This window comes from Kryptolebias marmoratus, linkage group LG24 (genome assembly GCF_001649575.2).
Source record: "Kryptolebias marmoratus isolate JLee-2015 linkage group LG24, ASM164957v2, whole genome shotgun sequence".
Taxonomy (NCBI): domain Eukaryota; kingdom Metazoa; phylum Chordata; class Actinopteri; order Cyprinodontiformes; family Rivulidae; genus Kryptolebias; species Kryptolebias marmoratus.
This window is the reverse complement of record NC_051453.1, coordinates 11014748-11157989: the sequence shown is the minus strand read 5'-3', so window position 1 is coordinate 11157989 and position 143242 is coordinate 11014748. Positions and strand designations below refer to the sequence as shown.

At 39.4% G+C, this 143242-nt stretch overlaps 6 protein-coding genes and 1 long non-coding RNA gene across 14 annotated transcripts in view; 4 read left to right on the top strand and 3 right to left on the bottom strand.

Annotated features, from left to right (window-relative positions):
• LOC108230731 (voltage-dependent R-type calcium channel subunit alpha-1E) overlaps window positions 1-9445 on the bottom strand; it is an 84532-nt gene extending 75087 nt beyond the window's left edge. For 2 of the 3 annotated variants that reach the window (XM_025003906.1, XM_025003904.2), the window contains exon 1: window positions 8763-9445. In XM_025003906.1, the coding sequence (XP_024859674.1) occupies window positions 8763-9295 (533 nt within the window). In that variant the 5' untranslated portion in view covers window positions 9296-9445. The remainder of the gene's footprint in view (window positions 1-8762) is intronic. The other variant, XM_025003903.1, reaches the window with a different exon arrangement.
• Window positions 9446-15339: 5894 nt separating this feature from the next.
• On the bottom strand, window positions 15340-16156 carry LOC112450220. The gene is made up of 3 exons (XR_003038763.2): window positions 16015-16156; window positions 15876-15932; window positions 15340-15707 (listed from the first exon to the last, which is right to left on the bottom strand). It is a non-coding gene; the product is annotated as an uncharacterized LOC112450220 (long non-coding RNA).
• Window positions 16157-23102: 6946 nt separating this feature from the next.
• cep350 (centrosomal protein 350) lies at window positions 23103-54267 on the top strand. Of its 4 annotated transcripts, none has more exons than XM_017407197.3 (38): window positions 23103-23450; window positions 25456-25544; window positions 25705-25748; window positions 25883-25991; window positions 26144-26306; window positions 27518-28116; window positions 28260-28373; window positions 28771-28899; window positions 31095-31214; window positions 32602-33332; window positions 33486-33604; window positions 34175-35175; window positions 35409-35556; window positions 35885-35958; window positions 36117-36297; window positions 37316-37467; window positions 37567-37730; window positions 38148-38258; window positions 38363-38503; window positions 38684-38817; window positions 39089-39187; window positions 39280-39500; window positions 39720-39937; window positions 40126-40404; window positions 40535-40684; window positions 40802-40965; window positions 42684-42806; window positions 44186-44442; window positions 44681-44880; window positions 45218-45362; window positions 45869-46029; window positions 46206-46339; window positions 46439-46500; window positions 46619-48501; window positions 48912-49442; window positions 49592-49738; window positions 50246-50368; window positions 50997-54267. In XM_017407197.3, exons 2-38 carry the CDS (start codon window positions 25460-25462, stop codon window positions 51162-51164), a joined length of 9384 nt encoding a protein of 3127 aa, XP_017262686.1. In that variant the 5' UTR covers window positions 23103-23450; window positions 25456-25459; the 3' UTR covers window positions 51165-54267. The 4 variants fall into 4 exon arrangements, with proteins under 4 accessions (XP_017262686.1, XP_017262685.1, XP_017262687.1 ...); XM_017407196.3 differs by having other exon boundaries at window positions 27506-28116; XM_025004023.2 differs by lacking the exon at window positions 23103-23450 and adding an exon at window positions 23910-24043 and having other exon boundaries at window positions 27506-28116.
• A 1939-nt stretch (window positions 54268-56206) lies between these two features.
• qsox1 (quiescin Q6 sulfhydryl oxidase 1) lies at window positions 56207-84244 on the top strand. The gene is made up of 13 exons (XM_017407419.3): window positions 56207-56575; window positions 58651-58751; window positions 60392-60440; window positions 60671-60773; window positions 62264-62354; window positions 62467-62612; window positions 66071-66205; window positions 66281-66410; window positions 73813-73935; window positions 75044-75182; window positions 76765-76941; window positions 82320-82481; window positions 83050-84244. The coding sequence occupies exons 1-13, from the start codon at window positions 56305-56307 to the stop codon at window positions 83853-83855; spliced, it is 2433 nt and encodes an 810-aa protein (XP_017262908.1). The 5' UTR covers window positions 56207-56304; the 3' UTR covers window positions 83856-84244.
• An 8651-nt stretch (window positions 84245-92895) lies between these two features.
• On the top strand, window positions 92896-105195 carry lhx4 (LIM homeobox 4). The gene is made up of 6 exons (XM_017406881.3): window positions 92896-93203; window positions 96026-96197; window positions 98047-98249; window positions 98820-98974; window positions 100662-100833; window positions 102441-105195. The coding sequence occupies exons 1-6, from the start codon at window positions 93125-93127 to the stop codon at window positions 102827-102829; spliced, it is 1170 nt and encodes a 389-aa protein (XP_017262370.1). The 5' UTR covers window positions 92896-93124; the 3' UTR covers window positions 102830-105195.
• Window positions 105196-110455: 5260 nt separating this feature from the next.
• acbd6 (acyl-CoA binding domain containing 6) lies at window positions 110456-135244 on the bottom strand. 2 transcript variants are annotated; one of them, XM_017407406.2, is made up of 8 exons: window positions 134780-135244; window positions 134500-134564; window positions 133978-134074; window positions 131718-131794; window positions 128465-128570; window positions 125851-125940; window positions 113203-113233; window positions 110456-111303 (listed from the first exon to the last, which is right to left on the bottom strand). In XM_017407406.2, exons 1-8 carry the CDS (start codon window positions 135056-135058, stop codon window positions 111149-111151), a joined length of 900 nt encoding a protein of 299 aa, XP_017262895.1. In that variant the 5' UTR covers window positions 135059-135244; the 3' UTR covers window positions 110456-111148. The 2 variants fall into 2 exon arrangements, with proteins under 2 accessions (XP_017262895.1, XP_037830029.1); XM_037974101.1 differs by lacking the exons at window positions 110456-111303; window positions 113203-113233; window positions 125851-125940 and adding an exon at window positions 125956-127967.
• A 112-nt stretch (window positions 135245-135356) lies between these two features.
• Window positions 135357-143242, top strand: part of xpr1a (xenotropic and polytropic retrovirus receptor 1a) — a 61270-nt gene continuing 53384 nt past the window's right edge. For both annotated transcript variants that reach the window (XM_025003902.2, XM_025003901.1), the window contains exons 1-3: window positions 135357-135498; window positions 137285-137871; window positions 142531-142582. In XM_025003902.2, coding sequence (XP_024859670.1) covers window positions 137803-137871; window positions 142531-142582 — 121 coding nt within the window. In that variant the 5' untranslated portion in view covers window positions 135357-135498; window positions 137285-137802. The remainder of the gene's footprint in view (window positions 135499-137284; window positions 137872-142530; window positions 142583-143242) is intronic.

Sequence of the window (143242 nt, the reverse complement as noted above, 5' to 3'; positions counted from 1 at the left end):
TATGAATCTTTTAATGGTTTAAAATAAAAAAAAATAAAATAAGAAAAGTCTAGTTATTTCCATGCAGTGTCCAGAAAGAGGTGTTGTTCAGCTTGTAGGGCACCACAACTGCTTCCACCCACCTCCATCATCATCATCATATGAAATTATTTTTTGTCACAACAAAAAATAGTGGCTGGTAAAATATTTGAGTGGCTGGTAAAAAAAATTTTTTAATTTCCACCCCTGCACAACACACTTCTCATTTTGCAAAAATCTCTGAACTCTTTCTTATCATTGCAGTGCCTTTTTTGGGGTCACCCATCACCATCATCTCCTGACAGATCACATGTCTTTGGAAATCATGATCCCTCTCTGTCTCTGTGATGCTGATCAGCAGCGTCAGCTTTCAAGAGTCTGACATCCAAACACACGGAGACGGACAGCAAAGAGAAGAGGAAGCTAAGCAGGGACAGGAGGGGGGTGTCACAAAACCAACCTGAATGAATGAAACTAAATTAATGTTGTGGAGTGTGTGAGTGAGCAAACACTTTTAAACATATTTGCTTATTCTGCCTCAACAACACCACCCTCTTTATTTTGTATTTGGTTTGACAGACACATGGTTTTGTGGAGAGGAAAAGGGCTTTTCAGCATGTCATCATTAATAATTCAATTGTGACAAACAGCTCTGACATTTACACTGCGCTGGGGTGTCTGACACTGACAGGGAGACAATAATGAAGGAAAAGAAGAAGGAAACAGGGAGCAACGTTGACTTTCTCTCTTTCTCTCTCTCTCTCAGCTCTGTGCCGAAGCAATTAGAAAGGTTTAGACCTTAAAAGTGTTGAATCTTTGCTTCTAAAACACTGACGAAGGAAGCCGAGATGACCTTTACATCATCCGCTGTCCTCCAGTCCAGATTTAAGCCACTCATAAGAGCTCCAAAAACAAGAGTGGGTCAGGTCCATTCAGCTAAAGTGAAACTGGGATGAATGAGCAAACAGGTTTCCATGACATTTCGATTTTATCCTATCCAGCGTGGTTTCTCTTTACAATCTCACCCAGGTCATCGTCTTTTAGGAGACAAATGGAACTCTGCAGACAGAGTTAATTTTTAAATGCTTGTCTGTCCCATCATGAGTATTTGTTGAACTGTGTTTCAGGAGGCTGAGAGTAAACTGATGAGTGACAGTCTCTGAGGGCAGAAAAATGCACTTTCTCAGAGTTAATGTATTTTGGGGGCAGACGGAGGCTGAGAGATACAAACAAATGGAAGACTGATCTAGTTTTGTTGAGTTTGTATTCTATTTCACTGCTCACTTTATTGTTATTTACTGTGTTATATATGTCATTGTTTATGGCCTGCCACCAAAAAAGGCAAAAGCAGAAAGATAATGTTTTTGCTTGTTTCTGTGTGTGTGTTTGTCTGCACCGTTAACAAAATCCCACTGAATGGATTTTAATGAAACTTTCAGAAAGTAATCACTGGATGTACATCTGCAAATGATTAACTTTTGGAGTCAACTTGATTCCAGATGGCCGCCACAGCAACGCAATCTTAGCATACACAACAATGGCTATTACTCAGGTAATTTAAAGGGTTTGTTTGAGTCTGAATTAACATTTTTAATCATTCTTTTAGTTTTATACTGTTCAATTTTTCAGTAGGGCCTCTCCCAGCTGGGTTGTGGTAATGAACGCTCACTCAAACCTACAGAACAGTTAAAGATGCTAACTATAAGCGACTAAAGAAAAACTTTCACAAAGAAGGGCCCCATTTAACACTCATACCAGGAACCCTCTGCTAAACATACCATACAAAGAGCAAACTAAATTTGTTCCTCTATTCTGCCTGATAAAAGTACTGATTTTGTCAAACAGGTTTTGTAACTTTAGAGAGGGCATAAACTTCAGTTTTGCATTGTTTCTCCATCATCCTAACTACCCATAGTTCAACTTTTACTTTGTATTTTTTCAGTGAAGAAGAAAGGATTATGTTGTCGGGAACAGAGAATGTTGCTGTAAAATGTTAAACAAAACTCAACTACAGTGAACACACTGCCTTTGTTTTCTAAAAGAAAAAAAGCAAAATTATTTACATTTACACAAAAAAGTTAGACCTATTGATTACATATTTTATGTCACAAAACCTTATCAATCCCATGAATTGCAATAGAGAATTAATTATGATTCAATTTCAAATTAATAACATTCTGATGTCCACTGTAAGGGAAACATGATATTTTGAAAAATTGTTTGCCATATTCTCATTACCTTCTAAACAATTGGGGAAATTTAAAAAAATAGTTAAATGACAGCATTTTTCCTGGTAGTTAGGAGGGTATGACAGTGAGGCAAGTTATGAAAGTAAGTACACTGCAACTCATTACATACGTTTTGTTTTATTGTATTTATTTTGTACTCTTTTGTATACCTGTGTTAGAACAAGAATAACACTTCAATTAGCATATCTAAAAAAAAATCTGACTATACTATGGCCTCATGCTCAAGTGCTTCACTAGGACTGCAACTGAAGTAAAAAAAAAAGTAGTAAAAAGTAAAGGACACACACACACACTTTTTTCTTTGTTCTGTCTGCTGGTGGATAAATAATGAGGCCTGTACTCAGTGTGTAAAGAGTCAGACTTTGAAACTGCAATGAGGACAGTTGGACACTTTATGGACGGCCAGAGGCACACTGGGTTTGCTCCAATCAGACCGTGATCACAAGAAACGAGATCACAAACAGTTTATCCAATACAAACACCCCTGTCACCAACGCAAACGAGGCACGGAGCCAAATAATCACAGATAACACAACCCACACACATTCTCAAACATGGTGGCTCGAGCATTGATGCTCTGCTGATTGTCTTCTTGTTTTATCTCAAACCTCAGAAAACTGCAAGATTTCCAGAACACAACTCCTGTGAAGTATTACAGGAATTGTTGATGTGACATCCCCCAGTAAGTCTTCAGCGTGCAGATTTTTAAATGTGTTATTGGTGAGGCTGGCAGCGGAGGATCCATGACAAGATACAGCATGCTGGGTCACTGACAGACACAAACATTTCCATCATGAATGCTAACGCTAGTTATCGGTTTGGAGATAAAAGTTGATGCATGGTCGATTTGACTAAAATACAAAGTGAATCATTTTTTAAACTGATGTAAAACATAAAAATCAGCTGTATTTTCAGCTGTGATGTATTTTGGAATGTGTCCATTCTTTTAATGAAAGTCCTGCCGGTTCCACCTCATGCCAGATTTCTATGAGCTGCCAAACAAATGAGAACAATACATTTAATGTCCATCTTTATACATTAAACAATGCTTTTAGGAAAACATTCTACAAATAACTCAAACAGGCCCTTTTTTTAACCCTTTATGTGCGCAAAAGAGGAAAAATAAAAGCACCAATTACTCTCTTTCACTGCCTCCCATTACAGTAACAGCACTTTGCCTAATTAATTAAAACTGAATCAGTTGTCTGCTGCTTTTGGATTTTGTCACAGGACGTAGCAGGTTCTCATTTCTACTGCATCAGTTTCCTTCAAAGATATGCTGAGGGGTTTTTGTAAGAGCTCTAAGATAGGAGAGCTGTTTAAAAAAAAAGATACCTGCTGTCACAGTTCCACTGCTCCTGCCACGCCTCTTGCTACCATGTCACAGCCTCCATGTCCAAGTCTCAGTATTTTTCCACAGTCTCGTTGCTCATGCCACGTCCCCGGGTTCCAAGCCACAGCAATCACAGCAATCATCTCTACCTGTTCATGCCACTACAGAAGCTCACCTTCCACGCTCATACAATGCCAGATTATTGAACGGTTAACCCCAAGTAAATGTCCAGCGCTTTATCACAATCCATGCCTGCCTTCATGATCACAAACCCTTGCCTGACTCTCGACTCTCGCTCCTTGCCTGCTCCTTGCCTGACACCGTCACGGACTCTGACCCTTGGAAACCAATCTTGATTCCCACACTGGACTACGCCTACTGGTTTGTACCTCTTTGGATTTGGCTATCCACTTCTGACCTCCCGGTCAGAGTCCCTGGACTCTCCTTCTAGCCTAAGCCCTTCATTGGAAGTCTCTGCCCCTCTTTACTCACAGCCCTCGGCGGTCTTACCTGCCCCGAGCTTTGCCCTGCTCCATGAAGAGAGTGAAGTTCAGAGAACTAGTGTTCCTGTTAGCGTAGCGGCTTTAATAAACATTTTAAAACTTTGCCTTTGTCTGCCTGAACTGAATCCGGTTTCACCAAGCCCTGTCAACCTGGCACACAAATGCAGGTGCGACATCTGTGAACTCAGAAGATCTGAAATCTTTTCAAATAAAAAAAAAGATTAACTCAAACTACAACCTTGTGCCAACTTGAAGCATACACACATTTGCCATCTGCATTAATAGTTTACCCATAACAAATCAAGCACTGTCACCTGGGAACTGGTCGTGCACTTCGGCTGGATAGCCTCACTTCTCTCCCAGAAATCAGCCCTGTCTCAATTTCCAAGTTCGGTTTAATGACTCATGGATGTAACATATGCTGCCAGTAGTTTAACGGCTCTAACTGCCTTGAATCTCTGCCTCGCAGCATTTAAATGAACCACGACTCCCACACTACCAGCAGCTTTTCTCTTACTATTCATTTCTTCCTTTCAGTGGGAACGTTTAGGAAATTAGACTTCTGTTTGCAACACCTGACATAAGACTGATGCAGAAAATTTGTCCAGGACGTCAGTGGAAAGTCACAGTGAACAGATATATAAATTCTTGATGCACTATGTACCTTCTATTATTATTATCAACTGTTAGTATAAAGATTTCTGACTTCTTTATTTGTTTAAAAGTCTAAGCTTTGGGTTTGTGACACAGAGATAATAGATGAAGAGATTCTTGTAGCAAGTTATTTCTTATATCAAGGCATCATGTAGTAAGATTTCTCTGTTCAGCGATGACAGAAATGCTTTGATCAGCAAAGATGCAAATGTCCTGTCATGCAACAACAGCAAAAGTGCCATAAATACAGTAAAAGCAGGAAAGTATGAAGAAGAAAGTTGTATAAACAAGCAAATCTTGATGCTTCTTGTGTCACATTTAACCCAAATACTCAAATAAACAATTCCTTAAATAATGAAAGTGCACCTTATCAAAAATCATAATTTCATCTTATTTATTACATTCAAATTTTCTAGGCTGCATTTATTTAAAGCTATTTTTAGCATTAATTTACTATAAATACTAAAAACTGAATTAAAAAAAAAGAAAATTGCTGAGTTGAGACTCTAAACACAACAGAAAGCTAAAAAAAGATTAAACTGTCATTATTTTCATACTATTTGGCATATTTTGCCAGCGTGTCCTTCATGACTTCACAGGCACAACAAAAAAAAAAAAGTAAAATGTTTTTGCTCCTCGTGCCTGTTTGCGACCATCATCTATTCCTCCTGTAGACAGAACGTCAGATTGATTCAGTCTGATTACAATCATTAGAGTCACGCTGATACCATCTCTAAACACAGCTGTTTGAAAACGCATTTCCGGAAGGATGTTGTTATTTAGATCCTCACGTGCTAAATGTTACAAATGTACACAGACATGCATCTATAAATACCAACAGAAAACACAATTCACCAACAGAAATACAAACACTAGACGCTAATATAGCTCATTAAGATGAATAGCTCCTATGTTTCGAATCAACAAATTACGGTATACGACCTGCTGAATGGGTCTGACCCTGGATCCCACATCAATCAGGCTACAGTGCTGCAAACTAGACGTGAATATAAATCTCACAGTACCGAACGTGTATAGATCACAAGATCACGAAAGGGAATACAATTCAACCTCCCGGGGAACGAGAATATCCATAACAAGCCTCTACTCTGTGTTTATCTTCCATACAACACTGACAATTTGTCCCAAGTGTGTGATAGAGAGACGGTCACGTGGAGGCTGAATTAGAAAGAGACTCCCCCGGGTGCCAGAAGGTATTCAATACAGTTAATGACACTTTTTTTTTTTTATAGAAGTCTGACATGATGATGATAATGTTCTAAAATATAGAGAATCACAGGTAATTTTCTTCTGAGATTCATAAATATTTTAGGTGGATTTAATGGCTAACTGGACAATTATTTTTAAGATATTATATATAAAAAAATAATTAATCAAAGTCAACATTTGACCTGATTATAACGCTTTGTCATGTCAGAGGGTTGATAAGAACAATTTTAGGACTGTTTGAGTTTGTATTTTAAACTTCTCTGTGTTTTAAATCATGATTATTTTGCACAATGTTTGTGTGATTTTGATTATTAATGTGCTTTGGTTTATTTCTGCCAGGGACTGCATATGAAAACTAGACTGCATGGCTAAATCAGACATGATGGACAAATGACTCAAGTTAAATAATAAGCATTGAGCTTTAAAAATAAATAAACAAATTAAAAAAAACTCACAATTCTGAAATTATAACCAACTGCATTTGAAATTTATGCATCTGCCAAGCTGGCTTAAAAAAGTAATCCAAGCTACATGCAATTCCAAGTTTTCTTTTGCATTAGACAGTTTTCTAGTTTACCCTGAAATCAGGATAATTTCCTTTGAAAAACTAAAACAGGTGCAACAGTTGGCTCAAGGTCAACCTCTCATTTTTAATTCTCTTGTCAGGTAGCTGAGGTTTGCTGCTAAGTGGCCGTGAGAGGTGGATGTGTACGGTTGTAATGCATTTTGACTCACTGTGGTCATTGTCCCCTCAGCAGCTGAAGTCTCCATCTGTCATGACGTACTGTAGTAATTATATTAGGCAGGGCAGAGATTAGTTATTCTAGTCCATGGCCAAGCGTCTCTTCAGGCCTGATGATCCACAAATTACCCACTTACACACAACTGTAACAGGAAACTTGAATATCAAATGCAAATTGAAGCAGGAAAAGTTCCCATTCATTCTCTTCTTCCTCATCTCCTCCCCTGCATTTATTGTACGTCATCTCCTCCCCGTCTCCCATCTAACATCCCACTCTTTCTTTGTAATCAGTCTCCACCAACCTCCAGCACTTTAGGCCGAGCTCAGGGAAAAGATGCGGCATCCTGTACCTGTGGTGAAAAAAGAGGGGCACAGAGGGGGTCCAACACTGCTAGAGTTGAGGCTCAGGCTTCAGCAGGAAAAGACAGTGGGAGCATCGCTGCTATAATCATCTAGAAATTCCAGCACGCTGCAGGACAGGAAGCCAGTTAGGACACACACACACACTCACACTCTTATATTCAGCGCCTGGACTAACCAGGTGAATGGCAACACAGCATATAGTTCAATTACCTTTACAAGCTTCAAACCACAGTGTTTCAATGAACAGTCATCAGTTTTTGTTGCAATGAAGACACAAGTAGGTACTTAGAAAATCAATATCAATATTTTACTAATATATTGACCAAGAATAACTTAAAGGAACTCATTGCAAAGAATGAAATCTAAATGAATAAGGTAACCCTGAACTATAACAAATAGTGCAGTTAGAAAGCGTTTACTCTAGTTTTCCAGACATAGTGAATGCAATTCTGAAATGCAGGTCCACACTGAATATAAACAAGGCACTCAGCTGAGTTGGACGTTCGAATAACATGACTGAACAACATTAGACTGTCGTAGCTTGTGTAGGTAAACAAATGTGACCGATAAATTTAACATTTCACCTATTTTCAGTCACTTCAGATATTTCCCCAGGTAAACAAACACAAGTGGTAGCTGCACTTTTGACAAAAAGTTAAAAGATTGACGCAAGCTTTTGGTATGTGTAATGAAATATCACAGCTAAAAGGCAGTTGTAGGTCTCTAAATGCTCTAAATATACTGAATGAGAGAAGCTTTCATGGGAGAGACAAGCTATTCATTTAGCTATTCCCTCCATCTAAAATGACTTCCATATGTAATTAAAAGTTTAAAATAAATATTTTTTAAAATCAATGTTGCATATCAGCATTAGAGATTATAACAAGAACCTGATCTAAGTCCATTTCACAAACCCTTTCCATGACCAACATTGCGTTGCAAGAAAAACTGTGTTACAGTAACCATCTGATGCAATGACTTAAGCTGTTTTACATCATGAAAATTTCTTTGTAAAAGGGTCCTGAGTAGCAGTTAGTTGGATTCACTATGATTCTCCAAACTGAGATCACTCTGACTGCTGTGTACTGCGAGCAGGACACCAATTAGTCCTAAGAACTCCAAACAAACCAGTTTCAACAAGCCTGAATTACCTTTTTGAAGCTAGGGGGTGGGATTTCACACGCAAAGTAGAGTGTTTAAAACAAAAATAACAAATAACATCAGTTTTACAGCAAAAACTGCAAATTATCCTCCTGATGTTAAAATAAACTCTGGTTTTATGTGACATTTCTTGTTACAGAATGATCAGCAGATACTTAGTGGCTCAGAGGCAGATTTTTCCAAAACAAATCTCACCATGTTTTAAATTCAAGCTGTCAACAGGCTGAATATAGGCTTTTGTTTCAGTAAAGCTATGCAAAATTGGAACAACACAACATAAAAATTAGTGGTGCTCGAGCATCCCAGAATTGTCTTTAAATACAGGAGTGCATGGTGCTTTGTTCATTTTCTGTTTCACATAAAATGTCAAAGATCTAATCTATTCAAGTCATAACAGTTGTAAACAAATCTGAGTTCTATATTTCAGAGTAGCTTCTTTCTTTGAGAAAACTTGTCATGTATAGACAAAATTTAAAAAGTCACGGTTCTGTACTAATCATCATACTTACTCCCACTCTTTGCGTCTCGCCTGGGGTGTGCTGTGTATCTTATGGGCCTGGTGTGCTTTGACAATGTCTCTTTGCTCAATCAGGCCGCCCCGTCGTCTCTTGATTACATTAGGGCTAACTGCCAAATCTCCATCCACCCCCAGCATCCCAGCTCCGGCGTCAAAACTCGGGCCCACATCAAGAGAGAGGCCGAGCCGGTTTGGATGTAGAGGAGGAACCTGGCCAGGTGTCACGTGAGGGAGGTAGAGGGTGTCGTAGCTGGTGGACAAACTCTGGGGCTCCAGGAGAGAGTGGGCCTCAGAGTACAGGCCTGAACCCCCAGTGAGGCCGGTGCGATGCTTCTGCCAGCTCTCACAGTCAGTTGGTGATGAGTGCGGGATGTGGCGCCTCGGGGTGCTGCTACCACACATCGCTGCCATGCCCAAACCAGTGGCCAGACACTCAGGCTCTCCTGTGGCTGAAGGTAGCCCCAAGGCATTGTGGTCATCTGTCAGAGACTGAGAGCTGACCGAACACGAGCCCAGTTCCAGCATGGTGGTGAGGCTGCCCGAGATCTCAGCATAGTGCTGCAGGAAAAAATGAGAGCCGAGATGAGAAACAATAACAGGCACAAAAACGATGCACTGTCTAGACCAGGGGTGGGCAATCCTGGCCCTGGAGGGCCACCATCCTGCAGGTTTCACTTGTTTCTGTGCTCCAACACACCTGATTTGAATCAATGGTTGATTAACAGGCTTCTGCAGAACAGGAAGAGGTGATTTAACCACTGAATCAGGTGTGTTGGAGCAGGGAAACAAGGAAAACATACAGGATAGTGGTCCTGGTCTAGACTAACATCACAGAATCAAAACCAGACAGTTTGCCTGGATCAGATGTACAATTAAATTCTCAAGATTGTCTCCCAGATTTGAGATGTTTTTCTTCTTTGGCAAAAAAGTCACACAAGAATACTGAAATCATACATAATACAAAATGAGAGCAGTTTAGTAGCTACTTACAGCGTATGCAATTTGAGTTTTTCTCTTGGCGATAGCAATAGAGCAACATTTAATGTCACCAATTTAATGAGACATCTAAAATCCAAACACTAGGGTAAGTACAATAAGTTCAATCCGCTAATTCCTAAAGCTAAAAAACACACTTTAAAGGAAACTTTAAAGAGAAGAGATAAGTTTCCATGAGACAGTAATAAGGTAAAAAGGATTACAGAACGGAGGACTGAATTTATTATCCTGGATGACAAACCATAGTGATAAACAAATCGGTTTTTGTCGCCTTTTGGACTTTTTGGAGCCACGGCACATCCTACGACATCATCAGTCCTCTGAGCATCTGAATCAATTAGATAAGCTGAAACACAGGCCCTCAAAACAAATAATCACATAACGCTGACTGCCAGCGCTGTGCTTAATGGTGCATTAAAGAGGAAGGAAGAAAACGAGGGACAGTCATATTTACAAACCTAACTTCTCCTTTGTGTGAAAGGAACAATGAGGGCTTTGCTGATTTTGGTTATCTGCTAAAGTAAAAAAGACACATCATATATTTAATTTCCAAATGTGCTGCAACAGACTGTTCACTACTGCTGCTCCTGTTGAAGACCATTTTATTTAGCCGAATGATAAATTTCAGCTTTTACGGCCCCTTTGAAAGGAAAAGGCTTTAAATAGCTGTTGAGGTAACAACATCGAGCTACAAACAGAAGATGCTGAATTGCACGAAGCTCTAAGGACAGTTGGAGTTGAACGGATAGTTAAGCTACTCTTGTGCATCGACTTAGTTTGAGAGTTATTTGTTTTGCCATCAGTAAATGAATTTGGTACAAATGAAGCGCAAGTGAACAGGATTGATGATAAAACTGATAATGATTATGGCTTTACAATGAACCTACATCTTTTCAGCTTTCAAAGGTCCTCTTTTGCACCAAAGTGAATTAACAGGCAGCTTTATTTGCTAATATCCCACAATTCATATCAGCAAGGAACTTAAATGTGCTTTACGAGTTATTGGACAACTTCATTGTTGATGACTGTTCTTTTTAGTAATGAAAACATCTGTTTCAGAACCCAGAGTGAAACTTTAAATAATACAACTTGATTGCTGTAATTTGTACTGTATATAGGTCCAATATAGACCATTACTGACTTCAGTGAAGAATAAAACAATCTCAGTATTGTTCTTACATCTTTTTATGTTGTTCTCAAATGGCTGAAAATAAATGCAAGTTTCTAAAACAGGGGAAAAAAAATTGCTTAGTTGTTTATTAGCTTTAAACTCTGCCAAACATCCCAAATAAGACAAAAAGTAAAGCAAAAAAAAACAAAAAACAGCATTTTGGTCTAATTCGGGTTACTGATAACAGTTTTGACCTAAATTGTTGTTTGATTTTGTGAGTTTTTTGTTTCTGCTTTTGATCATTTGTTCTGTGGAGCTCTTTGTTTCCATAATGCAAGACTGACATTCAGTCAAAATGTCCATTTAGGTGCAAATAAACTTATGTCTGAATAATGCACACTTCATAAATCATCTTTACATAAAAAAGATGGTTGGTGTTTTTTGTTGTCGTTGTTGTTGTTTTAAGTTACCAGTGATTTAAAAAACTAAACGGTACTGTTTTTTTATTAATATACCTCTGCCATGGAGGTTATGTTTTCAGTAGTGTTCATCCATCTGTCCATCTGTCCGCAAGATTTTTTAAGAAGTAATGAACACATTTTGATCAGCTATTCAGGTATTGTAGGGCTGTCACAAAACAAACAAGGATCTTAACATTTTTTATTGATCTTGTGGCCTTTGGTGGAGGTTCGCACTTTCCGAGTTCTTCTAGTTTAAACATCCTTAAGCAGTTTGACCACCGATGGATGACTGAAGCACTTCCATGAGAATAAAAGTAACAGGAGGTACAGGTGATAGAAATTTATTGTTCAGTTACCAAACCTTCAGCTGCACAGTTTGCATACTCAGCATGAAAATAATTCTAAATAAAAAGACCAAACTCAAAGCTCTTTACTGTCTGGTGTGACTGGTCAGTGATAACAGGATGGTAAATCAGTTCTCACAGCTACTTTTTACAGCTTCTCTTTATGAGACAAACAAGCTGTGTGTCTGTGTTTTCCAACTGACTGAGCCCTGAACGTTTGACATCTAAACTACCGATTCTCTCAGGGGCTGGATGTTGTAATGACAAAGCTGCTGCTCTAAAATCCATAGCAATGGGACAAAAGGTAAATTGGCTTTAAGTGAATAAGCACGACCTTTCTGTTTTAGCTTCAGAAAACTAAAAGTAATTTCCAGAGTGAGACTTTGCCAGCGTGAGGTCAAAGGAAACACACAGATACAAATTTACAGTGAGACTGTCCAGAAAATGATCTGTTGGGTGGATGACAGGAGAAGCTCTATCTGGGAGAAAAATACGGGGAGAACTCTCATTGATCTGGTGCTTCTTGAATCCATTTGCAAATTATATTTTCAAACTGACTGAAAGGGAATGCCAACACCATTGGATGATATATGATGTCTGAGTTTAGACAAATGGATCTGAGCATGTTAGTCTTAGAAAAAAACCTGTTACATTACCACGTGAGATCGTGTGTAATCCCTCAGCTCTTGGAGTTTGTGTTGAGGATCACTCTTAGCTGCTACCACACCAAATTTTAGCTCAGTGTCTGTGAAGTTTACTTTATTAAAGCTATTGTTTTCTTTCCTAAGGTCATTTAGTTGTGGCAGCCATCTTGAATTAGGTTGACTCCAAAAGTTAATCCGTTCTAGATGTCCATCCACTGATTACTTTCTGAAAGTTTCTTTAAAATCCGTCCCACAGATCATAAGATATTTTGTCAGCAGACAGAGTTGACTCTAGCTGTTAATGCCAAAGTTTTAAACTTGTGCAATCTGTAGTATTCAGAATGTGTTGGAGATGACTCTAACTACTACCAGACCAATTTTTAGCTCAATATCTACATTTTTGTCATTGCTAAGATCAAAAGAGATTGTAATGCATCAGATGGATATTGGGATGACAAAAAGCTGACAGTAAACACTGACTGTAAATTGCCAGAACTTTTCATTAAACTGTGAGTGGACTTGTTCATTCAACATCTTGTCATTTGATGTTAAGGCTGTTTGAACACAGCTTACTGTGTTACTGATCTAGGCTTATGATATTCATTCATCCATTATCTGCTGCTTGTTTCGGAGTCGGGGGAAGCAGCTCAAGAATGGAAGCCCAGACATCTCTCTCCATAGCCACCTCTTCCAGCTCTTCCAGGAAGATCCCAAGGCATTCCCAGGCCAGCCAAGAGACAGTCTCTCCAACATGTACAGAACACCTCCCTAGGGAGGCATCAAGGGCTTTTGATATAAATTCTATATTAAAATATTTTCCTGTTTTCATGAAGGTGCTTTAGTGAAGAGACTGACACTACTTCCAGTTCCAATTAACAAGTTTGTTAAACAGAATGGCTGATGGCAATTAAGTCTAACTTCTAGCATTTTTAAAGCACACTGATGAGCATTTTATGTCTAATTTGAGCTTGAGGGGCTTCAGATGTGCTGGTAGGAAGAATCATGTGACCTTTAAAACGGAGTTCACTACTCTGCTTTTTGATCATTTGCATCTTTGTGTAAATTTAAGCCAGGTATAGCTGCTGGGGAGCTTTTCATGGGCTCAATTAGCAAAATGTCAAACTTACCTATCAAAATTGTCATGAAACTGAAAGCAAAAGGAGAATGTTGGATAGAAAAATAAGTTATTTACCAAGAAAAGTCGTACTTTATGTCAAATCAATATACAGGTCCTAAATTTATCCTACTGACGTCTGACTTTCTACTCTTATGTGACCATGATCAAGACCATTATTACTGATATCACCAGCCCCAAACAGGCCACAGCCTCAAAGCTTTAAATAACACCCACACTGCAGCGCACAGACTCAGACATCAAGGCTCGGCTGGTTGCCTCCTCACTCTCCTGCGGTTGCTCCTCACAATTATCAGAATCATACAGTCAAGAAAGTCGACCGTGGTTTGTTCTAATTCTCCTCATTAGCTTTTAAGAGGCTGGCTGTTGATTAGCCGCAGTCGCTTTCTGAGCTTTCACAGCCATTATCTGCAATTACTCATAAACATCTAATGCACAGCCTTGTGGTGACTCCTTTTAAGTCACTTAGACAAAAAAAGAGACAAAGTCTGTGAGTCTTAACTAAAGCTCAGTCACAGGATTGCAGGGGCCAAATTGTTTTTCATGCTCTTCACTGGACAGCCAGGTGTTCGCAAAGCCAATAATGTGAAGTGAAGGCAAGGCCGAGGCAGGCAAAGTATATCGGCTCACACCTGCTGTCCCTAAGAGCCCACACGACTGCCTCATTACACATCGTACTTCACCCATCTCCCCCCTCAAACTGCATGTCAACCTGCTGAGTGGCCAAACATGTGTCAGGAGGTGTTATGTCGCCTAAGACGAATGGATAATGTGTTTGAAAAAGGGTCATGTGTGAAATCTCTGCCGGCTGCAACTAACCATCTGCGTTTTAGTGAAATAACAAGAGACCCAGTCAGTGTTAGGGAACAGTGAGCTTTAAGGGTCTAACAGGGTTGTCAAGGAAGTACATTTTATGCTACAAAGATCTGCACACGTCACGCTCCTGCAGTCATAAAAAAGTGGCCTGGTAAGGACTAAAAGGCTCAAGGTTGAGGTTTTTTCCACATAATTTTCTACATTTTGTACTAATATTTAAATTATCTAAATGTCTTTTTTTTCCTTTCTCAGACTGAACATGCAATTTGTTCAACAAAAACTGACTCTGTGAGCGAAAGAGAAATTAGATTTTTTCTCTGGCTCAGACTCTTAACTTTAAGGCAGTTACTCTCTGTAAAATACCAGCGCTCTATATTACTGCGCTGTGTTATATAGAGTGAACCAGGCAGTGCCAACATCTACATATTAAATTTACAGCTTTCGATAACACTCTGCATTTTAATGAACGGGGAGAAGTAGCAAAGTATGCAAATAAGTAAAATGATAAGGTCCAAACTTAGGCTCATTTCACCCACAGCCACATCATTCCACTGCCATTATCTCTGTATTATTAATTCCTCTTCGCAAAACAAGAACATGCAATAAATGAAAGACATACTGTAGTTTTCTGCATTCTCAACACACTGTGTATCTTTGCAAGGACTCTGCAGCATGAAAGCAAGCACTTCCTTCTGTTCTTTTCCTGATTTGTCACACTCATTTTAACTAATATATAACATCTGTAATTAAAGACCTTCATTGAAAAAAGAAACATTCTTTTCCAGAGTTTTAGACTAAGCTTATCTAATGTTGAAAAATAGAGCTGTTTTGGTCAAACCTTGAAAATAATGTTATGCACAGTCTCATGCCAACTTGTGAGATGTCACACTGGTGTGGTGATTTGGCTTTTGCTGGGTTTTGTTTTGATTTGATTTTAGTTCTCTGGGTTGTATTTTGGGTTTTGTTTCTTATTTTTAGTTTTATGGTGTAACCCGAGTTACATTTTAAGATTATTAAAAAACCAAATCAACGTCACTCTAAGTGAAAAACTAGGTTCCAGGTTCGTCTACTGGAGGTAGTGGCAAATTGCAAGACACATACAACTGGAGAGTGCAAAATCAATGAAGTGTATTTATATTTACAATATATACAAATTGTTTCACAGCTTTAAAGTCCAGTTCCTTAAACCGAGGAAGTCTCTGTCGGTGACGAGAAGGAAAAAACAAAAATAGTCCTTTAGTTCCAGCTGTGAAGTGGTTGGTTGAATTTCCCTTCCGGTTTGGAGATGTTTCATCAGATTATGGGTGACTTTCTGAATCCGCTATGGTTAGCTCGCCAGTCCGGTCAGTGAACAAAAACCAGACAATTCTTAATGTGTCCCAGATCCTTCAGCTACTCCGAGCGGGGGTGGGATCTGGAACACACCTGGCCTGCGCAAACAGGCCCGACAATCAATGTACATGTACATGCATTTTTTAATAATCGAATCTGAGCCTACATAATTACATGCAATTTCAATCCAAATGTGTTTTTATGTAGGTGTGTAATCACAGGCTGGGAGGCTAGCGCTAGCATTCTAGCTCCCGAGCAACACTTACCAGTTCCTCTTTTGACAAACAGAGATCGTTTCAGCGTTCAGATGAGCGACCATATGTCTGTAATTTAACAGAGGTATACGATTGATGTATAATCGACATTCAAAAGCAAAACCGCTTTGGGAACAACACCCAAGCCTACCTGCACGTCAAAGTCCCACAGCGTCTGCTACCCAAGGTGCGATTTAGCAGCAATATACGCAGTGGCTGTCAATTTAGGACTGACGTGCAGCTGTCACATGACGTTAAACCCTCGCGAGAACAACCCTGCTCTCGCCCGGTTAGTGTCGAAAACATAAAACAANAAACTGTGGTGATTTGGCTTTTGCTGGGTTTTGTTTTGATTTTATTTTAGTTCTCTGGGTTGTATTTTGGGTTTTGTTTCTTATTTTTAGTTTTATGGTTTTTGTTTTTCTTCTTGGTTCATTTGGGTTCTGTCTTCCTCATGTTTGTGCTTTTGTATTCACTCCTCCCCAGTCACCCTTTTGCTGTTTCCTGGTCACGCCCATCTCCACCTGCCCATGATTGCTCCCATACACCTGAATCCACTTACCACAATTATCCTCTGCACTTTAAAACCCGGTCATTTCTCTCCATACCTTGCTGGTCCATTGTTTAAGGTTTGTCTAAGGTTTGTCTGTGTTAGTTGTCTATTGTTTGATGTAGTCTGTTTAGTTACCCTCGTGCTGTGTTCCTGGTTTCTGTCGGTTCCATGTTTGTATTTAAATTTAGGTTTTGTTTGTTTGCTGCCACGTCAGCATTTTGTTTTTATTTATTCTCTAGTTTAATAAATTAGTTTTTTTTTCCCCCTTACTATGAGTCTGCATTCTGGGTTCGCCTTAGTCTCCACGGTTCCTGACAACTGGTGATGTGAATGACTCTCAGCTACTACTACACCTAATTTTAGCTAAAAATCTATAAAATTGACTTAGTTAAAGTTATTTTTTTGTTGGCTAATGTGGATTGGCCTTTTTTGGCTATCTTAAATTGGGTTGGATCCATAATTAATTAGTTGTAGAGGAATATACAATGATTATTTTCTGAAAATTTCATTTAACTTTGTGCAGTGGTTGGTAACAGACTGACACACAAACAAAAACATGTTTGTCCGCCTTCGCCTGTTTGGCAGCAGGAGATAATTCAGATGTTATTTTCATGAAATTTTAAAACGTCTTTATGTTTGTTTGCTGTCATTCAGTGAGTTTAGCATAAATGCTGCACACTGCAGCATCACTTTTATTTAGATGTCTGTATTTGACACTCATTGTTCCTTGTGTGCACCGTGAACTCTCCATTTATTTAATACATCCAGTTACTGTCATCATATTTTCATTTCATGGTTCTTTGCTGTTTTCCACCACTGTAATATTATTGTGCAGCAGCAGCAGCAACCTCATGTTCCTTCAGGGTTCATTAAAATTTCATGCTGTCATTATGTAAGTATTGTGCCATAACAGCGAACGACCATGAGTTTGAATAGATCAAAGCATTTGACAGTGAATGTACGGTAACAGGTTTTGTGAGTTTATTTCACTTATAATTTTACAGAATATTCCTTTGTTTCTCTTAGAGGAACAGCAAGTTTTAGATCTCAGCTAGACCAAATTAGGACGAATGAGAAATAAGATGTAACATTTATTGTAATTATATTTTTGATGCATTTGATGGAAAAACTAAAATTGCATATTGCTTTTTTAAAAATTCTTTGCTTTTTTCTCCAATTTGTTCAGCTTTAAATTCAGCATATTTACCATGACACAAGTAACAACACTGCATCAGTAATGATCAATATTTCTAATACAAGCTTGAGAGAGTCATGGTTTAATCATTAAAAGCTGAAGACCCTCATGGGGGACTAGCTAGAGGGTGATGCATTTCCCTATGTGGTAATTTAAAATATGATTATCTTTGAAAAATATGAATTATGAAAGATAGGATATTAGCCCAAGTGAAAATATATCCAACAAGCTGAGTGAAACAAATGAAAATCAGTTATTTTCATTGTTTTTTAAATGTGAGTCAAAAAAATTCCTAAAGAAATTTATTGGTGTACTCATTACCATTTGTGTCAGTTTTTAATAAAGTTTAAATGACATTTAGACGCTTCAGGAGTTTATTGACAATATACCATTAAATTGCCAGGTTGTGATTTTGAGTAAACCTAGTATTCCTGCTACACTTACGCTGCAAGTTAATGCACCATTCAGCTGTGAGATGGTTGCCAATACAATTTCACATTAATCATATTTTACAACTCGTAGCAAGCACTTCGCTTAAAGGAGTGGCTCGTTTTGTTTTCCTGCTCATTAATTTTCTGCAGATGAGTAGGAAAAAATGCCTTCCATCTCAAGTTTTATTTTCTACAATTGCTATTCCAAGTCATATAAATGTATTGGTTGCTCTGTTCATGTGCACATATAGAAACCAAAGAGACAATAACTGTGTTATATATTAGAAAGTCTGTTTCTGTAAGGGCTGCTTGTTGACTACTCACTGTATGTTGGAGGAGAGCTTAAAGAAATTTAAGTGCAAAGTGCAATATAAACAGCACAAAAAGTAAGGATATTTGTGTTTGGTTGAATATTTCTTTGCTGTAACAATGTTTCTTGGCAATAAATTGTATTCCATTGGAAAGCCACTTTAGTTCCCTTTAATGGTAGCACATTTGTTCGGAAAATGCATTTGTGGGTTGAGCAGCAGAGATGAATTTGTGGGTTGCGCTGTGAAAAACTTGCCAAATCTTGCCAATGCCAAAAAGGGTTTTTTCCTGTGACTCTTGTTTCAGGTTTAAGGTACCCCAGGTGCTGACAGTCCAGATGCTTGATTGTCAGCACATGTGAGCAACTAGTGGCAATGCATATGTCCACAGTCTGAAACCGAAGTCTATCCTCCAATATGACAATGCTTGACCCCACAGTGTGGTGTTTATCAGAAGCTACCTCCAAAATCTGGGAAAAGAGATGAAGGAATGATCTGATCTCAACCCTAAATTGCCAACATGCCTTGTTTCTTCAGACTTCAATCATCCAGTTCAATAAAGAACACCAAACAAGAGTCAAGAGCAGAATGACATGTTTAGCAGCGAAGATTTTGCAAGTTTATCATGAGCGCAAATACATTTTTCATAGGCTCAGACATCAGTTTATCCTTTAGTTTTCATTCAGAAAACTGCAAACATCTACCAAAGCTGAATAAAAAAAAATGAATGGATCTGTTAGTTGATTGACTTAATACAGCGTTTTGTACAGAAAAAAATGGCTACTAAAAGGCTCCTTTGTTTTATTTGACTGACAAGTCGACCTACTGCAAGGCTGAAGCACAGAAAAAAGCAGCACCAGTAAAAATATACCACCAAAAAACTTATCAATGTTCAGCTAAACAAGCTGGTTTCTACTCATCAGGAATGAGACCAGGAGTCAGTAACAAAATGTGTCCAAAGTCCAGATCTTTTCTAATCGGACAGTGCAAGTGAGAGACTTTATCAGCCATTTTTCTCACAAATATGATGGGTTTGTAATTTTTATTAACTTTTTTGTTCCCATAAATAAATGACATTTGCCATTCTGATTTACTTTTCGAACATTTTAGGCCAGTGGTTCCCAAAGTTGGGGTCAGGACCCCAGTGTGGGTCTAAGAACATCAAGTTTAGGGTCATGAGATAATTTCAAGAAAAAAATGATTGCTACTATTTTTATTTTCCTTGCCACAATTGTCACGAGAGATAAAGCGTGTTGTAATTCTGTATTTAAATAAAAATAGTGCTAATGGTGGTTGGTGATCATTATGTCTTTATTTTAATTGACCTAATTCCAACGTTTGCAAACTTTAACCAAAGATAAAAGGGGGATGAGTTCCTGCCCCCCACAAGTGTAAATTGTAATTAGTACAAATTGTTAAAAGTATGATCAATGTTAGTTATCATAATGAAATAAATTGAATAGATTTTGAGTTAGACAAAATTAAAACCTGAAGGAAAAGCAGTAAATTCTTAAATTTAAGTTACTTTTACTTGAAGTCAGACATATTGAACACAAGCACAGAAAAAATGTTTTAACAGTTAACATCAGCAGCTACCATCTGCTCCAAGTGCAAAACAACCTCACAGAAAACGTCATATTTGCAGTAAACTAAGATCAGATGTAAAATGAGCCCGAACAACACTGGATTTGAACACAGGACTCTAGTTTCTCACAGCTTCTTACATCCTACAGAGCTAAACAACCAGAAGAACCAGGAGGGCCCAGGAGTGGATTTTCCTGCTGTGTGTCCGAGTCGGCTCTGATTACCTTCTGTGATCGACCAAACTGATTACTGAATTATGTTTAACTTATTAATATTAATACTTTGCATGCTAAATGGAATGAGCTCTCAAGCCAGATGTGTCCCAAAGGCAGACAGGCGCTGCTTTAGACCAAAGACTGCCTGAAAACAGAACCTGATGCCACAGTTTCATAACTTATTTGCATTTAAAGCAGTTCTTTTTGCAAATGAACAAACTGTCTCAGACCTGTGTGAAAAGGCTGATTTATCACACCTTTGAAACTCTATAAGACCTCACACTAAGGTGGTCTAATTAACTGAAATTTTTTCAATCCTCCAGATTGTGGACAGCCTTAACTTTTCAAACAGACTTGCTAATGATGTCAGCATAAAACACACAGAACAACAACAATAATACCATAACAAACACATGTTTCAATCATTGTTCTGTTAAAAGACAAATCAAGCAGAGCCTTAGTCTGACTGCAACAGATGGTCAGACAGACATAAAGCTTGTTGCTGCAGTCGAGAAACAGTTCAAGAGGTTTAGTTAAGTTCAGTTTCTGCAGAACAGAAGCACTAATTTATACACCACGAAAACCAATTTACACCCCTGCCATGGAGACTGGTGTTATTTACCCCGGCCAATCAGGGAACTCAACAAGAAACAATTAATAAAACGGGAAATAAAAAGACTGGGGGGTGAGAAGTGGCAAGTGTTCGTATGATTTAATAATTAACAAGACAGTCCAGAGAAAGGGGAATCAATCCCAGGCAAAGTTAATTTTCTCTCATTGCTTTGCTTTTTAAAAAAATGACTTTATTAATTCTAGCAAAAGCTTTTGAGCAGACACTGATGAAGGACAACAATTTTAAAGCTCCTCGAGAAGAAAAGAAGAGGAGTGAAGTGATGAAGTCAGTGTTTGCCTCCAGCAGCAGTCGAAACCAAACACTGATCATTCCAGCTGCCTCTTCCTTTAATGTCAGACTTGAGAAAATTGATAGACGGGTTTTGATTAAAAGAAAAAGACAAGAAGCCATAAATTAAACGCTGATTAATTAATAAAAGCAATCTAAACCGTCATCAATAACTTGTTAGACCTTCTTCTTTTCTTTTTTTTCCTGCAGTAAATGAAGTCTTGATTTTCTCTTCTTCTTCTTCTTTTAATTACCTCTCTCATTAGATTAGTCATGTCAGCCTTTCCTGGGCTCTAAGGCTTGAATTGAGTAATTTCTTTCCCCAAACTGGAAAATTGAGTCCGCTTAATAACTAGCAGAGCCAGATTAATCCCCTGGTTACACAGTGACACCTGTTCTATCACTCTGGATATGAAGATTTGGTTAAAACAGATTTTTTTTTTCTTTTTTGCAAAAGAGAATATATCAGTTCCTTAAAAGACTAAAAGCCCTACTAATCTGGCTGCAGGGACAAGATATAGAAATAGCTTTTGTTATAGTCACAAAACTGCAACCAAGACATGTTTAGCAATAAAACGCATGCATTTCTTACCTAAAAACAAAGAACTCCCTTCCATTTCGATCTTCTTCCCACAGAAAATGAAAATGAGCCGGTAGATGCGACCACGTCCGCCGTACTATCCCCCCACCCCCTATCAGTCCTCGGAGAGGGATGGGAGGAGTGTGTGAGGGGTTATACCAGGTTATCTACAGGAGGAATCACACCAAACGCACAACGAGCTGGCAGCTGGGACATGGTTTCATTTGCAAAAGACACCAACTTTGGTTTCAGATTAAAAGCCAGATAAATTTGGGGGGAGGTGGGGGAGCATGCGCGCAGTTTCACTTTAAAACTCACCTACTTGTTGCCTTCTGCTCGGTTTAACAAGCAGCCATGAGCTGGAAACAGGAGTCCAGCCTTCAGAAGAGGCTGCTGCACTGCGGTTCAGATATTTATGACTCACCTGTGAACACTGAGCGCACATACTGCCATCAAACTATGTCACCCACTTCACAGGGTGGACATACTGTGTGTTCCCACTGAAACAAATTACAGCTAAATGCTTAAGTCTGCAACACTAAATAAAAAAATTATTTAAAAAATGACTTGATATGGAGTGAGTGGGCTATGGTGGTGATTTAAGTATATAATAATTTAAGTATAGCAGCGCTGCGTGAGTGGGCACATAATTGTAGTATTTTATGTGATACTCATTCAGACCACAAGGGGGCAGCAAACACAAATTCATCCTTAATGAGCTCACTGTAGGTCCACATAAATCTGGGGACATAATTCTTGCATTTCTATAGGATACTGAAAAGGATCTTTAACTTAAACTAACAAGTAGGCAAGTAACCATAAAATAGGTTTCTGCTAAAACCCATGAGTTGCAAATCTCCTTTTATTGCAACAACCGTTGCAGTGCTCTGTTTACAGTAAAATGTCAGCTTCACATTTAAACTGTGACTAAAAATAACAATAGAGTCAAATGAAATTTGATTTTTTTTTTTAGTTTATTTGCAGTATTTATGTATCATCATCTACTTATATGATTTCCCCCCCTGAAAACTTTATTTGGAAAATAGTTAATACAAATACAGTACTGCAAGTCAACATACAGCATTAAAGCAGCCACAAAGGACACACGAACACAAGTTAGTTAAATTGGTGGAGAATCAAATAAAGTGCAAATATGCTTTACTTATATTAAAAACAAAACAAGACAAAAAAGAAAAGTTAGGATTTTCTCTAAGAATTTATGTGAAATTTGGCTTGGATCATTATCAAATTAATTATAAATCCCTCCAGATTTGTTTGTTTAGGCATTTTCTTTAAAAATTCACATTTATGTGTGTGAAATTTAACCTGGATTATTACCAAATTAATTATGAATTTCTGTAGATTCAGTTTTCAATCCTGACGGAAAGGTAGGACCTACATGGGGCGTTTCGGCGCGTCACGTGACCAAGTATCGCGATATTTCAGTTTCAGTTACCTACCCGTCTTGGATACTCTCCGTTCACAAACATCAACATAGTAACCCGGGAAGAAAGGGGACTTCGGAGAGGCGGGTGGGAGCAATTCCTAGAGGAGTTCCTACAGCTAACCTGGATTTCTTGGTTCCTGAACAAAAAGCGGAAACAATGGATTCATTTCGCTGGAAAAAGTTGGTAGTTTAGTTGCTGTATCCCTCCTGGCTACCATTGGTTAGCTAAGCTTAGCCGGCTAACGCTAACGTTAGCAAACAGACCACTCAACAAAAGTGAAGCAGAGGTCCAGAGAAGTTGTGAGTTTCTCCTCATCCTGAGGACATCAGCGTAGATGTGGACACTTGATCATACCGGATCGTTTCGCTAGAGGTACGGGTTTTTATGTCTTGTCAAATAGTTGCTAAGCTAAGTTCGTTATTTTTTCTGCCATCTAGCGTTTGCAACAACTACCGAGTTGGCAGCGGCTCCGACTATTTCCTGGAATTACGTGCCATCATAAATCAGAAGTCAGCTGCTCTCACAACTTTTATTTGCACTCACACTTTTAAACACACAGCGGCTGTATTGGAAGCCAACGAATGGTTGCCATAGGTTTAACCAGGTGAAATAATAATTTACGAAACTGCTTTTGCTAGCTGGTTCGTCTTTTTGAATGAGCCGAGTAATGCCCGGAATCCAGAGTATTACGACTATTTATTACCATTGCGTTAGAGTGATTCCCGGTAAGAAACCTACCATTTCCTCCTCTTCTTTTTGGAACCAGTTAATCTACTAGTTGTAGGGACATTTGTGTTTTTTTTTTCTATCCAGATGTGGCAGCACAGAACTACTGTCAAGTGACTTCAGCTTGTTAACCAAAAGGCTGCATTTCTGTCAGACTGGACAGTATATGTGTTGTGACATGAAACGCTCCTTCGAGTCTTAAATGTCTCTCAGCGGAGTGATTGAGTAAAACAGCAAAGGTAAATAAAATCAGCTTTAAATAAAACTTTATATGATGCCTATGCTTACTGAACAGTAGTGTTTATTTGCACTTGTACACTTTTATATTGTCAGACAGTTCGAAGCCTCTTAGAGTTGTGTTCATTTAGCTTAAACATGGGAAGAATAACTAGGTGCAAGAAGAAGAAAGTTTGTTATTTAGTTTTAATTGAACTAATTTAGCATTTCTTGTTCTTCTGATCAGCTTGAACCTATGTCAAATTAACCAATAGATGTCCAAAGTCACACCTTTTTAAAAGTGATAAACTGTCTGACCTAATGTACAGCAGAGCACACGTTAAAAAGGTTTTAGTTACCTAATCAGTACTGAAGATAGTATTTTTCCCCCTTATGTGCCTTGGTACCTTATTTTGCCTCTCAGATGATATTTTTTAAAAGTCCAGTCTTCTTTCGTTTCTACACTTGACAACAATCGTTTGCTTTATTTATATAAAAAAATGTTTTTGAAAGAAACTCCTGTGTTGTATTAATTGGATCAAACCTGGCATTTGAAAACACTTGAGCAATGAACGATAAATAATCGTATAAGCTTTAGAGAACTGATTGTATCTTTGTCTTTAAATGTCACAAATGTGACTTCATTTGTAACAGAGAAGTGTTAAATAATGCTAGCGTATGCACTTTTCAGACAGCATTTTAACTGAAGGAAGTCCATTGTTAGCTGAAGTAAGTCCAAGGCACTCAGATTACTTAAGTTTGCTTATGAGTTAAAAAATTTTAAATATATTTTTAAGACTGAATCATTTTAGTTGTTTTTATCTGTTTCTCTTAGATTGTTTGGATGTACTATCTTTGAGATTCTTGAAAATAACAAAAATAAGACACTGTGCAAAAATATTATTACCAATAATACTAATAATTTTAAAAGGTGAGAGGTTTTGTTATGAGAACAATAAAGTTAGATAGCTTTTCTGATGACTAGTACTAATGTTGGCCCAGTCATGTGATGCCAGAGTAAAAGCTGCTTTTAGTAAACTCAACTTTGCTGATGTGTGAAATGTGGTCCCCTCAGAGGAGTGTAGCAACATTATCGAATGGCGCAATTTTACTTTGTTGGTATGTTGGTTTTATTTGTTTAGTCAAGAGTTAACAATGCTGTATGCTGTACCTCACAGTAACTCAGTAATTTATTTTGAATCGAGAAAGTTCCTCGAATGAGAATCAAAATATCTTTTTGAGTACATCAGGCACTGATTAAAGTTGAAGCTCAACATCTATTTCTGAAGATTGTTTTTCCTTAAACCTAAAAATCCTTGTTGCATTTTTGTTTTGTCTTCTAGATGTCATTAATTATTTTCAATTTACATCCCATTTAATATCCTTCTTCCAGTTAACATACGTTTTTATTTAATTTTTCTAACTTGGGCTGCAGGTGAATGGGAGAGATGAGGAGCAGCAGGAGGACTGAAGCATCTCCTAAAAGCACGGCTCAGTTGTTTCCTGATCACAATTTTGGCACAGGTGTGTAGATTGCATTTCAGTTTTTGGTGTTCAATAACCTTCAAATTGCTTAATTTTTAAGAGGAAAAAAATTACTCTAAATATAATATGAATTCAATGTTTTCAGAGCCAAAGTATCTTTGCTGAATTAAAATCAGATTTTTGATTTTTTATTTCAAAGAACTGACAACTGCATGGAAAGGTTTTGCTCAGTCAAAAGCTGCTGTAAGTAAACCGAAAAATGATTTTGCAGAATTATTTTGTTTTCTCAACTATTTTTTTTCTGAAACTGTTTGCATTTTATAGAGGTAGAGAAATACAGTCTTTAATATTTGCCTTTTATTTCATACATTTTACAGCTGCGACACATAGAAAACCGTTTAGAGGCCACCCCAGGAACTGGGGTTTTCCTAGACTTTGTCTCTGAGCCCCCCAAGAAGAAATCTTTAAGAACAGTCCGCAACAAAGGTGACTTATTTCAAAATATAAACCTAAACTCCATAAATTACATCATTAAATATTCAGTTATCATAAATGTCTGATTATTGTTCTGTTCAGTAAACCATCAGGGTAAGTTTGACTGCTTTATTAGGATTATAATAATATATTTTCCATTACAGATGGGCAAATTGACGTTGTTGAAGGATCTTCAAAATCCACGGGTGGAAATCAACAGAGTCCAGCAAAAAGCAGCTCCCGCAGCCCTTTGAGAAATACCACTCAGGACAGCAATGTACGGAAGAACAGCAGCGTGGAGTTCAGGGAACCGCTGGCCTCGTACAGGTACACCTACTGCACAGAAATATATTCCCAAACCTTTATTAGTCCTACCTCTGTGTGGGCTTTGCTGTATGTGGGTAAGAAGTTGTTCAGTGGGGGATTTTTGCTGGCTCAGCTTTGCTTCACTTGAACCTCATGATGTTTGCATTTCTGAACAGTTCTGTCATGCCTCCATGGTTGTATCCACACCATCAAACTTTCTGTTGTAGCACTGCTGCTCAGGCTTTTACTGCAGCATTCAAAATGAAGTTAATATATGTGTGTTGCACAGCGGGTTAGCATGAGCTAATCTGTTACCACTATTAAAATTTGATAGCCAAATTTTCAAGCATAAAAACCTGTTAGGTGTCAAATATGTTCAGTCAGTTGTGATAATAATGTCAAATTGTAGCCAAAAACCTCATGTTGCACATGGGTTTAGAAGAAAGTTGTCTTTAATAAGACTATTTTTAAGTTTTGTGGCTGAAAGGAAAGTGGACTACAAAAGCAGCTATGCAAGAAGTTTTGCTGGTTGCTTGGCTACAGTGGAAGATAAGAAATTCAGACTGTACAAGCAGGTTTACATACTGTGAGGAGTCTGAATGTCTTACACAGTGTCAGTGGTTTGTTGTGCTGCAGACAAAGAGAAACTGAAACTCATAACTGCATATCACTGTGAGTATCAAACAAATATATGACAAAGAAATAAGCTACCATGACAACAAAGAAGAGGTTATATCATTATAGTAGCTAAAACATGTTTGTTTTTTGGCTTGTGTCAGACTGAAAGTGTGTAAACAAAGATTTACTGGAAATACATTCTGAATTGTAGTAAAAGGCCTCTTAGGTGAATGCAGGTTGAAAATGGAATAGGACAAATATGCTAATTAATTTGCCTAAACTATGAATTAGTTTACCTCTAATATAGCTAGATTGCACAGTGTCATTGTTAGGATCTGATCATTTTTGATTAGTTATTCTAAAACCTGAATAAGATGTGAGAAATGTTTGTTTGTGGTTAAATATTTAGATATAAATGCTCTTTATTCCACTAAATTCAAATAGCTTTTTGATGTTGTTCTTTAGAGCCAAATGTAATGTTTTCTTCTTCAATTAGGTTATTGGGAAAATTGTTATATTAGATTAAAAGTGTTTGTTTGTAAATTTACTGAGCAGTAAATTAAGAGTAAATCTTTTTCCTCATCCTGATCCCATGTAATCAGGTTTATGTCCAGAGAGGCCACCCCTCCTTCACATCCCTTCTCTCAGCTGGAGGCCTACAATCTGCAATCTGTGCCAGGGTCTTCCTACACATCCTCTCCGCCTCACTCAGATCCTCTGCCCAGCCAGCTGGTTTACCAGAGAGACACCAGAGACAGACAGACAGACAGGGACCTGGACAGCACACATTCCTCTGCCCTGGAGAGCGCTGAGGTTCGCTACCTCAATGACCAGTCAGCCCTGGACGTCCTAAAAACAGAGGGAAACGTTCACAAAACCCCACTTGGCATGGATGGGTCAAGCCCATGCGCAGCTCCCACTCCAGGCTCATCACGCCAAGGGGAGAGCACTCCTTCCACTAGTCCTGGCTCGGCTTCCCAGCGACTGGAAAACCTAAAGCGGCATCAGACTGATGATAAACTGGAGAAGCTCAAAGCGCGGATTAGAAGGCAGAGGAAACATCTAGAGGAGGCTGCTGGTCGAGAAAAATTGCAGAGTCAACTTGAAAAGCCCATAGCTTCATTTGTGGAGAGTGACGTTGCTGGTGTGAACACGATGCCCACAGCTAAGATACGTAAAGTGACAACTGGACCTCCTGCACCTATATACAAAGGTATTTGGAATAAAGTCTATTTCTCTACTTTTAGACTTTTTTCACTGTAGATACAGTTATGTGTTGTGTCAGAGGTTTTTAAGGATTTGAGCAGTATTGTTGGAAACAGGATGCTGCATTGACATGTTTCTGTGTATTCACAGGTTTTAACAGCACTGAGACAAAGATCCAGACCCCCGATGGAAAAGTTTGGAATGAGGAGGACTTCCGTAACTTCAGCAGAGAAATCTACAGAGACATGTCACGTCATTTTCCTGGTAAATATGCATCAAGATGCTTATTTTCTCTCTAATTTGTATTTGCTGGACTCTCTATCAAGGTCAAGACGTTACAGATTTGGTTTTGAGTTCTTCCTTGTCACAAGTTTTTTTTGTGTGGAACAGAACAGTGGTTGGACCAGTTTGGGTGTTTCTGTGTTTCAGGGCTTTGATCAAAACATACAAAATATGCCAAATATGCAGTTTTAAGTCACTAATGATTACCCACGATTCTTCTTTTTTTCAAGGAACACAGGCCACATGGATTTTTTTAGTAAATAACTTACTTTAAGAAAATTTCAAAATTAATCAGATAAAACCATAACAATCACAAACATATTACGTATCTGCTCTGTTATTCTGTTGGTTACTCTCTGCATCTGTTCTCTGTGTTTAGAGAGCAGCAGATCGAAGCATCAGCAGCAAAGAGAACGAAGAGCAGAAAGGTCCGGTGAGAAGAGGCCATCCAAACCTGTCAGGAAAGTCCACCGAGTCCCTCCTGTTTCTGACCTGAATTCAAAACCAGGTATAACCATCTTATATAAAGATCTCAAGTGCTTCAAACACAAGATTTAATTTAAGGATTCACAAGAGTTTATTCTCAGATGCATAGTTTTAAATGCAAGCAGGGACATTTTTGTTGTGCTCAGTTCTTAGACAACACACAATAAAACTGAAAGAAAAACTTTAAATGGTAAAGAGTAATAATAAAAAACATTAACAAATTAAGAATATTAAAAAGAAAAATAGACATATTCAGTTATACACTTGTATACAGTTGCAGTGCAGATTTTTACTCAAGTATGAGTAAAAATCCTTACATAATGTGTGTGATAAGTTAGGGCAGGGTTAGAGAGACTGTTTCCTTTGGAGTTAACTACCCTGACTCATCAGGGTAGAAGGCATTCTTTAGTCTTGATGTTTTGCGCTTCTCACCCCTACACTTCCCGATTCAGAGCATGGCCGTGCTGCAAATGAACGGGGTTACAGATTATACAGCCAGCTCAATCTCATACTCATCTGAGATGGACTTTCTGCAATGATTGTAGTTCTACGATTGTCAAAAGCAGATTAGAATACTTTGGCCATGCTTTGTTTCATATACTGTACAGGCTTTTAAACACAACAGCACATAAACCAGAGATAGCACTCACTACTGACTCAACGTTAAGCCTCTAATCCCTGAAGAAATGTCCAGTATGTGAGACATGCAGTTTGTAACCAACAAGTGACATACAGACACCCACCCAGGAGAGTCGCAGCCGCATACTGCTGGAACCCGGCCATAGCAGGGTTCAGGACAGCTAAGAACACGAACGCTTTGTCACACAAATTTATTACCAAAAGAAATACGTATACACAAAAATAACAAAAGGAAACATTTTATTGTACATGTGCAGTGTTTTAATGTTTTTTCCATTTATTATAAATGGCATCAACGCTTTCAAAAATTAGAGCAGTTACCTTTTGTCTCATTAAAATGGTAGTAATGCAGGAAAAATCTGGTTCAGCTTGATGACTCAGTTGATCTGTAAAATAAAACTGCTGCAGTTTCTGATTTAGTGGCTGACAGTTTTGCAGCCGTCACCATTTCCTGCAATTACACAGGAATGCACATCAGTTTTACATGGAGGATATAAACCTGTAGTCAAACTAATGTCATGTTTCCTGATCACAGCTTTTTAGCATAGTTTGCAATTGGGCATAAATGTACTGTAGCTCTTCTTAAGGATAAACCACAGACCTAATTGTCTGTGTTAAGTGTCCACAATTAATGACTCTCCTGTTCTGCAGTCATACTTCTTTGTAACTGTGTTCCAAACCTAACAATGAATACTTTAGAATGCTTGAGAGAAAATTGTTGGCATGCTACTGGGATTCTTTTTGACTTCTGTGTAATTCCGTTTAATTTATTTATATAGCACCTTTTTACAGTTAAAGTCATGTAAGGAAAATGGAGAAAATGTAAGCAGGTCTGATTAAAATTCAGTTTTAGTCAGCCTAAACCAATTCAGTTCATTTAATCAAAAATAAATTTGGTCGTAATTATTATATTTTGCAAGTTTGTAGAGGAATGTTATCTTGCAAAGTAGGCTAGTGGACTTCATCGAAACTTGTGGGTTGTCTCTCAAGTCTGACTGGTTTCTGTTTCATGTTGGCATGGTACTATAAATAGTCCTCTGAAATCTTTGGTCGGGTTCACTTGGCTCATCCACTCAGCATAAACAGCTGCTTAGTTTGTTGATGTACTGCTTCTGCCTCATTTACCAGGAACTCTTCTAAAGCACTTATTATGAAACATGCTCTAAATATTTTTATGTAAAAAAGACATTGCTGTTGCTCTGAGTCATTGTACTGGATGCAAAAAAGTAAAATTTAGCTGGGTTAAACTATAACGAGATATTTGTTTTATTGTGAAAAGGGCATTCCTCTTGGAAAACTGTGTCAGTCTGCAAAACACTAACATAGCAGATTCTTTGTTGGAGATTTTTATATTTATTTATTTTTTTAGCTGCCCTCCCACACAGCAGTTTCAGAGAAATGGAAATCACACGACTGTGCCCTGCTTTTTAAAATTATTATTATTATTATTGTTATATAAATTTTGAATTAAGTGCATTTCAAATTTCCATATAACTATTCTCTCAGGTGTGTCTTTATTTTCACTAATTAGTTAATTTATGCTCTAGTGGTAATGGACTTTTCTTTTTCTCTCTCCAGCAATTAGCCCTGCATCGTGGCGTGAGGGTCAGAAGTTGGTAAAGATGGTACTGGGTCCAGGTCCCGGGCTTCCCAGAGAGGAGCACAGTTCTCATCCAGCTAGTAGACAGACCCGAGCAGGTGGGGCTCATGAACTCTTACCCCCTCTGCACATACCAGGACATGATGTTCTGTCATGAGGCACTTTTTGAAGTGGTAGAAATAAGTTATAGAGAAGATGGGTGTTAGGAACTTGAGTAGAATTAGAAAACGAGATTCAGGATTTTTCAGCTTACAGATACAATTTGTGTCAAGTGCAAAAAAAAAAAAAGTTTTATTAGAGATTTTTTAAATTCATTTATTTTGTCTTTGTTCTAAGATGTTGTTTTTCATGCTGCTGTCAACTGCACAATGCACATATTGGGAAATGTGTTGGATACTGTGATATATTTTAATGAACTCTAAGGACTAAAATCCAAACATTTTTTAAAACTTATTGATGTTGGTGGTAAGACATGAATACTTGGTAATAATCAGTTTTAAAGTACAGTATGGTCAGAGTCATGCATTGAACTGGGCCAAGTTATTAAAATATCACATCACATATACAAACACCGAGCCTTGCACCTGTCTTAACTTTTTCCATGAGATATTGGCTGCGTACTCAGTTACTTTGTGTTTTCTTTAAGGTTGCATACAAACACACACAGTTATTTTCAAAACCAGGGTTTTACCTCCTTTATTCTCATAAACAGTCAGGTCCATCCAGCAATATATCTGTTAATATGAAAATGCACAGACAAAACTGAAACTGAAACATCACATTATGAACCACATTGGTTCATAATGTGACGTCAAAATCACAGAAGGTGGCCCACAATCTGACGTCCGATAACAAAGTCAGCCAAATAACTATCAATAAATAATCTATAGCTGCTGCAGCTATACCACAGTGATATTCACTCACCATAAAAAAAACTGCCTCTGTGTTTCTTGACTGTATCTGCACATGGGGAACTACTGACCTGAACAAATCGAGATTGACTGCCATTTCAGGCTGAATGCACAATAATGCACAAATTGATCTCCAAAGACTGCCCCAAGTGCATGTAGCATCTACTGTGGGTAATGTCAGGGAAGTTCAGTGGGGCTTACGGCAGGCATACTTAAAAAAAATATATCTGGATTAGATGGTACATGGGAATCTTCAGTTTGGCCTAGATTAAAGTTGGTGTAGCAAACCCTCCACTGAGCCTCTTTATGTCTTATCTGTGTTTGTGCTTTGGCTTTATTTTTACTAGTCTAGTCTTTTGTGGAAACAACTGCAGAGTTTTTTTTTTTTCAATGGTTTGAATATATCTATTACAGATTTTATTTTGTTTTTTAAAATAGTGATATAATTGTTTGCTTGTGTTTAGGTAAAAATAACTGGGTGCAAATTCTTTGCAATTTCTCTAATATTGAGAGGAAAAAAAATCCAATGACTGTTTGACGACTAACATTTTGTTTTTCTGAAAACATTTACCAGATTCCTATCATCGCTCAGATATGCATTCAGAACCAAACAGAAGCTCTCGCCCGAACAGCACAGAGAGGCCTCGCAGTGGATCTAAAGAGCGACCTACTAGCCACTCAACCTCATACAAGCCCGTGTCTTCAGCTCAGGACAAGACTCCGCTGAGAGTCAGCACAGACCTGTTGTCAGCAGACATCCAGGGGATACTTGATGACCTTCAGCTGGATTGCGAAGCAGCTGAGAAGGAAGAGAGGGCCCGTAAAAGATCTCGAGGTGACAGTGTTAGTAGAAGAGGAAGAGGGGGCTCAGGTTCACGAACAAGGACACCAGTCTCTACTTGGGGAACTACTGCAGCTGCAAATACCTCCTCAAGAGGTTGCCGAAGTGCCAGCCCAAATGCACGCCAATCTGATACCACCAACGCTGGTAACAAAGGACACAAGAGTCGACACTATGATGCAGATACAGTTCGACAGTACATAGCACGACAACAAGAGGAAAGAAAGAGGCGACAGGCGGAAGAGAAGAGGGCAATGAAGGACGAAGCAGAAAGAAGAAATCAGAGACTGCAGGAGCTCTACAGGAAGCAAAGAGAAGTTGCTAAAACTGGACCCCCTTCAGCAGAGGCACTTGTGGCCCCTGTCCAAAGGCGTCTACAGGAGACCTACACCAAACTGCTACAGGAGGACGTTCAGCTCAGTGAGGAGGCGACACATAGACGTCCTGCACCTTCCAGTCAAATGGTAATATGTCCATTCATGAAACATGATCGTCATATCTAAATACAACAGCTACAATAAGTACATGCAGTTAGACTTTTTTACCGATTTGAAGAGAACATTCTGAATTTGTTTTTTTTATGTTAACACTTGTTTATTTTTAATTTATTTTTACAGAGACCATTGTACCAGCCTTCAGGAGAATCAGACAAAGAAAACAAACGACTAGAGGTCCCACAGAGTCCCTCGAGTAGCGATAAGTCTTTAAATGATTTGCCTCCACCTCCTTTATCCAGGTACTCACATCCTTAAAAATGTGTATTTCCCTTAAGCACTCACCAGAATAATGAGCTCTTTTCACTTAAATCAAACTCTGCAAGTCTACATATTCTTCTTATCTTCTCATTATGATCATTGTTAATAAGCCCAAAAGCATCTGACATAAACAGAAAATGTGCTTGTTTTTAGATGTTTGGTTTTCATAGAGATGCAGTGAAAGTGCCTGTGTTAAAAACAGCTTTTAACATACAGAAACAAACAAAATGGACAACAAATTTTCAGCCAGCTCTCCTAAATTAGATGTGTTAAAGAACACAAATAACTGACTGGAAATATTCAAAAATGTATGATCTTTAGATGTTTGACTTTTTCTGAAAACATAATTTGATTTTAAATTATTATCCACAAAGACTTCAAATTCTCTTTAAAATTGTAGATCTTAAAAGTGATTTTTTTTTTTTACCTCAGTTGCAAATATTTTGAATGCATTTAAATATGTTTTCTATAACTGCAATTGAACAAAAGCCCTTTACATATTTCTTTTCTCATTTTAAAACCAAATCATTTTTATTTTTGCCATCTCTCAGGAATGATCTGGACATAGGAGTCAACTCTTTGCTTCAGCCAGATTATCGGCATCCCTCCGTTCAACCCACTACTGGTCCCAGCTGCAGTACACGACCACCTTCTAATGAACATCTCCTATCTCAGCTTCTAAGGCTGGAGGCCGCCGTGGCTGCTAGTAACATCAAGTACAGTGAACGTCCAGCCACAGCTCCTTACAGCAGGCCACAGACCAAAATGTCCCGAATTGAAGCCTTAAAAGCCACAGCTACATCCCTCTCCAATCGTATCGAGAGGGAGGCACAGAAGTTTGCTGGACAGGAGATCAACTACGGTGCAGCAACTTCAGTGGATGTTGATACTATTTTAGCTCCTAGAACCTCTGATCTTGATCAGTGCTGGACAGAATCAGTTACTCGTGCCACAAAACATAATGGCACGACTCCTAGGATGCATACGGTTCTAACAACTACAGGTCACAGTTCATATAGTGGCACAGCACTCCCAGGAGCAGGCAATCTGCATGACCTGAGGGAAAAGAAAGAAAAGAGTCGCGCTGCTTTCACCAATCCGCAAACAATTTCTGTTGATCTAAATGGGCCAGCCTATAATGGTTACACTCAAGAAAGAAGCAGGATAGTCAGTGATTTGGAAAAGGAAGAAAAAACAGCGCTGAGGGCAAAAGCTCACAAGGAAGACAGTCAGGCTGATCTCCATGATTCGAGTGCCGGCTCCATCAGTGAGGGTCCGCTTCTAAGTGAAGGAAGTTTTTCTGAGGATGAGGCGAGTCCTCGTCACTGCTTTGATAATCATGTGCCTCCATCAGATCGCCTGGAGGCAAAGGACTATTGTGCAAGTCAAAGAAAAAATAAACAGAGACTGCTGGAGTTCCAGAGGGAGGCAGCAATGTGCTCACCGTTTTCACCGCGTGACAGCAGCAAAACACCCTGGGAAGAGCTGAACAAAGGAAGCCCACTAAGTGTAATCAACATTTATACTAAAAATGTCCGCGGCCATGTTAAAGGTAATTTCACTTATACCAGTTTGTTGTTTTAGATGTCATTGACTGAAAACTTAATTTACTTTAGACCTATATATAAAACCAAAATAAATCATTTTGTAAGAAAGTTGTAAATTACTTTTTATGCTAAAAAATTCTAACTCCAATAGTTACAGAAAATGAGTCTAATATGAAACTACTGTACACTGTCAGGTAAAGCTCACTTATTTTTCTCCTTTCTTTATGCTATACTCTAGTGAGTGAAAGAAATTCAGAGGAAAATTCTCCCCTTGCCAATTCTTCACACTCTGGAAATAGCCCAGGCAGTGCAGCAGTTTATGAAGATGACTTTATTTCATCCCATAGTAGCAAGACGAGTGACCAGAGAGGCTCCAACTCACCCAGGTAAAAAGATACCAACTCTCTAATATCACAACTGACCACTAAGTGGCGCTCATGTCACACTGGAAAAAAAAGGCAAAGAAAACTGTAAACTATTTTTTCCCAGCTTTTAACGTGACAACCAATCTTATTGATACTCTTGAATAATAAAATGTAATTTATGTAAAATTATTTGTATTTGACAAATGTCTTCATGGAAAATCTGTTTTAAAAAGTAGCTTTTACCACTTACTCTTTCTTCTACCTGTTTTCTCATCTCAAATAGTCATTTTTTAGCTGTTATGATAAAAGTACAGGGGTCAATAATTTCACTATCTTTTCATTCTTTTAGTCGCTCACAGCATCTTTCTTCTGGTTCAACGCCTGGGTCCTCACCTCTTTCCAGGCACTCGGCTAGAAAAAAAGGTGAGATTTATTACCTTTGCATGAAGTCCTGGTTTGACTGAATTGAGAATCAGTGTTTTGTGGGAATAGGTTTAAACATTAATATCATTAAAACTCTAACATCGTATTTTAGAGTTTATAGTTCTGTTTTCTAAAACAATTTTCCCGCTTGTCTGTAGGAACGGCATCAGACCAGAGTGACACAACTCTTGTTGAAGAACAGAGAAGCTCTCCTCCTTCAGAGATACTCTCTTCAAACGGCAAAAAGAGAAGATTGGACAAAAGCTCTAGCCCCACCCAGGCCAAAAATGGCTGCTCTGATGACACTTCAGGGGAAACATCAGGACTTTCTCCTCAAAGGTAATGACCCTGCACAGGCGACATTAAAAAATCAGCTTGATAGAACTAGTTTGAGTTTTGTAAATGTTAAATATTTAACCTACGTGGTATATCTGAGTATTTTTCTTCTTGAACAGTGTTTGAATAGTAAATATTCCCACAAAAAAATAACCCTTTTGTCTGATTTTTCTCTGTACTTCTCCCTGGTAGTTTAAAATATTTATTACAACAATTAAATTTATCTAGACCAGTTGTGTCCAATCCTGGTCCTGTAGGGTCACTATATTTCATGTTTTAGATCTTTCTCTGCTTTAACTGAGTGATTAACAGGCTTCCGCAGAACTTGAACACTTGCTGAGAAGCAGGAAAACAACTAAAACATGCAGGATAGTGGCCCTCCAGGACCAGGACTGGACAAAACTGCTGTAGACTCATCTATGCACTAAACTACCCAAAGATGGCTGCCAGTTGAACAGTCTTGTGTCTTGGTGTTCTGTCATTGGCTTGAGTGTTTAAACATCCGTGCAGCTTGTGCCAAGCAACACAGTCAGGCAGCAGTTAAACCTAAGAGCAGAAGACACTGGATGTTTTGTTTCAACGGCCTACTGGGTACATTTTTTTTTTTTTCTCAGAGGGGGGTCACTTGGCCTTACCACAGCTTCGGCCTTATGCCAAAGGAAAATAGGGGTTTTTTGTTCCTTTAAATCTATGTTTGGAGTAGTGTAATCTGAGCCTCCCAATGATACTCTAAAGCCCAGGTGGCAAATTCTTTGGATTCTGTGGTATCTGTGTCCCCTGCACAGTAAAGGTTTACATTCAGACAGGATTCTCTCATTCTCTCTGTTGTCAATAGAAGTTGTTTGTCTTTGCTAGTTGTATTTATATCATTCTTTGTATATGACCAGTAATAGGGGCTAACCTTCATAAACCTGGTAATAACGGGTACAGTTACTTTAGAGGAATCCTTCCACCAGTTTTAAAGTATAAAGCATTATAACAGACAAATCATTACTCTTTTCCTTTTCTTTTTTTTTTACAGATCTAAATTGGCTTCTCCATCTGGCTCTTCAGACCCCACTTCTCCAGGAGCAGATTCTCTCAGTGAGCCTCTGAGAAGTGGCCCCTTTGGTGTAAATAATCCAAACATCAGCACCCAAATTTACAATGGTGGAGCAGAGTCTAGGTCCACAGGTAAATTAATACAACTTAGATGGTTTTGTCCTTTTAGCCCCACCACATATGATCAACACCACCGAAGTCTAACTTTATATTGTCTTGTCTTTCTCCTAGGTGAGCTTCAGTATTCACCTGCTGTCTTGCAGCAGCGAATGACAGCAGAGCTTCACTACCTGGAGTCCATCGAAGAGTCAATCAAGCAGATGGGGGACATAGAGAGACTGATGGGGGTGTCCGTGGCACAACAGGAGAGTGCATCATTGGCTCAGATGCTCAAGGTAAAAAAACGAACATTTGTGTCTCCAGGTAATAAGGATGTAATGACTTAAAGCTTTCTGCCATTACTCAGTCAAAAATGTTTAGATATTAGAAATTGAACTGGTGTTGAACAATAAAAAAAGGTTAACACTTCTTCCACAGTGCTCTTTACAACTGAGGGATGTTTTAATATTTTGCACATAACTTGGTATTTAATAATGTTTTTATGTAAAAATTTCAACACAGTGTGCTAACATTTGCTTATGTTACTGAAGTGAGTTTTTTGTTTTTTGTTTTGTTTTGTTTAGTAAAGATGACATTTAAATTGAGACTTTTTGTCAATAATGAACCATGCCAATGCTAATTGATATACACTGTTGTATGCAGAGTCATTACAAATACTCAGATTATTATTTTTTTTTTTATTTCCCCCTCAGGCCAAGCAGCAGCACCATGAGCGTGAACTTTATGAGCTGAAGATCAAGGCTGAAAGAGAAGCTCTCGAAACAAAGCTACAACTGGAAGAAAATAGGCAGAGAGTTGCCAGGGTACACACATTTCTCATTATTAGTGTTGGGGTTTGGTTTTCTTTTTTGGAACTACAATTTTGTTTTTATTATTCGTGTAATGATTTGTGTGATTTTTGCTCCAGGCTCATATAGATCTGCAGGAAAGCTTGGCAGCATCACAAAGACAGTCTTTGGAAGTCCTCCAGGAATCAACTTCTAAGATGATGAGTCAACAGGCTGAGGCAGTAAGACACACAGCTGATGCTTCCCGACACATTAAAGAGGTTAATAATAACTTCCTTCCTCTCTGCCTGGGAAATGACTTGTGTCTTAATTTTTAATCAAAAGCTGATTGTTGAGTTACAGTAAAGGCAACAGTCAGTGGCAAGACAAAAGAACTTGAAGAAACAATGAAAGAGTCACCAAATAAAACATTTGACCTTTTGTATCATGTTGTCTTTCAGATGACAGAACTTGCACGGTCCCAGATAGCAGGAACTCTGATAATCCCACCTGTAAACACTGATTCTGCACTAATGGATCAGCAGAAAGAACCCAGGAACTCAAAATCACAGGAGGACAAAGCTGACTCTGACAGGTACAGTTTGAACATAATTATTTTCCCAGTTTTTGCACTACACTCTCTTACCTTTTAAAATTTGATCCTAATATTTGTTGCCTCATTTGTTTTGCAACTTAAAGGTTTGACCTTGTGAATGTATTAAGTATTTATAATTTGATTCAGAATAGTTTACAAATATTTTTATAATACAGCACTACTTATAAAGGAGCATTTCAACCCTCATTCAACTTCATAAACAACATTTAGAACTAAATTTTTTTTGTTTTGTTTTTTACAACTTTTAAAGTGAGGTTTCAAGTCGAAAGACCAGGTCTGAAGAACCCTTATCTTCATTACACAGCCTCAGTCAGTCTGACTCACTGTCTTTCAGAAGGCCGAACCTCAGGTATTAGCCTTTTCTCTTTTACCATTTTCTGTTAGGTTTAGGGAGCAGAAAGCAAAAACAGAGACTGATTTTGTCTTTTTCTCCTTCTTCAGTGAATCTGCCTCTAGTAGCAGCCACCACAGCCCATCGCGCGTTTTGTCTGGTCACAGAGAACAGACAAAAAAAGAGGCATCTGCAGGGAAACAGAGTAATGGGAGAGCCAAGGAGAGGCTGGAAAGGGAAGCAGCTAGCAGCTCAATTGAGGAGGACATTCCATCAGCAGCAAATGGCTCGCTCTGCAGTGAAAGCATCCCCTCTGTAGTGGATGAGAAAGGTACTGCGTGGCAAGCAAGCTTTGAGTTTAGCAGCTCATAATATAAATTTCTTCCTGTGTATATTTAATAGACAGAGGTTACTGTATCTCTTCAAAATTTAAAACAAAATGAAAATGCCTCTTACAAATGCAAAATTTTGTTTAAATAAAGTACCACACTGAGAAGCATCCTGTAACACTTGAAGGTTGTCTGAACTAATCTGGTTTCTGTTCTGTCAGACGCTACATCGGTGGCCACAGAGTACTCTTTTAAGTTTGAAGAATCCATGACAGAGGACGAGATAGAGGAGCGCTCTTTCCGCTCTCTGCTTCCGTCCGAGGCCCATCGCCGTGGAACCATGGAGAAGAAGTCCCGTCACAACGAGGAAGCAGAAGATGACGGAGCCATTCATAATGCAGCATTGGGATCAGGGACAGAGTCACACACCAGCTTTAAGGTGAGGGGTCATTTCATATCAAATATGTTTCTGTTTTGAACTCCTAATTTGTTTATTTTGTATCATTTTCCCTGTCTTGTTTTCTTTGCTCTCCCCTACTTTGCTTTCTTTTAAACTTTTGTAATTTTAAGACATGCTTTAAAGTTGTCCTGCATTTTTCTTGTTTTTTCATTGTTCCTTTCTTGCAGTCCTACAATGCCCATATAGCCTTTTCTGGTGGACAGGACAGCTTTTCTCAGTTCACTATGGAAATGGTGCGTCAGTACATGAAGGACGAGGAGGTGAGACTACAGCACCAGAGCTCTCTGCTGCATCTTCGCCAGAAAGCTCTCAAGGAGAAGACCAGAGCGGAGCTAGCCTGGCTGGAGCACCAGAAAAAGAAGCTAAGAGACAAGGGTGAGGATGATAAAATGCCACCCATCCGGAAGAAGCAGAGAGGACTTCTGATTAAACTACAGCAGGAACAGGTACTTGGTGGAGGGTGGATGATAAGAGTTGCATTATGTAATTGTTAAGTTTTGGTCATACTGTAATCTTACCTGTTTGTAATCAACCAGCGTTTTCTCTCACTTTGCTCTTTCTTTTTTTCCTTCTCAGGCTGAGATCAAGCGTCTCCAGGAAGCCAACAAAGCAGCAAGAAAAGAAAGGCAGTTGTTGCTGAAACAGCAGGAGGAGATTGAACGGATGAGAAACTCAACACTCAGACTGAAGGAACGTCTGAAGTGTGCTGGGGGCCAAACTCCGCCTGTAAATACTGCAGCTACCTTCAACAAATGGCCTGCATGATTTGTTCTTTCAAAGCAGTAGAGGGGAAACAAATACTTCAATAATTGTTATTCTCTGTGTTTGTGTGCTGTTCTTTAGGAGACTCCCGTATCAGAACTCCCAGAGTCTGAACCAGCCTCCCCACACAGCTCGAGGCTTGAAGATGAAATGCGAAGCCCCTCTCCCTCGCTTTCCATCTCTGGAAGTGAGACCAGCAGCATCATGCAGAAGCTCAAGAAAATGCGGTCTCACATGGATGAAAAGTAAAGATTTTATTTCACTTATAAATTATTTGGTCCTGTGTTGCTTTTTGTCAGGTTTCTAAGTGAATTATAAGTCTTACTGTTATCATTTATTTATTCATACCTTTTTATGTCATTTGATCACTGTGTCAGTACTTTACATTTCCTATGTGCTTGTTCTCCTTGCACACCATTACTGCAGTTTTCTTTTTCCATAACACAGCTGCAATTAATCTCTGCATTAAAGTTAATTTGATGTAGTTCAGATATGTCTTTTTCTTCAAATAATTAGTAAAGTCAATTTTTTTAATGTATTAATTTCTATAAGCGGCACACTGAGCAGATTTAACAGTAATGAGTGTTTTCCATTTATTTCTTGCAAGTTATTAGTGTTGATCTAAAATGATCATACTTTTTTCTTCCCCCTGCCTTTATTATTGGCAATCATGCCCACAGTCCAGATGCTGATTTAAATATTTCAAAGAATAAACCAGCCATAGTTGTCTTTTGTTTGAATCTAAACTTAAAAACGTTTTTGTATCACTGGAATCTTTTGAGTTTTTATAAAAGTCTCCTCTTTTTTTGCATCAGAGCTGTAGTTGTCTTCAGATATATTAGCTCAATTGACTATCATAAATCTAAAGCCTTCATTATCTCAGTATGGGTGTAAGATGAAACACTTCGTGAGTGTCAGTTTTGTTCTTCTTGTGTAATATTTGTTGAGCGTTTGATGAGTTGCCACGTGCCTCAGTCAGCAGCTGCACTTATAACTGTGGAGATGGTAGATAATGTGAGCTTGAACATTTAATGTGCTCCTAAATGCCTTTCACTTTACAAATGTTACATATGAAATGAATCAAATCCAGCTTATTTTCCCCTGAATCCAAAATGCACCCAAATGTTTGTTTTTATTGAAGATGAGTTTGGCTGCATCTCCTACTGAATTTCATAGTTCTCCATGTTAATTAAATTACCACCTCTCTGCTAATCTTAGCAGCATCCAAGTTGCCTTTTTAGTTGTTTTGTTAAAAGGTTCATTGTCACATAATAGGTTGTACAAAGTTGTCAGATTTAGGTCCATATTGTTCCAAGATGGAAAGATTAGGATTTAACAAAATGGCAATTTTTGCTTTAGTGGCCAAAGACTCATTTATTTTGCTCCTTCAATTTTTATATAGCTAAAATGACAGATTTTGTGCATTTAAAGTAACCCAGTAACATAGCAGTAAACACCTAATCTCTAAAGCATTACTGGTAATTTATATGCAGTAAGTTAACACAATATGTACTGGTTTGGTAGCAACAAACAGACACACACTTTCCTGTGCTACACATAATTAAGAAAAATTTATTTAGATCAAACCTGAGGTTGTAGCACTTTTTAATAGTTTGATTTGTAATCAGTACTAGCCGATTTAGCTGTGATCAGACACTGACAAAGCTAGCTTGATGTAGATGGGTTAAATGTTCACTAATGGACTTTAATAGTGGATCAATTCTTTTAAAAGTAACAATTTGGAAACAGCAGCCTGTTTAGACTTTTCTAAACCAGACTGAAGCCTTGGGAGGGGAATTAAGACACATTTTCTCACATCACTTTATTTTTTCTTTCTCTGCTCGTCTTTTCCTTCTGTGTCTTGTGTTCTTTACATTGTGTGTGTGTGTGGGTGTATTTTTGGTCCAAACCCATGATTATGTGGCTCTGTTGACTCTTTCTGTTGCGTGCTTGTGTGTTGTAGACACTGTTCCCCTGTCCACTACTTCTTCTCTGTGTTCACGGCCCACCACTGGGCCTCCCTCAGTGTCTGTCTTCCCAACCTCCACCCTAAATTCCAGCTCTTTATCTACAACCAGTTGCTCAGGTACTGTACAGTGCTCTCTATTTCTCCACCTAAGCCCTGCTTTCCCCTGCCCCTCGGAACATGCTTGTGTTTATCCACTGGCACTGGGACATTGTGGGGGTGGACCGGCGGTTGATGCCTGATTGAATGTGTCTGTCTCTCTTGTGGGATATCTGAAGTTGTAATGGTGGGGAAAATGGTTAGTTGAAAGCCGAAAAGGTGCTTAAGGAATGCTGCAAACCTTCAACTTTTAAATAATCATATCCATGCCAATTTCAAATATTTAGGTTGTTAGTTCCCAAGTAACTTGCTATTTACATTGTGGTCGTGGGCTTCTCTGCTCCAGATCACTATTGACATAAAACAATTCAAAGTTTAAAAAAACCAAGCACACACTTTTGGATGGAAGTAAATGATTCTGCAGAGAACAGACCAAAGATAGAGTATTTTATCTCTTTAATGAGGACAGTAAATCTTAACTAGCTCCTTTATTATGTAACTGTTTCATAGTTTGTGATAATAAGTACAGATGGTCATTGGCTGTAATAGAGTTTGGGAAGACGCTGAAGGAACCACATGGCCTCATTCTTTAGTATTGAAGTTGTCATCGGTATACATTAGACCAAGAGCAAGGCCTCTAAATTAGATCAAGGCTAAATAATTCTGCGCTGTAATGGCACCTGCAGCTGTGGGGCATACCATTTTAAAATATGCTTTACTTTACCGTTCTTTATTTTTTAAAAGACATCTACAGGATTATGCAGGTGGAACAGACCAAGTGTAAAATATATTGAAGAAAGGGACACAGCTTTTTGCCTTTGCAAGATATTCTCACTAATTCGGAAAAGCAGTAATTCAAAAGGTTAATATCTATGGGAACACACCTATTGTTTATTTTGTTTGTTGCTGCTGAAATAATTTGTGTGTGAGTGCATTTATGTCTGTGCCTAACACTCAACCCTGGGCTTGAGTTTGAAGCATGACTCTGGCATCTTCTCTCTCCTTTTTTCTTCTCCTCTTTTGAGTATTATGTCATCACTTTTTATTTTAGGTGAATTTTTTTCATGTCTTTATTTGAATGTTTGTTTTTAGGCATGTATTGAAAGTGTGTGTGTTGTTCTGTGTGTGTTGGACAAAGGTTTGAGTTGAGTTTGCAGTAACAACAGGATAACATGGTGATTTGGGTTTTTCTGCTCCTGCAAGGTCCTCTATAACGTTTGCTTGATCTCTTTGTCCTGCTTCTTTTTCCTCATCCCTGTTTTTTTTACTTCTGCTACATCTTTTTTTGTTTTGTTTTCACCTTCATTTACTCTTCATCATCTCCCTTCCTAATCTATCCATTTACTTCCTCTTCATCCTCCTGTTCTTTTGCCTTTTGTTTTTACCATCCACCTCTGCAGGTTCCTTACTAAGCGCGAGCAGCAGCTGATGCAAAGGCGCCACCATGCCGAAGAGCTGCTTCAGTGGAAACAACGGCTGGACCAGGAGGAGGCTGAGGTCCGTAGGATGGAGAAAGAAGCCTTGGCTGTGTGGGAACAGAAGAGAGCTCAAGACAAGCATCACGAAATGTCTGAAAGTCAAAGAAAGGAGAGCTCTGAAATTGGTTCACACACAAGTCCCCACCAAAGCTTTGAGGCCAAATCTGACAGTGAGAAAGGTAAGGCCCTGATGTTTTATTTTACAAACTTTTCCCAAGCAGAACCCATCTTGTTGTACGTGATGAGCCTGAATTAGTTTGCCTTGTATATGACACTTACAGCATACTCATGATGATGACAGAATATTTTTCTTGTTTAGCTCTATTTAAAAGTCCATTTAGAACACCACACTTGGTTTAGAAACAAGATCAGTATAAGTATTAAAAACATAAAAATGTCCATTTGTTTCTTTTTCAGATCATGTGAGTGAGGCCAGTTGTTCCTCGGTAACACCTGAGTCTACTATACACACAGAGGGACCAGGTTCTCAGCACATGGGAAGTCCACCCTCAGACAAACCTGATTCAGTTTCTAAAACACATTTGGCTTCGGTCCAAAGCGGCACTGCAAACTACACTCAGGACTTCTCTTCAGAGTCACAGCCACCCAGCAAAAAAGTACGGAGAAATTTGTTTTTTTCTCTCTCCCATTTTTGTGTTTTATGTTGTTGAACTTATGAGTTTGAAAGTCACGGTTGTTAAATTTAAATTTGTTTTTAGTTGCTTGATATCTGACCCTAAGGAGAAATTAATTTTGCAGGCAAAAATGTTCATATGCCATGTTTTCAGTTTGTTGTAAAACAACCATAGGTGTTTTTAAATCATTTTTTAAAACTGTGCATATAAATAAATAACGACTACATCCCTCTGATCACTCTATCTGACTATGATGCAATTTCCTGTAGTAATAAATCTCTCTGTTTCCATCCATCCTCCCTGTGTCTGTTCTTTCAAGTCTTCTCTCCTCAAAGCCAGCCACAGCCCTGCTGCTTCTCCTGTGAAAGGCAGCAGTAAAACCAAGATGCAACTCCATTCTGCCTCCAGGACACAGAGTGAAGTTATCACTCAGCCTCTTGACTCCCCCACAGCCACCCAGTCTGGTGAGTTACTTCTGAGAAACATGCACACTTTTTTGCAGAGTAAAACTGTTACATATGGTTTTTGATTAGATGGGAGAGGTAAAGAAAAGAGTGGACATAATGCAGCTGTATTGTTGGCACAGTGTGTGAGGCATAATGTGTTGCTGCCAGAGGTACATTATGCAAGCATTTCACGGATACATAACCTGCTTAGCTGTGTGATAGAAGAGAAAAACTGCGTTATATGTAGCTACCATACTACTGACGTTTTGTTGGCCTAGTGTTGTAGCTGTATGTTTTATTCATTTTCATCCCACAGTATAAGCTGCTTAGCTTGTTAATACTCTTTGTTCATTGTGTTTATGAACCTGAACTTTACACTCGCCTGGTAAAGAAAATATACAGTAATACCTTCAAAAATGTTCTTGCGTTGTAGTCGGCTAAACGTTGGATTATCTGTTTCTACACATGGATCAGGCGCTGGTTTCACACTCTAGCTGCAATGTATCTTCTAACTTTGCCAACAGAAAACATCTCAGACCAGAGTGACATCGAGAGTCGTATCAAAGCACTGAAGGAGGAGCTCAGAAAACGAAAGTTCATGGCCTACCAGCTGAAGAAAGAGCAGAAGAAGCGTAACAAGGAGCGGCTGAAAGCGCAGGAGGCGAGCCTCTTGAAACAGCTCGAGGTAAATGTTCAACACGTCAATGAGGGGTGTTAGGATATCCAAATTACATTTCAACATACAAAAAAGTTTTATTTAAGTTACGTCTCTGCATTTGACCCTGTATTGTTTATCCAGAATCATTATTATATGTTCATATTTTAACTTTTAGCCTACTGTTGTTTTGTTTTGTTTTTTAGAACTATAACAACTTCATTGAGAAAACAAAGGCAGAACTGAATACAGGGTTTGACTCGGCACCTGACACCAAATCACAGATCAGTGATTCCAACTCCGTTTTGGATCAGTCATCTGTTAAACCTCCTCCACACAGGTACAAAAAACAACTTCAAACACAATACTTAGTGTAGTCCCAGGTAATATCTGAATCTATTTACAGAAGAAATTATTTAAAACAAACTCTTCTTTTTAGGTCTGAAACCAGCAAAGGTTCTGACTCTGAAAGGACACTAATTGATGCATCATTCGATCGCAGTGAGTGGATTTATTTATCATAACCTTTATGTACAGTACATCGCATACATTATTTATTTAAAAAGCACTGTCACACAAATGCCATAATAATAATAATGCAACTCTTCTGTTACAATAGATGCCTTCCCTCAGACTAACTACAGCAGATCTACTTCTGAAGCTTTGCCTGAAGACTTGTCTGAGAAGGAGCCTTCTTCTCCAAGGGTGTCTGTTCATAGCAGACCAGAAAATGAAGCACTTGAACAGAAGTTACGTCATACAGAGTCTCCTTTAAGACCTTCAACTAAGGCAGAGTCTGAGAAGAAAGATGGGACCGACCATAGATCTGATATTGAGGAAGAGTTGGAGGTGGAAGAAAGCTCCAAGTCTGAGGACGAACATTCTCACCATCTTCTCAAACTTGAAAAGGAATACAGTCTTGACTCCCAGGAGGGTTTAGCTACAACTAAACACGTTTCCTCTGTCCTGGATGAAGACCAGGATTCTTCATCTGTTAGGCCTGAAAAGGAGACACAAATGAAACACAGCGTAATATCTGAAGTAGAAGAAGGTGTAATAGCAAATATTATCACCTCAGGTGAGCCTCATTCAGCTGCTGTGGACCTGGAAACTTCACCACACGGGAGGTTCACATCTGCCAACGACCACACTCTCTCCCCTGACTCAGTAGCCCTCTCTTCAAATAAGAAGCCAAGCGTGAAAAACAGTGAAACTTCTCCTGTGGCAGACGGTTATTATGATGACTTTGAGTCAACACATTCTTCACCCAGAGAAGAGAATAAATTCAATGCCGAGTCTCAAATCTCCCATTCACATACTGAAATCAAGCATTCAAGTAAGGACTCCTCAAGCAGAGAGACCACATTTGAAAACCAAGAGGAGGTGGTAGAGGAGGAAATAGAGGAGGAGATGAGTAGACGTTCTTCTGTGAGTGAAGAAAGCCTCCAGTCTGAAAGACTGCTCGATCTCAACCAGCAGAGTGAAGATGTAAAACATGACGATAATAAGGGCACTTTCTCTTCTCTGCAAACCCCTCCTCCTCCTCCTTCTGTTAAAGATGAGATGCCAAGTTTTGGCATTGGAGACCGGGTTCTTGTTGGAGGCGTTCAGCCTGGCACGCTCAGGTTCAAAGGTCTGACCAGTTTTGCCAACGGTTTCTGGGCAGGAGTGGAGTTAGACAAGTCCGAGGGGAGCAACAACGGCACATATGATGGGGTGGTATACTTTAAGTGTGAGGAGTGCCATGGTATCTTCGCTCCTCCAGACAAAATCACACATCTCCCAGACAAGTATGAACTCAATGCTGATACCACAGAAGATGAGGACTCATTCTTTGATGATTTGTTAGATAAAGATGGGAATAAACAGAAAAATGTTCAAGGTAATTCCCCAAAACAAGAGGACCTTGAAAGCAAAAATGAAGAAACATTTCTAAAGCAGAATGGGTCTGGGCATATGAAGGTTATGGATGAGAAGAATCAGACTCCACTTAAAGAGAAATCCCACTTAATTTCACAGCATCACAAAGAATCCACGCTTCTGATTTCTAATGGCAACACAGAGGACATAATTTTAGATTTAGAAGATGCATCGCACACGTTGTTCATCTTAGACGTGGATAAAAGTGGACTGGTGAAGCAGACCAACAATGAGACGACAGCTGTCATTGAGAGAAATGATGTGAATTCCCAGAAACACTCGACTCCTGCTGATCTTGCCACAGACATTAAGGATGACAAGAGTAAACCAAAGGATTTGCTGGACACGCTTGCAGACTCGCTTATCAAAAACTTTGTAAAAGACACCGTTGAGCAGTTTGCAGAAATAAAAAAGACTAAAGAGGAGAAGATTAAAACTGCCAACCAGTTGAATGGAGGCCTGTTTGGTGAAAATAACGAGGAGGAAAGGTGGATCAATTCAATAGCACAAAAAGATGGTCTGCCCTTCTTTCTTCCTTCTGAAAAAGAGGAGCTGTCTTCTCCAGAACTGTGCAACAGACCAGTGAGTGTTATTTATTTCTTGAATAACCAGCTGCTGATAGCATTTTTCTCCATTTGTGTGGTAGTTATTATTAAACATCCACCAACAAACTGTAATGACCCAGATTGTGCGATGAGCTGTAATGTTAACTCCTGACAAACAACTTGTTTATTTAACCTGGAGTTTGTTGGGATGTGTACATTCAAAGTCCAACCTAACATTGATAGACTATTGAATTAGTTGGTCATTGCCTAAAGCCGTTACATCTTAAACAGGAGTAAGAAAGACTTAAATGTAATACTATGATATGTAACTGTATGTAAATAAAATAAAATGGAAGTGTGTTGCCATGACGCAAGCAATTTTAATAAGTACAGATGTAAAATTGAAAGAAATTGTGAAATTAATGTTTTCCCTATTTGTTTAAACAGGAGAGTCCTGTGTTGGGAGCCAGTGGTCAAGAAGAGCTCGCTAAGCGTCTCGCGGAGCTCGAACTGAGCCGTGAGCTGGTAGACGAGTTCGGTGATGATCAGGACTGGTTTGATGAGGACTTTGGCCTCAGCTCGCGTAGAAAACAGCAGAGAATCAAACAGAAAGAAGAGGAGGCAAAGCTGGGAGGTGAACTTGGGAGGTCTGCCTCATCATCAGGACCACTTATGGGGGGAATCATTTCATCTATAGGTGGGGAACCCCAGGTGAAAACTCCGCCTAGGCCTGAGCTGCCCCTCCCTTTGCCTCCAAAACTCCCTGAGCTGCCTGCCATGGTCGTGCCCCACTCGGCCAAAGAGGTAGAGAAAATGGTCTACGCTGCCACACTAGAGATCTGGGAAACCTGCGACCTGGGGAGGGAGGGAGCTCTGGTCCTTGAGCAACTGCCAAACCCTACACCTTCACTAGAATATCTGGGTAAAGAGTCCAGCAGCCAAGACCAGGAGGCCATCTCCATCCGCAGTTACAGAAAGGTAAAAATAAAGCGTGAAATGTAACAAAAACAGCTAAACCAGGTGAAATCATGAAAAACATGTATCTGAAATTACTTTTTCTGTTTGTTTGAAAATGACTGAGTTCAAGCCTTTTTTTTTTTTTTTTTACTGTCCTTTTCTTTTTGTAGGCTGTGTTTGACTTAACCTGGGAGATCCTTCAGGAGATCTTTACTGAAGACCCAAATACTGATCAACCTCAGTGGGTCAAACCGCGTCAAGTCAAATCCTCCTCCATCCACAAAGTCAAGACATCTGGAGATGTCACCAAAATTCAGGTAAAGTTCTGCAGCACAGCAGAGAAAAGGCTTTTTTAGACCTTCTCACACCTTACTTCCTACTTCTTCTTGCATTTTTTTTTTTATTTTTGCAACCAGAAATTATACATTTATTCAGAGTTGGCTATATAAATCACAAATGACTAATTTTACTGTAATAATTTTAAGAAAAACTTCAGACTTTGACATTTCACCATATTTTACTTCTAAGTTTAATTTAATAACCTCATGAACCTCATGGAGATTTAATATAAACTGATTTAATATAAACTTTACAAGTGTATTTGGGCTTATTTCTATATATTATAAAACATACTTTAAATTCTTTACTGAAAACCTTTAGTTTCCCTTTATTTCTAATCAGAGATTATTGTCTCCCCCCTTTGTCAGCTGAAGATTTGATAGAGTGCTGATACTCATGATCGTTACACTCATGTAAATGTATCCTTAGTCTTTTACAGATAAAATGACACAAAACTCTTGTTTTTTTTTTAACTTTGTCGACAGGAATTTGTCACAGCAGAAGTGCTGAAGCTGTATGGTCTGACAGAAGATCAGAGCCTGAAGACCGACTGGCAGAAGATGCTCAAATTCGGCAGAAAGAAGCGGGACAGAGTTGATCACATCCTGGTGGGTGTCGAAATAAATGTTTTGGGTTTCTTGTGTTTTACTTAAATGAGCAGTTCTTTGTCAGATGTCACATTGTTGTTTTCAGGAAACAACATGTAATGTAGGTGGTTTTAACTATTTTATGTGTCATTTCTAGATGGTTTTAGAATTGTTGCTGTGATTTCATTTAACCATTTGAAAGCTGTTCATTCCACCTCACCCTGATAGTTTGACAGAAGTGCCAGTGTTACTTAGATTAATGCATTGCTAGGTTCCCATTAAGAGTTAGTTTTTTCATTTATACTTTCACACATAAGAGAAAAAAATATCTTCTAAAACAAAAAAATAAAACAAACCCTGCTAAATGCATGTTTTATATTTGTGTTTAATAGCTTTTTAACTTTTTGTTTTTCCAATTTGATTTGCAAACTGATGTAAGCATAACTATCAAAGGGAAAGTTTTAGCTAAAAAATCACTTCACACTTCAACAACATCATGCAGGGCAGAATGGAAAGGACATGAGGATCATTACTCTACAGGGAAACTAAAAATTAGATTTTGACTGCAAAAATATTGGATTTGTCTTTTCTTGTAGTGATTTACTGCTGTCCTTCTCTTCCTGTAGTAAAGCCTGTTTTTGTCTGTCAGGTTCAGGAACTCCACGAGGAGGAGGCCCAGTGGGTAAACTATGATGAAGACGAGCTGTTCGTCAAGTTGCAGCTGGCGGACAGCATCTTCGATGCTTTACTGAAGGACACTGCGAACGCCTTCACCCTCATTTCTGAAAAGAGAGCCAAAAGAGGCCTGCTCTCCTGACAGTGTGCATTTTAAAGTACAACTTCTTTGTCAACCCCGGTCTTTCCTCATCGCTGTGAAACCCAAACAACCATATATGCACCTCTACCCTCCACCAGCTCATTTTCCAGCAGCAACCCTCCGAGGCCTTCACTTCATGTTTTCTCTCACCTGAACAGCCCGTAACGCTGTCTGTAGCATTCATTTGCTGAATTTGCTTCAGTGACCCGAAGTTTGAATTTGTTTTGACACACAGAACACCTCTTAAGCGATCCAGCCTTCCTAAACCTTAACACCATCTAGTCCCAGTGCTCGGCTCTTGGACTGGTCGTTGGGTAACCACCAGCTTGAGACGGAGTAGATGTGTCGACGTAATAGACTGTGCCATCGTTTGTAAGCATGAGACGGTCCACGAATGCTGCTAAACTGATTGTTCCACTGTGGACTTTGAATGTAGCGTCCTTGTGGAACATCAGCGGTTTATTAAACTTTGTGGTAAATCTTTTTCAAAACAAACAGGTTGGAAAATTGAAACAAAAAAAATGTGGCGACTAAAGAGCGCAATGTTTTAATTATTTGATGTTAACAACTTTGGTTTTCATGTCCATATTCAAGGAAGAAAGTGAGAATTGTGGCTTTTTTATAGTCAGTCCTCCCCTTTTTGGGGACCTGAAAGTTTACTAGTTTAGATTTCTGTCTGGACTTTGGCAAACACACCACATGCCCAGTTGCACTGAGGTCAGTCAACTTACTGTTACTAAAGCCCTGATTTGTTTTCAGCAAGATGCTAATTGACATTAGTTTCTTGCTGAACTGTCTTTTTATTTCGGGGTTATACTGGAAATAGCCTAAGCAAGTAAAACAATCAATATGGACATGGAAACTCATTTGTTAATGATCAGATATAGTGAGACTGCTCTGGAGTGAGTTCAAATTAGTGGAACATTTTTTGCATCTTTAATTATTTATTGTGTGGAAATGTTTGATTAGAGGACAAAGGAACATTGAGAATTGTAAATGATATTGTCAACATATAAAAATATATCTTTTAAACATTGTAGATGGAGAAAAATCTAAGCACAAATGGAAATGTGAATGTGATTAAAGCAATACGTTATGAATGAAATCGGAGAACGAACAGGGAGAAATTGCTGTAGTTTTTAGACTTTTAATGTTAATAATTAACTAAAAGTGTTTGACTTTTTCTGGCCACAGCTGTCCAGTTGGGTAAAGCAATCACTCTGTCCCACTTGTGTACTGTATGTAAATACTGTGTACTCACTGCATACCAGTGTTAGGGTGAAAAACGTCTCGGCCATTAATGCCTCTCCAAAGATTTGTGCTTCATAAGGATGTTCATTTTTGTGAAACTGAAACTGTAGCCAGCATTGAGAGGGTTTTAACAGGTTTTATTTTCACCTGCAACACTCGTCTCTGTTTTTTGTCGTTTTATCCACATTGTTAAACGTGTTTCCATTCTTGCCACGTTCTCAGTAACCTTTTGTTTTGGTGTTGACAATGTAGCTCACACAGTTCCGAGAATAGTACGCAACTGGGACACAGGAAGCTGGCAGTCGGCTTCACTTGATATGTTGTAATGAAATGTAACAGTACTGAAATGCTGGATTTGAGCCTCTCTCGACCTACAGTTCATTTACCTTCTCCGACCACAGAAAACCTGTTTTTGTTTTGCTTCTTTATCACTGTGGCTCTGGTTCGTAGCAGAACCTTTGTCCTGAAACACCATAATTTTGGAGCACAGCTACATGATCCACCAGCTGCTGTGAAACATTGTGATTCAGAAAGTTGAAACGAGCCTTACACCGCACCCTGTTAGCATACTCAGACTGGACAGGCAGTCTGCATCCATGCTCCATTCAAGTGCCTCTTAGTTGTTTTATTGATCTCTCAGCATCCTTTGGACCTATTTTCTTTGGATGTTTCAACTTTTCACCTGCTGTAAATAACCCTCAAACGGCTGCTCTTCCCTTCTTTGCCACCCCTGAAGTTTCTGCCTTATCCCTTAATAACAAGTGAAACTTATTCACTCATTTTTTGTCTAAAACAAGACTAAATGTCACCTGCTGTTTGTTAAGTCACTCGTTTGCACATGTCGACACAGATGAGTCATTGTCATCAACATGCTGCGAGGAACTAGTTTGTGGACAGAGCACATAAACACACACACACTCACACACAAGTGGCTCCAGCCTGCAGGTTGCACAGAGCGAGTCACTGACCGGATGTGGCTGAACAAGGAGAATTATATCCAAGGGCTTATTTAGTTCCTACTGTCAGTGCTGCTTTGATTCAACATAACTTTGTACAAACTACTACACGAGCTCACTAATCCTCGATGTGGTGTCGAGCTGAAGTGACCTTAAACTGACTCTGTTGTTTCTGCTGATAATCTGTTTTTACGGTGTAGTTGAAACGCCTTTGAAAAAGACTATTCAGTTTGAATATCTCTATGCTGTATGACTCGATGTCTGGTCTAGAGGCACGGGTAACGTTAGCGGTGACATGACGAGACCGATTTTCAGCAAAGCTTTATTGAAAATCCAAGAAATTGTCCCTTGTTGAGTTGATTGTAAACAGGATGAAGTTAATTTCCCTTCCTGAAACTATGCAGTACCTGCTCACCTCTTGTTTTTAACGTGCGGACCAAACAGCTTTGGGCCTCGTTTGTAGTTTGTAAATAAAATTATACACCTCGTAGCTCCGAGCCGTTCGGCGTCAGGCAGGACTGCTCCGGCCCACTGGTCTGAGGTCAGAGAAACGGAGCAGCTACGCCTCAATTAAAACATTTGGTTTGATCAGAGGAAAGGAATTTAAAAATGTAGGCACAAAATATTTATCACAGACTCAATTTCCCCTCCTACCGTTTTGAAATGTCTGAGTATTTAATAATAATGTTCTGAGTGTGTTAAGCACACTTAAAGACTTGTTTGATTCTTTAATGGGTGTAAATATACCGTCTATCCCATCTGACCCTCTCTTACTGTAACCCAAACGATCCATGTAAAATAAACACTGTTTACCTTGCAAATATGTACATAGTATATATTTGTTAACTAAATAAAATTTGAAAGTGTAAATAAAGTTTTTGCTGTTTGTACAGGAAGTTGTGCTCTCATGTCGTGGTTTTATTGGAGGGTGTGATGTGTGCAGAAGTTATTGCCACAACTTGTCTTCGTGTCCAACCGAGGAGTTTCGTAACGAATCGCAGATGTTCCGGTGCGACTCTGCTGCTTTCTGTAAAATCTGTCATCACGTCTCGCAGCTCGTAGTGAGAGTGTTATATTCTCCCCGAGTCGTTTGAAAGGCACAGCAGCGCTAAAACACTCAGTTTTATTAGAATTTGTAGGCTCATGCAACACAGGCCATTTTTTAACTACACAAGTTAAATAGGTAGGATTTTTTAAAATAAATCCAGTTTTTTGAGCAACATATTTAAACCTTAAGCTGATATTTATATATTTAATCAAAAAGAATATGACGTTACAATATGTTTGGTTTGTACTAAAGCAGGCAACTTTGAGACTTTTGCAGGGTAAGCTGCAGAATTTCAGACTCAGAACCTTTTTATTTATTTTTTCCAAAGGATTGTGAATGAAATTATAATTATAAAAGCCTCCTTCCAATGGGAACTGATGAGCATAGCAGCAGAGACTTGTATAACCGGGTAGTCTTTCTATTTTTGTTTGTGTTTTTCCACCTAAAATCACTGAATCGTGGACTCATCCAACAACAGAGTATGAGTTTTGTCCATCTGAGACAAACTTGCGTCTAAAACGTTGGTTGTTTTCCCACACGGAGGTGGTGTCACATATCTTCTGTGTCTTATTAGTTTCAAATTGCAGGTGTCTGACACATGTGAGGACCATATAATGTGACACAGGTTTTCCAGGATTCTCCACCCACTGTTTCCTCCTTGCAGAGCAGCTCGAGGCTCAAACGTTGCTTGGATCTAACGATAGTTTCTAATTGGGGCCATTTTGTGTAGAGATTTCCTCAGATTCCCTTTAGTCTATGCGGTGCAGACGCTCCAAGACTTTTCATCGCCCGCTGCTGAGGGGAAGAAGCGATAATGTTTTTGCCCATGTTTGTCTGTAGCTTTAGCAAAAATGTTTCATGAACCATTTGATGGATTTAGGTACATCTACAGCTGATTAAGAGACAGTCCCATTTGAGATGGCTGCCACAGCAAAGCAACTGTGTCAAACACAAAAAATGGCTACAAGTCAGTCATTTTTATAGATATCGAGCCAAGATTCATTGTGGTGGTAGCTGAAAGTCATCCCCAACACAAACACTGAGTGCTAACGGATAGCTGGAGATCTGTTTTTAAAACTTTGCCTTTAACTTTTGGATTGTGTCTGTTGGCAAAGTGGAGAGTAAACTGCGCCCACCCGGCTAGCCGCTTTGTAGCCTGGGCTACAAATGGTGCGTACCCACCAGGGTTGCCAGATGAAATATTGTACTGTCGCTTTAAAATTCCTGTATTTCAACCCAAACTATAGCATGTAAATAAAAGCCTTTTTGTGTTTTTATGCAAGGACATGCCAAAACTATCAAATATTAGAGCTTTTTAAAAAACTTAATTGTATAGACCCTAAAACTATAGTTTAATAGGATTATTATTGTACATCTGACAATGTCAGTTCCAATTTTTCCATGGATCCAGAGTGCTTTGTTTACATTGGGTGCGGACCCACATCTCAGATATGCTTTACTGGAGTAAACTCTTTCAGCTTGCTCCATTAGAACCTTTTTTATGTTTGATTTCATACTTTGTAATGAGTAAAAGTACTTAATAGCCAATTAATGAAAACTTGAAACACTCCCTAGCTGAAGTAAACAGATAAATCTGGAGTCAAGATAAAGTTTCCCAGACTTAATAACCATTTAGGAGTCAAAGCTGGGCTGTGTTTCTGCTCAGGACTCATTTCAAGCAGGTGATGGAGGAGAGCTGCTCGGCAGTGGGAGGATCTACAAAACCTGCTGACCGTAGAATAAAAAAAAAAAAGAGGAGGAGGGAATAAAAAGTTATGAGAAGTTTTTTTTTTGTGTGTGTGTTTGTTTGTTCGTGTTGACAGGGAGGTAGAAAACGTGTCGCCGGGGCTTGCAGGGCGGCTACAGCGGCTCCTCGGGCAGGAAGATGGCGCGGCTCGGCGCCACGTCTCGGTTTGCGTCTCGCAGCAGGACGGAAAGTTCGGCTCTTTTCTCGTGTCTGTGGCTCGTCCTGGCCTCCGCCGCCTCCGCCGGGCTGTACACCGCCTCCGACCAGGTCGTGTTGCTGTCTCGGAGGAACGTCGGCTCGGCTCTGGTGAACTCGTCGGCGGCGATGGTGGTGGAGTTTTACGCGTCGTGGTGCGGACACTGCGTCGCCTTTTCTCCCGTTTACAAGAAGCTGGCCAGAGATATTAAAGGTTGGTGTGGCCGGGTCCACTTCACACACATGCACCATTTATCCAACTTTAAATAATAGTCTCACTCGTGTTCCCAGCTCAGTTTATAATGGTCATAAATAGACAAGATATTCAGATTCTTTAAAACTAAATTTCAACTTGCAACTTTATTTCACTTTATTTCACCTATTAAGCCTGTATTTGTTTATTTTTGCATGTTTGAAAATAGTTTCAGATTGCCTAATTTCGTCTGTGTAGATCAGTGGTCTCCAATGTTGGGGGCAGGGACCCAAATAGAGGTCATGAAACACCACTTTGTGGTCTTGAGGTGACTCCCAGAAATGTGTATATATTTCTAAATAATTGCTAATAGCTTATATTCACTGGCCACTTTATTAGGTCCACCTGTTCCACTGCTTGTTGTCACAGATTAGCCAATCACATGGCAGCACCAAGGTTCATTCAGACATCTGAATATGAGGACAAGTTGCTGATTTCAAACCAGGATTTAAGTTTTTTTTTGTTGAATGCAGCTTGGTTGCAGGTGCCAGATGGGTTTGAGTATTTCAGACATTGCTGCTCTGTGGGGACTTTCACACACAGCCATCTCGAGGGTTTGACTCGTCCGATCTCTTATTGTCCAGTTATGGTGATCCTGTGGGAACCGTAGCCTCAGTTTGCTGTTCCTGACTGACAGGAGGGACGCTGCTGTAGCACATCTGCTTGTTGTGTGTTCACAGATGGTATTCTGCAGACCTTGGTTGGAGCTTGGAAAAGCATAAATGGAGTTTAAAATAGTTTAATTGTAGATGAGGCTGTTTTTGTCATTATGACCTTGTTTAATTAGCTTATTAGCAATGTTTGCATACTTCAACCAAAGACAGTTTGGGTCTCAAGTCTTTTCAACTTTAGACCTACAATAAACCCTGGCAAAGTCTGTAAACTCTAGTTTAGATTTGACTAAGAGCTTAGATTGCATGAAGACTTTTTTTTGTCTTCAAAGCAAAAAAATGAGAAATGAGCATCTTGATTCTTAGCTGTTAATTCTTTTCCAGTTCCATGTTTTTAAGCTCTCCAGTCTCTCTCAAACTGCACTTTGTTTGAAGTCCTGTAGTTTGGATTCAACCGAGCTGAGGGAGCTCCTCAGTTGAGAAGCAAAATGTCTTCAAGAATCTAAAAAAGACGTCCAGTTGCCTTCGGTTCAGCCTATTAGGATCACCGTGTCCTGGATGACTGAGAATCTACACCAACATTTTGATCCGACAGCTTCAACCCCATCTATTTTAAGTTTCACGCAGCATTGTTTTTGAAAAGGCATGACTTCACAAAAGTTTCCATTTTCTATAAAAAAAAACTCTATCCTTCCTGCCAGCTTTAAACTGGCCTGAGTTATTTATCTGCCCCCGCAGCCTGGAGCTACTGTTTTTGTCTGCTAATTAGAGCATGTAATCTAATAAAACCGCTTTAACTTCTGCTCATTATTGTGGCTCTCCATCATGTCTTCTTGGCTTGTTTCTGTAGCTTGTTTTATTAAATAAATACCACAGAGCAGTGAGAGTAAATATACTTAGCATGAACGTCAGAGGTGAAGACTGACAGAGTTTAGGAGGAGGTTGTGTCATTCTTTATTTCAGTTTTTATTGGCAAATGATTTTCCCAGATGACCTGGAGGGAAAATCATTTTGCAATCTTTAACAAGACGTTGCATGCAGATTGCAGATTGCAGTTGCACTAAATAAGACTTGAAACCATCATAATATGTAAATTATCTACAGAGTTCCTTTTTACCTAAATATAAAAGGAGTTATTTTGTGCCAGAAATAGTTTGCGTTGAAGCAGGAAGCAGGTAATGACCACATGAAAGATTTATGGGATTTTTTTTTCTCTTTTTTTTTAAATGCTGATGGAAAAAATAAGACTTGAGTGGAGAAGTCAACATTGTAAAATAAGAATGACTTGGCTTTATTTCATGTCCGGTCAGTTGCCAGGTTTGTTTCTCAGCATGACTCGTGTTTTCTGCGTAAAGGCACACATTCTGAGCAGACAGTACAGTAAATATTTACTCTTGTTAACTCTGCTTGATGTCTCCTCTTCAGAGTGGAAGCCAGCGGTGAACATAGCTGCTATAGACTGTGGTAATGAAGAAAACAGTAAGGTCTGCATGGAGTACGAAATCAGAGGATATCCCACTATAAAGGTACTCTGAGGTCTTTAATAAAACACACAGTGTGGCCGTGTCCTGACAGCTTATATCTGATAATGAGAGCTATATCAATATGAACTAGTTTATGCAAAAAGTGAGTGGCTTTCAGGCCTTTTGGAATGTCAGCTGTTTAAAAAAAACACTCATTTGAATTTTTTTTTAAATTTTGTTTTATGGTTTTCAACTGATTACTCTGAATGAATCCCTTTAGGTCTGAATAAATTATAAATTTCCTTGGACGCGTCCAACAAAACTGCAGAAAACCAGATTAGAAATAACCACTAAGAGATTCAGATCTCATAGAAGTGAATACCAACTGGACCATTCATCGAAATACTAAGAAAATAAGTTGAATGTGATGAAAGAAATGCAAAACAACTGCTGATAGATGCTAAATAAAAAAAATATATCAGTCAGGACACAAATGGACCACAGAGGGTTTGGGAACTCTTTTAAAATTAAAGCCAAAAGTTACAAAACCATTTTAAAAATGACTACAAATACATGTGAAACACTTACAAGGAAGCATAAACTGACTATAACGGTACTTTTCAAGAAAGGGGGAAAAAAATCATAAATCCACGACAGATAAATGTATTACAACTTTTCAAAAGGAGGCAGAAGAGACTAAAAATAAGAACACGTACTAATGATCTGAAATGTGAAGTGAATTAAGACAAAAACAGACTAAAGACAAACAGTGAAAAGACAGATGAACACAAAGCTGTGAGCTTTGGCTTCACTTTAGTCTGTTTGACTAATTCTTACTGTTGAGTTAATCACATTTTTGTTTACGGTTCTTTGTGAAACACAGCCCCAATAAACATATTGATCCAAAAGGACAAAACAAACAGGAGCCTAGAGTCTGTTCTCTGTTTACTGGATATAGAGGGTTTCATGAACAATTTTAATGAACAATTTTACTGTTAACATCAGGTTCAGTCGTCCTAAATGTAAAAACTTGGTCTATTTATTTATTTTTTTCTCAATAAACTAAAGTATTCTGATTTATTATGTTCGCTGGGTAACCCACACGTACTAAAGGCCCATTATCTTCCTTAGTCCACTCTAATTATGCAGCGACACTAATTAAGTTAAGTGCACAAGTGGCACGTCACTTTTATATCAGTAATATAAGAACACAGAGCAGTTCTGTGTTTAGTTTGCAGCACAGTCCGGTTTATGTTTGATTTCTGCCGCATGAAATAATGTGAATTTTACAGATCAGGTCAGATCCTCTGCAGCGTGTTTACAGTAGAGTTAATATTTGCACGATCAGCAGCCACAGTGCAGAAATGTTCCCCCTTTCAAACATCTGCATTTGGATTTGGAGCACACTGAATTAGCCTTCAGCAGCACGTGTTAAATCCTCTGTTCTCTGTGAAAATCAATGAAACAAAGGGCTCCTTCTGTCTGAGCTCACAAACGCAGCTTTAACATCTGCGACTCATTTTGAGCAGGAGCGATTTGGAGGTCAAGGCGGGTAGAATGAAATGCCCCCCCACCCTTCCTCAAACTTTGCACAACTTCAGTTTGCTTGTCTCTCATGGTCATGTGAGGGTCGCCTAATCTGCTCTCGTTTCTCTCTTCCTTCTCCTCTTACATAAATCCTCCTTTTGTTCCTGTCTCCACAGTTCTTCCCTGCTTACTCTGAGGCTGATTCAACAGGAGTTTCTTTAAGAGGTATTTCTACACACCGGCACAAATCATAAAGCCGCAAGCGTGTTTACCAACAGGCTTCATTTATCTATGATAGTGCAGATTCTGAAGAGGCCGTTCATAACGTGCTATTGTTTGCACAATTTATGTCCCACATTTCAAACAAAGTAGTTTATGTTCGGTCTCACTGAGACATTATTCAGCTGGAGTACAGCACACAAAAAAACATGCTCCTATTTTCTTTTTTTTTTTAGCTTCTTCTCGTGATGTTTTGGGCCTTCGCCGCAGGGTCATTGACCATCTCGAAGGCCATAAAGAGCCCTGGCCCCCCGCCTGCCCCCCACTGGAGCCCATCAGGTAAAAACACACAGTCTCCGTCTGTTTCTCTCCAAACACTTTAAAGCTGCTCATGAAAACTCTATTTCTAAACCTGTACATCACTGTCAGTTTTACGTTACACATTTATTTCTGCAGAAATGTAATAAATAGATTCTGCTGGAAGTACCTCAGGCTGCACCAGAAGTGCAAGAGCTAGCTGCTGCTGTTGCTATTTGTGCTTATGATCATGAAATTCTTTGTCAATAACCACGTGATGCAAAACTGACGATGTTTAAAAGGTGTTTACCTGAACTGCTTTAAAATCTTAGAGATTAGATTAGTTTTTAAGATGGCAGCCATCTATTTTGGTTTTGTTTCCACTCGGACTAGCCATTAGCTCATCAACCCAGTCAGAATTAGACTCTTTTTCTAAACTGATTGCTATCTGCAACAAGTAAGATATTGTTTATAATCTTCCCACAAAGCCCCACTTCACAAGATCTGAACTATGGCTTTAAAGAACTTTTTTATTAGTCTCTAAACCTTTGATTTCATGTACACGGTGGCAATAAATGTTTTCCTTTATTTCTGTTAGCTTACAAGAAGAGTTAGAAAAGCTCAACTGTTTGTTGAAAGTTCTTTAATGGAGCCAAATTGAACATGTTGCTGCCCAGAAGACTTTTTTTTCATTGGCTTATTTTTACTGTAAGACCACCCCGCTCTGCCCGGATACAGACGACATGCAGATTATTATGATGGTTCAGCAGGAAAGTGAAACAGGAAGTTGAGTTTATTTTTGTTCTGACACTTAAAGAAAAAGGCTTCTGTCCCAATGGGTTCTTTTTTTCTTTTCTTGAAATGAACTCAATTTTTCCTGGCAGAGCTGAAATGTTTATGATGTTGGAGGTTTTTATTTTTCTAAAAAAGCATTTTTAGGTTTCAGACTACAACACATGTTCATGCTGCGTTCCAGTCTATCTCGAAAGTTGGGACTCTGATCTCAGGATGGTGTCAGACCCAACTTTACCGTGTTCCACTTATAAGCTGGAGAACCAGTAGGATTTGCTAAGTGTGCTCAGTGACCAGGGAAACTATGTTAACTAACATGTTCTGTCATAGTATGAAACAGATACAAACTGACAGAAGTGGAAAAAATATGTTTTACTTTTGTCATTTTTCATGCATGAGTCAGCCATATTGGATTTTGAGGTTTTTTTTTTTTATTTTTTTGGATAAACCTGGATAATTTCAGGTTTAAAGTTAATGTTTAGGAGCTCTTCTCTGCAGCTCTGGTGAAGTGATACATGAGATCTAAGGCAACAGAAAAATGTTCATCTTAACGCAATGAAGCTTCTTTTAATTTAATGTTTGAGTGAATCATTTTAGGATAAAGCATATGATTGAATGAATTTAACTTTATTCTGATGTAAACGAGATCAACAGCAAATTGTTTGTCATTGGGAGTTTTCATCACAGATCATCAGATTTGACAGCGCAGCCTCACCTGTCTTGCCGTCTCTTCTCTCCAGCCAAGCGGAGATCGATGTCTTCTTTGAGACCAACAGTGTTCAACACCTGGCGTTGATCTTTGAGGATGTTAAATCCTACATCGGCCGAGAGGTAACACCTCACGTTCTCACCATTTCTGTGAATAATTGTAGCTTACTGACACGTTAAAAGTCGGTAAACTCTTTCACTTTATTTTTTCTCCTGCGTGCGCTGTGGACCTCAGGTAACCCTGGACCTGTTACAGTTTGAGAACATTGCTGTGAGGAGGGTCCTGAATACTGACCAGAGTCTGGTGACCAAACTGGGAGTGACTGAGTTTCCTTCCTGCTACCTCTATTACCCAAGTGGCAACTTCACTAGACTCATGGTGTGAGTGTTTCCACAGTCTGCATCTTACACATCAGTGTGTTTCAGAGTGGAATCTCTTCATACCTCAGTGTCTCTCATCATGACCATCATTCGAAACGTCTCTTTAAACACTTTGGAAAGTGGGTTCGGTTTACATGCAACAAAATGTTAAAATTAACAAAAGAAACTATAAACATATATAAAAAACCCCCACAAAAAACGGTCTTTTAATGTCACATTAATAGTCAGGTTCATGCACCCTTGCAGCTGTCCTTTAAGTTTTCCTGCACCAGTTTATAGATTTTACTCTTTAAATTTAGGCAGAAAAGGTACAAAAATAAATTAAACAAACTTTTCATTCGGAGAAATAAGTTCTTTTAGACGTGAGCAACTTTCCAGTGTCTGTGTTGTCAAGTTAAACTCGAGAGGCTTTTTTTTTTTTTTTTTTTTTTTTTTTTTTTTAACATTTGGCAACAAATCTTACTCACTCAAAGCGACTTTCAACACAGCACAAGCCTGAGTGTCGAAATTACATTTATAGAAAAAAAAAAGCACAATTGCAGAAGTTTAATTTAGAATAAGTCCAGGTGTTCAGTGGAATCTAACAGATTACATCGATAAATAAATAATAGTGCTGTCTAACATAAGATTAGCTGCAGTATCTGGTTCTTTTTGTCAATTCATGAGAGTTTTGGGCACACTGCAGCTTCACGCCTCGCATACATTAGAAGCATCTGAGCTGATGCCCTCTAGTACAATTAAGTTGCCCAAATAGTAGGCTGAACCTGACTGTTGGTTTACCTTTATAATGTTATATGAATTCAAGTCAATTACTGGTCGTGCTTCACATCTATAGGTTAATAAACATGAGATCAAGTATTTCCCTCAGTTTGTTTTTGGCTGGTATTTTGTTGTGGAGTTTTCTGAGGTCTTACATCGGACCTTTTAGGAGCCATTGTTGCATTTAGACAAAAGCTGCATATGGAAATCCAGAACTTGTGTTTGAACCCTTATCTTTTGTCATGGTAGGAGGCGTACAGGAGATCAGTCAGCTCTGATGCAAATGTCGTTTTATGAGTTTTATCACATCAACTGCTTGTGCAGCTGTTAAAAAAAACAAAAGTGACTGAGGACGCTTACAGAATAAGTCTTACATTTTGTACGCAGAGTAGAAATAATTTCTTAAATTTAAACTTTTTTTCAGTAATCATGTGGTCTGAGTCACAAAGTGTATTCGGCCTCACTTCCCATTGTTCCACGTGCAACAGCTTTGCCTTGTGCTGAAAAGCTTTTTGTCGTGTGCTCATTATCTGAACCGTATTCATGAGAATACTTTTAAACATCTGGCCTCTTAATGGGATCAGAGCATCAAAATCGCTCCCATTATTCACCATCATAAAGCGGCGCTGATCGTTCCTCACCCTGCAAATTCATCTGCTGTTTATGCCTCTTTGTTTGGCTCCTTCAATAACTTGGCATGCAAAGAGGACTCCTTTTAGTTGACAAATGCAAAAAGGAAATGATTTATTGCTGATTTATTTATTCACCCTCCATCTCTCCCCTTCCCCACCTCCCTCATCTCTATCACTGTACAGAAGGGAGATTTTTTTTTTTTTTTTAATTTCTTGCATGAAAACAATGCCATTGCTTTCCTGGCTTCACCTGCCAAACAAGCCCCCAGCCGCACGCAGCGACAGATGGCTTCCCATCATCGCTGAATGTCTGATTGATCCTGGGAGAGCAGAGTGCGCCTGTGCGTATGTGTGTGTTTACTGTGCACAAGTGTGTGTGTGTGTGAAGCGGAGAGGATGCGGGGGTGTCTCCCATTCGTCATGCATGTAATGTGTGCTGGTCCCAGGTGAATGCGCTCGCTCCCGGCCCACCCTGACGCCGTGCTGTCCGCTGGCCCTGGGGATCAGTGGATGAATGGCTTTCCCTCCACATCTGTACACTCCCACCAGACACGCAGGTGTAATTGAGTCCCTGGCTGGTGTGAGCGAGCCAGAGTATCCATCCTCCTTATTACCATCCTGCTCGAGCTTTACGACGCTCTCTCGCTGTCCGTGACGAGGGCAGAAAGCAAATGAAGAGGACATGGAGGGAGGGGGGGGACATTAATGGCTTGTTCCAGTAGCAGAGTTTTCTCATGATCTGCTTCTCTCAGAGCCACAAAACTCAAACACCATCTGCTCAGTGTTTAAAATGCATTCCCAAAAAGTGAGCAAACTGACCGAGGGAAAAAAAATCTCTCTTTATAGAGCTGAATTTCTGAAACTAAATTGTTAAGACTATTTTGTTTGAGAATATATATATATATATATATATATATATATATGCTGCAAACCCATCTGGCAACAAGTGGCAACATCTGGAAAGCATTAAAGAAAAATTAATTTTAAATTCAGGGTCATTTGTAAAAGTTTGTGCGCATTACTCTTTGCAGCTCTTAATTTAAAAATTTTATTGACAACAAAAGTAATATTTCAAAACAATAATATGGTATAAAATGAAACAAAATACTACAAACTAAAATAAAATAAAAAGTGTTCACCTAAGGTTAAAGGTTTTGCACATCTCAATAGAACTAGAGCTTTAAGTTCAGCTTCAAGGTGCAAAACAAGAAAATATAATTACAAGTTAATCCTAAAGCAAAGACCTGACTGATTAAAATAGCTTAAGAAAATTAAAATAACCAAAATAATAATGGGTATAATCTATCATTTTTTTTATGTAATTTCCAAATTATTTTACGCACTAATATTTCACTTTTATTAGATTCAGATTTTTGTAAATTGTGTTGAAGCTGAACTGTGTGAAGAAGCTCTACACAACCCAGAGGTTCCCAAGTTGATCCTGTAATTATTATAATAATGTAAACAATGATACTTACCTGAGTAATTCTCAGTACATGGTGTCTTCATTCAGTGATTTCACTCTGTACTCTCACTGCACTACGTTAAAGACTGAAACTTATATTTTACTCCTCACGTTTCTAGTTGTTTCCGATCACACTTGTTTTTTTGTACCCCTCCTAGTACTATTGGTTAAGTAGAAGTATGCGGCTTGCAAAAACCAGCAGCACCTCCAATGTAATGTAGTCAGTGAGATAAATTAACTGAGTTAATTTTATCAACATACTGAGGACGTAGCAGAAGGAATGATGATGAAATGTAACACAACATGAGATAAAAGACTAAATTCTTAAGAAATGGAGACATTCTAAAAGACGAGCTAAGAAACAATGTGTGCATCTTATTTATAGCAGATCATTAGTGTTTTTTTATTTTATAATTTTGCTTTTTTTTTTTAAAGTATTTAAATATTTCTTTAATCACTGACTGCTCAAAGGGGTATTTTTATTAGGGTTGGTTATTTCATACTATTCTATTACAACTATATTCTAATAAAGGATGTTCCATTACTGATTATATATTTGGGTGACCCAGGGGCCCAGTCTCACTTTTCTTTCTACCCCACAGCAACTATGAGGCTCGCACTTTCTACTTTTACGCCCTCCAGAGGCTGCCGGCTGTGGTGCGCTCAGGGAAGCCCCCAGTGGTCCTCACAGAGATCCACACCAACAGGACAGAGGAGCCCTGGAGACCATTTAACAGGTGTGAACAAGACGCACATAGCTGACGCTCATTATCTGCAGGTATCATTTCCTGTGTGACTGTGTTTGCCTGCAGGTCCCGGGTGTATATGGCAGACCTGGAGTCAGCTCTGCATTATTCCCTGCGTGTGGAGCTGGCTGCTCGTGAGGTTATCGAAGGAGACGCCCTGAATGCTCTCAACAAATACGTCTCTGTGCTGGCAAAGGTAGTCCACATGCAAGCATGGCATACAAACGGATCATATTCGGATGTAAAGTATAAAGAAGTGCTATTTTATTTCCAAAAACTGAACAAATTTAACGTTTTTATCAATAAATCAGCCAAACAAACATACTTTAGACCATGTGCAGCACAAAAAGCAAACTTATCAGAAGCAATGTCCTAGAAGATCAGAAAAGTTTGAAAATCAACATCCAAGAATGACAATATTCATCAGAAATGTGCAGTGACAGCAGGTCACCACTAGATGGAGAGTGAGACAGCAGAATGTTTGTTGTTTCAGCATCTAGTTTCCAGTTCCATCCTTGGTACATGTCCTCTTATTCATTTAAACACCCAGGAACCAGTTCTGCACATTTAACTAATCGGTCAAACACACAGTTTTTATTGCTTCTACATAAACAAATCCACGCACACTGGTAGATGTCATTCACTGGATAAAGAAGCACAGAGACTGTCGGGTCTTGTTGACCCTCTTGGAGCTGGATCCCAGTGGGACTGGAGCGAAGCTGCCGCCCACAGACTGATCACTTAAGAACCCCTCTGAGCTTCACCAGCTCTGCGCCGCCTCGTGTTCATATTTGCCATGAGTGTTTATAGATGTGGGTCTTTTTTTCTGCTTTCTGTAAGAAATTTTAATAAATCTGTGCAGTCCTAACTTTTAAGCTTCAATATTTTACATTTTTTTATACTGTTCTAACAGCAGTACACCTACCATTGGTTGCTTTCTTCCTTCTTGTGTAGTCACTGAACACACACTCGTTTTATCATTCTCGTATGTGTGTGTGTGTGTGTGTGTGTGTGTGCGCCAGGTGAACATGTTGCAATGATGAAGCCTGCCCTGCTAGCCGTGTCCCTATTGGCTCCGCACCAAGCTGTTTCACTGCTTCAGTCTGCCACCAATCTCTCTGATTATATCACACTCTCTAGGGAGGCGTCGCAGTAAGCCATTCTGTTTGTGTGAGTGTGTGTGTGTGTGTGTGTGAGTGTGAGAGTGTGTGTGGGCAGAGCAGTGTGGCCTCCCATTAGCTCCAGTTTGTTTAGTCAATAGCCGAGAGTCCCAGTGGTATTTTTAGCCTGTCCCCCCACAAAAATGGACGAGCCGCAGCTCATCAGGGCTTTGTGTCGCTGAGAGGACTTTCCTTATGTCTGACCACAACTTCTGACTGAGAGGCTGCGTGTCTTCAGCTCGTTAGGAGGCGTTTATCATCACGTGTCAAAAAAATGAATGAATCTGAAAATGTGGCACAGCCTTAGGTTTAGCAGACATGGAGGTTCTTTAAGAGTTACTACAAACATAATTATTCTTGATGCATAAAAAAAGCTTTCAGAATCTGTTTGTTTCTGACTTATCTTGAAGTAAATTAACTAAAATTTCTGTCATTAATCTGCTCACAACCTATACAAATATTAACATTTTTCATGTTTTTCTCAAACTAAAACTATCAGACTCTTTGTTGTAGTGCTCTGATCAGTAGACGGCTGATTAAGAAGATTAGAAAAAGCAAAAATCCTGTTTTTATTTTGTGATTATGGATTATTGTGTATATATACCAATAAGAGTAAAAACAAATGCTACATGATTGTTAGGGGTTGGAAAGCTTACAGTAAGCATTGTCCAATAAACTTAGATTACCTAACAAATTACCTCATGTTTAATCTGTCTTTTTCAGCACAGACCTACATAAAATTTGACACCTGGTCTTAAAGTTTGAGTCGTTTGATTAAATTAGAGCACAAGTGACTCATGATGATTTGACCTCAGTGAGATCCTTTCACTCGTTACTAATCATGACTCATTTCATTTTTTTTTTCTCCTGGAAAAATGTGTGTGTTAGGCTCGTTCTTTTGATAATATAAAACCTACTGTAATCTGGTAAACATTTGCTTGAGAAAAAGTCTCTTAAAGAAAAATTTAATTTTTAGTTATGCGATTCCTGTAGGATGTCTTAAAAGAGCTTTTACTTTTTTTTTTATTAACGGTCTAAAATGAAAAGATGGTCATTTCACCTTTTTTAGGGTAACATTTAAAGAATAAAAATTATATGTAAATATATGTGTGTGTGTGTGTGTGTGTGTGTGTGCACCAGTCAGAGGGTTGTTGCTTAGATCTCTGGCTTTCCAAAGACTTTTTGTCTAAAAGTCCTCAAGCAAGACATTAAATCCCTCAATGACCCCGATGAGTTCATCGGTGTGTGTGTCTGTTTGTGTGTGTTGATGGGAGATTGTGATTTGTACTAAATGCTTAACAATAAAAAATCATTCCACCTTTTTTATATAATCTGATTATCTTCAAAGACAAAAAACACTTTGCTATAAGAGGCTATTTTAATTGAACGTGTTCTCCAAACGTACATGCTTTTTAAATTTTACTGTTTCTAAGAATGATAATTTCTCCTGTTATAGTATTTTGTGTGTCCATGTGAGCAGAGCAATTGTTTTTTATTATTTATTTTTGGTACAGGTCATAATATTACTAGATTTACTGCCTTGTCAGGATGAAGCAGGATTTATGAATCCTCTACATGCATATGAGGATTAAAAAAAGTGGATCTTGGGAGGCATCGGGAGCATTACAGCGAGGTTTTTACGGATTACACCTCTATCCTGCTTTTCTTGAAAGAAGCCTCTCGGCTCAGGGGGAGACAAAAAGGGGCAGGGAATAAAACAAAGAATGAAAGGGGGGGTAAGGTTTGATTTGTTCTTACACCAGGGCTCCGGACGTCACCTTTACCTCAGTTACTAAAACAAAATTCTTGCATCATCTGTTGGTGCAAAAAAAAAAGAGTTTTTGTTGATGTTTAGTTGGAGTTTCTCCATTTATGTTTTGCTGGTTTTTGCTCCAGCTCATATCTGCTGAGTCCCCCTCCTACATGTGGAGTGTAGTTGGATTATTGCCCCCCCCCCAGATTGTCCTGGCCTGCCCCGCTGCAGCCAACAGATGCCTCCCTCTCAGGACCCTCACCACAAGGAGCTTGTGGTTTCTCAAGTGCTGCTGATACTAATCGGATGAGGGATGACATATTGCCAGGGTGAATGGGATTGTCATGGTCCAACTGGGATGGAGGGGGCAGCAGGGGGGGTGTACGGTTAAAGGAGGCGAAGTGCGCGTGTGTGTGCATGTGTGTTTTGTTGGTTTTTCTTGCGATGGAACAGAAATGGATGGTGATATCTTCTGCAGGCCAGAGAGATGTAGAGATGATGAAAGTAGCAGCAGGAGAAAATCGATAATCAGAAAGGGATTCCAAATAAGGAATTTAACCACTAATTAATCATTTTAATGGTCCTGTCAGCTGAATATTTGTTTTATTTTGTTAAATATAGCTTTACTTAATGTTGAGCTGTAACTATTAAAGTGATGTAGAGACCAAAAACACTATGAATAGCGTTTTTGAATGACGTAAACTTTCTGCATTAATGTTTTGCTGAGACATTTGCAGTTTTGATGACAATTTCTCTTATTTTGAAGGTGATGGCTTTAGACTCTGATGTCACCTTCATTTGGTACAAAATTTATCATGGAAATGTGTTTAACCCACCATTCCTGAAAATAAAATGAATAAAGCCAGACAGACTCGGACAGAAATGTTTTCCAAAAACAAACTGTTTATTATTGATGCAACCAAAGTTAAAGTCGGTGACCTCTGCAGTGTTTTTGCAGAACATGAGCGAACACTTCAGGGACCACTAGATTCATGGATCTCATGAATAGTGTTGCTCAGTGATGCAGACTTAAGTCCATTAGTGGGGAAACACCTGCGTTTTCTTCTGGTTAAATTTATATGGCTGTTTAATGAGCTTTTCTGACTGCTCAGCATTCAGACCTCAGATCCACACCTAAACCTATTACATCAGTCTGCAGCAACCATCACAAGTCTCTGTGGGGACTTTACATCCCTGTTTCACTTGATTCTGCCTGATTTTTCTATTATTTCTATTGAATTTTGTTAACCAACAAGGCTGGACTTTTCAAAGGGTTTATTGGAGCAGCAGCCCAGGGCCCTAAAATAGTCTAATTGTTTTTAATAAATTAATGTTTCCCAAAAACATCATTTTATTTATTTTCTACTCAGCTCTAAGGCCTCATCACTGGACAGAGTTTAAACTTGTTAGAGCCTATATCCATTACCAGCTGCTTAATGTTTTCTGGTGGGTTTCTGTTTTATTCGCTTTATAAGTTTTTAACGTCAATACAGTACAGCTAGTTTTGCTGAATGACTAGTCTGTGTAATTCAAAGCACTAATGATTTGTAGAAAAGCGATGCAGTGTTGTTTTATGTAATTGTTTTTGTATCTTCATCTTGAGGTCCATTCAGCAAAATGTTATTTATGAATTTAAATTCTGTCAGAAAACCTGTTATCGTTAACAGTCCGGGAATGAGTGGGTCTGCGTTTTTTTTAATTTTATTATTTTTTGTCTCCCAATTATTAATTTACTTAATTTTTTACCTAAACTCTGTATTGCAACTTACTTTGGACTCTGGAGACATTAAGATAAAGTGTTTGTTGTTGTAGTGTTGCCTCAGTGCTCCCCGATATTCTGTTTCTTGACCTTTTTCTCTCTCTTTGTCATGACACTTTAAAATGATTTGGTCCATGAAAAAGTACTTTATTTTTGAGTTTAAAGAGGACAAAACAGTTCAGATCCACTTGTGGTTTCTACAGCAGTGATTAATGAAAAAAGTTAACTGCGACAGAGCAGAATTTTTCATGATTTTAGATGGTAGGTCTCTAGTTTTTCTGTGCTTCAGACTTAAAATATTACATCAAAGCTAAGAGCAGCTCTGCTCTGTGTGATTAGAAACCTTAAAACTAATGAGCACGTAATCAGTATTGTAATTTTTATGCTTTAAAAATTGTAATGAGGCCCATAAATGGCTGTAGCCCAGGGGCCCACACCCTCCCTATTCCTGCTCTGGGAGCATGAAGCCATTGTGTATATATCATTTTAAAAAATAAGAAATGTATTTCTAATTGTGGTGTTTAAAGCTGCTGTTTATTGTCATGGTTGTGAATTATCTTTGGTGATCAGATTAGTTGTTAGATATTTGTGAAATAAATCCTGAGCTTTAGCAGAAAACTAAAGGTTCAGCTGATTGTTTTTCAGACAGAGAAAAGGACAAAAGACACTTTTCTGCAGACTGAGTGGATAAAAGGTAAACGATTCTCGAGGGACTGAAGGTTGCTCTGCTGCAGTGGGATTTGCAGAGGACAGAACAGGATGCTGTTATCTTTGGAGAAGAAGGTTCAGGCAAATCACTGACGGGTTCTGGTAAATTTGTCCAGGTTTAGCTCACAGATCACAGTATATGGATAGACGACCTATTGGTTGGACGATGTGTGTCAATGTCAGCAAATGCAGGACTTTTTGACTGGAAGAAATAATGTGAGGTCAAAAATTTAAAGACTTGCATTTTATGAAGGTTCACATATAAAATTAACAGTCTGTCCTGTTTTCCTGGCTAAAACGTACTGTCCAAAAGTCTAAAGTCATCTCCTGTTTCTTTATATTTTGCTTCCAGGGAGACTAGTTTTCTCGTAATCTTTTAAAATGCTCTTGAGCAATATTACTCCAGACTTTCTGAAGGCCTTTCTAAACGTTTTGCTCTGGGTTACCTGACAATTTTCAGAGAAATGTTTCTTAATTAAGCCACTGAACTCTGACCTACAAATTATTTAGCCACAAAACGCTCCTAAACTCAAGGAATGAAGTACTGTTGTGTTGAAATATAACAAATAACTTTTAAAAAGCTATTTAAATGGGATCTTTAGGCTCTTTGTTACCAGCTGCCTCTCACAAAGATGCAATGTTCCTGTTTTGTTAGAATATTACCACAAATAACTTTAGCTTAAGTAATATTTTAGCTGTCATAAGGTTATTCTTGAACATCTATTAGCTGAAAACTAGACAAACAGTTGATCAACAAAAGCATCTCAAGTCCTGCATCAGATATTTGCTGGATTTCTTTTCTAAGACATGACTTACAGATGTTGTAGATGAGGGGTTTTAGCACTGACATGTCATCTTTTATCCTACTTGTTCACTTTCCTAATTTTTAGGCACACACTGCACATATAATGGTCCGGTTTAAGGACTGAAAATAAGTGAAGGTTTTGTCTTTGGTCTTTAACAGCTTTTTCATAAACGTTCAGAAATCTTTGAAGCACTATTGATCAAGACCACTTTAAAGGAATAGAAGAAAATCTGACTTCTTGGAAGCACAGACTTAATAAAATAAGATTTTGCAGACTACTGATATTATTAACAATACATATAAATAGAATAGGTGAGTAATGTTTGTTGAAGGATTTTGTTGCTTTATCCTAAAAAGAAACCCTACAAAGTTACCATGTAAGTGTTCTGTTTTGGAAAACAAGCTTAATCCTCGTTCTTTGGGGATTTCAGAGAAACAGAACACTCATGGAGGCTTATTGTGGTTCTGAAAAGGACACTTAGCTGAATGTATTAAAGCAGTCCACTTTTCTTCACTGTCTGCCTGCTGAAGACATCAGCTGTGTCTGCTATCACAGCTTGTGTGTAAAGGCACCTTCATCTCCGTCTTCAGTCTGTCATCACTGGTCTCAGACGATCATCAGCTAGATTTCCTCCTCCTGTTTGTGTTCCCGTCTTGCTAGTTACAGCATCGCCTTTCCTCCAGCTGTGGTTGTTGCCGTGGCGACGGCAGCTTGACATGGAGTAAATATACAACAGAAAGGAGCCGGAGCAGGGAGCGCCTAAGTGGTTGATGGTGGCTTAGGAGGTGGATCTTAATGAAGGAAGAGGCTTAGGCTTGGCTTTTCTTACAATTACTGAAGTTTTTTTGTTTTTTTTCAAGGTATGGAGAACGGAAAACACTCAGACCACAATCTTTTGTGCAGCATGTAAGCTTAGCAAAACACTGTAGAGCATGTGTAACATGAAATCTGCAATTAAAGATGCTATTAGGTTGGACACGAACAGTTGAGTTCTGTCAAAGACATGAGGTTTTAATTTTATTTACTTATTAATGAAAAATTACAGCTAATAGAGCTATGAGAGTTTGGGAACTGTACTTGTCTGGAAAAATATGAAGAAAGTTACACACTGTTAAAAAGAAAAAAACTTAAAATGACAAGTTTGTTTCTCTGCAAAACTATTTTCGTATCGACCCAATTATCTGGAGGAAATGAAGCAAAGGGCTGATGCAGTCCAAAACGTTGTCATTAAGGTGCAAACTTTAATGGTCTATTTAAATATTTTAAAGCACAAACATGCGCATCCAGACTCTCAGTATGTGGCATTTGTTGTCTCTGAAAGCAGTTCTGATATTTTACGATTAAAACTAGACCATTGTTTTACACTATTATCCAGTTAACACCAGTTTTTATTGTTCTGTTTATGTCTGCAGTACTTCCCAGGTCGTCCCACGGTGGTGAACTTGTTAAAATCTCTAAACTCCTGGCTGCAGAATCAGACTGCTGGTCAGATTTCCTACGAGGCTTTCAAAAAAGTCCTGGACAACACAGCGCAGGTAATCCAAATCTCTTGATATGCAGGTTTCTAATAAAGAAAACGTATGCCTCTACAGATACTTTACCTCGTCTCGGAGAATCTGCATGCTGTTGTTTCTGGATTGAAGCCTGCGTGCCTCCAGTGTGCAGCTTCTCGCAAATTAAAAGAGTCACTTACTTACATCATTAGCTTTTAGCAGACAAATCAATGGATCAATGAATCAATAGGAAGGTATGAATAGACTCCACCTCAGAGGAAATGTGCTCTCCACGCACACACAAGTGCCTGCACGAGCAAAATCTTTACTATTGACAAGTGAGTAACCCTGTCAGTCACTGCGGTGATGGCGATGCAGCGCAGCGAGTGAAACGACTTTATGTCAGAGAAAATATGTTGTTGGATTCAACTGTGGCTCATGGTTAGAGAACTGGATAGCCTCTGTTCATTAGTGGTGGGTCGAGCAATTAACCTGAGACTGACTTCTCATTGATCGGGGACAAACTACGTGGAGCAGCTTTCATTAAGACGAACAGGTTGGGAGCTGCTGGAAAGACGCTTTAATTTTTCCAGGTTTTTTTTTTTAAAAATAATTGTCCAACTCTTCCTCTGACTGTAGTCTCTTTTGTTTGCTTTTATTGAAACACATTGAGTGTCTTATTGCATCAAAGTTTGAAGCCAAGTTTTCTCAAATAGGATTAAAAATGATGGGTTTCTCTTTAACATTTCCCTTTAGCTGTGTTCAGGGCTAAAATTGAGTGTTTCAAAAAGAGACGAGGTAAAGCAGGAATTAACAGTAATAGAGAAAAAAATGTTTTTGAACATTTAAGCAGCTGAACTTATTCTTGAAGGTGCATTAGAAAAGCTGTTGTTGTTCAGAATATCAAAATTTCTAAAGAGCTAGTGCTCTTCGTGTGATGTTCTTATTAGGAGCCAAATTTCATCCACATGCTTTATTTTCTTGATCAGTGGTTCCTAAACTAAACCTCTTTTTACTTTTGAGGATATCCCTGAACTACCCAGTTTACCCATGATGCTAAACTGGAAATGGCTGCTTTATTTGATTTAAACAACGTGCCCACATTTTGAACGCTTCTAATTTTTTTCTGTTGTCACTCATTTTCTCCCAGGCTCCAAACGCAGCGTTGCCTGAAGGAGTTAGGTGGGTGGGCTGTCAGGGTTCGCAGCCCCACTTCAGACGTTATCCGTGCGGGATGTGGACTCTCTTCCATGTTCTCACTGTCCAGGCCAACGTCACCGGAGGCTCAGGTACACACAGTCTGTATTGTTGTGAATGAAAGGGGCCACTTAAAGTTCACAAGCACAGCAGTGGTCTGGAGGAGGAGGATTCGTGAGGCCTTGAGGACAAATTAGCCTAAAAATGTTTAACACACACACAAAGATGCATTCAAATATGTCAGTCAGGTTGTGATTGTTTTATTTTTCTTTTCTGTATTTTGCCAGAACTGAAATTGAGCCTAATTGTGACTGTGTGAAAAGGGATTAGGTTAGATTAGTGGAATGTGAGTGGTTAATAAAACAGGCAGATGACCAGAGGCTTCGCTCCTGACAGGGACCTTAATCTGCGCGCGCACCCACACACACACACACACGTAGGTGCACACAAAGTTTAATCCCAAGGTTTACGGACCATCACATGACCTGCAGATGGAGTGGCCAAAAGGGGTGTCCATCTGGACCCCCAAAGACCACCAGCTTAATGCACACACACACTTAAATACTTGATGTTCAATAAAGACTATTAAATAAAGTAGACCTTTTTCAGATCAGCATACTGGATACAGTCCTAAAGGTGTGAATACAAAGTAATAAATCATGTTGCTGTTCTGATAAACAGTTTGTGCAGTCTCTCTCTCTCTCACGCACACGCACACACACACACACTCATACACACACTCATACTGCTGTTCACACTCCCACCTGCCGTACAGTTTATCTAACGGATCTGCTAATCTGAGAACAAAAGCAAACGCCCGAGGGGGAAATATGTTTGTGGACTGTTCATGTCCTGAGACAACAGCCTGGCCACCATTCACACAGAGTGTTAACTGCATTTAATCTTCAGATTGAGTTATCTCATATTCTCATAGATTATTCATCTCAATATGGCATAAACCCAGCGCCCTGTGACTTCAGGCCCACGTAATCATGGGAAAACAGGAGCTCAGGTTCACACTGCAGGTGACTGAGATTTACACTTTAATATAACTAGATGTGAAGGCTGAGTGTTAAATTACTGCTGGAATTTGCTTTAAAAACGACCTAAAACTGAGTTGCTAAAACAAGCAGAACAGAGGGTAAAAAGCTTAAACGAAAAGAGCAGATGCTACAAATGACAAAACGTCTAAAATTAGGCAAAATGGAAACTAAAGCAGTATCAGAAGACAAAATTAGAACAAGTATGCTGAAGCAGGTTTGAAAGAGACTGTTTTGAAGGAATTAAAGTGATCTCAGTGTACTTTCGCTGAATTTTATTTAAAATAGTTTAAATATTTTGAAAAGTATAAAAGTTATAGCAGCCAACAGTCATGGCACACAGAGCTGAGCGTTTTTATGTATGAATGGTTAAAACTGCACAGAATATCTAGTAGTTTAATTGCAAAATAAATATAGAAGAAACTAAACAGGAAAACAATAATGTGGAAGCAGACTCAGGTTTCACAAAATAGCTGTAACTATCTTAAACATTTAGTTAAAAATGAGCAGCATCAATAGAATAAGAGCCAACAAACAAAGTTCTTGGGAAGAAATGTGAAATATATTTGATCCTTCATTACAAAATGTGTTTCTCGCTTTCAACTGACTGACAGCCCTCACGGTTCTCCTCCAGATCCCCTGGAGGTCCTGAACGCGATGAGAAACTACATCCATCACTTCTTTGGCTGCAGATATTGTGCCGAGCACTTTGAGAACATGGCGAAGGACAGTCTGGAGCTGGTGTACACCCTGGAGTCGGCAATCATGTGGCTGTGGTCCAGACACAACCGAGTCAACAACAGAATAGCAGGTAGGAGTCAGGAAAAGTCATCTGTTGCTGTTTCTTAGATCGGTCCTCATGAGGCAAACTACATGATCTTCTGTCTAGAGCCCAGTGTACATTTACAATATATTGGGTCTTATGTTGCAGCAGTTCTTATGAACTCCTGGATCCGTTGACATCAGTGGTTCAGGACCTTTCCAGGCTAATCATTAGCAAACAAAAATGGCTACAGCTTTTACCAGTTTTATAGAAGAGGCGATAGTAACGCATCGAACGGATCCTGACATTTTACCTTTTTTTTTTTAAAAACTTTTCTCAGAAACCATATAATTGCTGTTGTGTCTCATCTATTTCGTGATACATTCAAACTAGATAATTAGAGTCAAATCCTTCAGATTTGTATCACTCTGTGGAAGTGAATATGGTGTGAAATAACATTTTCTGTAATGTAAAACAAATATCAGAAGATGTCCTGTTAAATCCAGACCATATAAAATGTGTTTGATTGATTAGATTTATTTCTAGGAATAAATATGGTCTTAATAGGCATTAAGATGTTACAAAATGATTAAGCTAAAATAATAAATCTGCTGGAGCCAGTCATTAAAGTTTCAGGCTGTTCTGATAAACATATTTTTTTAAAATAATTTTACCCTTGGTGATGGGGAAATTGTAAAGGGCATTTTTCATCTTTTGATAATTCAACCCAGTTGACAAAACTATTAATTATCAAATTATTATTAATTAATAAGAAATAAGGCCTAATGTCACACCTTAGTTCACTACTTTATCAGCACCACCCTTCCTTTTGGTTTGTTTGTTTTATTTTTCTACACATCTCTTCTGTGTTCTCCCATCAACATCACGTTTTTCCCTCCTCAGTTTGTCCAGGTTTTTCTTTTTTCACTCAGTCTTTCAGTCTTGATGCGACTAAGCAAAGAGTGAGGAGAACGGTGGCTCCTCTGATCAGACACCAGCTGTCTCCTCGTCTTAGTCCTCCGACTGTCCTTTTCCTCGTCACTTTTCTCTTCACCTGCCCTCTGCCTTCATCCATCCTTCCAACCTGACCCTCACTATGGTTTGAAAAGTTTCCCCAGACTTTTTCTTATTCATCTGTCCAACTTTAGTTATGTGCAGGAATGTGTCAGTGTAATCACCTTGGATTTTGTTTGATCGTACACAGACAGAAAAAATCTCTGAATCCTTAGTTTGCATTCAAATATGACTTAGTACCTCTTTGTGTAAAAGTGTTCATATTCTTTAAGCATGCCAGACTTTGTCACATTATGTGATAAAGAGGGCCTGAGTGTCCCTCCTCTTCTCACTGTGTTCATATGATTTTATTAAGCACAGCACTGTCATTAACAGCTCACTTTGTTAAATCGCTGTCTTTTGTTTGGGTTTTGTTGACCACCCCCCTCTCTGATCTCAGAGACAGCTTGTGTCCTGAACAGCAGGGCCCAGAAGGGTCTCTGCGTGTGTCGCCTCCCCAGACACTTAAACACCATCCAGCCTCCCCCTCTTCATCCATCCGTCTTCCCTCTTCTCCATCTTTTCTGTCTTTCCTCTTCACCATCCCGTGGGACTCATACCCGACGCCTGACAAGCAATAGTGCAGAATAGCTCCCCCAGGAGCCAGCCCTCCTTGGCTACATGCAAACAATTCCCAAGGTATTGTGTGACAGCAGGTGGCAAACACCCTGACACAAGCCACACACGCTTATTTAACCCCCCCAGAGCGACATATCCACATCCTCTCTGCCTTTTTATCATGGATGAACTGTGGCGTGTGGCAGGGGGGGTACTCCAGGTTGGGTGAATCAGAGGGTTTGGCTGTATTTGTTGCAGTGAGTGGCGGCGTCTTCCCTGAGGAAAGCACACTCCACCCCTCCACCCATTCATCCCCTCCTCTCCCCTTTGCCTAAAGTGGAGCTCTTTAGCAGGCCTCCCCGCCCCTCCCTTTCAGAGGCAGCCATGCATGAAACATCAGCTATTTGTAAAGCAGTCGGACAATTAATTTAGCTGGCAACAAAGAGGCCCCAGGGCCCTCGGCCTACTCGCTCCGGCTGAATTAAGACTGGTGGCAGCTCGGTCCTGTTGCTGCTTGTCAACAGCTGAGACAGAGTCACATTTCTGCAGACAAACTAGCTCTGCTGCAGCAGGCCCCGCTGCCATCACAGACAACAGATTCTTACAGCGTTTTACTCGGGCTGTTTTCCATTCAGATTGTATCAGCTTCACATTTACACTCCAAAATGAAATGTTTTCCCACCACCAGAACAAATATAGAGTGGGAAGAGCCCAAAACACACAGCGTGCTGTAGAAACATTATTTTCACATTATTACTACATGAAAGACTGAGAATATGCCACAATTTCCTGCTGTGGGAGGATTAACATTCTTTTCTGACTCAGATATTTGCATACTTCCTACAATTAAACCAGCTATGAAAACTCTGCAGTAATTCCACAGCAAATATTGCAGGCATTAGTGTTCATCCTCCATCTCCTCAAGAACATGTTAGAAAGTTAAGAGCTGTAGTGAATGCTAAAAGCAAAAAAACAAAAAAAATGCATTGTTCTTATTGTCCACATCTCCAAAGTTGTTGTCACAATGATTAGAAAATGCTTGAAGTCTACAAATCTTATTTTTTTCATTATCTAAACCAAACCATGTATATGAAATTTAATGCCATGTCCTGACTGTAATCATTCCTGAGTGACAGATTACAGAAATCAGTAATAGGAACAAATATATAAAATAAAATGCTGTGGGAAAACGATGTGTTGTGAGTTTCAAACTTTCCCTTGCTGCTTATGTCATAATATAAATGAATTAAGATAAATATTATAACAAGCATTTAGATAACTATGCTGCAACATGTGTCAAAATGTCATTTCATTGCTCAGTGTAAAGAAAGGAAGCTGTGTAAGGAAAATGTAATATTTACTAATTTTTTTAGCTTTGGCCAGTAAATCTAAGAACTCAAAGAGCAAATCCTGTAAAAAGGCAGATTTTGGACTTTGTCATTTCACAGAAAGTATTCTGTATATTTGTTGATATCTGCAGCTCGAATTTATAGGGAATTATATAGAATTTTTCTTTCATACATAATGCAATAAAACAAGTCTTTTCCTTATTTCTATTAAAAATACTAACAATTTGGCAACTCCAAGCATTGCCAGCGTATGTTCATTTTGTCATTAAAAACTTCATGTCAGCAGATGTGTTCAGCTGCTTGTTTCTCCTTTTTTAATGCTTGAGACACTGTAACTTTTTGGGGGTTGAAACCATCTTGTTTATGCCAACTATGTTTACCCATTACCTTTTTTTTTAGTATCTTAAGCTCCTGTTTAATGTAAGAATTAGTTTGATGTATTCTTGACCTGATCACCACATATGGACTTTCCTGAAAAAACAGTTTCTTGTTTTAAAATCATGAACTAGCTGCTCAAAGGAGAGCTAAAACCAAAAAAAATCAAACAAAATGTTCCCTACCTTCATTTTAATCGGTGCAAGAAATATTGAGCGGTATTTTCCAACACTGATACTGTCATTAGAGGGAAGAAAAAAAACTTAATTGATTTTTGGCTCAGGATGTGAGTTGCACTCCTCCACAGTTATGATGGTACATTACATTGTACACTTGTAATTGATCCTCACTTAGTGCTGAGGAAGCTAGTTTGACAAAACATATTTATGATGAAAATGTTTGTTTGGAGGCGATGGCATCTCAGCGACAGGTCTTTGTGGCAATCTCAATATGGCTGCTGTCTTTAAAGTCACCCTGGCCCCAAACATGTTGTCCTTTATTAGAATAAGGGAGGGGATGTGAGGTGTCTGGTGAGTGTGTGTGTGTGCATACCTGCTAAAAAGCCCACCCAACACACACTCACCAGCACCCGTCCATCCAAGACACAATAAAATTGATGTATCCTTTATGTAAAGTACTGTATGCAGAGTACATACACACATGCATATGACTGAGATTAATCTTGAGCGGTGGGGAGTAGGAGGGGGAGATGGGGGGTTGAGGGGGTGGAGGATGTAAATTGACAGTGCTGTAAAGTGACAGACCTGCTGCTGTTTCGCTTTTTCCCTTTTCACACACATACACACAATGGCCTGTTGGTGACAACAAGCAATTTATTACTAGATCCGTGTGTGTGTTCTGTGTTTACATTCGTGTGTGTGCACGTGTTGTTCAGCGAGTCTGTTTGCATGGGTGCAAACGTTGTGAGTGATGAGGGGTTGCTGGTGGGGAGCGGCTACATAAAAGACAACATGTTAGAGGAGAAAGTTTCTAATTCATTAGAAGGGCAGCTCCCTTCTGAGTTTCTCTTGCTCTCGTCTTCAATTTGGAGATTAGGGTTTGCTTTAAACGCCTGCAGAGAGACGGGACAGGTGGTTCAGATCAGAGGTCTGCTGCCTGGAAGAAAACAAAAAAAACCAACCTGGGATTCTGTGTGGAGAAGCTGTCTACTTTGGACACATCTATTATCTCACCGTCCCTCCCACTGGGACACCCCAGAAGCCCATCGATCATTGTTAGACCCTGTCATATGAACACACACTCACACACAGAGTATCAATCTATAGATTACATGCACACAAAAGCAGACAGATGATTTACATATACACACTTAGACACATATATACACATATGCATATAGGCACTTAGTTTTTACGAGCGCTGTGATAAGATCAAATGGGTTCACCGCAGATTGCGTCCAGTCTTCAAAGCACTTCCATCCTCCAGTCAACAAGTAAAACAACGACGAACGAAGCAGCTGACTCGAAACATCAACTGTGTTTTTGACCTTTTAATTTAATCTGTTGCTCTCATTGTGGTATTTTGAATCTAAACAGACCTGAGAAAAGTCATAATGAGGGGAAAAATTCTGCTTTTAAAGATTTCAGCGTTCGGGGCCTGCTCTAACTGGAACTTATTTTTTAGCAGAACATCTTTTTTAGGACCAGAACTTTTTTTACACTTCAAAATTTTGTTACATGTCAACGGCATTTAAATATTGTACATAATATATCTCAGTCATTCTTAGACATATTGTATACCTTAATTTTAACTTAAAATCTTCAGAAATAAGTGCAAATTAAAGTTTTTTGGAATATTTTGTTTAGGGAGTTTATTGAGGTGTGAAAATGGGTACAAATGGGAGAATAAATAGACTTCTCCTGACAAGCAGGTGAATACTGTAGGAAAAATACAGGCATGAATGAAAATGCTGAACCAATGTTGTCAGGAACTATGATTCAGAGAACAGTATTTTGATTTTTTTAGTTCCCCATGAGCCCTTTATAATCACAATTAAATCTTTTCCCCTTTGTCACTGTATGCTGCATTTTCTGCAACATAGAACCCATTGTGTGTGTTTTCGTCCTCCAGGTGCGTTGAGTGAGGACCCCCTCTTCCCAAAGATCCAGTGGCCGCCACCAGAAATGTGTCCGTTCTGTCACACAGTCAGCAAGAGCGGGGAGCACAAGTGGAACAATGAGCAGGTTCTGTCCTTCTTGGTGTCCTACTTCGATTCCAGCAGCATCCTCACAGGTATACTTTGTCCTCCCGATTTTTGTTTCTTTTACATATAACTTTACATATAATTTCACTTAATTAATTTGTTCAGACTTATTTGGATCTGCAGTTTGTTTTTCATGTAGTGATTTTTGGGTTTAAACCTTTTTACGAAAGGACAGGAAAATTTGGGAGCTTTATCACAGAAACCAAAAATAACACTATTGGACTCAGACACTGGTTGATCACACAGGACCGTTTGGACAAATAAATAACCAAAATCCACAAAACCAACTAAATAGTAGTTGACAAATTATGTTAACATACACGTGAGCCAAACACTAGACTCATCCAAACAGTATTTATTGATCAGAACAGCAACCTCTTAAATGCATGCCAGCTTTTCTTGTCTAAAACATTGCTTAGATTATTTTTAACTTGATTGTTGTGATATAATAATTTAAGGTGTTGCTCATGAAGAAATGGTCAATATATTGAGTATATTTGATATTTCATCCACCTCGAGTTGAGGGGCATCTTCATTTGACAGTAATGTGGTGTAATAACTGTGAAAGTAATGTCTTTCTTTCTTCTTTCACATCAGACTACCTTGAAGATGAAAACCAGATTCTAGAAAAGCAAAAAGAAAAACACGTAAAACACAGAGAGAGGAAAGCCAGGGAAGCCGTGAACCCTGTACCCCCTTCTCCGTCACCATCACCTGCTCAAGAGGAGGAAGAGGAAGAGGAAAGTCCACAGGATGAGGCAATGACATATGAAGAGGAGGAAGCACAAGCAGCCAGTGAGATGGAGGGTAAATCATCTGAACCGACGCCCTGGGCTCAAACTGACATAGAACTGGGCCGCGGCCGGCGGCAGGCTCCCAGGTCTTCAAGATTCGCAGGAATGAGATTTGGAAAGCAACGGGACGATCACGGGCTTCAGAGCATCTTGGGAATGAGGTTTCGAGAAAAGAGGGACGACATTGTGGATCTCGACTCGTTTGTCAACCAGCACTTCAAGGACAAAGCTCTGCAGATGGCCGCTTCCAGTCGGGTTAAACAGCGTACCCTGCAGACGAAGGTTGAGCAGGAGCCCAGGCCGGCGTTTGGTCTCAGCATGGAGCTGGACGCAGCCCTCGGCATGATGGGCCTGCAGCGGATGGACGCAGACCTGGAGGTAAAAGAAAAACGACGGCAAAAACGAGAACTGGCAGGCCAGTACTTTGGAAGGGAAACGGAGTTGACCCACAAGGGGCACTGGATGTCTGCCTTAAGCATCGGCTTCTCAAATCTGGACGTCAGTCTGTGTGTCATTCTTTATTCCCTGTCCGCCATGTGCCTTCTACTTATGTACCTCTTCTTCAAACACCGCCTGAAGCGACGGCGTGTTAAAATAGCATTGCCCTGATATAAAATGTATGAGAATTCACCTGAGCACCAACTTCATTTCACTGGTTTTATATAATTAGGGTTATTGTAAAGGGATTTCAAAATTAGACAGCCCAAGTGGAGATCACAGTGTTGTCATAATTATATCTGTGTGAAACAGAAAAGTAAGAGAAGGGAAAAGTATTTGACGTTTTTTTTTAATTGAGGAAGTTGTGACCCCACACTTCCTCCAACCTTCAGAGTGGCTTTTTTGAGGCAGCAGTTCAACTGTGGAAAATCTGTGCACATAGAGTAGATGTATATTTGTTCATTGCTGTTTGGGTTTCATGGATCAATTAAGAATACTTACCTGTGGTTTGAAATCTTGTTTCACTACTGATGAAAAATAAACCTCACTTTGATCTGGAAGTATGTCTAAGTTTGTGGTTTTTAGAACGCCTCTTTAAGTTTTTAAAGAAAGCATCTCAATTTTCATCAGAATTTTTATGCATTTGTGCCATTTAAACTGAAGACATGATTCAAAACAGGCGTATGTTATTTATATACGTCACATTTCACTGACCTTTTATATGTCTGAATATTATTTTACACTGCTGGTTACTCTGGTTGTTGTTAAAGTGACGATTTGGCAATAAGTAGAAGTTTATTTTGATTCTGAAGAGCTTTAAATCATCTCAAAAACAAATATTTGCTACTGTCTGAATTAATTTTTTTTTTTCATAAGTGTTTGACTTTTTAAGATCCAAATTACTCAAGTGAAGTTTAGTCACAATATTTTTTTTATTATTATTCTTATAAAACTGGTGAGCTGAATGAAATCATTTCAGCCTCACCTCATCTGTCATCTTGGATCTTAAAATGTTTTTGCTCATCAGCTTATATTCAGGAACAACAGGCTTCTGTTTGTTTTTGTTTTGACCAAGACTTAGGAGGACATGAGGCAAGGAAGAGCAGGGTGTTACATGCAGATATGGGGTGGGGTTGGGGTGGGGGGTGCGGTTAAACCATCCCAAGGTTGAAGGAAAAAGCCTGTTGCCATCTGCTGTGGAGCACAAGCTAAATCCTAACAATTTCATTGGGATTATAGCAAGTGAGTAATCCAGCTTTCCTTTAGGACTAGAGAGGAGAGATTATCCTTGAGGATTAGCTCCCTGCACATAATAAACTTTATTAAAACGCAATCGGCTTTCATGGGGGGCTTCTTCCGTCCTCGTACGTACTTGGAGGTGGGCTGTGCCGAGTGTGGAGAGGATAAATGAAAGGATGGACGCGTGGAAGACAAGGGTTTGATGTTGAGATTACTACAAGCCCATCTGAAGGACGAGTGATGCTTGATCTTGAGCTTTGTGCTCTTTGAAACGTGAATTCCCTCGACTCTTGGCCTTTACCTCCATCTTCCATCCTCTCTCACACAGAAACACACGCTGAGCTGATCTTTAGTTCCAGTTCATCCCTTTATGGAAACCACAATTACAGATTTGCAGGCATTTTGTTTCATCAAAAATAGTAAATTCTACACACACGTATCAAGGCTGGGCAGCTTCTTAATCAAACTCTCAGATGCTTTGCTCAGTGACACGTTATGATTGTGAGGATGGATCTGGAAAAGAAATTTTGTCACAAGGAAGCTTTATCATTGAACAAATTTTAATATAAAGGTTAGACATTTTTTATTCAGGAAGCTGTAAAACTAAAAAGTTTTGATCCCTCGGTTTTTTCAACCCCCAAATCAATACGTCTCATTTTAATTTAACACTTTCTTGCCACACATCTGATCTCCTAATCTGTTTAAATGGTTACCTGTGTGTGTTAAAGGATCGGAGGAGGCGGCGCCTCTTGCTTCTCGCTCCACTGAAGCCTTTTATCGGGAGCCTTGAGCCTCAGTGAGCTGCAGCTTGTGATGGTTCAGAGTTAATGAGGAAGTCGGCAGCATTGTAATGCGTGCCTGCAGCTTGGCCAAGGCTGAGGTGAACGGCTCATGTTGACGACAGAGGCTTCAAATTCACATCAACACGCACAAACACACACATATATAAAGCTGTTTCTGTTCTTTGAATTTCTGGGTTTAGGAGCAAAAACCATGAATCAAGCTGATAAGAAATATAACCTGAGAGTGATCCTACTCTGAGCACCAACAAATCATGCAAGATCTGGAAATGGTGCTGCAGATAAACTACAGATATTGAGCTAATATTTGGTGTGGTAGTAGCTGAGAGTCATCCCCAACTTATACTCTGAGTGCTATTAGATCACGTGAGAACTATATCTAAAACCTCAGCGGGCAAGGAGTCAGGTGTGGTCTGGCTTGGTAGCTTGTTGGGCTTTCTGAAGGGTTTTCACATTTTTTCTTTAGACTTTGGCTTCTTTATCACTATTTCTCTTCAACCAGAATAGATATAAGTTATGTCTGATAGTCATAAATCTCACAGATCTGGAGCTGAGTCTGGAGTTGCAGAGCCTAAATGATTTCCATGGCTTTCTCGATTGATAAAATGTGGTTAACAAACGGTAATTCTTGAGCTTTAAAGGTGCTTGTGTACAAATCTTTTCACATTTGCAAGAAACCAAACAAGCTGCTTCATGAGCATTCTGGATCAAGACACATCATTATAAAGCTCCTTGTTTATTCTTATATCAAGCTGAGAAATATGACATTACTTCTCAGTTTTACAGATAAGAACTCAGCTCAAACCTAATCTACGGTCACGGTTAAGGAGTACATCTTTTAGTTCTAATGTTTTCTTAATTATGAGACCATAAAACATTATCTGGTCGCCACCTTGTCTTAAAATTAGTATCAGATGAATAACATCTTTCACTGCACGTGTTCTCTGGTGTGGTGGTGCATTGTTGAAAAGTTTTGAGCTCTGAGACTCAGTTGTGTGATAAAACCTGAGACTGAGGAGTAAAACACCTCACCTCGCTGCCCTCCGGATGTCTTCCATAAATTAGACAATGCAGAGTTTTATAGTCACTCCTCTCCTGCGCACTCGGTGTTTATTACCCCTCTAGTATTGATATTAAAATGCAGGAGGGGCTTGATGCATTTTTCTGTCATCTCTCTTTCTGACTTTAATAATACTATAAAACTTCCTGCTGTGGACAGAGGGAGAAGAAGGAGAAGGGGGGAGATTGGTGAATAAATTATGAAGAAGAGCTTAATATATGGTATTGGTATATATCACATCCAAACTAAGCCAGATCCCCTTTTGGGTTTTAAATTCACACCCTTTTTAAAGGCAGGAGTCAAGCAGGGTCAGCTCCATCTCATTTTACTGCTCCATCTCCCCCTCACCCTCTCATCTGCTGATCCCTCAAATGTCTCGTCTCCCTGAGGTTTACATGCTGCTTGTAACAAGGTGGGCAGCAGATGACTGGCACGTTATGGCCCGTCAGACCAGATCATCCAGATTGAACCATCACATGTTGTGGTTTCAACTGAACCGTCTGAATCTTTTGTCTCCTTTTGAGTCTGTCTGCATTTGTTCGATGCATTAATTATCATTAATTTGACTTCCAGCAAAGAAAAATCCTTCCTAGGAATTACTGTATTGTGTAGTTTTTGCATTTATATTTGATATTTTCTTTATCTAAATAACAATGCAAGTTGGTAGATCTCAGAAACTTCTTCTAGTTCTAGTCTTGATATCCTGGATGATTCATTACCACGTGTTAAAAACAAACATAGTTTTTCTTTACTGCATGTAAACTCATTCTAGCACACCCTAAAAATGTAACTAATAAATAAGCAGAGCAGCTTTAAAAGTGTTTTAAATGTTAGATATTAAGCCATTTTTAAATCATTTTAGTAAACTACTGTAAATTCAGTATGAATATAAAAGATTTTTTCTGTTTTTTTGTGCTACTTTTGGAAACTCAAATTGAAAAGGGTCAATATTGCTGCCTTTTGTGTTTTTTATAATTAGTTTCAAGGTCATTTAGCTTCTTTCAGAGGTAATAATTTGAGTAATTAACATTAATCCTTTTTACTTTACCTTACAAACTGAGAATTTTACCTGTAGTCTGAAATCCTGTTGTCTCAGATCATCTTTTTTGTAATGAAGGTGAAGCTCTAAGCACAAACCTGACCTCTATTTCTGTTCAGGCTCTTGTTTTTTTTTTTAAAAAAAAACAACCTTGCTTAGTTTTTACATCTCTGCAGAAAAAACATTTGTCACCTTTAACGTTTCAGATGCTTTTGGGAAACAGGGGCGCCCGCTGCTCAGGTTTTACCGACACCCCCGTCCCCTTCCAGCGTAGCAAACAGCTTACAGGAAGTGTTTTGGGTAATGAAGCTGGAGAGGAACCAACGCTTGTCACTCACACTGCTGTAATTCACTCGGCTCGCTCAGCTGCTGTCATTGAGCTTCCTGGGAAGATTCCCCTCTGCCTTTCATGGGATTTGGATGTGAGAGAAGTCGTGGCTGAAGAAGGTTTCCGAACTCTTTCATTTGTGCTAAAAATCGAAATCTAAAAAAGAGGTTTACTACTGTTTTCAAATGTTCATTTTTCTATCTGCACATTGTCACCTTTGTGTCAAAGGTTACATTTATTTTGGTGAATTTAACTCCAGAGCAGTGTTCTACTTCTGCACATAAACCTGTACTTCAGGGATGTCTTGTATCCATTCTGCAGCAATCCAGCAGGGCAACACTTTGGGAAAGAGTCTCCAATATTCACCTGACGGATGTGAATTTAACCTTAAACTTCTCATGAGTTTTCTGTCTGAAAACCTTTATTTTGTTACAAACATCTGACAAAATTTCCAGTTTATTTACAGCTGAGTAGAGTTTCTTTCAATAATAATAATAATAATAATAATATCAACTATATACTGAATGAATACTGAGTGCTAAATGACTCCTAACATTTGTTGAAGGATAAATTAACTGAGTTGTTAGTCAGAACAAGCTAAAATCAGCAAACCAGTAGCTAAAAGGTAAAATTAGCTTTAAAATGGTAGCTAAAAGGTAAAAGGCAAAATTGTAACTACAATCTAAAATGAGCAAAACTGTAGGTACAAGCTAAAAAAGTCAATTTAACAAAGTCATATTTAAAAGCTAAAATTATCTAAACAGCAGCTAAAAGCTAGATGGAGCGTAATCTAAAAACTAAACTCAGCAAAACTGTAGCTAAAAGCTTAAATTAGGAAGACAATAGCTAAAAGTTAAAACGAGTATAAGAAGACAAAAAAGAGCACTTTTACAACAATGTTTTAGAAGAGACTGAAGAGATTTCAATGTGTTTCTGTCCTCCTGACTACCAGTAGTTCAGGTTTGTCCTCTGTGGAGGACATTTGTGAACCTTAATGTCTGCCACCTACTGCATACCACTGAATTAACTCTTTCTGCTTCTACAGAGGACATTTAGGGCTTTTCAGTGATACTAAATGTGAAGGGGTGGGGCTAATTACCTTACAAAGATTGGGGATTTTTTTTATTGTAGACAATAGTTCTTTTCCTAGTAGTCAGAAGGCTATAGGAAACATTTTGTTAGTTTTTTTTTTTGTTGTTGTTGTAAATAAAGTTAAACAATTCAAAAGATGTCAAAGGTACAAATACTAAAAGTCAGGGCACATTACTCCTGATCTATGAATGGTTAAAACAGTGAAAAATGTGAGAAGGAAAACTATAAACAGGAAAACAACAACAACAGCAATAATAATAATAATAATAATAATAATAATAATAATAATAATAATAATAATAATAATAATAATAATAATAATGTGAGTTTATTGTCCAGGTAAAGCCCAGTCCGGTTCGGTTGAGCACATTTCCGCCTCTTCTCCTCCCAACACAACAAGCTCAGGTTCAATCAGGCAATTGGAAAATATCATTTCTGACGGGAATAGATTTCGTTTGTTCCACCGATCTCTCTCCTACTAATTACCCAAATGGACAGGAGCTGTCAGGAGACAATAACTATTCCCTAATAGAATTTGCCCCCCAAGTGCAATTTAATTTTCTCCTCGGTGCTCTCTCCTCAGGTTTTTCCCCCCCTGGCTCTCCTCCCTCTCTCTCTGTAGCCTTTTACCTCGGCTGCATCTCGGGACAAACGCTTTGGGACACCACGCGGCTGCCTTCACTGTTTTACCTGAAATGTTTCAGGCAGCTGAAGCCAGAGATAAGCGTGGAGCTGCTGCTGCTGCTGCTGCTGCTGCTCGGCGGAGAGGTTCCGGACCATCCTGCTGAAACCAGCCTGGGAGAGGAAGAGGAGGAGGAGGAGGAAGAGGAGGAGGGGGAGGGAGAGGAGAGGGGGAGACACACACTTCGAACTGCCTTAAAATAGGTAGGTCTGCGCGATGGAGTTCAGTCGCAAAGTTTTGACACGTGCAGGGGATTAAATGAGCGCTCTTTAATTCTGAGGTGAAATTTACTCTTGTGTTCAGATGATATTTAATTTAATTTGGTTTATAAGGGTCTGACAGGCCTCTGTAAAGGTGTTGCAATGCAGAAAAAGGTGCTAATCTCACAACAAGTTCTTTCATTTTCTGTCACTACAAACAAAGCAGGCCTGCTGCGCGCTTTTCTGTTCCACACACGCGTAAAAAAGCTGCGTCTCTGGACTTCTGGTGTCCCGCAGGAAGACGGATCTGTGGGTCTCTGTTGTCAATGAGCTCGTCCTCTGAAATATTAGATCTAATTAGAGGTGGTTGGGTCAGCGCTGGTGGCAAAGGAGTCGCCCTCTGTTTGAGTTATTGCTCCACAGCTGCTTCCAGGACAGAATATCCTCCGTGTTTTCTTATAAACAAAAGAAATCAACCAAATAGTGTCATTTATATGAAATTACATTATTCACCCTTTATGTTCCTTTTTAAAAAAAACATTTAAATATATTTAAAAAAGAATTCGGATCCTTTATATAAAAAACAATACGCAATTGTGCAAAAATCACTCATTTAGTCAGTGTCCCTGTGAGTGGATATATTTCTAATAACTGAAAAATATGAAAATATTAAATCCAGATGTCTTTCTTTAAAACGTCATTTAAAAGATGGGAAAACAAAACATTCCGCATCCGATCCTCTTGTGTCCCACTAAACCAGATGTCCGACCTCACGTCTTTTCTCTTTTCTCTTTTTTTTTCTTTCTTTTTCATCCGTCAATTATTCTAATTGCGTTGCCCTTTGCTGACAAGTTAAGAGCATTTTTTTATCTGTATTGTTTCGGAGCAGCTGAAGGGCCTCGATTACAACAATCACAATAATTGAGTTTGAAAAGATGCTGAATGATTTTTGAGGAGCGAAAATAAAGCAAAGTCCGTGTAATTGGTGTTTGTCTGTTAGCAAAATATCTCATGAACAACTGGAAGAATTTTAATGAAAATCGCACAAAGCAAGGATTTGATGTACATCTACAAGTAATTAACTTTTGGAGTCAACCCGGTTCAAAATGGCTGCCACAGCCAGCTGATCTTAAAAAACACATAACTGGTAACTCAGTTTATTTTACAGATGTTGTGCTAAAATTTGTTGTGGTAATAGCTGAGACCGATCCCCCAACACATGTTTTGAGCACTACAGGTCGCGCGAGAGCTTTGTGCAAAATTTTGCCACCAACTACTTGGAGTCAGCTCTGTCTGTTAGCAAAATATCTCATGAACCACTGAACAGATTTTAATGAAGCAAATAAGAAATTATAATTGGCTGTACATCTACAACTGATTAATATTTGGAGCCAACCTAATTTAAGATGAACCTAAAAGTTAAAAAAGGGGCTATTATGTCAATTTTACAGACACATACTCCAAATGCTGCTTATTGCAACTGTTAGAATCAACCCTGTTGTCTGTTAGCAAAATATCTCTTGAACCACTGCACTGGTTTTAATGAATGTGTCAGAAAGTAATGATTGTTATTTACTTTTGGAGTCAAACCAGCGTAAAATGGCCGCCACAGCTAATGGACATCAACCGACACAAAATGGCTAATACATCAGTCAGTTTAACATTGAGCTAAGATCCGATGTGGTAGTAGCTGAGAGTCATTCACAGCTCCCAAAACGCTTCAGTCTGTTGTTGTCATTGGGTTTAAAAGTCTGGCACGAAAGGCGGCGGGTGACATGCAAACCTTTAAGGTCGGTCTAAAGTTATTAATATGATAAATTTACATTTAAAACAATAAACATGCATGGAAAAAGGACTGGGGGGAAAAAGATGCGTTAAAAACAAGTAAAGATAATGCAGCAACACAAGGAAAATAATCATTATATGCACAATATAATTTATTTCTTGACTGCAAAACATTATATGCAATTATTAGTTTGAATTCTTTGATGTGTGTGTGAGCTGCAGGCGGAACAGATTGTTTGGAGGCAAATAAATGCGCCGCTGCGCGCGCTCCGCTTTGCTTTCAGCGCTTGAAGTAAATTGGAAGCGAAGATTGAGTTCATCGTGGCTTGAACCGGCAGCCCTCCGGAGGGAATATCCTCTCCGGGAGCGCAGCGTGCCGACGGCGGGCTCTGAAATGAAGTGTGTCAGGAGGATCTGCGGGCCCGGACTCCTAATCCCAGCTGTCAGTACCGGGGACAGGACTCGGCTCCTACAGGTGATCCGAGCTCCTGTGAATCCCGCTCTGACATGTGTCCTGTAATCATCCTCTTCCTCAGCCTCATGTGATGTGGCTTCACTGCTGCGCTCAGGCTGCCTCTCTACCTTAATGTTGTGTTATTTAAGCTGATGCGTGGGAACTTCCCGGTTGTGTGTCACAGCTTTTCATTTCGGAGCTAAATGAAACCCTTTTACCGCCACGAGCCCTCCGTGTGGAAGAGGATGGGTGGGGGCCCTGCTTGGGCCCCCCGGGGTGCCACCGCAGTGAGCTATTTCTGCTCTCCACAGGAGCAAAGTTCCACCTCTCCGGGGACATTTTTATGTTAGACACCTCTTCCTCCTCCTCCTCCTCCTCTCCTCCTTTCGCCTTCTCCTGAGGATGCTTTCCTCCTCCGTGCGCTCCCATTGGCTCCCGGTGAGCCTGCGCCGCGGTGACGTCAGACCCCGCCGCCCCTGCAGCGCTGAATGGACCGTGCAGCCTGCCTCTAGCCATATACTCCAAAAAACAGCTCAGCACGGCGCGGTGCGGCGCGGCACGACACGGACATCACCCTGGGAATAGGGAAGGAGCCGGGGAAGAGGCTGACCCGGACAGAGTGGAGGCAGGCCTACAGCACCGGCACCGCTCCATCCTCTTCATTATTATTATTTTGATTTCAATTTTGGCACACGAGGCAGGACGAGGGGGAGGAGTGCGCGCACCGTGTTGCGGGTGTATGTGCGTGCGTTTGGATCACGATGATGCAAAGTGCGGCGGTCCTACCGACAGAGAGTCCTGTAAAGAGTTTACCGGAGATTCTCGGAGTGCCACTGCAACGTAAGGCTTTTTATTTGTTTTTTTAAATAAACACAAATAAAGAAATATCTCCTCTCCCTGCTTCTGTGGCGAGTGCGCAGCGGGGTTTATCTGCAGGGAAGTGGGGGCTCAGATACAGTAAGAGACTGGAGCCTGACAGGCCACTGCTATCTTTCATCCCAAAAGCTGCAAATTTTAGATTTAGACGATTAATAAATGAAAATGTTAGACTTATCGTTTTTAGCCAGCAATGATCAACTAGAGTGGCGCAAAAACGCCACTTTGATCCACCCTAATTAGTAAAAAAAAATGATAGTAATAATTGATTTTGCAGTGCAACAGTGGGCATCTGATGCTCTGCCACCGGCCTGAAACTTTGCAGCATCCTCTGCCAGTGTTCCTGAGCTCACACCGAACCTCCCAGCTGTTAATTTGCGAGCGGTCAGGAGATCAGGACGCGCTTGTCATCATCCGCCATCAGACAAAACACACACTGACTGTGACTGACACTCGTTACTGGCTCAAATTAAACGCCTCACACGTTTCAGCTGCCAGGCCCAGGACAATCAGGAGCTCATTTTACCGCATCAGAGAAAATATTTCTTCTAATGGGTAATAATGGTAGTTTTTGATTTTCAGCATCTGGAATACTTTACTCTAAATTTGTGCCAGACGCCTCCTTTTTTAAAAATAATCTGCAAGATTCGTGCAACATTTCTGCTTTGACCTAATTATTTAAATGGGAAAATTGTGCAGATGGGGAGGCTGATTGGACCCCCCCCCCCCAAAAAAAAAAAAAAAAAATTAATCCACAACAAAATGGGATAAAGCTGAGATAATTACTGCTGCAAACAATAACAACAAATATTAATAATATTCAAAAACAGGGTTTTAAATTTAGGATCTGTTTCTATTTTATGGCTTTAGAAAATTATATTAAAGAAATGAAAACGTATTTTTTGGTTTATTTGTGTTTTTATTGTGCTACCCACCTAAAAACAACAAAAGCGATTTGGAGTTTCTTCATCATATTTAACTGTATGTGTGGTCGGCTTATGCTCTTTAATTTTATAGACAGATTAAAAGATTGGAGAAAAGATCCTGCCACTCAGCCCCCTGCAGAGCCAGGATCCATCCTGGATTTAAACCTGGATTATTTTAGGAATAAAAAACAGCAGAAAGTATTTTATATCTATATAGATGATGGTGCACAGAGGGGAACTCTTTGCTGACTCAGTTCAGTCCAAACCTTAAACAGCAGGATGTTAGTCTGGGTTAAACACTGTTAACTTCACATTTAATTAACACAAATCATTTGATCACTGGGAGCACGAGAGGCTGTCAGACACGTGCGAACAGGAAGTGCCAAGAATGGTGCTGCTTTGCTTTCAGCACCTTTTCTCTCAGCTTCATCCAGGTGATCCCCCTATTTTAAAGGCGACAAAAAACACAAATTAAACCGTTTTTTTCTTGCTCCTGATCATCTTTCGCTTGCTTTTTTTTTTAACCTTAATTAAGTTTATTTTCTTTTTTTATATTTTTTTGTTCTTTTATTTTTTGGATGAAGTAAACCCAGTCCAACACGTGTCTTTGAGGGAATAACTGCAGCATTTATTGTTGTTGGAGCTTCAACCCGAAGCTTCAAATTCTAGTCCTGAAAAACAAGAACATCATAATTCAACTAATTAATACTGCTCGTATTTTTTGAAAACATTTCTTATTTTAAATTTTAACTTAAAATGATTGCAACATGCACACATCTTCGCGGGTTGTTTAAATAAGATCAAAGATTACTATATAAGAATAAATAAAATTTAAATGCATTTTGCCTTGACTGCAGAGGATGTGAGCTCTGACTTCTGTGCAGTGATGGGATTAAAAGGGGGCTATATTAGGAATATTTCTCAAAAGAAATAATCTATTACTATTAATAATTTTATTACTTGGTTTTATTCATAACTCATAACACAAATTTAGAAGATAAGTCTTGCATTAATTTGCTGATAGATTGTTTAATTTATTAGAGATATAAACAGTAAAAATAAAAACATGTTATGAAATACAAATAAAGCTAAAATTGTAGATAAAATATCTTATTTAAAATAACAATAGCAGATAGTTGCATCTTTTTTTATATAAAAGTCAGTGAATATGAAGGGGTTCTGTGTTTGAATGGATACAAGTGTTTTTTACTGCTGCACTTATTTTATTTTATTTTTTAAATCTCGCACTAAAATAAGCTCCAGCCTTGCCTTGACCTTGATTTTTGTCCACAAGCCGCCTCACCTCCCGATCGCTGCTTGTCACCATGCTTTCCATAAAATCATTAAGGGATTAATTAAGCTCGAGATGGAACAGGCAAACGAAATTAAGACTGAGGAGAAAAAAAAAATCAATATGTCGTCAGAAAAAAAAAGCTTTTTTTTTGCTCTGCAGGCGGGCAGCTCTGAGATCAGCACCTTGGACAGAGACATACACCTTCACAAAGACACCTTTTTTAAAGTCTGTTTTATATATATGTATGTATATATATATATTTTTAAAAAAACTGGTTTTCCTGCCAAAAAATAGAGAAAATATATAAAATCAGCTTTCTAAAATACCATAAAACCGAGTGTGTTTTATAAATCATACAGCTTCATTATTTACTGTTAAATCTCCTACCGAGCAGAATAACATAAATCATGAAAATTTGTTTGATTTAAAGCTTTTACAGCTGATTTCATCAACAGACCCGCGCTCAGAAAACCTGTGATTGAATTAATTTTGCGCACTGAAATCTGTTGATTTAGTTCAATTGGTTTAATAATATTTCTGAATGTGTTGTTTCCCCACCCCGGCAGAGATCCCTCAGTGTGCGGGCTGCAGTCAGCACATCCTGGATAAGTTCATCCTGAAGGTGTTGGACAGACACTGGCACTCCAAGTGCCTGAAGTGCGCGGACTGTCACACTCCTCTGGCCGACAAATGCTTCTCCCGTGCGGGCAGCGTCTACTGCAAGGAGGACTTCTTCAAGTCAGTATCAGCTCCTGACTCTTTGCTTCTATTATCGGGTTCATGTTTGTTCTCTCCATCTTAATTAGTTCTCTATTTTCTGACTGTCGCGCAGGTTTTGTTTTTGTTTTTCTACATGTTGCAAAAACAGTTGCAACCTGATAAACTAACATTTCTATCCGAAAGAAATGTTTAAATTAAATCTAACTGTTTTTAAATACAAAATCTTTCCAAATTTTCCCCTTTCTTGCACGTGTTTGTGCGTGTCTTACCAATATACCCCATGACCCACCGGACTGATTTTAATGAAACTTGCGGCAGATTATAACTGGATCTATATCTGCAGCTGATTAACGTTAGGAGCCAATCCGATTCAAGATGGCTGCCACAGCCAACTGACCTTAGAAAACACCAAAATGACTACAATCCAGGCGATTTTACAGATGTCGTGCTAAAACTTGGTGTGGTAGTAGCTGAGAATCATTCACAACAAATACTCTGAGTGCTGCGCGTTGTGTGGCATCTTTACTTAAAACTTTGGCATTAACTGTTAGAGTCAACACTGTCTGTTAGCAAAATATCTCATGAATCGCTGAATAGATTTTAGTGAAACTCTCAGACAGTAATCATTGGACGTACATTTAAAACTCATTAACATTCGGAGTCAACCTGATTCAAGATGGCCGCCACAGTTAATTGACCTTAGCCAACGCAAAAAATGATTATAAATGTCTTGTAAAAACCAGGTTAAAACTAGGTGTGGTAGTACCTTAGAGTCATCCTAAACACACAATCTGATTGCTAACACATCTTGCAAGATGTCACAATATTCCATGAGACTGTGCATAATGCCATTCCAAGGATATATTTATTTAAAATGGCTATAATTCCTCTTAGCACAAGATGATTTTAGTTTAAACCTTTGGAATAAAATGTGGCAAGTGGCATGTATTCCTTCATGGAGTGCTAGACCTGAAACCAAACACATCTGGTAAACAGCTGCCTGGATTGAATTTTGATTCTGTTTGATAAACACCTGTCTATTTATAGATCTCATAATTTGGTCAAGATGAGCCCCATTAACCAATTTAGTCCCAGCAACACTTAAAGTATTCAAATTTTTTCCAATTTCCATATCTCACTTTAACAGAGCTTTGAATGCAAAATCCCTTTATTTCCTCAATCTTCCTGCCATTTTACTTTTTTTTTTTCTTTTAATGATTGGATTTCAGAAGCATTACAGAAGAAAATCGAGTTTGACTTTCATCCAAAACGGGATCAGCAGATCTGGGCTTTTTACTAAATCATGTTTGAAAGGTTTTAATGCTCAAAGCTTGAATGAGACCTGAGGAGCTCTGGAGTCTAAGTGTGTTAGTTGACCCAGGGGGGCGGCGAGGGGGGACATGTTCAAACTCTTCAAATGTTGGATGGGAAAAAAAAACAGAGTGAGAGATTTTTTACTGGTGTTTGGAGATGTGCTGGTTTATATTTTAGGTCATGTGATTTAAAGCTTCTCCTGAGTCAGTGTTTTATCGGTTCTCCTCAGGGTGTGTTTACTGAATGCAGCCTTCCTCCTCCTCTTCTTCCTTAGTGCTCCATACTTCATCTACAAACACATAAGCATGCAAACATGCACACCTCATACATTGCATCAATACTGTCCATCAATCAAACTGCTGGGAAATCTATTGTTAACAGAAATGCCCTTCATCGTGGATTTTTTCCCCCTCCTCGACAGCTGGAGTGTCAAATAATTCAGACTCTCTGCCGTCATTCTCCTCTGCATTTGAAGAAACAACCTGTAAAATTTGAATCTCCCTGTCACTCTCAGTCTGCTCACTAATGGTATCCCCACCATGTTTTCCTTCAGGCGTTTTGGAACAAAGTGTGCATCATGCCAACAGGGCATTCCTCCGACGCAGGTGGTGCGAAAGGCGCAGGACTTTGTGTATCACCTGCACTGCTTCGCCTGCATCATGTGCAGCAGGCAGCTGGCAACCGGGGATGAGTTTTACCTCATGGAGGACGGGAGGCTGGTGTGCAAGGTGGATTATGAGACCGCCAAACAAAACGGTAGGTACTTACTGTATATTTATAGAAACAAAATCGTTTGAGATGATGAAAAAAAATAGAAGTACAGCTGCACTCGCAGTCTCATGTAAGATATTCTGGCCGTGTGTTTCAGTGCTGAAAGGGCCCTGACTTAAATTTGCTGCATCAGAATTGCAGAGGAGCATGATAGATCAAGCTGTATGCACTCCTCAGCGCAGTGAAATAACTTGTGACTGTGGATCGTTGGTGTTTGTCATCTGGGTGTGTGTCTGTGCTGTTTCTGTCCCTCCCTCTCCTCTGAGATTTCCATGCATCTCTGATTGATTATGTAAAGTGAACCAGTGCTCTTATATGGTGAGGCTCCAATAACTCCTCTCCTCTGGCACCGAGTAGATTTATGTCCTCTGCTGTGGGAGCGGGACAGATGCACAAGGACAATAATACACTGCCATGCATGACCATTCACTTCATTTAACACACACACATACACACACACTCCTCACGCGAAGGTTGTGAGGGGCACAGCCTGTTGAGGCAACAAGTCAAATGGAAAGGGGATGCCACTCAGGCTTGTAATGGTGTGTTTTTCAGACGACTCAGAGGCGGGGACCAAGCGACCGAGGACCACCATCACCGCAAAGCAGCTGGAGACCCTCAAAAGTGCCTACAAGAACTCGCCGAAGCCGGCACGCCATGTCAGAGAGCAGCTGTCCTCAGAGACAGGGCTGGACATGAGAGTTGTGCAGGTAGATGATTTTTAGTTTTGAGAGGTTACTGCTACCTCAGACTGAAACGAAACACAGCGACTGACCCACTCACTGCAGAATTGTTATAAATTAACAAATAAAACACTCTGCTGGAGCTCATATTTTTCCCTCATCTTTACTGGATAACACTTTCTGGATATAGGCTAGGTTAACTATAAAAACCTGGAGAGATTTGTATGTTGATTTTAGTTTTGCTTCTTTTCAGCAGTTATTAAGTAAAATTTCTCTCCTTAAAAAACACATTTTTTCAGACACCTTCAAGCTTGACACTATGTCTGTAGCTCATCTCCAGAATCCCCGCCTCCCCCTGATTTTAAAGTGTTCCTGCAACCTCTCCCCTCAGTGGGAGAAGCGATGCCTTCTATATATTTAAATATTTTTACAGTTTCAAACTCTTCCACTGTGTTAAAAACTGCATGGGAGACATGCTTGGGATTCTTGATTTCACACAATGTCTGGGGGAACGTTTTCTAGAGGGCACACAGCTCCTCGGTCTGTGATCGCCACAGTTTCATGTAATATCGGATCCTACATCAAGCTCACTACACCAAAGCCAGGCTCGCAAAAATATTTGACACAGTGTCTCCTCTGTGGGGTTAGTGCCAACAGGCCAAAGCAAATTACTCACATGTTTTGGAGCTGTCCCTCCATGAAGAGGTTCTTTTGGTCTTAAATTTTTCTAATGTTTATTAGTGTAACTAGAGAGGGTATCACTCTCAATGCCTTAAAGGCCTTATTCAGGGTGTGGCCTACTCCACTTGCTCTCTCTGCTGCTAAAAAGGACTTAATACCATTTACAACTCTGCTGGCCAGGAGGCTAATACTGCTAATTTGGAAACCAGCAGCTCCACCTACATATACAAAAAGGAATAGAGAGGTCCTTTATTTACTTAAATTGAAAACAAATCTGTCTGACTTTGTGCCTATAGGGTTGTATCAATTGAAATAATCTAGAATCCCTTTCTATCTTACATTAAAGGCACAGGATTTTTTGTTTTTTTTCACTTCTTGTTTATTAGCCTGTTAGGGGTATCAGTCAAGGTGGAAGGTGTTTATTTGTTGTTTTTTAAAATGTGAAAAAAATAATTAAAATAATGTTTGAAAAAGACAAACTAATTAATAAAAATGTATTGTGTATACATGTGATTTTTATCAAAATTTGACAAAAGAGGGAGGCCCTAATATGTGATCAGGAGTCTTATCAGTATGTTTGATGAACTGTAGTTATTTCATATTGGTCTTACTGTCAGGAAAAAAGAATATGCCAGAAATAACCATGCTTCTGATTTTAAACCATCCAAATAAAAAAAAGAGATTGTCCAAATTAAAATTACAAATGTAAACACACTTCACTCATATCAGTATTATGTAATTACTTATTGACCCTATTTTTATCATTTTCACTGGAATATTTACCAGTGAGCTGTATATGGAACCTTTTTATAATAATCTACTTTAATCTGATCTGTTTTGTCATTTTACATTTAAAACATGCTACTTTTCCCCAAACTAAATAGCTTTAAAACATCTGATATTTGAAGCAATTACTACATTTTAAAGACAAAAAAGTTATGTGTGACAATCTTCTTTGCTATAGCAAGTCTGAAGTGTAAACACAAATGTTACAAATAACTTTCAGTTTCATAAAGATTGTGATTTCTGTCAGGTTTGGTTCCAGAACCGGCGAGCGAAGGAGAAGCGTCTGAAGAAAGATGCAGGTCGTCACCGCTGGACCCAGTTTTATAAAAGTGTCAAACGCAGCCGAGGAGGAACCAAAGTGGAGAAGGAGAGCTCAGCCGACGACGCAGGCCTCAGCGACAGTGAACTGAGCTTCAGAGGTAATTATTTTTAAAAATCCATTCATCTAAGACAGCCGTCCCTGAAAGGGAATTATCAGACAAGGTGTTGTGTTAATAGGATTAAGGGAACCTTCAAGCTGTTAAATGACATGAGAGTTGCAGATATTGAATGCATGTTTTGTTGTTGTTTGTTTTGCTGCTTTCTTTGTTATTTCTCTCGTGCAAATCAAAAATGGCTTTCTGATTCCACATTTTCTCTGGGACTGCTGGCGCCTCCGGCCTCTGCTTATGTGCGTGATGAAGCTTATCGGAAATGAGCAAGGTGCCTTGGTGGGATGCAAATGGCAATTTTAGATATCCTTTTGTTATTAAATATTCGCAGTTCCCGTTTTGGACGGTCGTAAAAGTCTCTGAGCCACTTTGCAAAAGAAAGCTATTTTTATGAGAAATGAAAACATGGTAACAGAAACTCTATAAAGCATGTGAGGCTTTTAGTCAATTAGAGAGAAAGCGCTCTGGGGCTTTGTTGTTATACTGGAGGCACCCAGGGAATCGATTGGAGATGAAAACAAATATTTTGTGCCGCAGTAATTGCACACATCGAGATGCAGGTGTAGATTTGAGGTGGAGCCGTCGGCTGGAGACCCTGCAACTTTGAAAACATGTGGCTTTTACTTTTGATCATTTCACACAAATGGATCTTTTTTTTTTCCAGCACTGTAGAGGCTATATGTACTTCAGGCAAAAGCTTCAGGATGAAAGGAATGAACTGTTTTAAAATTTAAATTTCTTTAGAGGAAATTTCAAGAGTTTTAATTTACTGTGGAAACCATCAAACCATCGTCTAACTTTTTCCACTGACAGAACTTAATAAAGGGGAAGTCATTTTTGAAGTGATGTTATGTCAGATAGTTTTCCATAGTTAGTACCCTCTCAGTCGTGACATCAGTTACGAAGCAGGGAGTTTGGAGAAAGAGGCAAAAGTCTTCATCCAGGCTTGACTAACTACCAAACAAGGCCTCTTTTTACATCAGCTGGGTAAATATTGGTGCCTGATGCTGTTGAACGTATCGGTCTGCTGAATGTTGAGAAAACCTTTAACTGGATAGATGTGCTGATCAAGTGGACAGATACATTTAGCAGCCTCATGAGGTGCATTAAGCTCGGCTCACATACATTAACATAGTAACACGGACTGTTCGGTTGAGAAAACAGCAACAAACTAAAGAAACAGTGTCATGAGAAAATGTGGAGGTTTAATATTAGTGATTGTAGCGTTCTTTTACACCAGTATGAGATTTTGGGAAAAAAAGTTGCTTTAAACAATATAAAACAGGCCCTTGTTTGGCAAGATGTTAGCCTTGCCTGGAGGAAGACTTCTGCCCGGTTCTTCATACTTCATGCTCTATGACTGATGTCATGGATGATAAGGCCCTAACTACTGATAACTATAACTATCCCTTTAAGTTTTTGTGACAGTGTTCACCTACTGTACACCTCCATAAAACCCACATAATGTTGCCATGATAAATCTAACCCATAAAAGCACTTAACTGTATTGAAGGATAACACGGATATAATGTGCATTCGGGTGACAGTGCTGCTGGCGTGCCAGAGTATTTACACTCCTGCTGTTTTCTCCACAGATGACCAAGTCCTGTCAGATCTCAGCCACGCTAACGGCCTTTATGGGAGTGTCGGTGACGTGACCAGCAGCGCGGTGCTGAATGGCAGCTTCTCTGTCGACGCGGCGGGACAACCCTACCATGACATCCGAGCAGGAAGTCCCTACGGCCTCCCCCAGTCGCCTTCATCCATCACCTCCCTGCCTGGCCACACGCCTCTCCTCAACAACCTGGGCTTCACAATGGACAGTCTGGTGGCACAGGGGGGGCCGGGCGGCGTGGGACAGGCTCTGAGGGCCATGGCAGGAGGCCCCACCTCAGATCTCTCCACAGGCAGCAGTACAGGATACCCTGACTTCCCCACCAGTCCAGCCTCGTGGCTGGATGAGATGGACCATTCCCAGTTTTGAACCCTCAGCTTACGTCAAATCGGACTTAAATTATTCCTTTCTTTTTTTAATTTTACATTTCTTTGAATCACCTTTAAAGACTTTGGTGAAAAAAGTATATCAGAGGTGGTTCAGTTGTGCAAACTGGATAAAAACAGTGAAGAACGTGCTGGATGTTCAACACTGTATCATTCTTTACTTTTGTTGGTATTGTCTACGTTTCTTTGCTTCACTCATTGAAAGTGAGACTAAATAGGTGGATCATAACACTGTGTCATCCCTAGAAGAATACACACCATCCCTGACCACAAGATCAGGGCTGTAGTCTAGATTAAAATCCCCCGTTAGACCCAGAAGTTCGTCTGCATGCTTCTGATTCAATCTAACTGCTGTCTGGTCATATCAAAGCCTTTACATTGGCAATGCACTTTACTCTCCTCTTCTTTTTCTACATGAACAGACAGGAATGCAGAGGAGAGAGAAATATGCACAAGGCAAAAAACAAAACAAAACAGTGTTTCACTCGGAGAGAAATTTACAAGAGCAGAGGCACAAGTGTGAATTCTGAAACATGCTCATGTTTTTGGAGCTTACAAGTATTTAGGAGATAGATGGCCGTTGGTCTGTACGTCTGTTTGTCCTTCCCGCCATTTCAGAAGCTGTCACTTTCCCTGTTTGAGTTTGCGAAACAGTAAATCTATAGGTGCTTGACTTGTCCTTCTGTGTGTAAAAAAAAAAGCTGTCTGAGAGTCTGTCAGTATTAAAAACTTTGTCACACCAGGACTCAACAGGAATATGTGTTACAGGACAGTGGAGACGTTCAGCTTCAGTGATTTTATTTATACTGTAGATCACACACAGATGTATGACAAGAAGATATTTATTTATAAGACATGCATTTTTAAATTTTTTGCAGATAATATAGAGGAATTCAAATGTCAGTCGTTGGATTTGACACTTAAGTATTAAAAGGAACGCAGATTTTAAAAGAAAACTTTTGTGCTCGCTCTCTTCAATCACATCCAGGGCTTCTCCTGGTAATCTCCTCAGTCCAGCAGCCAGAGCTTTGCCTGCTGTCAACCTACTTCCCCACTCCAGATGTTCTGTCAGCCTGTTTGCCTACTGACTGGGCCTTTGTGTCAGAGGGATTAACAAAGTCTGCTACGTTCTGAGCTGACACCTCAGCGTCAGGGTGGGCACGACTGCCGGGTTGTTTCTCTGGCGCCATCAGGTGCATCATAAAGCCAACACAGCAACTTAAACAGGCAGAGCCTTCACTGAAACGTTTGTGACTCTCTTGCAAAGTATATTTAGGCAGTAAGATTTGATTTTCACTTGTTAAGCATGTTAGAAGCAAAGGCCGTTTCGATTTAAGAGAGTTTTCTTAAAACACACCCCTTGGATCTTTTCTCCTGTTTCTCTGAAGAGAAAACAGTTGATGTAGGCACCTTTTTGTAAAAAACATAAAAAATAAAATAAAATAAAAGGTCAAGTTCTGCTTTTTTCAATTGTCTTTTATCAGAATAAAAATGAACAAAAAGAAAGTGACACGATTAAGAAAAATGGTAGATTACAGCCCACAAGTTATACACCAAAACAAACTCTACTGGGGAGAAATTTGAGTCAAGAGAACAAGACAATTAAAACTTTTGTGTTTAAAAGAGAGAATAATTTCTTCAGTTGTATATTTATAAATCATTTATTCTGGGTTATTTAAAATAAACATTTTAGGTATTTATTTGTCCATTTTCTAGTTCTTCTTTTCCGAGTTAAGAAATTGACTCAGAGGATTTTAGTCAGGGTTTTAAAAAATGCACATTTTTTACTATTTTCATGACCAATAAGTTGCAGATATTTATCCATCTTATAATCCATCCAGCTATCAATTTCTTTCTCTCATTTATTTGTGGTCGGTTTGTGGAGGAAACGGGTTCATAATCATTTAAGGTAATTTTAAAAAGTAAATAATATCATGTATTTTTACATCCTAGTTGCAAACTTGTCACTGCCTTGTTCCTTATTTCCTTCTTTGTAAAGGCTGAGAGACGCGCAGTAAAAATTTCTCTGGTTCCTCACATGTTGACAATAATTTGTTGGCTGCAATCTAAGGTCTGACATGGAATCTAACACAGGGAAAATATCACTACAGTTTTGTTAAGTCTGTGTTGCCTCAGAAGTTTGCATCTTATTGTTGTAAATTTTGTACAGTTTGAAACTAGTAGACTGTCCTGTTTCATGAGTGCTATTTATTATTGCCATGTGTCTTTGAAAAAAAAAGATGTAAAAGAGAGCACTGGATTTATTCATTTATGCCTTCTGTGTAATGGTATGAACTGTGTACAGTTAAATCTATATGAGGAAAATAAAGTTGAATTGTCTTTGGGTTATCCCCCGAGTGCTTTTGTCTTTAATACACAGGGCTTGTGGTGATAAATGTGAGAGTTAAGAGTTTCAGCTGGACTTTATTCTTAATATATCAAAAGAAAAATGTGTCCTGTTGGTGTTTTTATTATTTTGTCTTATCGAAACACTCTTAGAGCGAGTTAACCCACAAATTCATTTACCCATTGAGAGCATTTACCACACACTTAGGCCTCTATTCAATTGTGGAGATGCATTTAGTACCACCAACGGGCAGTGGTCAGTCATTTAACAGTGATCGATGCTGTTTTCCTCTCTCGCTCTCAGGGTGGGGGTGACAAGAAAGATGCATGGAAAGAGACAATAAGGGAGGAAAGAGGGAGAAGAAATAAAACATGCGCTGAAACAGATGCCTTGCTGGCTGTTTCTCTGATCCTATCAGTGCTAAAGAGACACAGGGGCAGATTGCAGTGCTGTCAAATCTACCCGTAATCCCCGGACTGTTAAGTAATTGTATGGTGCTTAATGAAACACGCACAAATATGTTTTGGAGTCAGTCAAAATTTGTTTCTTATTCAGACAGTTAGCCTTTGTGTCAGTATGTCAAATGAAAAATATTGAAAATTGTATCTCTTAAATGGTGATGACGTCAACAATTTCCCAACAAAACACCATTATGATTGTATTTCTTTTTATCTAGTTCCTATAAGTGTTTTATTTTTTTAGTACTTCTAGTGGTGGAATTGTAACTTCCACATTTTAACGTATAGTAAAATATTTTGTTAGATATTGAGAATTGTTTAAAAAATACTGCAGACTAACAAATCCTTACTGTCCTGCTAGCAGCTCTGAGCTAAAGTCAATGACAAGGCTAACTTTCAATTCTAGCTTTATTGCAGCCAAATCCTACGTCTATCGCTCTGAGAACTGCTGAAAGGAGTGACGACTTTTTAACACTTTCAAGTAGAAAGTTGCCCAAACTAAATATGCTTTAGGGTTAAAATAATCCAAAGACAAATAACTAAAGATGAAATGTGTCATTGTGAAGGAAACGTCTCTATAAGAAGACACGACTACACTGGTATTAGCTGCAGCTCTGGGCATGTGTTTGTGTTCATATCAGCACTTATGTTGCGCAGCTCCTGCATTTCTAAACCCTCTCTAGTTACCTGTAGGTTTGGATTAGGCAGCGCTGTGATTAAGGTGGTCAGGGATGTTGCTTTACATCAGACAAATTCTAAGTTGAAATCCCAGCTGAGGCCTGTCTATGTAGAGATTTTAGTATTCTCTCTCTGAATCTGTGTGGGATCAGTCTAAAACCGTACATGTTAGGTTAACTGAGGAGTCCAGGTGTGAGTTTGCACAGCTGTTTGTTTCTGTGATGAACTCTCCCGTCTCCAGTCCTAAGACAGCTGGGAATGGCTCCCGTCCCCCACCCCGATCGGGATAAAGTGGGTATCAACAATGAACGAATGCACTATGGTGTTGGCTAGAATTAAAATGAATAAATTGAAATGAAATGAATGAAACTACACCAAAGTGTATGAAACTCATTTCTATGTAGGAATGTGGAGCATTCGTCTGAGAACGAGCCAGTGTAACCCAAACTAAGTGCTATTGATTCTTTTGTATAGCTATTCTTTTAGCATCATAAAAACAAAAGAAGCAAACACTCAGCCTAGTTGGAGTTTGGACGTTTGCATAAAATGCCACAAATTGAGCTGATTTTTATTTAAGCATTGATTGGCTGGGCTATGGGCATTAATGGATAGGGTCTAATAGAACTGGCTTACAAAGATAAAGAGCCACACAGACAGTTAGGATAATTTACACGCCACTTACAGCGCTAGTATACAAATAAATCTGTGGAAAATCCACCACTGTTGCTTTTGCGAAGATGACAAACACAAGCACAAATGCCATTATCATCGATCGCAAGGCTTTTATTACAAACTTCCTAAAGGAAACTGTTTTTTTTTTCTCCCCTTCTATGAAGCAAACGGGAATAAATTAACATGCAAAACAGAGAGGATTTGTTTTGGACTGAAAGTCAATCTCGCAGCGCTGAGAAAGGACATTTCTTTTTATCAAACAACTGCATCCAGCGCTGCGGCTAACAATGATCTGAGTCAAACAGAGGCTCCTCAGTGACACCTTCGAGTTGTTTTTAAAGAGAAACTGTGACTTTACCACTAAACTGCTTCCTGAGCTGCTGAGATCAGACAGACGAAAGGAACAAATAAAATCCAGAATCAAACCTCCAAAAACGCTCTCTACCACATTTACAATGGGTGGAAGAGTTTCCCATGTTGCTACCAAGAAAGTCCATGTGTAGCAAGGGAACACACAAGAAATTAAAGAACATCTTACTTATTCTTTCTATCATATAGTATACTAATGCACAGAACTTATGATAAAAAGAGGTCCTCAGGTTTTAAAACGTGATAAATATATTCCCAAACAACAGCACCTGACAGTTTAATGTGTCATTATTTATAAAAAGAAAAAACTAGATTGATATGTGTGGGGAGACTGCCTCCATAAGACTGAAGAGGTAAGGAAGCAGCCAGGTGCTGCTATAATCAAATGCATTTGATTAATTGATTGTGGGCAAGTCCAAGCACCACTATATAACCAGAAGTCAGCAGTGATCTTTGAGGAGCAGTTGCTGCTGCCCATCAATCTAAAAAGGATTACAAGACCATTTCCAAGCACTGTTTTTCTCGTCATTCTGCAGAGAAAATGATTATCGACCAGCAAAAAAAACATTCAAGAAAGCTGTCAGTCTTCCCAGAAGTGGATGTCCTGAAGTTAAGTAAAAGGAAAAAACCCTGGAAGCATGAAATAAAACACATCTTATCAGGCACGGTGGAAGAAGAGTGATGGTTTGGATTTGTTTTGCAGGACCTGGGCACTTTGCAGTGACTGAACTGACCTCTCAAATTGGAGGCCATTTTTAAGACAGTATCTTTAATAAAAACTGGGTCACGCAATAAGAAAATGACCTCAAGCACAGCAGCAAATCTACAGCAAAAAGGAAAGAAAAGGAAAAGAATTAAGTTGTCTCACTGACCTCGTCGATGTCACACCTGAACCTGATTTCTGTACATTTATAAAAAAAATATTTTACATTTATTAATTTGTGCATTATGGGTTCTTATAATTATATACTATGTGTAATCAGTTTTTACAGTGGGCCTATTTTGTACAATACACTAAGAGTTTTTCTTTTTGTGTGTTTTAATCTCTTTGTTGTTGCAACAAACCTTAATTTAGCTGCTTCCCTTCCAGAAATCTTTTGTGTCTGTGTTGCATTGGGACACATGATCATCTTATGATGGGATGTCAATTGATCAAATAGAAAATTTAAAGTTATTCAAACTGTAAATTTGACACTGGGATTATAGTCTCACAAAGTTAACTAATATAAGAAAAAGCCTTACAAAATTACTGCCATCACAGTATTTTAGTTTCATGTTTGTTTTCTAAGTGACTCTTACTTTCTAGTTACTTAAAATTTTGCTTTGTTTTGCATTTCGGGATGATTCTAAAGCCTTACAAAGCACTAAAGCAAAGTACCTGTACTTTAAACTGTTCTTAATCCCACTTTATTACTTTTCACCTGTAAAAAAAAGCATAAATATTCAGAAGGGCTGTACAGCATGGAAGACTGTGGTGCGTGCGAGTCTGCGGTTTGCAGAGGGAGGGAGCTGCAGTGTCAAAAGTGAAAAGCTCAAAGGAAAATTGAAGCTCCATAATGGAAGCATAATGGGCTTAGTGTCAGAGTCTTGCAGACGAGCTGGGAGGGAAGCATGACTGCCGTCATCCTCTCTTACCTCAAGCCAGCATAACGGGGGTTTAGGAAACAACAAGGAGACAACACCGAGACCAAAACACGCTTTAGAGAAACACCAGCAGCCTTAATGGCTGGATGTGGGTGGAATTCATAACAGAGAGATGGTCCCCTCTTGTCTCTTTGTGGGATTGTAGAGCATCCCGTCTCAGACTCGTGATGAATACTCAAAAGGTTGCCTGTGAACCCATGGAGGGTTCCTTCTCAAAATTCATAAGCAGAAATGCATAAATCTTTTACTGAGGTTGAAGAACATTTGGATGAACTTCCCAAACACAGAAAATGATGCTTTCAGAAAGAGTGAGCACTCTAAGTTCTCTTGTCCTTTTTGGGGAGCAGAGGGTATGCAGAAATAGACTTTTTATTCTGTGAGCACACCTTGAATTTAAAACCAGCACTGTAAACCAGCTACCGGGACAAGAACTGAATCTGAAGCTATGCCCAGGGTGATGACTACAATTTAGTTCAATTGGGTTTATTTATATAGCGACAGTTCACAACTAAAGTCATCTCAGAATGCTACACAAAAGGTAAACAAGTCCAGTTCAAATGCAATATTACAAACTCCTATTCAATCCAGGTATATCCCAGGTGGATCACCTGCTTCTGTGCCAGAACGGAGTGACTGTCGGGCTCCAGTCAGACATGCTGAGAACATTATCTAATGGTTGGTGCCAAAGCAGATTTCCAGTGAAACAGAACAGAGTGGTGGTGGTGGTGGTGGGGTTGAGGACAAGGACAGAGGGAAAGTGTGTTAGATAGTAAAGGATTACGTTTAGTCTCCTCCACTGTGTAGAAAATCTGCTCTGGGATCTTTATGAATGTGTAGTTAAGAATCCGGGTCAAGGTTTAGGATGTTTTCAACAGTTGGAATGTGAGCATTTGAGCCGAGGCTAGACGGCAACCAAAGCAGATTTAGATGCTGAACATGTGTTGGTTATTTTTGGAGAGCCTCCAAATCTCTCTTATGTGACATCATCGCTCAGAGGCAGAGCTGTATATACAGTATGGTGTGTGTGTGTGTGTTGATGAACTGGTTAAGCTGCAGGTTGCTTAAGCATTTGTATTACAACAATAGATTGAATCATGCATGTTTCAAATATTTGGAATGCTTCAGCTCTCACAGCCTCATGAGGACCTATTCATCTTCGACAAAATCCTTTTAATTTTACCACCATCTATTCACACCATCAGCCTGGTGTGGTCTCTTTATACTCCCACCATGGCAGATAGCAAAACGTGTGTAAAAGCCAGTGCAACAAGGATGCTGCTCATAAAAAAATACAAAAAAACTCTAAAAAGCGAATGTATTTTAATAACTTTCATATTTTGTTCAGGACTTTGATGCATGATTGTAATAAAGTATATATTTTTATGATACGCTTTTCATTTTTGCTACAGTTCTGAACAAATAAGACAAAGCCAGACACAGCTTCACTTCACTGAAGACTTTATTGATGATATATGTGGAATGATTAAAGCATTTCTTGTTATGTAACAACTGAACCATGAAGAAATGGTCAGAGAGGACTGGCCAAGAGGGAGCTGAAAGGTAATCCTCCTGGTTATATTGAGCAGTCTTATGATCACGATAAAATCTGGTATACTGTCAACTTCCTGAAACTGCAAACTGTTTACAGAAGAAGGTCAGAATACCAGCTTTTGATTCCTTAAGTGATGAAAATTTGATAAAACTAGATACCTTACTGCACTGAATCAAAATTCCTCTTGCTAGAAGGTTGTTAAAATGTAGTCCAGCTGTTTGCTTTTCTACATTACCAACAAAGATCCTTCTTTGACACAAAAAAGAGGAGGGACAGTTTCATCAGTATAACAAAATCTTACTTATTTAAACATTTCTCAGAACTACAGTGTAGATATAAAAAAACACACATGCAACCTCCTTTGACTCATTAAATTAGATGATTAATGTTAAACAAAAGCTACACTTTTGAACTCAAAATCACCTCATAAACTATGAAATAAAAGCAAAACAAAACTGGATTTCTGATCTACAAACTGAAGAATTTTTTTTTTTCCCCAGGAAGGAGGAAGGATGGAGAAAGCTGGACCAATGAGTGGAGCAGAAACGGGCCGAGGCTTGGGCGGAGGTACGGGCGCTTGGTCTAGCCTTTCGGAGCGGTGTACTGGCGCAGAAGCGAGGAGATGGCGCTGGACTCGGTGACCTCCTCGGGAAGAGAGCCCTCCATGTCTTTGATAAACGGGTCAGCGCCGGCGTTGAGGAGAAGCTCTACGATGTCTGCGAACTCACATGCTGACGCTAAGAAGCAAGGAGGAGGCAATGTAGCAGACAGAAAACAGGGGAAAGACAGAAAGCAGTTATATTTATACTAACTTTGAACAAAACACTTAAGATGACTGTAAGAAATTAGTTAATTTACTGAATTAAATTAGTTAATTTCTTTCAGACTCTGTCGAAGTGTACTGTTCATTACAAGAAAAACTGATAAACACTGAAGAGAATGTAAGCATCATTTAAAATCTCACTCAAATTCTTCTGAACATTTCAGAGATGATAACATGGCCTCTTTTATTCATAACAAACTGTTTTGGTAAACTCTGACTGAATGAGTGTGGGGGTGAAAGAAGTACTTCAGTTTATTTCAGGCTGTAATGACAGAGTGTACCTGATCCGAGTAAATTTGCTTGATATCTTTCCTTTACATATGGTGGTTTAATACAGTATGTACAGTTGTGCAGTTAATGAAAAGCCCATCTGCAGGCCCGGTGCTGACACCGGTCTGGACCTGAGCTTCCCTCAAACACTTCATTTCTGCCCCACTGGCAATTTGTGCCCTGCTAAAAGGGTCTCTTCTTTCTCTCCCTTTTGGAGCAGAGTAAAAGGGGTTGGAGGGGTGGAGGGGGGGAGGCTTGCACTTTCTTAACCCAGTTAGTGGGTCCCTTCATCCCTGATGCACCTCCAGTCCCCCCCACCCCCCATCTCCTCTCCTCCTCTCTTGTTGTGAGTGCTCCTCCCTGTCGGCATCAATCGGTAGCTCCTTTTAAAACGTGGACTTTGTGCTGTGCCATGTCCGCTGATGTCAGCAGCTGCACTGATTGACAGCCGGGCCTTTTAACCTACAGCACAAAGGTGGCTGGCGAGCTGGCAGGAGCGCAAGTGCACGGGATGTGATGATACATCGAAATGCATGTGAGTGTGCAGGCGAATTCGTGTGCACGCTCAAGCTGTGTACACGAATGGTAAGAGGTCTGTGTGTGAAGTATAAAAAGCTACAAGTATCTCTAATCTTTCAGCCAATTCAAACTAAGAAAGCTTTTTTTTTTTTTTTTTTTCGCTCTGCTTGCAGACCTTCTCTTGTTGCTCCAAACAGTATTTTATTTAGCCTGCTGTGGTGTGTGCGCGTGCCGGGTGTCTCGCCTGGGCCTTGAGCTGTAAAAAGTGGCCGGCCCTCGGGGGAGCAGTAGAGGAGGAGAACAATTTATGGTGAGCAGTAAACCCTCAATTAATCACTTGCCAGCCAGTGTGGCCCTGTGCAAAGAGAGGTAGGAATGAATTTTCATTCTCTGCTATTTGTCTCTTTGAGTTCATCGCTTATGTTTATTAGTCATCTTTTTATACCCTCATCCTCAGGGCTTCCTCTGATGAGCGCATATATGTGTGTGTTTGTGAGTGTGTGCAGCTCTCCGGTAGGTGATGCAACATGCCCACTCCAACACCACCAAACTGGGGGACAGGTGGTGTAATCGCACATACACACATATACACTCACACAAAGGCTCAGAGGACATGAGAACCGCCCCTCGGGGACATGTGTGCTGGGGCACGAGAGGGTCAGGGGAGTCTGAGGACCACGGCTGATTTCCTCTGGGAGGTCTGGCGATTATTACACACACAGAGGAAGGCACAAGTACACGTACATACCAAAAGACGCATGCATATATGCGCCGAGAGGATAAAGCAAAAAAAAAAAAAAATCCCTTAGATATGGGGAAAAAAAACATCTCCGGAAAATTAAGATGAGCAATGAAGAGGAGAGAGTTGGAGGAAAAGATGATAAATTTGGTACAAATGGAGGCAAAGAGTGGGTGTGTACAGAAAACAAGCTGCTGTAAATAAAAAGAAGATGCATGCAGATAATATACTGATGACAGAGTACAATTTTTGAAGTGCTGAGATGAATATTAGAGGCCTTCTTACCATAATGTAGCGCCGTCTGTCCTTCATTATCCTGTAAAAGGCAAAACAAGTGTTTGCTTCAGCAGAACTGTGACTGAGGAAGGATAAAGCACTCCAGAGAGAGCAAATTCAGAGAATAAATTCAAGAATACATATTGCATACATTTAGCATGAGGGAAGCTGTAAATTACTTCACTCAAACTTCTGGAGAGGGAAACTGGCATCTATTAGAATACCAATTAACTGCTTCCATCTGGACAAAGAGTGTCGTGTTTTTATTGTACCGAAGGGGTATTATGAGAAGATGAGATATTGATTTGAAAGACATGTGACCTGGAAACCAAACCTTTCAACTTGCAGCTGACATCCGATTGGTTTAAAACAACAAGTTGTAGTTGTAGTTCATTGTTTTGGACTTTAAATGAGTTTAAAAATGGTTAAATTGGTGACATTTTCAGTTATCGGTACATCATGTGAGAGATACAGCAGTCAACACATATGTGGCATTATTCTCTTTAATTATTGCCCACCCGAAGGCAAAGGGGTGATAATGTTTTTGCCTGTATCTGTTTGTTATTCATGTGTCATGGTAGCAGCTGTAGGAGCAAGCAGGTGTAGAAAAAGGATGGATGGATACAGCTTTTTATGGAAAGATAAGAAAGAAAAAAACAGTGTTACCTGACCCCTGCTACTGTATGAAAATATGCTGCACAACTAAACAAGACGGTGAGGCCGTTTAACATTTTGATCGAAATGGAAACAAATTACTTTTTTTAAAATGATTCTGATTGCATTTAGGAACTCCACTGCTTCTGTCAGAAGTCAAGAGGTCAAACTCCAAATAAAGGATATATGACAAAAACTTTCTGTGCCTGTTTGAACATATTTAAACCTCAAACATGAACAGGAAAATATTATGTAAACCAGAATAAGAGTATGGCATCCTGATGTGTTTTAATACACTTTAATCTGTGTATTCCTGTGCTCCACTGAACTAGGCTGTATTAGAATTTGTAAATGCAGACAACACCTTTAGGGTGAAAAATGAGGAAAAAAAAAAGAGCCTTATAAAAACCTGACACTAAACATCGGAAACAATGAGGCAGACTTAATGTCACAGGGTGACCAAAGACACTGAAGTGGTCTTTTCTGTGCACGAGCGTGTGTGCATGAGGCTTTGTGTCCCAAGAACAGTACAAATGATACTTGGGGTCAAAGGTTCAACAGTGGAGTTATAACTCTTGTAAGAAGTGCTGGACTGGGGACAGGCATGAGGAAATATGTGTGTGCGCAGGTATAATAAGACAGAATATATGACAGGCATCATCAACAGCAGATTCAGTTCTTAATCACCACTCCTGGCTGCCTTTGCACCTCGTAACAATGACAAACGGATCAAACTGTTTCCTCTGGTCTGAGAACAGGAGAACCCGTTGAGCAGAGTACAAAGGTTTGAAATTCTCAGGGACAGATTAAAAACCTGGAGGTGCTCTGACATTTCCTGCTATCCTGTAAAATGTCACTGCGGTAGAAATACTACGAACCCCTAAAACTGCTGTGGTGAAATTATTCATTAGTCTTGAGACCTTCGCCCTTTTAACAGCAGACCCTTGTGCACATTTCAGTTTTGCTACTTCTTCCAAGTCCTTTCTTGACTTTAATGCTCCTCTTTTTGTGCCTTTTGACTATTTGTTCATCTACGTTCTCTCCTCTCCCCTTTAATTCCAACATCCACCTTTCTCACTCTTTGCCTTTAAGTCTCAGTCTCTTGACTCTTCAATCCCTCATTTCCTTCCCTCCTCTTTTTTTTTCTCTCCTCTCTGCCTGGACCCAGTGCAGAGTGATCCTATTGTTGTGTTTCTCCTCGTCTCTCAGGGGCAGCACTTCAGGGACCTGCTGATTGGATTAGAGCTTTCTATTCCCTCCGGGTGGATCGCAGAGCACAGATGCAAATCGCCACCAGCGTGGAAAGCAGAGCAGTGGTTCACTGAAGACAACAATGCTGTCTGTCTGCAGGTCAAATCACAACCTGTGACGTTCTGCAGATATTTTCTCAGCTTCAAACAGTTAGATTTATAAGTATAACAGTGAGCATAGCAGCCATAAAATAGGCAAATTTAGATACATATAACAAGACTGTTATAAATGTAAAGCAGGGAGAAAAGGTCAACTTAAAGTCAGCACAGATGGAGACCCTTGTGCTCAAAGAAAACAGTTTTATTTCAACTTTGTGGGGTTTTAAAACCTAATCTGCAGCCAGCACTGGTCTGCAGTCTGTTGGGCAACAAGAATACACTCAAAGCAACTTCCCAAGACAATACACAAACAAAATATCAGTTCTAATATATATGTATTTTTAAAGAAAATGAGAAACATTAAGGATTGATGTGGGTACTTGAGAAGTACTTCAGTGCATGGCGCTGCATGTGTGCACTTTTGTTCATGTGGGGGTCAGGGCCTGTCCTCTCACCGTACCCTAATGCCCCTGGATGCAAGACGGAAGCTTGATGAAATCACAGGAAATTGGATTGTCTTCCATTTGCTTTGGAGCCGGCCTGTAGGAGACACTCCTGGAGCTAATATCACCTCCTCCTACTACCCTGTCTCTGGTGCACCCCGCTCCCATCTCGTTACGGACGCACGTTATACCAAACCTCTACTTTTAAATGTCACCCAAACTTTCTCCTCGCGGTGTAGAAATGCTGGGCTGGATGTCAGCAGAGTACTCAATAAAAAAGCTGCTCGCACAATTCCAGCAGGAAATCTGGCTCAGTGTGGTACGGTATCACTGTAATAAGGTGAAGCAATGTGCTTTGGAGGGACCTCACAGGGACTGATCTATCAGGGTTTTTTTCTGAAGCCACACTAGAAGCCTTGACTGAATGATGTGTCCTTCAGTTTATACACCAAGAATAACATAAGAGGAAAACTACAGCTGAGGGACATCAGCTCCATGGTGAGAATCAAACACATGAAGCATATTAACACACATCCAAGTAAACAAGGCAGGAAGGCTTCTCAACACTGTGATGGTATGAATCTAAGTTGCTCGACTTGCAGTCTATGACCATTCAGCAGGTTTCATCATCGTTCAGTAAACATAATGTGTCGCACATTATAGTTACAGTCACCATCATTAGATGCTTGTTGCAGGGTGTGACTTACAGTGGACCTAAAGGTGGTATCTCACTGGGCTGTGATTAGAATCCAGAATCTTGAGGTTCTCAGTTTCCTCGCGTGACTCGCGGAGGCATGCAGTCCTGTCACTTGACTTTTGGACATGTTCAAAAAATGGTGCAACAAATTTTCTTTCGACATAGTCACAGAGTTGTTGTGGACGTCCCTAACCTGCCTAAAGACCTCTAGATGAAAAACTAGGTTGCTTTTAGAATTAGGGTTATTTAGCAAAACTAAATTAAATATATGTATATCTTTGCTTTACCCAGAAGTATTAATTACTATGATTGTATGCTGAAACAGCAGAAACGTCCCAAACTGCAGTTCATTCAGTGTCCGCTGGAAAACTTACTACTGTAATTTCCTCTAAAGCTCTCTTTTCTCAGCTCATTTTTCTGAGTCTCAGTAAACTTTCTCTGGCTTTTCTTCCTCTCTTCCCTTCCCCGCCTCCTCCTTTTTTCCTCCTGCTGTCCCTGACAGCAACATTAAACAAGTGGGGAAAAATGAACAAGCAATTATGATTGATGATCAATGCATGCAGCAGCTGCTGACTTTTATAATGACAGTGGTCGGGGGGAGGGAGACGGAGTGAGGATGAATGTGAGTGTAGGGTGGATGAGGGGGGGAATCAATAGGGGACTGGGATCATTGGTATGCAGATTCCAGCAGATAGGCTTATGATGAGAAGGTGCCATTAATCAGAAAACAGAGCGCAGATCAGATGGGAGAGATGATGATCCTCCTTCAGTTGATCACAAATCTAACCAGAGCAGATACTATGAAATCAGAATTATGGATCAGACTTCCTGCATGACTTAAAAGTATCGGTTTTCATTTTGCATCCTACTTTTCCGAGGCAAAGACCTGCTTGAAGTAGCTGCAGCAGCTGCAGCAGTGTTATATTGTTGTCGCTCTAAAGGCAAAAAAAGTGAAGTATTAATTTAACAAACACAAAAATGGCTATAACTCAGCTGTGCAGATATTTAGTTGAAAGTTGGTGTGACAGCAGCTGGGGTGTCCTCCCCATCACATACTCCGAGCACTAACAGATCGGGTGAGATCTTCATTTAAAACTTTGCCATGCAAGGCGGTGAGGAATATGCATTCCTTCACAAAATGCTAGTGTCACTGATGATTCATCAAAAACATAATAATCTGAATAATTTCTGCCATGGCTGCAAGAAAGTTTGCTTCTGTAACATGTGATCTGCAAATAGTGTCAGAAACATCAAGCTTTGGAGACAAAAGGAGAAATCAGTACCGGTTTAGAGATAGGAGATCAAACTCTTACAATGTATACAATATATTTTTTTATTATTAAATAGTGCCAAAGAATGTAAAGACAATATGAAGTGCATGCTACAAAGGTTGGAAAATTAGCCAAAAAAGAAAAAATGACATACATTGTTACAAACTGACATTGTATTTGGGAATAAAATGTCAGATGGATGGATGCGCATGAGTTTGCCCTTTGTTTGCTTTACATTCCTCGGTGTGTGTCTGAAAGGACCCCCCCCCCCTTTTAAAAGGATCTACAGACTGGGGCCAGCTGTAATTGAGTTTAGGTATTCTCTCTGAGCAGGGAGAAGTAACTTCACCACTCAGCGTGAGAGCGCTGCCACCCACGGTCACATAAGCCTGACACCAAACTCTCTGCCCTTCACACCTGCTGGGAGTGTCCTTCTGGTCTGAGGAGTTCCTTCTTCCTCTTCTTGTGCATGTTGGATCACAATTTAGAGGAGTAAACCCTGAAAATCTCACTGCAGCCCCAAACAACCTTTATAAGATAAAAGACAACAAGAGATCCTAACATCAGAATTTTGTTTTTGCCTTCTTCAGTCCTACTAGACAAAAGGAAGCCCTGTTTTATTTTTTTCCCCCTACATACCTCTCCTCCACATACATCTCCCTCCTCCCCATCTCTCTGAGCTTGCTTATTCTTGTGGGACACCTTAGCCTCCATTAAAGCCATCAAAGGAGGAGGATACGGTTAAGGCTCAGAATTAACATCACCAGAGGCCCTGCCTGTCCTCCTGCGGCTCATCGATGATGTTTAAAAAGAAATATATGAAATAAATAAATACATAAAAGAGTGTAATATGAAAATCAATGCCAGCAGTGGGGGCTGTGGCTGAGGCATTTGGAGTGAGGGACTCATAAAGCTGAGTACTGCAGGAGACTGATGGAAGGCAAAACACTTACTTTGTTTATTCTCTCCCCTCAGCCCCCGTCCCCTCCCCTCGCTGTCTGAATCCAGCTCTCACTCCCTCACTCTCCGCCTCCCCCTCTGTCTGAAACAGTCGAGGACAGCTTTAATGCTCCCGACAATTTATGTGGATGGTTAAGAACGATGGAAATCAAATAGTTGAGTGTAGGCAAGGACCAGAGAGTGGCCAATAAGAAAGAAACAACAGCTGATGATGGCAAAGAGGACCGTTACCTGCTGGAATGGCTCTTTAGGCTGCACCATTACCGTCAAGTTGCCGGCCCTTTTCTGAGTGCTCATATTATAGATTCATAACTGTTTCTGTGTCTGATAGGCCCTTTTAACACAGCATGGCAACAGCTTACATTTCACCGAGTCCGACTAATGTGCAGCAAGCACTAAATATGACTCTCATAAGAAAAGCTTAGAGTGACTTGTAAAATATGAAAGGCTGTGTGAGAAGAGTACTGTGCCTTTTATGTGTGATCTTTTACAGAGGTATGTGTTGGTTTCATGTCTGAGTGGAAACACTTCTTTGTTTTAAGCTTTCTAGGCAGAAGTCGTTTATCAAACAGATACAGTGTAACTCGATGAGCAACAAATGTAAACGTTTAAACATGGAACAGAAACTATGCAGCTAAAGGTCTCTTTCACGCTGGTTAATATTAACTAGACCATTTGAAAATGATGGTGGATTGTGGGAAATCTGCAGTTTGCTGAAGATCAGGAGGAGAAGCCAGAAGTCTGACTGAAAAGGCTTTGAGAGATATGAGACCAAACATCATTTCTGCTTTAAACGAGGAGAGTTAAAAAGAAGCAAAACACACAGCTCCAGTATAAACGGCTCATCCTTTTAGTATAATATGATACAATGGTGAGGCAGTTAATACTGATGAATTGATGAACATTAATTATATTAGAAACTTCTTAAACTTCTTTTAGGTTTGCCCTTGATTTGCATTTTATTATAAAATGAAGGAGACAAAAACTCAAACAGGGATAATTTTATTGGTTAAATCAAACTGTTGGTCCTAATTTAATAAAAATGTTGAAGAAGTTCATGTGAGAAAATCCACCAACTTTACCAACTTTTCAGACTAAGATTCCTTTAAACTGATGTGAATTACTGATCGACAAGGATAAAAGAAAATGTTTAGATGCAAATGAGTAATCTTGGATTATTTCATTAATGTGACACTAATCAGACAAATGAAAAAAAACAGCTTTTTTTAAATAAACAAGCCACATTTAATTTTATAGTGTCTTGTGATTTTCTTTCTTTTTAAGATTTGCAACCCTTCCTAATAAATGTTGAGACAGTGAAGAGTTTATCATTTTGTTGAGCTGGGAATACACAATCATTTAAAATATTCTTGTCTCGTTTTATTGAGTTTTCTTTATCTAGTTTTAAATCTTGTGTAAAGTCTGGTAATATGCAGAAACATATAAGTGTTGTTGACAAATTTTCCAGACTAAAAAAGAAAAAAAGTACAACAAATTGAGTGATATGTTGCCTCTCATGTGTTAAAACCATCTGGTTGGGTATTATATCCCCAAACTCCTCCATCTGAGTGTATTTCCCAGTTTTTACTTTGTTGCATTCAAGACATTTTTTAGATTTTTGGGCTGCTACAGTTTTAGAGAGGCTCTGTCAGCACCATCCAACCATCACATGAAGGTTAAAACATTTATAAAAAATGTAATAATTCTTTCACATTACTGCCTGCTCTCTTTTATTATACTACAAAACCATTTAGGTTTTGTTGCAGAATGGAGAGGTGTAAAACTGCCAGTTTTCGTCTTTGGAATATAATGACTACTTTGTCATGTTTTATTTCTTTACTTTTACTTTTTTAAGCAAACAAAGTGATGCCATGGTTGCTGTGCCTGCAAACAGTAACAGCTTTGACTGCCTTTAAAAAGTATTGGAGCAACAAGAATGGATGACATTCTGCTGTACGTTATGATGAAGTATCAGCTTTGAAAGTATGTTATGATTAAATAAGCACCAAAGCTGCAGATATCATGACAGTCTTGCAGATAATGTAACAACTATTTTCTGTTTTTTGAAGGCATTTATTGTTTGATAGTGCTAAAATCACTGCGCAACTCTAATTTCATAGAACTAAGAATCAATCATTGTCACTAATGTTGTCAAAAATGGCCTACACAGGGATTTAAAAGGAACAAACACTGCAGCAAAACCTGCGTCGAGGTATTGCTCGCCCTTACAAGGGTACATTTACATCTTTGTTTACTCTGCTTTGTTGCCCCCTCCCTCTGATTTTGCTTTTCACCTTTTTTTCTTTGGAATTTTCAGTAGATTTCAGCTGCTTCTGTTCCCACCTTGCTGCCTTTTCTTTCTTAATGACCCTTTACATTTGAGAAGATGGGTTGCGCTCACACTCACACAGGCACGCACACACAATTATGACGAATCTTGCTGGATATTTGTTATGACTGGGCTGACTGAGCCATTAGTTATAGGAGGCAGTGCTGGGAAAGGGGAGGGATACAAATGTGTAATAATGCCTCAACCATAGAATTTCAATCAGCCACCATGTGTGTGTGTGTGTGTGTGTGTGTGTGTGTGTGTGTGTGTGTGTATATGTGTGGTTTGGCCCATTTGATCACACAAGTAGTTGACACCAGTGTAGAGGACACAGATGAGGATTCAGTGTTCTTTGTTTGCTACAAAAGATGGAGCTCATCTGCAGGAGTTTTCTCCTTTTTCCCCCTAAAACTTGCAACTTGAGTATAAAATTCAAAAAATATTGACGCAGCTTTACTTCACTTTTTAAAAAAAACATGCAAACACATGTTTAAGTTTTGCTTAATTTCACTTATGTGTCAATTTATAGTCAATATCTCTACACTTGGTTGAAGTGTCGCCTTTTTTGTGTTCGCTAAGCTTGACTAGTGTGGCGGCCATCTTGAATTAGGTTGATTGCAAAAGTTAATCAGTTGTAGACGTACACCCAATTAATTAAGTTTCATTAAAATCTGTTCACTGGTATCAGAATATTTTGCTAACACAACAGAGAAACAAACACACGCACACAGACAATTACATTATCTCCTGCCTTTTGCCTTTCAGTGGAGGGTAATAAAAAGAATTACAAATAATAACAAATCAGACACGGTCACCCAGAGCTGTTCCTCCATTTCATACCTGAGCAACCAAAAATACACAGGGGGAATAAAGCAGCCAAAAAAGGTGAGAGAACTTAAGACTTTCATGGTTAAAGTCGTGAAAGCCTATCTCAGCGACCAATCAAATACCTGAACTGTCCAGTTGTCTGTAAAGGGTTCAAGTGCGCTGTGTGTACATGAGACCTGTTGTGTACTCTTTAGTCACCAGTTGTAGGCCACCCAGTCAGATATTTATTACTATTGATCTAGCTGGTCCTGGCTGGAGACTTTTGTTTGGCCGACTTGAGGCTCTGACCTCAATTAAGTTATGAATTTCTATCTGATAGACTGAGAGTGCTTGGGGCCTGCCGTGGCCGAGCTACCACGCTGGGTTAATTAGAATTAGCGGTGCTATGAGACGCTCTCCCCGCCTCATGGATCATGTTGTTTTAATACAAAGTAGGGACAAAGGCAGGGGGTGTATGTGGGGTGGGGGGGAGAGTGATGAGGAGCGGGTAAAGAGGGACAGAAACGCAAAATAAAAAGCAGCGAGTTGAGTAAAAAGCATGTGATACACAGACTTCTTTTCTTTTCTCCCATCGCCTCCTCTTTCGTCAGACATTAATGTTTCTGTCCTTCCTTCCGGGCATTGTGTTCGTGTTAGGTTAACCTGTCTCTCACCTGTCCACCCTCTTTGTCAACCTAATCCTGCCTCGATCACATAACCTCTTAGTAATCACAGACTAACTCGGACATTGTCAAAGTGTACTCTGGACAATTCCTGGTCTTTGTTGTTGTCCTTCTGCACCAAAGCCAAACCTTTCTAACAGCACTTCCCCTGAACAGACGCACTCTATCTGTAAATCTGGAAAACATGAAGGTAAGGTTAGAGGAGGATTTGGGACTTCCACCTGAAAAACAAAAGTAGTGTGTGGGAACTGAATGTTATCTGCAGATCAGGGATTACAGCACCTGGGCAGAGATGACCACCAAGAGACCACACAAACACACATATTCTTTTAGAGGACACTCCATTGACACAATTCCACCATAAGTGTATATCTAACTCCAACTCTTACCCCAAATGTACTTTAACCTAAATGTAATCTTTGATCTAACCTTAAATCAAGTCTCAACTAAAAAAACAAACGTTGCACTAAAGGAGAACACAATTTGGTTCCAATTTTTGCAGATTTCCTCCCAGAAATTAGTGTCTTACGCAGTTTTGACGCCTACTCTGAAAAAAGAAAAACACCTTGTTCCTTAAAATTAAATTTCTTTCAGTGTCGTATAATACAGCTACAATTGTTGCATGTCTGTTCTCCTAACTGAGATCGTTCTGACTGCCATCTACTGCAGGGAAAATAATGACTAAATAACCTGAAAGCTCCTCTCTGGTTATTTAGTTTAATCCAAGAGGCGATCTTTTCAGTGGCCAGCAGTGTTTTGTCCATGAATATAATCTTTCACAATGTCTGACACTGTGACCAGTTTAAAGTTATTGAGATTTATACAATATTTTTGCTAAAACCTTGACATAAAGTTGATCAAATTAAATGTAACTTTACTGATTTTGGAGCAGAATTGAAAACAAAGAAATTGCACAATCCCCAAAACAAATGTACTGTTATTTCTGACATCACGTTGAAGAAATTAAATGTAAATCATACAAAAATAGCTCTTGTTTATATAAGCATATTTCAGTCATTATCAAAGAATATTTACAATCATGTAAATTATTATAATTAGATCAAACTTACAAAAGAGTAATTACTGATGAAACTTGTGCTGATCAGATCAAGTAAGAAACCAAAAAAAATGAGTCATGCTGGTGTGTTTCTCATTCTACAATAATGTGTTCACATATACTGTAGCACCAAAAAGTGGGTCTAAAATTTAAAATCTACTTTGTACTATTTTATTAAATTAGGTTTTATTGTCATCTTTCCTGCAGTTGGTGCTGCCTGCCCCACTTTCTCTGCTCTGGAAGTATTAGCTGAGGGTGACGGGGTGAAGAGGAGGAGGAGGTTTAATGTGCCGTACCGACACCAGGACCTGAGCTACAGTTGGCAGGTGGTAGATCTGTGATCTGTGTATTCAAACACACGCACAGCTACCTATTGTGGTCCCTTGATCCTGGATTAACTATCAAACGAGCCCTTAATGCTGGTTACCAGGGTTTGGGAACAATTCACTAAAACAATCAGTTGATTACTTTCCAACGATTTTCCTCCTCTGCCAAGCAAATAATAATACTTTTTGTTTTAACTCTTAAGCCCCCCCATCCCCTTTTTAATCAACAAATTAAGCATAAATCATGTTTGATCTTTATTTATTGGTTGCTCAGCAGTTGGTAGAGGTCAGGAGAGATTACTGGTCGCTCTAATAGCCTGCAAACAAGCCAAACATTCCTCTGTTCCTCTCATGAACAACCTCACATTCTCTGTGTTTCATGTCAGAGGCTTTGGGCCAAAGGACAAAATAATAAAACTGTGTGTAAAAGTTTTATCTGGGCCAGTATAACAAATGATTCCCTTCTTTTCATCCTTCACTCCTCTCCTCTTTGACTTGCCTCAACTTAAAGGATGTTCACACACATTCTAATGAGAGGCATATTGTTCTGTAAGCTTTACATAGTGAGATAATTTGGCATTGTGACAGAGTGGTATGATTTAGCTGACTGTATTTTTCCCTCAGCCACCTCATAAATCTGCTCCCGGCTACTCTGAAGCTGAGGTCCGGTTTCTTTAATATTCAGTCTCCTCCACTGCCGACTTCCTCTGTCACCTGAGAGGCCGGCAGGTGGAAAAGGCTCCGATGACCTGAATTCATGAATGGAGCTAACGCCTTTGCGCCGACTGGCGACAAAATCCCACCTCCTAAAACATCTGTTGACGTTTTCCATCTGAAGTGTGCACAAAAAGGCCAGTTTTGTGACAAAAAGGATCATTTCTGTACCTGAAGATGCAGAAGAAACCTACAAGTGCAGATTAGGAGGTTAGGAGGTTAATCACCTCAGCTAATCAAAATTAGCCTGCACAAAAATGACTATAACTTAGTCGGTTTTACAGATATTAAGCAAAAAGTTGGTGTGGTAGTAGCTGACAGTCACACAGAACCCATACTCCAAGCACTAGAAGATTATACAAAATCACATAAGAAATCACAATATTGAATGAAAATGAGAATAATGTTATTTTCAAGGTTTGCCCAAACCAGCTATAACATATGATGATCTCAGTCTGCTGGATGATATGGATTTCTTTAAGGAATGCTAGGCCTTTAATTATTACCTGCAAAGATTTATATTTCCTGTGTTTATCCCTGAGAAGTCTTGGCACATGTTAGCATTAATTTATATTCTAATGACTGTAAATGTGCTACATAAAAAAAGAACAAAAGCTCCTTCTATACATCCGGCCAACTTTACTGTCATTATCCTGATATGACTGTAAATCATCAGTGAATTGTTTTGTAGTTATCCTACTGTTAAGTCCCCACCCCCCACCCCCCGCGAGCGTTCAAAACAAAAGGGGGCCACGCGTGACCACAAAAGAGAAAGTCATTTGTGAAATGTCCTGATTATGTGGGTTGTGCAACATAAAACAATTTGCCTGATTACTTCCAATTGATTTGTCCTCACAGTTAAGACCTCACTGAGCAGCCTGGTGAGCTGTGCACCGTGCCATGCCGCCGGGCAGGGAAAGAGAGGAGTAATTTCTCCGATGTGCAGCTGAGCCAGCTTACAGCCTAAGCTAAAGCCTGCTGGATGCTGCTAAACCTCAGAGAGTCTAAACACAAGGCGAGCTACCAGCTAACTCTGTCTGAAAAGCTCTGAGGGATTTATGTGTGGCACAAAGTGAATTAATGGTGACCTTCTGAAAGGGATGGAGAGGATGGAACGACAGAAAGAAACAGTGACGCTGGAGATGTTAGGTTTCCCCACCTGAGCTTTTGCTCATAGCTGTGTTTCAGGAATTACTTTCCCATCATCTCCACCCAAACACCATCTTGTACGAACATTCATCCACAGCCGCAGCGTTAAGTAGTGACTTCACCTAAACGAATAGGTATAAAACCAGCAAATCTGCTCAAGCTTTAGTCTGAGCAGGAGATGTTCAGAAAGGGCACAGATAAGGAGAAGTGCTGCTCACCTGACTGTTGATGTCTGCTTTGTGCTGCAGTAAGAGAGACACCAGCTCCTTGTGTCCTCTGTCACAGGCCCAGTGTAGGAGAGCGCGGCCCTGCCAACACAAGCAGACTTTACTGTAAACTCAAAAACACGAAAGGACCACTTGACAAGAAAACACACTATGAACGACACACTTAACATAAAGGGCACAAGTCTCACTTTTCCCCTCAACTAAAACCTATGCATATAAAAGATTAATTTAGTTTTAAGCTGTTAAAATTGAACATTATCATACAGAAGTGTGATGAGATATGTGGACTTCTGTCTGTGTCTGTGTGTGTACACCAGATTTTTGTTACTTTTTTAAGTCCTTTTCTGGTATTATCACCTACCTTGTCATGCCCAGTAGTGTCCTAATTTGGTGAAACAGTGGAGGGTTTAGGGCTAAAGTGTGATGGTTAAGGTCTAGGTTAGGCTACAGAAATGAACTGAAGTCAATACAAGATCCTAATAAGGACAAAAATTCAAACTTGTGTGTGTGTGTCCATGTGTGTTGACTGAAACAGACAAACTGCAGAATCTTGCACACATTCTTTAAAAGTCTAACTGATGGGACAGTGTGCACACACACACACACAGAGACACACACACCCATGCACACACACACAATCCTTTCCTCAGGTCTAAGAACCTTATTCTAATAAAGCCACACAAGCTCATTTTTCAGTGAGGCCAATTAGGTAAAGCAAACTCTCCAGGTCCACCTCTGTTGCTTAAATCATATTGATCACCAAGGCTGCATGGTAAAATGGGTACTTATGAGTCAGGCCAGAATACAAATAAGTAAGCTGCTGCCCCCGTCGTTCTGTTTCAGGTGTTCTGCTGCTGACTGCAGGTCATCTTTTTACTGCACACCAGCTGTTTCCAACAGGATACTGTTCAGCTCAGTAATATCTAAACTTTTGGACTACTGCAGGGATAATGAATGTGTCATAAAGGACTCAGTCACAATAAACTGGACTAAAAAGTGCCTTGTCAGACCATAGCTGATCACGTTTCCTCTAAAGTAAGGTAAAAAAAAAACAAAAGAAATTATTTTGTTGTCAGCACTGTGTGCCTCAGTAACAACAAAAAACACATTTATCTTACAGCAACAAGTGGGACAAATTCCAAAATTCCACTTTTCTACATAAAACTATTAGATGTTAATGGATTTGGTAAAGAACAGAGCAAGTAAAAAAAAAAAAAAACATATCCTGCCTGGTAAGCATACAGACAGGTGTAGCAAAACATGAAGTTTAGTCATTTACACCTAATCAGGAAAAAAATTGACTTTTGAAAAGGTTTAAAATAATTTAAAAAACAAAAAGATCAAAATCTTACATAAAAACCTGAAGGCCAAATTTAAAAAACATCTTGAAAATCTTTGTACAAGTTACAAAGCAGGTTATTTTTCTTGTAATCTGATCATCAGTGTGAAAGTATAACCTGGTTTTGTTGTCAAGTAAAAATGCCCAAATGAAAAGTTTAAACTCTCAATTGTAAAATGCTATAGTGAATAAGTAAATTAGCTAATTATGTCAAACCCTTGCAAACCAGAGCCTATTATGATAGAGTTAACTGAACTATTAAATCTATTATTTTATAGATTGTTTTAAACTACATCTCAAACAATAAATGCACTTTTCAAACACATTTCATATTATAAAGGCTCAAAACCAAAGAAAGAATAATTCTGATTTATTTGTGTGACTGAATCAGCTGTTATCCTGAACAGAACTATGTATAAAAATAATATTGTATAGTTTTGGCTCCCTCGTTTTTTCCCCTGCTTTCTGTTAAAAAAGGTAGACTAATGTTAATGATGTAAAAGAAATTAGTAACATCTGGATATAGATGATTTAGAGGAGACAGTGGCTTGTATAATAAAAGGCTAAAGACAGGAAAGGATAAGTTTATCAGCAATTTCATGTGCTGAAAATCTAACGCACACTTTGACTTTAAAGACAGATGATGATTTGGTTGCAGTCCTGCAGAATAAGGGCATCTTTCTGACTGTCTCTTTGAACTGCAGAAGCAGGTCAGGCTTCCTGCTGATGTGAAACTTCTCCGCTGCCCTCTGCTGTTCAGCACGCAAAGCTACAGGACAAAAGAAGACGTTAACAATGGCTGTGAGCAGACAAAGCCTGCTCAGCAGAGACTGCTCAGCCATCTGGCCTTTGACTGTGAACTCAGTGGCTGACTGCCTGTTTATTGTGAAGGGTGGCTGTGATGAAAAAAAAAGGCAAGGAGCCATTTGGCCTGGCTGATAATGAATCAAAGGCAGAAGAATAGATTTCAGGGTCAATCCAGAAAGCACCTCACTATGATAGTTTCTGCAGTTTTACACATTTCCTTCCTAACCAATGGTTCATGTGTATGTGTGACTACAGGAATCAAGATGTAACAACTGCAAGAGATGCATAATCTTTGCATTTGTTTTCTCCTGCTCTCCAGTAGCCGAGCATCTGATCCAGATGCATCAGTGGTAACAATAAGTCAACATAATCCTGGTAATATTCCAATAAAATAAGCCTATTTATAGCAGCTCTCACAGTCAAACCACTACATCTATTACATATTTCTTGGCACTGTACCTCTTCATCTTTAGTATTGACATCCACCTTCTGGGAGCTGATGGCTTTCCTGACGTTTTCAATGTTATTTTCTCTGCAGTAGTCAAAGATGTTCTTATCTTCTTCCCTGAAAGCAACACAGAAGGAAAAAAAGCAGAGTCATTTCTTAGATAAGTAACTATGAACCCATAAAGACCGGCTGCACTCTAAAAGGAACGTTCGTATAAAGCATCAGGTCTTCGTGAGTTAAAGGCCTAAGATGACTTTGCATTGCTTGCTTTGATTTCCTAGAATGGTTTGATCATTTTCTGCTGCTCATGCTTGGCAACAGAAGACATAAACAAAGTTATCTTCTCAGGTAAAAAAAGCATCTAAAACACTTTCTTTCACGATTTAACAGGTGTTTTAACTTCCTCGTGAGTGTGCACGTCATGCAAACATCATATTACGTGTAATGATATGAATATTCAGTGATCCTACACATAAATAACAGTTCCTCTCCATCTGATACCAGAGGAGAAGTCACACGTGCCACATCCCTCTGGGACAGTGGCACGCACCACACACACACAGCGGCACCATCCCACCTCTAATTATATCTCTGTGTCTCTAATCACCTCCTGGCATTGGGGACAGAGCTGAGTGCTGTGGGGGAGTGCGGTGATGGTAGGAGAGAAGCTGAACGAGGAGGGGGATAGAAGGGCCAAAATCTCATTTAGAGCTTTACGCCTTCCCCTCCCTTTTACCCATCCCAGCCATTCAGATTAATTGAATTTAGTGCTCTATTGTCTGAAAGATACCCCACATACCTGACGCTTCTACTACTCCCACGCAGTCACACAGTCATCCCTAAAGCCTAACCCCACGGCTTTTGCCTGTAAAGATCCATTAGCCTACTGCAGGGGGCCTCACAGATCATAGAAAACACGGCTGGTTTCAGGAACAGGAGCCGCTGCTAACTGTGCCTCCATCAAAACTAAAGGTTCAGCTCAGCCTGAACAATCTACAGCACCAGTCCTTCGATAACACGGTGAAATCATGACTTCGACTCAATGACATGTTGGGAATGTGATACTGACAGAGATACAGAAAGGCAGGGATATTAGTTTGGATGTGCACTTTATTTAACACAGCTAGTGGTCAGATTTAATCAAGAACAACAGAATCCCTCTCTGTCAGTCTGTTAGAGATCTGTTTTTCAACACAGGTCTCCACAGCAAAAAGATAAACTAAAAATCACATCTAAAGGAGAAAAAACTTTTACTTCATTCTGACAGTGGTTCACAAAGTTTCATCTGCAGCCTCTTCGTTATTAGTACTCTGTTGATCACTTTCTTCAGCTTTTCACATACTTGTTCTCTCTCTCCCACTTATTTTTTCCTTTCTTCACTTTCCCCTCCATCCTCTCATCAGCTCTTTGTGAAATATGAATACCTCATTATGCTTTTATCACGGCAAGGTTATGTATGAGCACATTCATTTACATACCCCTGATTACTGCGGCTATGTTTATTCATGAGACCCAACGCTGAACCACACCCACTTCCTTGTCTGATGGCCACTGTGACCCCAAGTGTGCCTGATGTGCAGCTGCCATCCGTCTCCCCTGGCAACTAATCAATAAGCCAGGTCATCAGTCTTTCATTGATGGTCAGACAGGGCTGGCATGACGGATGCATGACACGTATGTGAATGACGAGCTAAAACACACTCTCTTACCAGCACAAACACAGAAATAAGCTCAGAAATAGAGGTGTACACAACCAGAAATTGTTGTGATGATTGTTTGCAACACAAGGAGAGCACCCAAGAATCCACAAGCTATAAACAAACAAATGATTAATGTGGGACCTATAAATGACAGCGCTGCAAAGCATGCTGGGAAGGTCACAGGCTACTCTGTCATCACCTGAAGCACTACGGATTTTGTGTTTGTTTCTGTTGTATGTGTGTGTAAGAACACGTATGTGTGTCCAGTCTGGTGTACTGGCAGATATGTCCTTCATCCATCAGGCCTAACTGGTCACAGTGGTGGAGAATACTCATCTACCTGGCCTGAGCTTCACTGATCAACAACACGGCCGCACCATCCATCAAACACACACCCACACAATCTCTCATCGCGTTTTTCTGCAGGACCCTCATCGAGGTTTTCAACAAGGCTGAGCTCTGAGGAAGTACAGAAAACAATGAGAGCTTAAATCACTGCTTTGGCTTCCAGCAACAAGCTCAGGATACAAAGCCTCTGGTGTTTTTTTCCAACATCTGTCCTCGAGGTGGTGAGCGAATCACAAATGTAGCCTTCAAAAAAACCTCCAATATCTCACGCTGATCAGCTCCGTAGCCCAGGAATATTGCTAATCAATCGTGTTTTTGTCAATACACGCTCCACAAACACAAAGAGAGGTTGAGTGAGCAGCGCAATTAAATCCGTCTGGTTAACAGGTGCTTAGCTGTTTAATATGGAGCGTGTTTATGTGCGAGAAAGAGAAAATTGAAATGCAGCAGAGCAGTGAGTTTATCACTTCTGGTATGTTATGCATGGCTTCGGATGATAATCGCGGAGATGCATAGTGTAAAGTGCATGCTTATATGTGCACAGGTGTGCGTTTGTGTCATGTTAATGTCTTCCATGTGACTGGGCCCCCTCCCCCCCAACCCTCGGGGTTATCGCTGCTACTGGATGTCACCAAGGGGAACAGAGTTCTGGGAAGCCTGCTGGATCCGCCTCGCTCTGCTGTGCCTGGCGTGTCTTCATCGCCTCCCACCTGTTTAATTGTGTAATTAAAAAAGGGGAGACTCTGGACGCTTCTTACCGGGAATGTGCATACTAATCACGTACAGCCATTTAGGAAGAAAACCTGCAGGATTCACACGTCCCATTTTCATCTCCAAAACGCTCTTTTTGCATTGAAATGAAGATGGGGGGTTTCTAAGCTTGAGTAAGTCTGCCAGGCAAGAGTAAATGGAAAATGTATGTCATTAACATAAATCAGAACTGTGTGACATTTCCAGACCTTAGCTTCAGCTACAGACTGTTGAATGGAAGCAAATAAAGCAAAAAGCAGTGGTGAGCAGACTTGGACTGAGTTGACCTGAGCAGTAAATGTTAGCTGATTCACAACTGGTGCTAAAAGCTGAGTCTGCTCCGGCTCAACTAAGAACTAGGAAGTACTGTCAGAAAATACCAAGCATTGCAAGCATTTTCCTGCCAAATCGATGAAACGGACGAGTTCTTGTGTGTGGCTGCTTGTGTGTGTTCTGATAGAAATACCGTATCATTTCCTCCTGGTAAAGAGAGCTGACTGCTGCTCCTCCAAAACCTGTTCTTCTTTCTGCTCCTCGTCTTTCCTGTGAGAACAATACACTATTCAGAAAGCATAGCCCATTTTACACACCGTTAATAGTTACATTTGACATTTACAGATAGAAAAACTGCAGTTCACCAACCTACTGTGGCTTGGATCAGCAGCTTATGTCTCTATCCTCTATGCCATAGAGTCTATGGACAGAGGTTTTGACCTCATGCTTTTCTATAGACCCATTACAATAGAGTTAAGCCCATCTATTCACCACAAATAGCTCTACCTATAGCCTCTCACTTACAGTTATCTAATGCATGTTAATTTCTAAATGTACAATTTTGTAAATAAATACATAAAACTCCCTTGGGAGCATGACCTCATTCCTAATAAGTAACAAAAACGAATACAAACAAGTTAAAACATATTGCCCCTTAATTTGTGACTCTTGTTAATGCTCAGTGTTTTTCATAAAACTCCACATTAAATTCAGCTCAACAAAGACTTTAATACCCAGACTATTCTTTTCTATGCCGCCCCAACTCACAAAAGAACCTGCACAAATCTGATTTCAGAAAACGGGGAGAGTGGGGTGAGCAGAGCAAGAGGAGCAAAACAACTGTGCGTGCACTTTTGAGACAAACTAATTCACTTCAGAAACTCAGAATATTCGCTGATGCACTGGCCCTGCTCCTCTGCACTATAATGCAATATAAAGCCAGTGTCTGCTCAACAATTGAGAGGGGAACAGAGGTCAAATTGTGGCTATTATTCTCTCTCCTGCTTCTCTGTCTATGCACTCCGACTTACACCATTTAACCGTGCTTCCAGAAGAATAGCTGCTGCCATGCTATGACGCTTTGTTAACACTAATGCAATCAGGTTCTTTTTTTTCTTTTTCTTTTTTTGGGGGGGCATGGGGGGTGGGGGATGATATGTGCATTTGCTGGACTGTACCCTGTTATTGAGCAACTGTGAGGCAGAGTCAGCAAGTTATTTCTCCACAGAATGGCCAAAAGAGAAATGTGTCAGACAATGTCACAATTGAAGAAGAGGAGTTTAAAAACAGGAAAGATTAAGTATAGAAAAGTGGTGATGGGTTAAAGAAAAAAAAAAAGGGCAAGAAGAGACTGATATGTAGTGCACAGTGAAAAGAAAAAACAATGGGAGTGTGATGATACACAATCAGAAATCACAAGGAACATTTTAAGTATTTCTTTGGGGTTTTTATTTGTTGTTTTGTTTCGTTTCCAAGGATAAACAACTTGAGCTCATCTCTTTAGAGAGTGTTTTTCTGAATTTTAGTCCATTACTCATTTTATATATAACAAAACATAAATGAATCCTGCTTGAATCTCTGCTTTGTTTAGTGATAAAACATTCAGGAAATCGTCATTTTAAAAAAAACATTGAGTCTTTAGTGCAATAAGTTTCCTGAAAATTAATTGTTTCAAGTAGTTTATTATTAACTCCTTCCAATATGGTTCTTTCCTAATATTTCATCATATTCTGGGCTTTATTTCTGCAAGCACTCATGAATAAACATATCAGGGTTACAAGGTATATTGTTGTTGTTGTTAGAACGAAATGTGCATTGTGTGGCCTCAAAGGACAACCTGTTCACGGCAGCACGACTCTCCAGACACAGTTGAATAACATGACGCAGGAGTGCAAAGTCACACACAAAATGGAAGTTGCGTTGTAACAGTTTTATACGCCAGAAAGTCAATGAATGAAGAAAACAAATACAAAAAAATCTAGTTTTTTGTGCTTTTTGTATACAAAAAACATAAAACTCAAAAAGCTGGGAAGACAATAACAATGCAACACTGACACCTACTGGTAAAAACACTGCACTGCATCCATCTGCTGAAGCAATGACTAATGTTTGTATGTTTGACATCCTTTCATGTTACTGTGGACCACAGAGTGATCAGGTGACTCTGAGTTGCAGCATGAAAGGGACTTATCATTTAGCATCGTTGGTATCAGGTGAAGAAGATGTCAAAAGCAAAAAAGCAGGCTTTTTTTTAGATAGACAGTATTATTAGGTTAAAAGAACAGTCCTCAGTTAAGTGTCATCAAATGTGACAAACCAGACAGACATGAAGAGAGGGAATATAAAGCTCACACAAAAATCATATTAAATATGTCCAAATATCTTCATGAGTTAGAATGACTTATTTTGAATTTTAAAACAAGCACTGATCTTTCAGAAATGCTTCTTTTTACCTTTGTGCTGCCTTCAGGGTCTAATACGTTCACACAGGAAATGTACTCTCGCATTGCCTGCTCCGCGTCCATGTCCCCAAGCTGCTTCCAGGCTTGCCTGTCAGAATATCACAAGTTTGATCACAATCCTCTTCAGCTGCATATCAGGTGTGGACAACTTTAAATGTGCTTTCTGCTTCAATAAAAATTTATTAAAGTGGTAGAAAATTATAGCTCTACATTAGCATGCTTATCTAAACACTACAAATTCAAAATTCCCATAAAAAAGTTCTTATTAAATATCAAACTGGAGTTTATTTGTTACACCAAATGTCATAAATGGGCTTCAGTTGATATTTCCTGGGGATGTATTTCTTTACTTTTTAAAATCTATATCGTTTCTATTTTTATTTTTACATGGAAGGACTCAATCTTTGGTACATTTTCTCTCTCTGGCATACCCCAAAAAGACCGGCCATTGTATGCTATATTCCAGTAATATTAACAGGTTGTTTAATAGCCAGAAAAATTAAGGCAACATACCATTTTCTCTGGCCTTCAAAATCAAAAAAGCCAGGCTTTGATGTATTGCATTTTCCCACTTTGACCTGTTGTTAAAGAGAAAAATAATTAGTGATTTAAATGAGACATGGTGACGATTAAAAAAAACAAAGATGGAGAAAGGATATAGTGTGGTTGTTGTCTTATCTGAAGTTGCATGGTGTGTGGTTGTTGTCTTATCTGAAGTTACATGGTGTTAAAAAATGAATCAGAGCCTCGCATCCTTTGTCCTTTGAATTGATATTGCTTGCAACACACTGACCTGTTTATAGCGGGCATACAGGTACAGCAGCTGGTCCCTGCTGGCCGTCTGAATCAAATCTCTAACACGGTCGGCTGCAGACTCAAACTCCCTCTCCAGCTCATCTCCCTCCAATTGATCCCCCATATCCATGGCGCTACAGTCAAATTTACTCAACCCCAAGTCCGAGTCCGAATCCGAGCCAGCTCCACCGAGAGGCTCGCCTGTGTCGGGCCGGGCTGGATCCGTACCGGAGCCCGTCGCAGTGTCCGGAGAGGACGACGGCGAACCAGAGGCCATTGTTATTGTTTACAACGAACCGTCTCTCACCACGACAACCGTAATTCCCCTGCTGTAAAGCGAAAAAATAGTAGTGATCAGATGTATGTTTATAAAGTGCTTCCGACGTGATTTCGTTTTTAATCCGATATCGATGACATTCCGTGAAAGTCGGACTTGTTTCTACAGTTAGTCCGTCTCTGGTACTGTCACCTAAAAGGGCCGGCTGCATTTATTGCTCAGGGAGAAACGTTCCGGTGCTGTGCCGAATAAAGTATTCACGGGAAACGAGGCTGTCTACTAACTATAGGTAACTGCGTTTTTAAGGGTAGTAAAGAACACGAATCTTTTGTCAACCTTGGCTTTCACTTGCTGTATTAATGTAAATGACCTTCTTACGATGGGGCTGCCATTCCCAGCGGGAGGCTCACTGGGGACCACGGAGCGTCGTCCGTGTGTTGGTAAGACACTCACTTCAGAAACGAAGCAACATATTAAATGTCATTTTCAGTTTTTGTAGACACAAATGTTTTTACTAAATCATGCGTGGTTTTGCGTGCGATATAAACCTTTACAAAATAACAAAACAAAAACTGCGTTATGCACTTTAATTAACTAAAGCTGGCGATTAGAGGTGTTGTCCAAAGACGAAAAACACACCTGAATTCAATTACAGCTTTAATTGCCTCATTTACAAACAAGCAGTATTTTTTTTTTCTTCTTCATGAATGCAATATAATATAGTTGCTTTTGGATTGAACTTCTTATCGATTACTAATTCAAGTATTAAGTTTGAATAAACTAATTATTCAGTAGTCTAATGTTGGTTAAAGGTTTTTAATTAATGTTTTTCTTGACACTTTTACATGTCAACTTCAGAAACCGTTGTAGCACCGTCTGTCCAGCAGAGGCCGCTATTAGCAAACGAATTACTGAGTTTTATAAGAAGAACAATCACTGAGTTGTTTCATTCATGGTTTGATCACATTATAAGAAAATATGTGTAGTTTTATGATAGTACCCTAATGCAGTGTAATCTAAATAAGAGTACGTTTGTTTGAGTTAAAGATTATATATTGGAGCTTATGCAAAAAGTGGATGTATAATAAAATATTAAATTAGGCTTATGTAAAGATATTATTTCCATCCTAAACTATTCATCCCTGAATTAGTATTACAACAAAAATAAGTAATATTTGCTTCATTAACAAAAAATAAAAAACTGAAAAGGCAAGAGTATTATTCTCAGTTACACTGAGTTCCACATTTTGAATAAATAAAATCAAATTTAAAAATAATACATACAAGCAAAATGAAAACCTGATAGTTTTTGCTCATTCACTACTTTAGCAAACAGATGTTAATGTCATAAATATATCTTGTTTTTCTGGAAGTTTGTTATTCAGACAATAAACTAGAACAAAGACAAACAACCAATTTGCTGTATTATTGCTGTATTGTTTCCTGATAAAACTACACTACTCAGGTTCTGTGTTCTTTTTTAAGACATAGATAAACTATTTCAAATTAAATCAAATATTGAGTGAATCAGAGACGAGGACACCCCAGAACTTTTTCAGATGGGGGCCATTTACAACCTTGGAGTGGGACAGTAAAACTAAAAGCCACCACAGAATGTCAGGAGGTTTATTATGTTGTTATCAGATATTGCAAATAATGTACAAGTTAGGAAATTACCCTCTGATTCAGGCCTATTTTGGTTTCTTATTTTATAGTTGAAATTTACTGAAAACAGCTTTATCACTGTTCAACTCATTGAAGCTTCTCCTCTGATCACTTAAATTCATATTCATAAAAAACATTGCACATATAAGTCTGTCTGTAGGGAAGGGCAGCAGGTTTATAGGACGACCACTGCTCTAGCCTGGATCTACCATGAGGTACCCAGGGGCCCCTCGTAATGAGTGAAAAATAGTCCCTCTCAGTCCAATTAAGTTGAAGAAAGTTGTTGTTTCTTTCAGCCTACTTGACTAAGTAACTTAAGTTTTTTTTAAAGATTCAATCTAAATATATTCTGTTAACTCCAACATATTTTAACAACAGCTTAGATCTTTCTGAACTAATGAACTGAGCTACAGGTGAATATTTAACTTGACAGAAGTTTTGTTTGCAGTGTTTTAAACCTTTAGTCTTTAATGCGTTAGATAAACAGGTTTAGATGTTTTATTCAGACACTCCTACTCCTAAATGTGTTGGAAAGTGTAACTTTCCCCGTCTTTGTTGCAGACACCACATGCTCCTGAGGTAAAGGCTCTAAAGGGGAACGGGAGTATTTAAAAGGTGCGGGGATCCGGACTCAGCCGACAGCAGGAGGTCCCAGCAGCGCAGCGCAGCTCAGCGCAGAGCGCGCAGAGCCCGGTGCCACTGCGCGCTCTGCTGACGCAACCACGTCAGTGTAGTCCACTGCATGGCCGACCGTAATGTCCCCAGAACGGCCCAGGGAGGGACCGAGCAAAGTCACTGAGGCACTCTCGCTTTCTGCCGTCCGACCACCTGTTCTCCGGAGGCCGCCGCCGCCGCCACCGCCGACCCTGCCGCGGACGTAGCATGCGGGACGGGCTGAGCTCGGAGCGCACGGAGCGGGACGAGCCTGAAGCGGAGTGAAGCCGGAGTGAAGCCGGAGCTTCCGCAGCAACACACCAAGTTGCCCCACAGAACAAAAGTCGCGTCGACCGGGGAAGAAGGGGGACAGGCGCTCCAGGATTTAACAGAGCTTTTATTTAAGGGACACTTGTTCCGGCAAAATGAAATTCGCGGAGCATCTTGCGTCCCATATCACCCCAGAGTGGAGGAAACAATATCTTCAGTATGAGGTAGAGTGAAATTTATTTAATTTGGCTGTAAAAATAATCTCTGTGGCTGTAGACCTAAAGAAAAATGATCCAACCTTTACATGGTTGATAAACTGAAACAGAGCAGTTCTTATAAACTCAGTTAGCCATCAGAGTATTATTTTAGATGAGATTTTAACTCTATTTTTCAGTTCAAGTGTAGCCTTCTCTTGAGGGCAATAAAGGACTGGGAAGATAAGGATGTCCTTTTGTTTATGAATGGTGAATTGACTGCGGTTGTTAAGAGCCACGGGGAGCATTCAGTGTTTATTGTTGTTTGCTAAATTTACAACTAAAAATTAATCAGAATAATAGTTTACCTCTCTACTGAATTCTTGTCAAAATGCGGGAAAAATGTTTTTGTTTTTACAATTCATTATGTTAATATTTTGACAAGCACTATGAATATTAAAATCTAAAGATGGAGTTAATTTTCATGTTTTCTTTAGGCTTCATAACAAATATTGACGTATTTGGTTATATTTTTTAAAATCATTTGGTTTGCATGTTTTCATTTTATTCTATTAGTCTCACTGTGGTGTAACTGAGGTTATCTACTTTTCAAAAGGAAAATCTGTTTTCTGTGCAGGGTCTTAAATCTAACAAACACCCCACATTTTAGTGTAGCTTAAATTTTATTTTTTGCTTTTCTCTATTTAACTACAAGAACAACCCCCACAGACTCAAACTATAATTAGCTGCAAATTTTTAAATTTGCATTCTTAATTTTTTATTAACTTTTACCTGAACTTTGAAAAAAGAGGCATACATTTCCTTTTTCTTTCAAACTGAAAAATGTCGAAGGTATCGTTCTCTGCTTTAAAACACTAGAGGTTCAGTGTGGAAGCCTCCATCCTACGTGATGACCCATCTTGTCGGAGATGTCTGCAGATTTACAGATTGATCTTTGTTTGTACACACGCGCTTTGTTGGGTTGTGTACAGTGCTGGAGGAGCGTTTTGTTTTCACACCCCACTTCTTGGTGGACCCACAGTGAGAGCTTTAGAGCAGACATGCTGCTCAGTTCCATTTAATGTTATGAATTATAGACAAAGACCCCGTTCTCTTCACCCTGTGCAACCTACGCGCCAGACCCAACAGAAACTCACTGCACTCGTTTAATTTTGGAAACATGCCCTGGATGTTGTCGTTAAGCTTGAAAGTCGCTGCAGTAGACATTGGGGGCTCTCCATCTTGACATGAATTATATGCTGCCATCACTGTGTAATAAAAACATAAAAGTGGGAAAAAATAAAAAATAAAAGCTGGCAATTAATGAACACAGCGAGAGGTGTTATTTCCAGATCAGATTTAGATTAAACCTGGTTTTAATGTACACACACACAAAGACTTCGTGGTGTTTTGTATGTACAGACTGAGCCCAGGGACAGATGCATGGCCATACCAGCCATTTTACACCTCCAATCTTCGCCACGGCGCTCACTGACCTAAGATGGAAGATGGTAGATTTTCTCAGTCATCTGCGTTTTAAGCTTTTTGTTCATCAGCAATAGGGACTTGGCATTTAAAATTTTAGATTTATATAATTTTAACAATGTATGTCAGTAGTTTATGATGTCAAAGCTGTTTTAGTTGTTTTAAGTGGAAGTGATGAGCTCAATCAGTGCTTTATGTTCTGTAGAATTACTTTGGTTAACATCCATCCCTGTCAGTATGTTAAACACTGACACAATTTATGGAGTCAAGGTCAGTGTGCCAAATATTGCTATTATCCCAGCCTCCACAAACATGTTGTTGTGACTACTTTTGGAGATTCATTTTAGAATAAGAGAGTTTCCCCCTGTCTAAACACCTGGTGTTGTTTTTTTAAACCAGAAATATATAAAGATTGTGGATCAAGGATGTGTTTGTGTGTGTTTGGTCCTCTGTGGGAGCCTTCAGTCTTTGTCGGACCTCTGTAAACACCATTATCACCTGAGTTGGTGGGGCAGGTAGACAGCTCATATCTGCTGATGACAGACATATACAGGAATTGATCGTCCTCAATAGTCTGAAAAAATACTAAAAAAGCATAAAAGTAAAGTTAAGTCATCTCTGGTGAGGTGGTAAATAAAGTAAACTGTATTATCTGATGCATAAACAAACATCCAAACAATCCCTTGTGTTCTCCTAAAGCTAACATAACATTTGTTGTTAAGGCTAAATGACACACTGACATTTTTTTAATAGCACAAATCGTTTTTACCAGCTGCTTGTGCACAAAGGTGTGACACTTAGACATTTCTCTGCATTTTTTGACATGTGAAATATTACAGCTGCTCACATCCAAACTGAATGTGGTTGGAAGCGATATTCTGTCCTTACTCTGCCGATATTAATTAACCTGCTGCCCGCTTTTCATTGTCCTCCATTTTTTTCATTGCGGTCTATTGTGTAGAAAACTGCGCGCGATGTGATTAGATTGGTCAGCCGGTATCTATGCAGCGAAGAGAGCTGTACCAGCAAACACAGGTTTTAATTAGTAAGACACTGCATTTGCATGTGGACACGTTGACAAGGTGATTGAGTGAAAGAATAATGAGGTGTGCTCTTTATCCTGTGGGACTGTAGGTATAAACCTGTATGCTAAACAGCTGTTTGTGATGGCGGTGTGTATGTCCTGCCATCTCCAGAGGCTCATACCTAAAGTAGATGTATGTTGATGAAGAAGACCTTTACAGTACTGCTCAATAAATCTCTAAAACAACTGTTGAAATTTACTCTCGTTTACCTAATTGAAACTTTCTACATTTGAGTTTTTACAGATGACAAGAAAAACGTAAAAGAGACAAAAAAAATATGGCAGCTGTTCAATTTAGATGCACTTTCTGTTATTGTGCTGAGCTGTACAGAAAACAGTAAGAGTCAGGTGTGTGTGTGTGTGTGGGCGATAGAACAAGATCATTTATGCATTTGTCGCCTCAGTCTAATCACTCATGTAAGCTTAGATGAGGAGGAGGATGGTGCCTCTGTGAAGATTCACATTTACTGCTCAAGCTGTCAAAAAACCATGTAGACTTAAAGCAAGCGTGGGTGTGATTTCAAAAACAGATCCGTGTTTGTTCAAAGGTTAAGCACAGTACACTGTCTTAATTAGTGTTAGTGTTGTAGTTTAGTTGTTTTAATAAAAGTGAGTTTAGTTTTTATTTTGATATAAAAACTGTAAACAAAACTGCCAGCTCAAGTCTATATTCTGAGCTATGAAAGTATGATTTGTCTGCAATCTGATTATTATGTATACAACAGGCGACCGCTGAGAACCCTCCTTTCTATACCTCCCTCCTCCCTTCCATCCTCACCTCATCGCTCCTCCCCCACTGGGAAGACATCTGGTCCCTCACCAGACCTGCCCTCTGCACCACTCCTCCCCTCCTTTCAGCCTCTCCTTACATCCTCTCCACTTAGACACAGAGCTGCAAGCTCAAGTGATCCAGTGGCTTTCTGTTTGAGCCATGGATCTGTACTGACTAAGAATGGATCTCCTCTTGGACATTATTAGATTTGGCCAAATAGCACTTCAACTAATGTCCTCTTAATATTTTGACATTTTTAGTTGTTGTTTTTTTTTACTCCAAGTCTGGTACAGGTGTCGGATTAATTTTTGATTTATTGAGTGTTTGCCGTCATCGTGTTATTTCATGATTAATAAAACTCATGATCCTGTTTGGCTTGCTTTGGATACGGTTCACACTTTTCACAAATAATTACTGCCAAGTCTGCAGGTCTGAATCAGTCTCCTAAAGAGCCAAACTGCTCATCTTTCTTATCTCATCTGGCATTGTCCTTCTCCCCATCCCCCACTTTACATCCAAAATCACAATTTACTGTCACCCTTTTTTTTTTTTTGGCTGTGTTGGCTGCTGACTTGTAGTTATTAGCCAGTCTTTAGACAGCTCCATTGTTCTTGGCAGCTCAGTGCTACATAACAAAATGATTCCCTCCTGGAGTAGGCTCTAGTGCTGGACTCTCATTGTGCATGTAATTTACAGTGAAACTTAGTACCACTTATCAACAGGCTGCTTCTAATGCACTTTATTTTTCAGTGACCTCCACCCACTCATTGGATTTCCCACAGCGCTCAGTCACTGTCATGTTTGTAAAGAAGCAGGTGCTACAGGACCCTGGACAAAAACAAAACAAGTCCATGTACAGTTTAGTGACAATGTGATCTTGTTTTTGATGTTAAAAAGTATTTTTAAATGTTGTGAACAAAATATGTCTTTAATTTTGTACAAAAAAACAACATGAAAGTTTGGTGTGTGGTTCAGACTTTATTGTTGCAGAATGTGAGCTTTTTTAAACCCTCTTTGAGTTTTAAGTTTTCTTATAAAAATGTGTAAAACTTATAAAAGCTTTAACAATTTTAAAGCTCAAGTCAATGTGTAAAAAAATAAAAATCATTTCATTTATGGTAGTGTGATTATTAATGTGATTTAACTAAATGCTGTGCAAGTGTTTAGTTTACTTTCAGATAATAGGTGTAACACAGGTTTTAATTTGTATAACCGGTTGTATTTGCAAAACATAACTTAAGAACCAAAGAAATCAAACAAATGTGAGGTTTTGATTTAAACAGCCCTTTTGTGTTTTATTTGACAGCATTTTGAGGGATGTAATTCTTTATTTTCATGTCATCACCAGGCCTTCAAGGATATGCTGTACGCTGCCCAGGACCAAGCTCCGTCTATGGAAGGTAAGAAGACTCACTGTTTGAATTAACAAATCCCAGACACACACACACACACACGGTCTCATGTACTCTGCAGCCCCCTGTTTGGGCATCCCCAGAATAACAACCCTTCATTAGTTAAAAATAGATTGAAATTAATGCTAACTTGTTGCCACTCTCTCCAGGGTTTCTGACTCAACAAGACCAAAGCCAATTATTATATTATTACTCTGTACTTTACTACTTCAGCTAACTGGTTTGAAGCAACAGGCGATACACAAGAAGTTAGGAAAGTACTGAGTTGCAGTTTTATGAGTTTACTGAACAGGTTTTTTTTTTTATTGAAGTTTCTTGTTTTCTAAATGTGGTAACAAACAGTTTTCATTAGAGCTGCCTCGATGCAGTGATTTCTATGAATATCAAAAACAACATCCTAGATTTTTTTTTTTAGAGCGGCTTAGTTCTGTCCAGCTTGGCTGAACAGAACTGTAATTCAGTGGCAGCTTTGCTGAGTGTTGCTAAGAGAGTAAAGATAAGAAAGGCCACAGGCTATAATTACTCTTGAGCTTTAAACTGCAAGTAATGTGTAGTTTGGGAAACAATTCAATCCATTTTTATTAGCTAACACTTTGTGAAGGTAAAAGACTTTCTCTGCTTGCACAGTTTAGATATAATTTATGAAGC

Excerpts from the sequence above, each read along its gene's own strand:
- acbd6 (XM_037974101.1), bottom strand. The coding sequence starts at position 135,058 with ATGGCCTCTGGTTCGCCGTCGTCCTCTCCGGACACTGCGACGGGCTCC. Across the intron at positions 131,795-133,977 it reads ACCCTGAAGGCAGCACAAAG|GAAAGACGAGGAGCAGAAAG; the intron begins GTAAAAAGAAGC and ends TTGTTCTCACAG. Across the intron at positions 128,571-131,717 it reads TACCAGGAGGAAATGATACG|GGAAGAAGATAAGAACATCT; the intron begins GTATTTCTATCA and ends TGTTGCTTTCAG.
- cep350 (XM_017407196.3), top strand. The coding sequence starts at position 25,460 with ATGGGAGAGATGAGGAGCAGCAGGAGGACTGAAGCATCTCCTAAAAGC. Across the intron at positions 39,938-40,125 it reads AGTCACACACCAGCTTTAAG|TCCTACAATGCCCATATAGC; the intron begins GTGAGGGGTCAT and ends CCTTTCTTGCAG. Across the intron at positions 49,443-49,591 it reads CCATCCGCAGTTACAGAAAG|GCTGTGTTTGACTTAACCTG; the intron begins GTAAAAATAAAG and ends TTCTTTTTGTAG.
- qsox1 (XM_017407419.3), top strand. The coding sequence starts at position 56,305 with ATGGCGCGGCTCGGCGCCACGTCTCGGTTTGCGTCTCGCAGCAGGACG. Across the intron at positions 62,613-66,070 it reads AACTTCACTAGACTCATGGT|CAACTATGAGGCTCGCACTT; the intron begins GTGAGTGTTTCC and ends TCTACCCCACAG. Across the intron at positions 66,206-66,280 it reads CCCTGGAGACCATTTAACAG|GTCCCGGGTGTATATGGCAG; the intron begins GTGTGAACAAGA and ends GTTTGCCTGCAG.
- lhx4 (XM_017406881.3), top strand. The coding sequence starts at position 93,125 with ATGATGCAAAGTGCGGCGGTCCTACCGACAGAGAGTCCTGTAAAGAGT. Across the intron at positions 96,198-98,046 it reads TGCAAGGAGGACTTCTTCAA|GCGTTTTGGAACAAAGTGTG; the intron begins GTCAGTATCAGC and ends GTTTTCCTTCAG. Across the intron at positions 98,250-98,819 it reads TGAGACCGCCAAACAAAACG|ACGACTCAGAGGCGGGGACC; the intron begins GTAGGTACTTAC and ends TGTGTTTTTCAG.